At 36.7% G+C, this 144,179-nt stretch overlaps 2 protein-coding genes across 7 annotated transcripts; one reads left to right on the top strand and one right to left on the bottom strand.

Moving 5' to 3' along the window:
* Positions 1-23,363: 23,363 nt before the first annotated feature.
* On the bottom strand, positions 23,364-117,807 carry Satb1 (SATB homeobox 1). Of its 6 annotated transcripts, none has more exons than XM_047530632.1 (12): positions 117,251-117,807; positions 93,372-93,606; positions 89,509-89,685; positions 88,614-88,740; positions 87,751-87,874; positions 70,924-71,035; positions 68,124-68,578; positions 60,486-60,698; positions 52,503-52,658; positions 26,756-26,959; positions 26,075-26,170; positions 23,364-24,375 (listed from the first exon to the last, which is right to left on the bottom strand). In XM_047530632.1, exons 2-12 carry the CDS (start codon positions 93,580-93,582, stop codon positions 23,866-23,868), a joined length of 2,385 nt encoding a protein of 794 aa, XP_047386588.1. In that variant the 5' UTR covers positions 93,583-93,606; positions 117,251-117,807; the 3' UTR covers positions 23,364-23,865. The 6 variants fall into 6 exon arrangements, with proteins under 6 accessions (XP_047386588.1, XP_047386589.1, XP_047386587.1 ...); XM_047530633.1 differs by lacking the exon at positions 117,251-117,807 and adding an exon at positions 111,277-111,369; XM_047530631.1 differs by lacking the exon at positions 117,251-117,807 and adding an exon at positions 96,198-96,318.
* On the top strand, positions 117,257-141,784 carry LOC124968273 (serine/arginine repetitive matrix protein 3-like). The gene is made up of 4 exons (XM_047530543.1): positions 117,257-117,399; positions 117,446-118,071; positions 139,371-139,522; positions 141,128-141,784. The coding sequence occupies exons 1-4, from the start codon at positions 117,257-117,259 to the stop codon at positions 141,212-141,214; spliced, it is 1,008 nt and encodes a 335-aa protein (XP_047386499.1). The 3' UTR covers positions 141,215-141,784.
* Positions 141,785-144,179: the final 2,395 nt, after the last annotated feature.

The following is a 144,179-nucleotide window of genomic DNA, read 5'->3' as shown; positions in this document are numbered from 1 at the left end:
ATACTTGGGAATAAATCTCACAAAAGAGGTGAAACACCTCTACAATGAGAACTACAGAACACTAAAGAAAGAAATTAAAGAAAAACTTAGAAGATGGAAAGATCTCCCATGTTCTTGGATAGGAAGAATTCATATGGTCAAAATGGCCATACTACCAAAAGTGCTATACAGATTCAATGCAATTCCAATTAAAATCCCAATGATGTACCTTACAGAAATAGAGCAAGCAATTATGAAATTCATCTGGAAGAATAAGAAACCCAGAATAGCTAAAGCAATCCTTGGCAGAAAGAGTGAAGCAGGGGGTATCGCAATACCAGATCTTCAACTCTACTACAAAGCAATAGTAACAAAAACGGCATGGTATTGGTACCAAAATAGAAAGGTGGATCAATGGTACAGAATAGAGGACCCAGACACAAACCCAAATAAATACAATTTTCTCATACTAGACAAAGGGGCCAAAAATATGCAATGGAGAAAAGATAGCCTCTTCAACAAATGGTGCTGGGAGAATTGGAAATCCATATGCAACAGAATGAAACTAAACCCATATCTCTCACCATGCACGAAACTAAGCTCAAAATGGATTAAGGACCTCGGAATCAGACCAGAGACCTTGCATCTTATAGAAGAAAAAGTAGGTCCAGATCTTTAACATGTCGGCTTAGGACCAGACTTCCTCAACAGGACTACCATAGCACAAGAAATAAAAGCAAGAATCAATAACTGGGATAGATTCAAACTAAAAAGCTTTCTCTCAGCAAAGGAAACTATCAGCAATGCAAAGAAAGAGCCTACAGAGTGGGAGAAAATCTTTGCCAATCATACTTCAGATAGATCACTAATCTCCAGAATCTATAAAGAACTCAAAAAACTCTACACCAAGAATGCAAATAATCCAATCGACAAATGGGCTAAGGAAATGAATAGACACTTCACAGAAGAAGATCTACAAGCGATCAACAAACATATGGACAAATGTTCAACATCTCTAGTAATAAGAGAAATGCAAATCAAAACCACCCTAAGATTCCATCTCACCCCAATTAGAATGGCGATTATCAAGAACACAAGGAACAACAGGTGTTGGCGAGGATGTGGGGAAAAAGGTACACTCATACATTGCTGGTGGGGCTGCAAACTAGTGCAGCCACTCTGGAAAGCAGTGTGGAGACTCCTTAGAAAACTTGGAATGGAACCACCCTTTGACCCAGCTATCCCACTCCTCGGCCTATACCCAAAGGACTTAAAATCAGCATATTACAGAGATACAGCCACATCAATGTTCATAGCTGCTCAGTTCACAATAGCTAGATTGTGGAACCAACCTAGAATGTCCTTCAATTGATGAATGGATAAAGAAACTGTGGTATATATATACAATAGAATATTACTCAGCCATAAAGAATGATAAAATTATGGCATTTGCAGGCAAATGGATGAAATTGGAGAACATCATGCTAAGTGAGATAAGCCAATCTCAAAAAACCAAAGGATGAATGATATCGCTAATAAGTGGATGATGACACATAATGGGGGGTGGGAGGGGTTAGTGTTAGGGTCAGGGTTAGGGTTAGGGATGGGGGCAAGAATGGAGGAAGAAAGGACTGTATAGAGGGAAAAGAGGGGTGGGAGGGGTGGGAGGTAAGGGAAAAAATAACAGAATGAATCAAACAACATTAACCTATGTAAATTTATGATTACACAAATGGTATGCCTTTATGCCATGTACAAACAGAGAAACAACATGTATCCCATTTGTTTACAATAAAAAAAAATATTTAATAATATAAATTTCCTCTAAGCACTACTTTAGCTGAAGTGTATTTTAATTTTAAAATATATTCTGTAGTCCATTGAGATTTTTCTCATTTACCCATGGCTTATTTATCAGTTCTTTTAAAATTTTTGTTCAGAGATTTTCCTATTACCTTTCTGTTACTGGTTTTTAGTTTAATTCCATTATGTCCCAAGATATACTTGGCATAAGTTCCATTCTCTTAAATTTAGCCTTCCTTAACTTTTTTGACTTATAAACCTAATCAGTAATCTCTACTCCAGAGAAACAAGTGTTTTAAAGAAAGTTAACTTGTTTTGTATATTTATCTTCAATTCAAAAGGATGAAAGAGAAATCATAAATGTTGGAGGACTGTTGCTTGGGAACTCATGCAGATGACAAACTTGATATACGCCCTACTCATTTAGTTCACTTTTGCCCTCTTCACTTTAGATAGTAGAAAGAAGAATTTCATGGTTTAAGACAATAACCGGGAAATAGTCTCAGGAATGAAGTTTAGGGCAGGTGTCCTGAGGAGAGGGTTTTCCTCTGTATTTTGGAAGCATTTTCTCCATTACACACTCTACTCACAATTTTCTACCAGTTTTAAGATATATTGGTATGTTCTTCACACTTTCCCCAGGTCTGTGGAATTGAAGAGAATGAAAGATAGAATAATATGTGTGGGTGGGATGCTGATCTAGAAAGCAGTAAATTCTAGTTGGCTTTCTTTTATAAGGAAAAAAATATCTCCAATATGCCATATTTTCTCTTTCATTAGAATCTTGCTCAGGTATTGGGGCCTCCTCCAGATCTATAGTCCTTAAATTTCAGTAGGAATGAATCTCCTGGCGTTTTGTTGCTTTAAGAATCACCCAATCAATAAATGGGCTAAGGAGACACTTCACAGAGGAAGATTTACAAGCAATCAACAGATATATGGAAAAATGTTTAACATCTCTAGTAATAAGAGAAATGCAAATCAAAACTACCCTAAATTTCACCTCACCCCAATTAGAATGACTATTATCAAAAAGACAAGTAACAATAGGTGTTGGTGAGGACATGGGGAAAAGGGACACTGACACATTGCTGGTGGGGTTGCAAATTAGTGCAGCCACTCTGGAAAGCAGTATGGAGATTCCTCAGAAAACTTGGAATGGAACCACTATTTGACCCAGTTATCCCACTCCTTGGCCTATACCCAAAGGACTTAAAATCAGCATACTACAGAGATACAGCCACATCAATGTTCATTGCTGCTCAATTCACCATAGCCAGATTGTGGAACCAACCTAGATGCCCTTCAGTTGATGACTGGATAAAGAAACTGTGGCATATTTATACAATGGAATATTACTCCGCAATGAAAAATGATAAAATTATGGCATTTGAAGGTAAATGGATGAAGTTGGGGAATATCATGCTAAGTGAAATAAGCCAATCCCAAAAAACCAAAGGCCAAATGTTTTCCCTGAGAAGTGGATGATGATACATAATTTGGGGGGCAGATAAGGGAAAAATGGAGAAAGGATGGATTGTATAAAGGGAAATGAAGGGTGGGGAGGGGACAGGGGAAGGAAAGATAATGGAATGAGACAAACATCCTTACCCTGTGTACATGTATGATTACACAAATGGTGTGACTCTTCTTCGAGTACACCCAGAGAAATGAAAAGTTGTACCCCATTTGTGTACTATGGAACAAATAATAATAATAATAATAATAATAATAATAATAATAATAATCACCCTCAGAAGTTCAGGAATTTGTATTTCTAAAAAGCACCAAGGACACTGCTCTCTGGGTCACACTCTCTGTGTCAAAGGGTTATTAATGCTCCTAGGTAAGTGGTTACCTGGAATGTGTTCAGTTGACTTGTTCCACTCCAATCACATTTCTGGTATTGCCTGCTCTACTTGGCAACTCTTTGTCAGTAAAGTTATATTAAGGCCAACTACCATGATGATGAAGATCTAACAAATCCAGAGGCATCCTTCCCCCAAGGAGGAAGGTAGAAATCAATGGCTAAGTACCCCCAGACTTCCCTTTCCTGGAGGAGCATTCTGAGCCCCCACCTACATGGGATTCATTCATAGTTGCTCTCCCATGCAAAGAAAGAGAGCTTCCTTCTTCCCGAGTCCCTTCGGTCACCATTCATGGCTACCCCCATCAAAGACTTTGTCTTTAATTTCACTGATCATGCTTGTGTTTCTAATGCATTTTCTTTTGTTCTGATATTATTCAAAACAACATAGACTGACGCATTTCTTTTAATACGATTATCATATTGCCCGTGAGTTTTCTCCTGCAGTTCCCTTTTATTCAGCTCATAAGGTTTAGGTCCCCATTAGCAAGTCCTTATCACAGCAATGCTGCAGAAGCTTGGCTCCTCACCAAGACAGGGACTCAGTCACACTTGGTTCCTCACTGCTCCATGTTCATCTATTAGGGGGCTTCAGCTGAAGGCAAAAAGGTAGAAAGCGTCTTCTTGCCTCAAACCTGCTGATGTTCATGGGCCAAAATGAAATCACATAGTCATGCCCAAAATCAAGGACGGGAGAATGTATTTGGTCATGGAAAAGATGTAGATATAAATGGGAGTCAGGAATTGTGATCAATAACTCGACATACAATAAGGCCCTGACGAATGATCTTATTTAGTGGTTCTCCAAGTGTGACTTGAAAACCCTGTGGGGTTCCGCAAGACCTTTTCACAGGTCTGCAGAGACAAAGCTATGTTCACAGTAACAACAGGATGTGATGTCATGTATTTACTCTTATTCTCGTGTGAGTGTACAGTGTTGTTTTCCAGGTTACAAAATATATTCAACATAAAAGCAGATCAAATGCAGAATCAGATATACAAATACAGCTGTTTTCTGAGAAGGAGGGCATTAAAGATATTTGCAAAGTGTTAAAGAATACCACCATTCTTAGTAATTATTTTCAAATATACTGTGATTTCCATAAAATATGCCATTTATGTGAACTGGCAATGGTTTTATAATTGTTATTCTAAAAATGAATCTATAAATATTTTTATATAAATATTTTTTATATTTCTGAGTTTTTAAAAAATGTTTTATTTGTTCTTTTTAGTTATACATAACAGTAGAATGTATTTTGACACATCATATATACATGGAGTATAACTTTCCAGTTTTGTGGTTGTACATGATGTGGAGTTACACTGTTCATGTATTCACATATGAACATAAGAAAGTTATGTTGGATTCATTCTACTGTCTTTCCTATTCCTACCCCCTTACTTCCCTCAACTCTGCTCTGTCTAATCCGGTGAACCTCACCCACTCACCACCTATTATGTCAGCATCTGCATATAAGAGAGAACATTTGGCCTTTGATTTATTTCACTTAGCATGATAGTCTCCAGTTCTATCCATTTACTGGCAAATGCCATAATTTCATTCTTCTTTATGACTGGGTAATATTCCAAAGTGTATATATACCACATTTTCTTTATCCATTCATTTGTTGAAGGGTACCTAGGTTGGTTCTATAGCTTAGCGATTGTGACTTGAGCTACTATACACATTGATGTGAATGTGGCCATGTCACTATAGTATGCTGATTTGTCCTTTGTGTATATACGTAGGAATGGGATAACTGGGTCAAATGGTGGTTCCATTCCAAGTTTTCTGAGGAATCTCCATACTGCTTTCCAGAGTGGTTGCACCGATTTGCAGTCCCACTAGCAATATATGAATGTACCTTTTCCCCCACGTCCTCACCAACATTTATTGTTACTTGTATTCTTGATAATTCCCATTCTGACTGGAATGAAATGAAATCTCAGTGTAGTTTTAATTTTCGTTTCTCTAATTGATAGTGATGTTGAAAATTTTTTCATATATTTGTTGACCAATCATATTTCTTCTTCTGTGAAGTGTCTGTTTAGTTCCTTTGCCCATTTTTTGATTGGGTTATTTGTTTTTTGGGTGTTAAGTTTTTTTGAGATTTTATATAACCTTGAGATTAGTGCTGTATCTGAGGTGCAGGTGGCAAAGATTTTCTCCCATTCTGTAGGTTCTTTCTTCACATTTTTGATTGTTTCCTTTGCTGTGAAGAAGCTTTCTAGTTTGATGCCATCCACTTATTGATTCTTGATTTTATTTCTTGTACTTTAGGAGTCTTGTTGAGAGTTGAGTCTACTTCTTCTTCCAGTAGGTGCAAGGTCTCTGGTCTAATGCTTAGGTTCTTGATCCACTTTGAGTTGAGTTTTGTGGAGGGTGAGAGATAAGGGTCTAATTTTATTTTGTTACATATGGATTTCCCAGTTTTCCCACATCATTTGTTGAAGAGGCTATCTTTTCTCCAATGTATGTTTTTGGCACCTTTGTCTATTATGAGATAACTGTATTTACGTAGGTTTGTATCTGTATCTTCTATTCTGTACCATTGGTCTTTGTGTCTGTTTTGGTGCCAATACCATGCCATTTTTGTTACTAGAGCTCTGTAGAATAATTTAATGTCTGATATTGTGATGTTTCCTGCTTCACTTTTATTGGTGAGGATTGTTTTGGTTGTTCTGGGCTTCTTATTTTTCCAAATAAATTTCATGACTGCTTTTTCTATTTCTATGAAGAATGTCATTGGAATTACATTTAATCTGTATAGTGCTTTTAGTAGTATGGTCATTTTGACAATATTAATTCTGTCAATCCAAGAATGTGGGAAATCTTTTCATCTTCTAATGTCTTCAATTTCTTTCTTTAGAGTTCTGTGGTTTTCTATATAGAGGTCTTTCCCCTCTTGTTATGTAGATTCCCAAATATTTTATTTTATTTTTTTGAGGCTACTATGAATGGGATTGTTTTCCTAATTTCTCTTTCAGTTCATTCATCACTGATGTATAGGAATGCAATTGATTTATGGGTGATAATTTTATTGGTATTATCATTCATTGCCTGCATTTGCTCTCTTATCTCATCCTTTGCTTCACGAATCATCTTAATCATGTATAATCTAAAGTCCTTTTCTGACATTTCTTCTACCATACTGTCATTGGATTCTATTAATATAGAATCTAGATGTGTTTGGATCATTTTCTTCCCTTGTTTTTTCATGTTGTTCATGTATCTTCCCCTCTAGCAGTGCAGATCTGGGGTATTGCAGATTTCCCCCTATAGGCTTATAGTGGCCCTATAGGTTTCCAAAACCTTTTGTTTAAGGGGAGATCAATATTAGCAGTGCCCAATTCAGACACTATGCAATCCTAGACCAAATAGCCCCTATGAGGACAATAACAAAATTGTCATAATAAACAGAATTGAGTTCAAATATTATCTTTGGTAAAACAAACAGATTTGCAATAAGGTCTGCAGTTTCAAACAGAGGACAAAGAGGATGCAGAGGGATGTAGAATGTGACTGTTAATGGGATAAGAAAAGAATATACATAAGTTCTAGATAATAGAAAGGGTGGGAGTGTAATCAAAAGAAATTGGATGTTAGCATGCAAAAAAGGGAGAAAGAGACTCTGAGGGAACAGGTAAACAAAAGGAAAAGAGAGCAAGAAAAGTAAAGAAATAAAAACTTAAACTTTTTCAATAAGGAGAAAAAAAGAAAATCTACAGTATAACAGTCATATAGTAATGAAACCTCCCAGAGTTCAGTAGCCTGATGCAGGAGAGGTACCCGACAATGAGCTTCAAGCCTCCAGCAGGCGTCTCAGGATGGGATTTGCCCCACCTAAAGATCGGAGCTACGGCTTCCAGGATTATCCAAGATGGCCGCTCTGGCTTCGAAATGTGTTGGCAAATGGGGAGCTGCAGCTCAGGGTGTGGCCGTGGTCAGCAGGAGGTCCTGGAGGCGGGTGTGTTTGGTGTGGTTGTGGGATCCTGGAGGCCGGTTGCAATCAGTCGGTCTAGGGTCCCGGTGATAGGGCGCAGTCAGTTGGTCTGGGGGTCCTGGCGGCAGGAGCAGTCAGTCGATGTGAGGGCCCCAGAGACAGGGAGTGATCAGTCTGGAGATGGGGCTCAGTCAGTTCGGCCAGGGGTCCTTCGGGGCCTGGCTGTTGTCTCAAAATGGCAGCAGCCACGTGTAATCAAACCTGCAGGTACTGTCACAGTGAACTTCCAGGCAACAGCAGGCAGCTGGTGCTCCACTGGCGGTCAGCGATCAGTTTGCTGACTATTGTTGGACGATCGGGAGGTGAACCTCGTGTGTTGGGTGATGGATAGGTGTAAGGCAGGCGATGGACAGGCGAGAGGCAGGCAAATGGCGGATGATAGGCGCCTGACAGTGAGCAATCTGCACTCAAAAAAGGTGTCGATATACTGGCAGACTGCAGGTGATCAGAGCAGACAAATGGGGTAAACAGCAGGGGATCAATAAGCAGCAAAAACTGCCTTACCAAGAAACAGATATCCTCTACTTGAAACCGGAGTTATGGAGTGATAAGGAACGCAGCCTCCCTCTAGTCCACCATCTTGGATCTCCCCAGGGTGATAATTTTATATTCTGCTACTTTACTGAATTCATTTATGAATTCTAGAAGTTTTCTAGTGGAGTTTTTTTGGGTCTTCTAAATATAGAATCATGTCTTTTGCAAATAGGGATAGTTTGAGTTCTTCTTTTCCTATGCATGTTCCTTTAATTTTTTTTCTTCTAATTGCTCTGGCTAGAGTTTCCAGGACTATGTTGAATAGAAGTGGTGAAAGAGGGTATCCCTATCTTGTTCCAGTTTTTAAAGAGAATGTTTTCAATTTTTATCCATTTAGAATGATGTTGGCCTTGGATTTAGCATTATACTTCTTAGTTTTAATGTCATATATGATAAATATAACTAGATTTATTTATACAAGCTCTTCAGGGTCTTCAAGTACTTTTTTCTTTGTTTTTTATTGTGGCAAATAAAAAAGGTAATACAAAATCAGTCATCTTAAGCCTTTTCAAGTATACCACTTGGTAGCATAAATTCATATTGTGAAATAGAGTTCCAGAGCTTTTTCATCTTATAAAACTCCATACCCAAGAAACAACAAGTCCCTTTCCTATTTTTCCCTGAACCCTGGTGAACACCATTCTGCTTTTTCTTTCCATAATTAGACTATTTAGACACCTCATATAAGTAGAGTCACATAGAATTTGTCCTTTTGTGACTGGATTATTTCACTTAATATAATGTCCTCAAGGCTCATCCATGTTGTAATGTGATTGGATTTTCTTCCTTTTTATGCCTGAAAAATGTTCCAGTGTGTGTGTGTGTGTGTGTGTGTGTGTGTGTGTGTGCCACATTTAGTTTATCTATTCATCTGTCTATGGACTTGTAGGTTACTTCTGCCTTTTGGCTGTAGTGAACAATACTTCTATGAAATGGGTGTGCAATTAACACTTATAGACCCTGATTTCAGATTTTTTTGGATATATGCCCAGAAGTCACATAGTAGTTTTATTTTTAATTCAATAATTTGTTTTTAACTAAACTTTTATTATAATCATAGATTCACATACAGAAATAATATGAAGAGATCTATGTATTCTTTACCCGGGTCTCCCCAAGGTAAACATCAAGAAAACTTTATTACAATATCACAAGTAGGGCATTGACATCAATACAGTCAGGATACAGAATCACATGGTTCTCTTTATAACCAGACACACTTCCTTCTTAACCTCCATGTGAAGGTTCTCTTCTTTCTGTATTTCAAAATTGATGTGTCACTTCCTTCTGGGCCTGATGAGAAATTTGCTGATTTTCAAATTGGTTTTCCTCTCTATACCAAGTGTTGTTTCTGTCTTGCTGTTTTTCAGACAATTTCTTAGTCTATAGTTTTCAGAAGTTTGACTATCATCGGTCTTGATATGACTTTTGTTGTTTATCATGTTTGGGTTTTGCTGAGCTTACTGCATTTGTAGTTTTATGACTTTTGCTAAGTTTAAGAAGCTTTCAGCCATTATTTCTTCAAGTTCTTTTTGAACCTTGCCTTCTTTCTCCTCCTTCAAGGCCTCACATGACGGGAATGATTGATCTTTTGATGGAGTCTCAGATCTATGAACTTTGTTGGGCAGTGTTTTTTCTCTCTGTTGTTCAGATTCAGTAACTTATGTTGCTCTGTCTTTCTGTTGCTGACTTGTGTTTTCCTTCTGTCTCCATTAGCTTGCTGTAGAACCTATCCATTCCATTTTTTATTTCACGTTTTATACTTTCCAATTCTAAAATTTCCCTTTAGTTCTTGCTTATATCTTCTATTCCTTCAATGATGCTTTTAAATTTCTTCCAAATGTCTGTAATTGCTAGGCAAAGAATTTTTTGAGTGCTTTAAAATCTTTAAAGGCAGAGGGTGGGGACTGGAAATGTATCTCAGTATCTTGGGTTCAATTTTCAGAACTGAAAAAAAAAATTGGTGTATAATTCCAACATCTCTGTAATCTAATATTTGCATATATCCATTGTCTTTTTTTAGTACTTCATATACTTATTTTGCAAAGATGGTCTTTTAAAAAGTAACACCCATGAATTCTCTTCTCATATCAATATATTTTTTTCTAAAAGTGGATAAATATATCTTGTGCTTTTAAATTTCATTGCACAACATAGCAATCAGGGCAGTTCTGTTTAGTTTTAACCTATAAATTGTCCATTGCTTTTCATAGTCATGAAAAACTTGTAAACCTTATCTGCCAGAAACATGAATTCCAACATACTTGGACTTGAAATTATTTTAATAGAATTTAGGTTTTAAAGTAGTTTGGGGCTTACCATAAGATTGATGGAAGGTACCATGATTTCTATTTTATCTCTACCCTCCTTGTGACACATCCTCATTATCAATATCCTCTTCCAAAACAGTACATTTGTTATAACTGATGAACCTACACTGATACATCAATATCCCCCAAAGTCCATCATTCGCGTTAGAATTCATTCCGAGTGTTGTACATTTCATGGGTTCAGATTAATATACAATGATATGCATAGACCATTACGGCATTGTACAGAGTGGTTTTTACTCCCCTTAATCCTCTGTGTTCTATTGTTCTTTCTTCCTTGTCCCTCAATTCTTATTGATTTATTGTCTACATCCAGTTCGAAATTTTCCTGGGTTTTGGTATCATCCATTTTTTCTTTTGTAATTGAAACTGAAATAGTGTGGGTATTATATTATGAAATTCTGGATCTTACTTAAAACCATTATTTTAGCTAGCTGACTGCTTCTTCTCCTTCTCTCCTTTCCTTTTCCTCCTCCCCCTCTTCCTCCTTCCTCCTTCCTCCTTCCTCCTTCCTCCTTCCTCCTTCTCCTTCTCATTCTCATTCTTCATGCCACTCTGGCAAGGGAAATGGAGATGCCACCTGCGTAGTGCCAAGGCAGGGCAGGAGTGCCAGGTCCCCACTGGGACTTCTCCCTAGACAGCAGAAGGAGGAGTGCATCTTTCTTTGGTTCCTTTTAAATATACATGACGGTGTATTTTGACATATTATACAAACATGGAGTACAACTTATTCTCATTAGGATCCCAATCTTGTGGTTGTACATGATGTGGAGTTTCACTGGTGGTGTCGTCATATATGGACACAGGAAAGTTGTCTGATTCCTTCTACTGTCCGGAGAAGTACACTGTTACTACTCTACTGTGGCCTCCACTGATACTCTTGGGAAGGAGGAGGCCTTGTCACCACTGGGCAGTAATAAAAGACTGGACTGTCCACTAGGTCCTCATCAACTCCACCCCTGGGGATACTAAGGGAGCTTCTTGCAGCCTCCTGAAGGCAGAAATCTTAGTGTCCCTTTCTGCTTTCCTGGCCTGGAAGGGGGAGGGCTATGGTGTATCTGTAGTACTTGACTGGAATTAAATGGTTATTATCAGAGTTTTCTGTCTTTTCTTTTCCTCAGGGTAGAGAAGAGGTTTGGGGAGGCTTACTTTGCCTGCCTTCACTAGTATTTCTGGATTGCTGGCTCCTTAATTTCCAAGTCTGGGATAGATGTGTCAAAAAGGAAACCCAGGGAATTTAGAACTATGTTGTTCCTTGGTCCCGAGGCCCCTACTTGGTCTGCTTTCTTCTCCTCAACTTTCAGAGTCTTCAAGTATTGGTTTTATATATGATTTTGAAGGGTTTTATCATCCTTAGCAGGAGGAATGAAGAAAAGAGTGTCTATTCTATTTTCCCAAAAGTGAAAGTGTCAGTCATTTTTAAGAATATAAAGAAATCCTTAGGGTTTGAATTTCATAAGTACATAAAGCAAAAGATTTTTAGAAATTATCTTAATAGGTTTGCTTTGTATTCATTGAAACACAAAAAAATAGTATAAAATGAGTGCTCATCTCATAATTTATCACTCTTTTTACAAAATAGGTGTGTTACCATCCAAATTAAGAAGCCAAAAGTCTCAGAAGATGTTTCAGTCCTTTTGACTAGTCAGAATCAGCATTATAAAATTTCTCTTGCCTCCAACATCTTTTTAATTTTTCTCACCTCCATCTGGTCCAGTGGAAACAACTTTACATGGGCATCCTTGGACAGAGACAGCACGTGAGAACTCTTACTCTCACTTACCTGCAATGATGATTTCACACTAACACTGCCTGGCCCAGAGAAGGGAGAGTATAAATTTTGCCAGAGGAAGTACCTTCCAAATTCACTTTGTGGAAATTGCTGAGAGAAGTAGTTTTTCATACTCAGTTTAAAAAATCTAGTTACTGGTTCTATGTCGGACACGATGCTATGTATACCCAAGCTCTGGAATGATCGTCCAAAACGATGTTACAGTAAGGTCTATGGGTAGGATGGTAATGGTGGCAGTTTGTTGCTATTTTTGAGTAAAATGTTATACTTTCTTGTGTTTTCCTATTTTAAAATTTTTATTATTTTTATTAAGGGGCTATAGTGATATGTGTGTTTTTTTAGCAAATGAAAATTTGAAAAGAAATACATAAATAAAATTCAAATAAATATTGGGTACAATTCAGACAGAATTAGTCTCTGCAGCTGCTTTCCTTTCGACATGGGCAGCGTTGATCTCTGCAGGTTTCGTGAGCTGGACTTGGGAGAGATGAGGGGAGAGCCCTTCATTCCTCTTTGCTTCTCTAGGGGTCAGAAGAACATCTCTTCAGGACATGGCACCCAACCATTGGCGCTGCAGCAATAGCCTTTGTAAACAGTGGAGATCCTCTGTGCAGGAAGGAATCATTTAAATCCCCGCAGTCTTGGTATACTTCAATAGAATTCTCTCCAGACTGAATTATTTCCCAAAGGGCCATCAAGCCAAGTGCCAATTTAATCTCAAATCCTCAAAGGAAAAGCTTAGAGTTGTCAGTGGTACATCCTTCTCGGGTGGAAATAAGATAGCTCTAGCTATCTGCTGGGCCAGGAAGCATTGATTGCAGGAGAGAGCAAATGCTCTCACAGACTAATCAATCTCACAGAGCAGATGGATACAGCAATTAGTGCAAAAATAATTTTGCCAAGAATATTAACACTTCTAGAGTTTATCAAGAAGGGGTGAAGTTTCTGCTCAATAATTTTCTAAATTTATAGAATAGTTCCTGGTGAGCAACAGGGTTTAGGATCTCTGGTATTCTGCTCTTGTGGAGGCCAAGGTAGTAAGGAGGAATTAATGAAATAGGTCTTTATACACATCAAGTGAAGTACAGAACTATGAACAGAGGAGTTTTCTGGTTGATATGTACTCCAACTCTTCTAAAAAAAGTCCTGAAGTGATTATTTCCTTTTGATGCAAGTTATCCAGAATATTGCTTTAATTCTTCAACTTTGCAAACCTAGGCACAGTTCAATGGCCCAGAGCAGAGACTGACAAACATTTTTCTATAAAGAAAATAGAGTAATTTTCTCTTGGTGGACCACACAGTCCCTTTTACAATCACTTAACTTTTCTGTTGTAGCACAAAAGCAGAAAAGATGAAAATAAGAGGTACAACTGTATTCCAAAAAAACTTTATTTACAAAACAGGTGGCAGCACAGATTGGACCCATAGACCACAGTTTGCTGATAACTGATGTAGGACATAGGTATGATCATTCTGTCACCTCTAATATAATATATGGAAATACATTCTTCTTCCAAATTGAGGGCATTTCTTAGAAGCACCAGACTTATAAATAGATAATGTCTCTAACTCATTAAAAGAAGTTAGTTTGCAATGTGGTTTCTAATTTTTTTTCTTATACTATGGAAATATGCAGAAGGTAAGCTTCCCCTCTGAGAAATCTCACCAGCCAAAAGTTTTCCTATCTTATCCTTCATCCTTCTCTTCCTGTGATCCTTTCTTTCTCCTAGCTTTCTTCTCTTCTTCCTTTCATTTTATTCTTTTGTACAATCCTCTTCCTACTCCCCTTTCCACGTTTCAACTTTATTTTGGTCAGACCGGATTTTCATGGGCTCGTGTGACAAGCTAATCAGGAGCTAAGGGTCAAAGTTGTACTTCTAGTGGCAAAAAGAGTAGAGCAGAGAGTACCAAGGCAAAAGTTAGAGCTTCCTTAAGAGGCCATGGGGTTGTTGGAATTTTTATCCACTATGGCCAGTGACACAACCTCTCTGGGTCTCATTTTTATTATCAAGTGTATGGGATTAACGATCTATGTATCTTACACAGTTTTTACACAGACTAATTTGTATGGTAAAGGGCTTAGAATAGGGCCAGCACATAACTTCAGGAACAAAGCAAGGATTTCTGCTCTCGCAGTTTCTGTTCAACACTGTACTGGTTATTCCAGAAACTGAAGAGAAAGAATGAAAAATGTCATTTAGATTGGAAAGAAAAATTAAATCATGTTTATTTGTAAGATGATGTAATTATCTGTGTAGCAAGTCTGATGGAATATACAAAAAAAATCTAGTGAGTTTAGAGTAGCTGCAGGATAAAGCTACTATAGTGAAGAGAGGATAGTCTTGGAGGACAGGAAAAGAGTAACAAAACAAAACAGAGTCCAAAAGAGATACACAAGTATATAGTCAATTGATTTTAAATAAAGGTGCAAGAATGGTATTTTAAACAAAAGATCCTGGAACAATAAGAAATATGTATGCAAAGAAAGAGAAAAAATGAAGAAGAGATAGAGAGAGAATTGGATTCAAATCTTATTTCATACACAAAATTCAACCCCAAACAGATCATAGACCTAAATGTAAATCCTAAAACTAGAAAGTTTGTAAAAGAAGAGATAGGAGAAAATCTTTGTGACCTTGGATCAGGGAAATATTACTCACATAAAACATTCAAAACAAGGCTTTCAGCTGGGTGCAGTGCCATATGCCTGTGATCCCAATGTCCCTGGAGGTTGAGGCAGGAGGATCAGGAGATCAAAGCCAGACTCAGCAAAAGTGAGGCACTAAGCAACTCAGTGAGATCCTGTCTCTAAATAAAACACAAAAAAGGGCTGGGGATGTGGCTCGGTGGTTAAGTGCCCTGGAGTTCGATCCCTAGTCCAAAAAATAAAAAAAAAAAAAAAAAAGGAAAAAGAAAAAAGGAAAGAAAAACAAGGCTTTTAAAAGAAAAAAATCAATAAATTGGACATCACCAAAATAAAGAACATCCATTTTTCAAAGGACATTGTTAAATGAATGAAGATATAAAAACCATAACCAGACAGGAAATATTTCAAACAACATACCTAATCAAGAACTTGAAGCCATAATATGTAAAGGACTCTCCATACAAAATAATATGAAAATAAACAACACACTTTAAAAATGGGTAAAACAACAGACACTTCGCAAAACAACAAAAAAAGTATATATGTGGATAGCAAATTAACACATGAAAATATATTCAGTTAAAGAAATGTAAATCATAGCTGGCTAATCCCAGCAGCTGGGGAGAGTGAGGCAGGAGGATCCCAAGCTCAAAGGCAGTTTCAGCAACTTACTAAAGCCCTAAGTAACTCAGTGAGACCCTGTCTTAAAATAAAACATTAAAGGGTTGGGGACATGACTCAGTGGTTAAGCATCCTTGGGTTCAATCTCTGGTACCAAAAAGAAAGAAAGAGAGAAATGCAATTCATTAGGGAAATGCAAATTAAAATCAGAATGAGATGTCATATGCAGACTTAGAAGAATGTTTATAACTGAAAAGACCAACCATATAAAGTGTTGACAATGTGGAGCAAGAGGAACTGTCACACACTTCTGGTGGCAATGTAAAACCACTTTGGAAAACAGTTTGATGTCTTAAGGAGTTAAATATATACCTGTGATACGCACAGGTATTTAACTTGTAGGAATTTACCCAAGAGGCATAAAAGGTGGTGTCTATTGAAGGTTTGCATATAAATGTTCATAGCATTTTTATTTGTAACATCCCCAAATTAGAAACAACCCAAATATCCATCAGGCATGTAATGAATAAACAAAGTGCACTGTAGCCACAAAAGGAAATATTCCTCAACACTGAAGAGGAATGAACATGACTGAATATTATCCTAATTATGGTTGGGTGAAAAGAGTCAGGCAAACCAAATACATTCTGAACAACTATTCACTTACAATTCCAGAATATGCAGACCACTCTATAGGGATAGAAGGTAGATCAGTGACTTTACAGGGATGGTGATGGATGAGAATAAAAAGGGTGGGACTCATGGGGACAAAAGGGCACAAGGAAACTGTTGGGATGTTCCTTCTGTTCCTAGTTGCATGTTGGTGTAGGCACACAAACATGTCATGTCCATTTTTGACATATGTGTCAAAACTTATCAAATTGTACTCCTTGAATGGAGGCCATATATTGTATGTCAATTATACTTCAATAATTTTGGTAGTCCCCTCTACTCAGTTGCACAGGATCTCATGATATGCATTTCTATGTATCAAGCTTATCTTTCAAAAGCTTCTACCAAATTTTGCATTAATTTTGTTTTTTTATTTTTAATCTTGTTTCATTATATATGAAAGTCTTAGCAAATTGGTTTTGTAACAAGATGTCATCAGGACCTTGAGATGTGATATTTTAAAGACAATCGGAAGGCTCTTTGTATTTGTCCAAGCACTATTAAGAGGATTGTCCATGGAATTTGATTGTCTTTCCATACTGTATGCCCAAAATTTATGCTAAATTGTCTGAGCTCATCCATTCGTTCACCAAACATATTTCTGTGACAGGATTTGAGAAGTACAAGTACATGATAATTAATTTACTTGAACTTTAATGGTTGATTATATAGTTTAAGCAATACCTGGAAAACATTAGACACTAGGAAGTCCTAATGAATTTCAAAGCAGAATGTCATCTCTACAACATTATTTTCTTCTTAGAAACTGTTAGTCAGCTTTGTATTGTGGTGACCCAAATACCAGATAAGGACAATTTAAAGGAGGAAAAATTAATTTGTGCTTGAAGTTTCAGAGGTTTAATCCATGGTTGACCAACTCCATAGCTCTGGGCACGAGGTGAGGCAGAACATCATGGCAAAGGGCATGGAAGAAGAAAGCAACTCAGGACATGGCAACCAGGAAGCAGAGATAGAGCTCTGCTCACTAGGGACAAAATATAAACCCCAAAAGTACAACCCCAGTGACCTACTTCCTCCAGACACATCTTATTGGCCTACAATTACCTCCCAGCTAATCCTTATCAGTGGATTAATCTACTGATTAGGTTATACTTCTCATAATCTGATCATTTCACCTCTGAAAATGCTTGCATTGTCTCACACATGAACTTTTGGGGGACACCTCATATTTAAACCATAACAAAGTTAGTTGGAAAAAATCTTTTTTCAGAATCACCCTGACACATTCTGACATTTGAGTGGTTGTAAATGCCAAATGCCTCAGTCAACTTCAGTATATATAGCACAGAATTGTTAATTAAATTTAGTTCTTTATTTGAAAAATAAGTTTACTGGACTGTACCAATCGGAGTGTGAATTCATTTGGTGTAGTTTGAAATATAGGAACTCTAGTAAATTTTCTTCTAAAATATGTATATTTTTTGGTTGTGGATGAAACTTCATTTTTATTATTTCTTTATTTTTATGTGGTGCTGAGAACCAAACCCAGTGCCTCACACATGCTAGGTAAGTGCTCTACCACTGAGCCACAACCCCAATACTCTAGTAAATTTTTATTATGTTATTTCTGTTTCTTAAAGAACAAACCCCTGTTTAGAGACTTTTTTATCCCCTGGTAAAGACGATTTTGGTCCTTTTTAATTTTATCTTCTTGGGCATGTTGCAAATATTCTCCCTCCTGGTGCTTTTCAGGTCTATTGTAGTGGAGCCAATTTTTCACTTTCTTTGCTTCTCGTCTGTTTCTGTCTATTTATTTGTGTATAAGATGTCAAAGGAAAATGAAAAGTAACACCTCGAAATACCACCTTGAAAAAGAAAATGCCAACAAATTCTTTTCTGCACCTGAAGCTTTTAATTCTTTAATCCACCATGGAATGTTGCTTAATTACATATTTTATTATGCATAACTGAAAATTATGTACTTTAGTTTCAACAATGATATGAAAGCATGTATTGTTTATAAATAAAGAGAGGCTGGTTTGTCTCTTTTTTTTATGTTACAAATATTTGTGAAATTCTCACAGGTTCTTCTAAAACTTGGTTTTTTGAAAATTCTCAGAGTTCTAAGAAAAACTTCAAGTTTCATGTTTTCTCTAGAAATCAGAAAACTCATTGCTTTGCAGAAAATGAGATGATGTCATTATGTTGTTATGGGCTAATGCCATTGAACAGTTGGATGTGTTTGTACAAACTTCATCTAAATTTTAATAGGTTTTTCAAAGCATTTGTTAATAGGAAAGTGTTACTATTGTTGAACTGGGTAATGGATCCAAGGGAGTTGTTTATCTCTAGACATACTTTTCATATGTGTTTGAAATTTTCCATAATAAAGTCTGTTTTTAAGACATATTTGAAGTGTATAGTGCTCCTACCAGGACTGCAGAACTTTATGATGGTTATTTCATTATGAAATATCCATATGCTTAATTTCAATTACTTAGTGATCAACTTTCTCATATAAGCAAAACGCATGCTAATATTATATGTCCAGAATTTTTGGATTGTGATTACTTCTTTATACATTTGAGAAAGTCTTTGTTAAGGAGAAAACAGAGATAGAAATTTAAGATGGAAGACTTGGGTTTTGGACTAATATGGCCACTTGAGAGCTGAACAAATATATTAACCTATTTAAGTTTCCCTCCCCTTGTTTTTGAAGTGGGAATTTCAGTGATGTCTGCCTTAGGTACATCATAGTGGAATGGCGAGTTTTAAACAAGATATATTAGTGTCTTAGAAAAGGGAATATTCTACAAATGTCACTATTGTCATTTTAAACATTTGAGGGTCATGCTAGGGAAACGGCTTCAGAAGGTAGGACAACTTTTTTACTTGATCTTGCAAAACAAATACTTGGAAATTAAAATTGGACACAAAGGCGGAATAAGTGATACCTGTGCCCATATTAAAATGCTGTTCGACAGGTTTGTACTCTGGACAAAAACTCAATTGTATCACATTGCTACAGGCTCAATAAATTAAGAGACACACTGGAACTTTCTTCATCTAGCAGGTGCTACTGGTTCTTTTATGGGCAGATTATCAGGGCAGAATATGGGATGTTTCTTTTCTGGAAGGTGTAATGGCATGAATTAAAGACTCAGTCACTGATGAAAACTTCTTATTTGCATGTGTTTCTGATGCAACTAATGTTAAACATTTAACCTGTTGCAAAATATGTCATTTTAATATCTCTGCATGCGGTGACTTTGCAAGGTAGCAAATACACCACACTACTGCATTCCCTCATCAACCACCTCTTCAACCATCAACAGAGCAGGGCCCACGTCAAATGCTTTTTGATCACAGTAGGTATATTAACAGCTGAAAATCACTGATGGAGAAAGGTGACTTAATACACAACCTTAATTCAAGATGAGGAGCTGTAATTGATTTTGGTAGCATTCTTTAGATAAAATAAATTTGGAGATATATCCCACATAAGTAGGGTAATGTAAGAAAGGTTTAAAAATGTTACTCACCTTTTAAACATTAATTCCAAACTATTTTTATTTAATTAATTTAATTTAATTTATTTTATTGTTAAACAGATATCGTATTCTGGACATACACCTTCCACATTTCTTTAATAAGGGTACTTTATATTTTATCAAAAATGTATATAGTAATATATTGTAGTTCAGCTTTTGTCCAAAGACATGCAAGCATTTAGTATTTACATGAAAAAGATTGCTTCAGAAGAAACACTGAATCTATAAATTGCCCCCTTGAAATTTCAAAAATATTTATTTGTAAGGTGGACTATAGTATCAATATTTTCAATGATTAATATTTTTGGATTTCTGTTGGTTTCCACACTAACATGCAAATTTCTGACTTGCTTTAACACAATAGCCCTATGTCTATCAGCTATTATGGGGTATACACATTTTAATTGCTCCTTTTGAAAATATCACCAGGCAGTTCAGAATATCTCATTTATTGAAAATATTGTGACAATCAAGGACCTTAATATCAGCCAGACATTAACAATAGGGAATAGGGCAGAATTTAATAATGGAATGGATGGGATTCTCAGTTTTACTCAATCTTGAACCATTTAAATGCTTTCTATTCAAGCTATGTATTTTAGATAAGCACAATTAGATATAGATATCACTACAGGGGGAGGGAACCTCTTAAACTCAGAATTCCTTAGTACTAAATGCTAATCAATACACATTTTATACATAACATGTACAGACTTTGTTACCAAGTGCCACACAACTAGGGCACACATATTAGTTACCTTGGTTTTCAAAGGTTATGTGTCAACTCTGCATATTGCGTGGCAAGAAGATACTATCAACATTATTTTTTGCATAATGTGCAAGTATTATATGGCCACAGAGTGTAATACAAATTAGTGGCAAAGTGCTGAGTGAAGGAATCCATGACAGATTCAGATGCACAAGGTTGAATATTACCCGTAAACTACCTGACTCGGCTAAGGTCTTAAGAGCACAAAGCATTATGTCATGCCCAGCTTTTAAAAGTCTCTGAAATACTTGGACACAATGAAGCTTGTCAAAGGAATTTTACCATAGCCACAGGCAAGAGGAGGAGGACTGGTGTGGGCAATAAATGACCTTGGGGGATATGGATGATCCACCTAGATGATTCAAAATGTGCCGTCTTCCCTGAAAACAATTTTGCTTACTCCATCGTGGCCATCATTGTTTATTAACATGTGCTTTATACTAAATTAGAAAAACTGTGCTGATCTTAAAAAGTGAAAAGATCTCAGAATTTTGTTAGCAAAATTATGCTGATTTCCAACACATATTCATCATTTCATTGAAAACATGATTTCAGAAGAATTTAGGTTATTAGGAATGGAAAAATCTTATTTGCAACCCAATTCCCCCCCCATTACTAAATTTCTTATCTATTTAACACTTTAAGTGGGCTGGTTAATAAATGGTATCAATTCTCTTTGATGCTGATCTAGACTTTTCTCAAACTTGGGGAAAGGTGGAAGATAATTTTTCTTTAACTTAATTGCATTACTTTATATTTTATTTTGTTTTTTTAAATACATGAAATCTAGTTTCTATTTTCATTTGAATTCCTTTGGCTCAATCAATAACTTTTCTAAACTCTAGTGAAGGAGGAGGTTGTTTTCTTATTTAATAAAAAGAATCGGGAACTAGTTTGCCACAAATCAGTAGCCTTCAGATTAGCTCAGCTAAGCTTCAAAAAGTAAACAAAACCTTAAAGCTTTACTGGGAATTTTCAATGATCCCATTTTAGTTTCTAAAGTAAAAGAGCAGCCCAGTTGCCTACCAATGAACTCACTGGAGCCCGAGGAAATGGTAAGCAGAAAGAGAAAGGGCAATTGCACAACCAGGTCTTCAGGAGCCCAGATAACCCTAACATCTAGGGAACCTTAAGAAGAGGAAGCAAAAGATAAACACAAACGTACAAAGCAAAACCCAAAACCCTAAACACCAAAAACTGCAAGGTTAGCCTCAATTCTTTCTGTGGCCATTAACACACCTTATTTTATACTCTGGCTAAGTTCACTAAGGTTTTGTGTTGTAGGGATTTTGCAGATTGTGTTTAACTTCCAGGTGTGTTATTTTTATTTTCTTCACATAGTTCTTAAAGACATAGGCAGCCAAATGAGCTCAGAGTTACTTTCTCCACTTAGAACTTGTTAGAACAAAACAATGTTTACTAGGGGCTTTTACCATTTCCCCCCTCTACGTATTTTATGTTATTATTAATGCCCTTTAAAAACACTCAGTAGCTTAAGGAAAAGTGTTGCCATAATTGAAGGATTGTGAAATAAAAGCACATGAATCCATTTTAATCACATAACTGCTAGAGACTAGATTTATGTTTTTGTTGGAAAGTCTTCTGACTGTCCTATCTCTGTTTATTAAGCAAGATGTTAACCAAAACAGGTTATCATCTTCATTGTGAAATTTCATACTTATTTAAAAATGAGCATGCTGCTGGGTGTGGTGGCACGCACCTGTAATCCCTAGAGTTACTCAGAAGGCTGAGGCAGGAGGATGGCAAGTTCAAGGCCAGTCCCAGCAACTGAACAGAAACAGTGTCTCAAAATAGAAAATTATAAAAAGGGCTGGGGATATAACTCAGTGGTAAAGCACTCCTGGGTTCAATCCACGGTACCACAAAAAAAAAAAAAAAAGGAAGAAAAAAAAAAAAGAGTAAAGAATATGTTGATGTGATTTAAATTTACAGTGTTTCAAGTGACTTTTCAATTGTTCTTTTTAAACAGCAAAATATCAGGAAAGTACTGACATGCACATATGCACATAAGGGTGAGAGTCATCCTTTGATTCTTCCTTAAAGTTACTTCACATAAGCAGACAAACCCTACCATGTCATACCATACAAACAATTTTAATTGTGTAGTTACAGTCAATAACCACTCCTAATCAGAACATTTCTGCATAAAGAAAATTGTGATACACTTATAAAAACAGCCAGCTGTAACAAAATAGCTGGTGTTTTCATAGCCATAAACTCATAAAAAAGAAATACACCTTTATACAGAAATTTTATACAGATGTAGCTTTAAAATTGATTGTAAACCAAAGGAAGACACATTGCAAACATCAATTATTTTCACATTAATTGCATAATTTTCTAAGGTGATCTATTAGTTTTATTTACCTAAGCTTATTTGCATGATAGTAAAAATTGCATACAACAATAAGAGTGAAGCTTATAGTATGAATTGCTTGGATAACATAGAGCACTTTTTATAGGCAACTGTGTAAAGCACATTTTCTCTATTTAAAACTTTAAGACACTTTGTTTTACTGCCCATCAAAATACATTTATAAATAGAAAAGAATCAGTATGGTAACAAGAGAAGCAATATTACATTTAACGGAAACTTCCAAAAAATTAATTACAACATGACGCTGCAGGATCTACAAATAAATAATGAGGACTAAATTGTGTTTCACATTTTCTTTTCCTTTTTTTTTTTTAAATCATGTAACAATGAGAATGAAAAAAAAATTACAGTGAACTTTTATTTCCAAAATAAAAACAAATTTGAATTACGGCAGTGCCATATAATACAAGGCATTTGTTGGCATATGTCATCTTTAAACTGCATTCCACAGTCTATAGTTCTTTTGTAACATACAATAGAGTAACAAACTCTTTTTTTTTTTTTTTTTTTCTTTAAAATAAGGGGCGAGTTTCCAAAGATCAGTGTGGAGTGTTACAGAAATAATTAAAGGAAAGGAAATCATAATCACAGAAGTTATAATGCTTGTTTGAGGCTCCAGAATAATAATAATTTAAAAAAAATCTCTGGTATCATGCTTAGTGGGCACACACACTGGTGCAGCCCTTGAACACAAATTCTAATACCAAACAATCCTCGATGCTTCACCTGGGCTGCCAAGCAGTTTGTAAAACAGAGTAAAACGATTAGTGCAGTCTGTACTATCCTTTCCCAACTTTCCTGTTTGTGCAAGTTTCTGAAGATTCATTGGCCAAACCATGAACAACGAAGGTTTTCTGAGCAGATACAAGGTGGACTTTTCATGTTGTTAGTAAATACCAGTGGCACTGTTGAATGAAAATAATACTTTGATCTCAGTCTTTCAGATCAGCATTAATGTCTGTGTTTCCTTCCACTGACAGCTCTTCTTCTAGTTTCACCGAAAAAAGGGTGTTAGCATTTTTGTCTTGGACACTCTCTTCCAAATCCTTAAGCAACTCCTCTTCTTTGTATTCTGCCACATCCACCTCTAACCCGGAGTTGTCCTTCAGTTTGCCGTGGTGCTTGAGATAGTACCGCTGGTTCTGAAAGAACTTGATGATGGTGTACTTGGGAAGGTCAAGTTGGGCGGACAGAGTCTGGATGGCCTCTTCGTCTGGGTACAGGCCTACGTCTTGTATGAAACTCTGGAGGATTCCCAGGGCTTCCACTGAAATTTTGGTTCGTGGCCGGGTCTTCTGCCGGCTCTCCTCGTCGGACTCTGCTGGAGAGGCCACGGTGGGCTGGCGCGGGGGAAGCCGGGGCCCTGCCTGCGGCTGTGGCTGCGGCTGCGGGGGCGGCGGTGCCTGCGGCTGCGGCTGCTGCTGTTGCTGCTGCTGCTGCTGCTAAAAAGAAACAAGCGACAATCAGAGCTCCGCTTTCCCGACGTTCCGCACAAAGCCGTCTAGAATTAGAAAACACGTGCTTATGCATCCCGTATATAGCGTCTTTGATAGGGACAAAGATTCAGAGCAACGAGGCAGACCAGCCAAATGGCCTGCAGCATTTAGGGAGAAAAAAAAAAAAAAATCAAAATATCAACTGAAAAGGCAGGAATTTGTACAGCTTTCGAGGCTAATGTGTTCCCTTATCAGAGATCAGTGCAGGAGGAGAGAACTCAGCTGCTCTGAAAATATGAGCCATAAACTTCACCAGAAGGACACGCATCAGAGGCACGAAGACAGCAAAGCAAATTATGATGTAAATAATTAACAAAGATTTAAAGTGAAGATTGAGAAGCAAAGATTTCAAAGACATTTCAGAAAAGTGAGCTACAGAGCCACGGGGAAAGAAATTTGTGTTCTGTCCCCTTTCATCAGATGGCAGAGACAAGGAGCAAGAAAAGAAGGTAAGCGTCTGCTCTTATGCAGCACTCTCTTAGGAGTCCAGAGGATGTTCCAAGAGGCTCGGGTATGTGAATTTCCTATCAGACGGCTCGGATTTAAAACACAACAATTTCTTACCAAATTGCACTAGGCTGACACTGTAAATTTTTTTTCTTACCCCAAAATAATGGTTCAATCCGCTGTACCACGGCTAGCGAATTGTTTTGTCTACAGTAAACTCAGATGTGATTAGGATTTAAATTTAGTGTATACAGACACTTTTTCATAATTAGTATCTGTATATGTGCTGTAATTTCCATACACAATTATACATAACAAATGTGTGACACAGGAATCTAACTGTATACTGGAAATCCATAATTCTTAACAGCAGAGCAAATCAACCTGAGTAAGCAGCAAAATATTAGAACATTTGTACTGTGCCTAAGCATTTCCTTTCATCCCCCTAAAAAGCAATTTTATTAAAAACAATTTACATTTTCAAACAAGTATTCTTTATATTACTTAACATGTATCTTTCTCTTCTTTTTTTTTTGTGCTACAACAGTATGTTTTCCAGGCTTTCACAATTATTTTAGTGCTTAATATCCTAAGGGATTCTCCTATTCAATTTGTTTTATCTTTAATACACACTCAAGGATTTTTTTTTTCCTGGTAGATGGATAACACACTATCCATCTCTATGTATATGCATGCACATATATATATATATATATATACACACATACATACATATACATACACACACACACACACACACACACACAATTTCCCCCCACAGTAATATCAAGAAATGATGTGGGTGATTTAACAAAGATAGTAGAATTTTAGGGCTCTGGAAGGCAATGGCATTTTCCCTTAAAGGAGAAAACTAAAAATATCCCTTAGATTTAACAGAGATAGGTTATACAGTTCAAGTTCAATTAGAATACGCTTTCTAAGAGCCCCAATGAACTACCTGATCCCAGAACACTTCCATCTAAATTTCCTGGGGTGTTCCCTCAGCGGATGAATGGAGACAAGTCCCGTGACATGACAGACTAAGTAGAAGACTGAATCTGCTGCACAGTGGTCTCTGGCTACAGCCATGCTCAGTGTGTCCTGCAGGTCTGAAGATCCTGAGCAAAGGAGCAGGTCTCTGTGCCACCCCCTCTCTGTCTCCCTTCCTTGCTGGCATAGGTAACTTGTGCCCGCTCACCTGAGGAGCAGCACCGAGCCATGGTGCAGGGGTCGGCAGGCCTGGTAAGAAAACGCCTCTAGACTCTCCTTTCCCAAGGGTGGTGGGAGAGGGGCTCTAAAGGAAAGACAAACAGATATGACTCACCCCCAACCTGTACTCTGTGTGGGTGTGGGGAGACTGCTACAAGGTGAAGGAAGGGCCATGGAGTGAAAAGCAAGATTCCAATTAGATTTCCCTCCCCTCCTTGTTTTGGACAGAGTCCAAGGTATAAAACTGTGATTCTACAAACTTCCTCTACAGAATAAATGTAATTCCATTCCTCAGGGGCAATATGGCATTAATTAGGAAATAGGTGGTATTTTAAAACGATTTTTTAAAAAAACATACAAAAAATTTCTAAGTTCTCACACACAAACCCCAGAACTAACAAAGATACAGTTGCCAAACTGTAAAAAAGTGCAAAAAAGGGGTTCTTGCCACTCTGAGGGTGGGGAGATGAGGGAAAAGGAATATAACAAACATGTTGGGAAAAGTTGTTAATTTTCCTTTTATCCCCCTGAGCAAGATGGCAGTGTATTGTTATCTCTTGCTAAAAAGCCTATGTTTAGATTGGCGGGAAGAAGAGAGACACTAATTTCCCTGCTAAGTTTAAAGCTTTATTTACTTAGTGCTCTACTGAATTGGCCAAGGTAAACGGACCTGAATCTGTTCTGCTGGAACGTGGATGATGTGGGGCGGCCTGTCGCCATGGTGATGCACCGCATTGCTCTCCTGCTCGTAAATGGCATCGCGCTCTGGCTGAGGAAGACTGAGGAACCTTCGGATCATAGACAAGTTCTCCCACAGAGTCCTGTTTTCTGGAGAAGGATCTTCTTTCCAGCGTAAGAGCTCACACAACCATCCCTTAGAGACAAAGGAATGAGAGGTCAGTTCATGTTTATGGGGTGGCAGGGGCTGGCATTTTCTATCAGGAGCCAAAAAGGAAAGACCCTATATAGTAACTTTCTCAAATGCTCACAATACTCTAATCCACTTAAAAACATTTTTAACCTTTTAAGAGAGGATAGCTGTGGCTGTCAAGGAGGCAGGTTCTGTTTCTAATGAATGTTCAGATTTGCATCTTAAAAGAAAGACATTTTTCAGACTCCAAGGGCAAAAGAGCACTTATCACTGACTTTGCAATATGTGAAATAGGAGAAAAGCAAAAATAAGTGTGCTTCTATACTTGCTTAATCTTCTTGTCTGATGGGGGCCATCTGAAGACACTGAAGGTATTTAAAAAGGGGTAGAACAGATCCTAGAAATAAAAGGACTTCCTAAGCTTATACTTTTTAATTACAGGAAAAAAAAAACCATGTATATTTGTGTACGTGTATGTATGGCAGAGGAGAGACATGTGCAGCTGTGGGATCAAGAATAGTGTCCAGTTTAGGCATAATGATTAGAATGGGCATTAAAAGAATTCTCTAAGAAAAGAACTTTCCAAAAAGAGACCTCAGAGTCCTGTTTTCTGCCTGTGGCAGTGTGAACACATGATTTGCTCAGGCAAGAATTTTAAGAGACTTCCTGAGTTAAAAGAGAAGGAAATGTTCAATGAATGCTAAAATCTGAAGCTCTCTGGTGTGTTCTGAGGCCCTGGTTTTGATTCTAGGTTATCTATGAGGAATGGAATGGTCCAAGACAGTCACCATCTCACACATTCATCCTGGTTGCCAGGATGGACCCTAGCACTGGGGTAAGGAGCAATGGGGTGACCCACCCAGACTCCCACCTGCCAAGGTAGCCAGGCCTCAGCAGTTGGGCTCTCACCTAACAGCTCTCCGCTGAACTCTTCTCTGGAGAAATGTCCTGAAACCATCTCATCTGAAGATGCTTGGAAGATTGCTCCACCTCCCCACTGACCTTCTCACCAAGGAGTGGCCAGCGATTTACTAATCCAGTGGTGCAAAGTCTCAATCCTTATTTCAAGAGGACAACTTGCTCTGTGCTTCAACTTTTTCTCTGGAGACGGTCATCCCCATTCTTTTGCTCTATCCCCTATCATTCTAGGGCTGGACTTCACCTGGGGCCACACTCTTTCTTTCTTTCTCTTTCTCTCTCTCTCTCTTTCCTCCCCTTCCTTCCTTTCTTCCCTCCCTCTCCTCCCCTTCCTTCCTCCCCCCCCCCCCCACCCTTCCTTTCTTTTTTATTTCCCCCCATGCTGGGGGATGGAACCCAGGGCCTTGTGCATGCTAAGCAAGGGCTCTACCACTGAGCTACATCCTGAGCCCTAGGACCACATTCTTCCTGGACCTCTTCCTCTGCCCTATTTTCCCTCATTCCTTCCAGGTCCTCTTCAAACCACCAGCAGCAGATTCCTAATTCGGGCTCTGCTTTAAGGGAACCTGACTTAGGACAAAGGAATTTCTTGGAAATTTCAAGAAATTTAGTTGGATGGGAAGTCTTCTGATTGTGACATACAGTGAAAAGAAGCCAAAATGGCCTACTTGAGAGATTTTAAAAGAAAAAAATGGTGACAAATACCTCAGCTTCTCAAGGCTCACCTATACAGACCAGCCAAAAGGGATGGCCACAAACTCTGAGATATACTAAATTTTTTAAGAGTTTTGATTCTTTATTCAACAGTTCTTTTAACTAACAACATGGTGATGGCCATGCAACTGTGCACTTATTCAGTGCCACTGGACGCATAATTCAAGGTGAGGAGAGGAAGAAGCAAACTGAAAATTCACCTGAAAGAATGTCAGCTAAATAAAAAAATCTCTGTCATGACCTGATCGCTGAGCATATTTCTCTTCTAACTACAGCAACTCCGTGGCTATTCCCAGCATACTGTAAGATATTTCAGCTCTATTTGTGTGAATATAATATTAACTACAAAACTGTGTTTGTAGTATTTGTAGTATTCTCAAAATTTCTCGAATTTGTAGTATTAGAGAACCACCTGCATAGGCTACCCTGGAGATGTTTATTTAGCTTTTATGGGCAAATATTTGCTATCTGTATTAAAATGTGAAAATATCATATATTTTACTATATCTAAGCTGTTTTGTTACACTATACTTCTAAATCTTGTTGCTGTGTGGGTTTAGATATGTATCTTCCTGTGGGCTTGAATATTAACTATGGTTAAGATGACTTTGCTCTCTTCCTTTCTGTATCCTTCAGCTATCACCACTGATAGAAGAATCTCTATGCCTGAACACAAATTATTTGATTTTATTTACCTTTCAAGAGAAGTTAGAAGGTTCATCAAGAACAGAGCAGAAAAGATTTTTTTAACTTAGCTAGTATCCTGCTACTGCAATAAATGCTAAACATTGAGCTTCTACAATTTTTTTTTTTAGAAATAAATGCTTGTAACTAAAAATTGCTAAAAGTTAAATTAAGAACGATTCATGTAGGAAAAGCTTCTTGGAGAGAGCTGCAAAACTCCAATGATTTTTCACATCCTTTAGAAACTTTTTAAAGTAATGCAGAGATCAGTTAGCACTTGGATATATGTGAAAAAACATGTGGATCACAGATGTTCTTTGGAAAAGAAAATCATTAGTTCTTTTAAAATGGCTAATAATGATAGCTAATTCCTAAACAATCACACTCATGCTGGTTTAACAAATATTTCAGAAAAAGAGCCCTGACTCATTCAACAAATATTTTGCTTATATTGTCACTTCTGTGTCTCTACACTTACAAGACAGATCCTTATTTTTATTAATTGCCCATGACTAACATAACATTTCCAGTAGTTTGCTATTAACCTCTGCCCTTAAATAATACTTCTAATTCCTTATCTAAAAATAATTTGATGAATTATAAGCTGAAGCATGTCTCCGCTAGCCTTTCAAGAGACACGATGATTTTAAGAGACTGAAATCAGATGCTTATTAGAAAAATATTTAACGGTGCAGCTGGGAACTGTTAGTTCTACAAGGGTATTCCAAAAACAAAAGGGGAGGGGGTAACTTTTCCCAATGTGTGTATCTCTTAAGAAATAATGGAAAACAGACAATATGACACATTAGTTCTTTGTCAGTGTAGAAAGAAACTGATTCATTGCCACATTACAGGCAAAAATAAGGTTAATTTATTCTAAAATTTAAAAAAAAAAACAACCTTGAGATATTTTGACTACCTCAAATCTTATTGACTGTTATGCCATTAATGATGACAGCAGTTTGATCCGTGTTTTGCAAAAAATGACTGAAAAAGTCAAATGCTTTCTAATTCCCCAATACCTTTTCCTAGGTCAGAACATTTGCAATATTTGACAAATAATTCCACAAAGTATGATGCTGGTCTTTAAGTGATAACTGTATAGATATACTTGGTAGAAAAGAGATTAAGGAATGCAATGTGGTCCTTTGTTGCAAAATGTGAATACAATTACATTTTTAAGACTGGTCCCTGGGACTTGATGTCCTGTAAGACCATAGACAGGAGAAATGGTAACTACTATTCTCAAAATTAAATTAGATCACAACTGTCTGAACAGTAGAAAAAGACTGGGGCCTCCCAGCCTCAAAATAATGAGACCAATGAATCCATTCTAAGAAAACTAAAATGGCACAAGGAACAACCTAAACTTTAAATGTAGTAAATTTGCCAAGCAACATTACACTGCATATAAAGAGGGCAAAATATAAACAGTAGCCACATGTAAATAAATTAGTAAAACTTTCAGGATGTTACTACTTTTCAAACTGACAAAGTTTAATTTGACACCTTCTGTTCTAAACCCTTTGTTTCTATTCAAAATCACGCCTTGAGCTGTTGCTATCAATCACAGCGCTCCCCCTATTACTTAAAAAAACTGGCAGGACCCTGAATAAGCTGAAAATGCCATGCAGATGAATTCTGAGATAATATGTTCAAACCTGTTATATACAACACAAATCCTGTAAAGTTATGTATTGTAAACCTACATTTATTGAGAACTAAAAGTCTTAAATCCATCTGCCACAAAGGAAATACTGTTATGTACTTTATAGTAACCAAGAACCATCTGCAAATGTCTTTGCTACCGTAAGCAAGAAAACGGTGCAAAAGATGCTAAACCTAAGACTGAAATAAATAACATTCTTTTGACCGGTTTTGGTTAGGTTTCTATTAAAGAAATGTAAGAATGAGGAGGAAAACACACACACACACACACACACACACACACACACACACACACACACAACAAGGAAAAGAGAAAATACAGAATGCCTGCCAAACCAGTACTGCAAAAAAGCAAAACAAACTCAATGACAACACAATGGCAATTTATTATGGTCCATGAAACACATGACTGTATGCTCATTTTAAAGGAAAAATTAGCAGTTCTAAACTCAATATTCTAATGATGTGCTTTACTGACAGAATCTTGTTGTACCACATTTAAATAAAAATCCTGGCACCTTCATCTCTCAGCTGCTAATTTCCAACCAAGCTCAATCTCTGATTTCCACCCCACTCTTTTTTAAAACAGTTAATTCAAGTCAATTCGCTTCTAACATTTTAGTGGGTAAGGGGTGCCCGATGATTTTAATTGAGTTGGGAAAGCAACATCCTTTCATGAATGAATTTATTGTACCTATAAAGCCTCACACACAGAACCCTTACAGAGCCTGGTCTGTGACAAAGGTAAGAGTTCATAACACAACTAGTTTTCCAGAGGAAAACAGACTTTGGTATTCTCTGAGATAACAAACTCATTTAATACAATATACATATATTTATATATATCATCATTATGTACACATACATTCTAAAACTGAAAGCTAGAAAAAGCAAAAGAAAATGACAATTTTTGCTGCAACTAAGAAGGAAAAATACATTAAAAAAATAGAATGGTAATTTGAGCTCTAAAAAGCAAAACATTTTATAGTCTGCATTTATTCCCCCTCCCCCTCATCTTTTATGTGTTATTTGCAGGAGTATTTTGTTCCAATCTCTGGGGCATATAGTATACTAATATATGATATTAAAAGAAATCAACCTAAATAGGAAAGTTATTTGATACAAACATTTTTGTAGAAAGCATGAATTACATTTTTGCAAGTAGTAGGAACAAGGATTAAGTACATAATCCATTAAATAGTACCTCTAACAAAAAATTCAGCATTGTAGACTAAACTACACCAGGCATTTTGAATGAGTACATTTTCAACAACAACTAACTATAAAGCTAGCAATTTATCATTCAGCAAATAATTTTCTACTTCTAAAAGAATCTGTAAGTGTTACTTATGCTAATGAAGACAGTTTTTAATCTGCCCACAAACATGCTAATAGAGGGCAATTTTTTTTTTTTTTACTTACAAAGCTGCTGTCGGCATTCAAGGGTAATTTCATACCAGTGTTCTATAAGCCAGGGTGGGGGTAGGAATGGAGAGGGATATGGGTTCTAATTGTCAGAGCTACCGAATCCTTCACCTTGAGCATCTAGGTTTAATGATACCACAAAAGATGTACCAGGACTGGCGATGTTTTAAACCACCACTTAAAACACTGAAGAAGGGTTCCACTTTGACACCTTTTATGCTCTATATACATTGTCCTTCAATTGTAGTATTTAAACATATAATTGGGTGCGCTTAATGCAGAGACACCTAAGACCTAACGGAGGAACAAGTCTGATTCTAGGTGTGAGTCCTGAATGCTTCACACACCAACTTCCAATCTCTTCTCACAAACAAACCTAACACTTTGAACAGTGAGAAACAGAACAGCAGCAAAGCAATACTGAAAGCATTGTAAATTATTTACTAGGTTAAAAGGGTGAAATGATACTTTAAATACATCAAATTTCATCATCTAGGCCGTTTTTTGGTGGCAAAGTGGTATTGATCTTTCCAAATGCTTAAAATCAACTATTTTCCAGAAGGTCATTATTTGATTAAAGGCATTAAAGTTGAGGGCATCAAGCGATGCACTTTTTCTTCCTCCCCATTCAAATTATCATATAATTTAATAAAAATGATCCTATCATGTCCTGTAATAAAAATGCCTGTCTTAAGATATTGTTCTTTACCTAACATATTAACCTTTAAATGTTATGAAGTTCTTTAGGAGGAAAACCTTTGCTAAAGCAGATTATTCTATAACATAACGAGAGGCCCCCACCATTACATTAATAAAGATACATGTTCTCCTCCATGGAATTAGTAGGCGATGCATTCATCTTTCTTCCCAGTTTAATAACATCTACTTTGTGTAAAGCAAAGAGACTCTCAGGAGGCACTGGGAGTAACTTTTCCCGCTAAGTTAACATTGGTCTTATTCAAGAAAACATGGGAAATAAATTTGAACAGACGCACACAAGCAAATGCACTTTCTACTCTAAAAGTAGCACATTACAGTCTCTTTATTCAAAGATGCATTTAAAAAGAAATATAGTTCAAAATGCATGTGTGTGTATATATCCCCCAAAATATTTATTTTCAAAGGGTGGTTTCTGATACCTATATCTACTAAAAAGAAAAATAAAATGTAATAAAAAAATGTTTTAAATTATTTTAAACCATGAAGGTGTTTTTAAACTCATCTAGGTCCTCCCATTTATTCAAGGGACTCTTACCTTAGCCAAAAATCTATGGGCTTCTAATATTGGGGAAATAATAGGACACAAAATGACTACACAGAAATTTCTCACTTGAGTCAATTTTGCCACTTTGTCATTAAGAGGTTAAGCAACTCTAGCAGAGTTTCTGGAGGTTTATTATTAACATAAAAAAATGATGTTTATACAACTTGGGGAAAAGTGCCCATTAAAATTCAGTGGCTTTAGAAGGGATATTCAGAGTCCCCAGTAAATTATCTTTATTTTTCAATTTCACTTAAAACTCAATAAGATAAAAAAATGAAAATAGTTGGTTTTCTATGGTTTTTACGTATACCTCTTTTCTACCTGCTGTAAGCCACCAATTTCAAGGCAGTGGCGTTTGCGGGGTGGGGTTTGCTACAAATTGTTTTGCTCATAACAAGATTATCAAATGACAACCTGGCCAGGGGACATACAAATGGTTCTTACTTCAAAAGGTTCTTGGGCAAAGGAATCTCATATTTTAAAAGATATTTTTCAGGAGGGAAAATTTGAGAAGCGGGAGAAAAGGAATAAAGATAAAAGTATGAAATTCTAGACAATTTATTAAACTAGCTAGCAAGAAAATAAATCTCTTAATTTGACTGAAATAGGGAATTTCCAAAGAAGGTCTAACTTTTAAAATATTGGAAAATACTGATTTAAAAGTTTATTTTTTTACATATAGTCCAAACTTGTATTCAGGATAGGTTTCTCAAAGCTGAAACAAAATGAAAATATCTGGCTTATAAGTCTGATACTTGAATACAGACTCTAAAAAAGAATTTACCTGTTTCTTCCCTCAACCAAAGAAATATTATTAATGTTATATAAATTTCAGTGATATGCTCTGACTCCTAACATTTTAGACATTCTGTCTTCAAATCTTAAGTTTTCATTTCCTCCTCCATCTTCACAGATGGTATCATTTAAAAACAGAAAATACTTCCCAAGGTTCATGCTACAACATAGTCATTAATTTTAGTTTCTGCTTCTATCATTAAGAACTGTCCACTTCTTTCCACCCTGCCCACCACAGACTGGTCTAAACTGGGGCATCTCTTCCTTGAACAACCGTGTAGGTATTACTCTTTTTAACAACTTCCAGTGGAAAACTGCTTTGATTCTTGAGCAGAAAAGCATTTAAGTAATCATTCCCATTCCTCTCTTAACTTAGGGAGCGGGTAAGTACATCACTAGAGCTTTGATGAACAGGGAGCTAGTGCCATCAGAGAGTTGATGTGATTCCTCAAAAAGCAAACTCATCTCATGCTTCATTTAGTCCATGGAACTTCCTGATTGGTAAATATGCAAGTTTCATTAAGCTTTCTTGAATCCCTTTAACCATCTTTGAGATGTTGTTGGAGACTGGATCCCAGGAAGAAAAGCATTGTACTGGTCTTCTACTTTTAAAGTGCCTATAGTTATTCTACTGCTCAGTGTGACCTTCAGTGACTTCCCAACATAGGGAAAAAGCTCATTCCCCAGGGCTGCATTCAAGACTCCTCCCAATCATGCTCACATCCTAGTATGTTGGACTATTTATTAGTATTGTCCAACACTGCCCTGTTGGTTACTTACCTCATATGGTTTTCTCTAACGGGAAAGCTTCTAATTCTGGCTTTTGCCACCCAAATCTACTGCTCCTTCAAGTTATGCTCAAGCACCTTTGCATACCTATAAAGGTTTATATTGTAGTTTGTTCTTCTACTCCATGAACTTGAGCAAATTACCTTTCTGAGAATTTGTGGAGATGAATAAATAGTATTAATATCACAGAATAGTGTCTGGCAAAAATGAAATAAAATTTATTTTGCCCAATGCCTGGTCCCATGATAGTTATCCAAAGTTCTGATGAAAGGACTGAAAAGCACTTGCCTTAAATGGTTCACAGTCTATTTGGGAAGATCTGACATTTGAAACTCCTAGTCCCAAGCATATGCATATGTGTGATAAAAGGTCACTGATGGGCAGACCTCAAGCAATGGGATAGGGTAGTCAAGAAGCCTTTCTTGGATGAAGAGTGATACTGCTTGGCTCTGAAGAAGGGGCAATATTCAGAGAAGTCAGGTGAATGATAGAAAGAAACAAAAAGAGAGGAGGATGGATTAGCTAAGTGCTGGGCAAAATCAAACCAGATGCTTGTGAAGTGACTAGGCCTCCTTCTCTTTTGCTACAGTTAACTCCTTACCATAATTTCTTGAAGCTACAACTTAGTTACTATAACCTCTTGTCTTCTAGAGGCTGTCCTTCTAAAGTCTATTTAAGAAGCCTGGATTTTATTTTCAATGTCTACTCCACCACTTATTAGCCCCCTAACCCTGGGCAGGTTATTCAAATTCTCTAGACCTCTACTATCTCCTCTGTGAAATGGGGTCCCATTTTACCACCTAATTCACAGGGTAGTGAGAACTAAGTGTGATTGTCGATGGAAGGGGCCCGACAGTTGGTAACAGTTATGACGGATGTCAGCTATTATCGTTTTTATTATTGTTGTCATTATCACACTTGCTTCTTCCCAAAGGGATCTGAATATCTAAGAAGTTATTGAAGATAATTTAGTTGCCACATTCCAGTCTAAACCCAATATCTTCCTCCTAAACTAGGTAGTTTAACTCAGTTAATAACTTTGCTATCCACCTACTCACGTAGGCTGAAAATTTGTTATTTGAAGTATGAATTGGTATAATCTTTCTGAAGTGCAATGTGAAAAGGTAGAATGAAGATCATTTGTAAACAAATTTTTAATCCAATAATCCTGTTTTAGAGAGTTTACCCTAAGGAAACAGCAATGAAATATTTGTACAAATATTTAACTATAATGTTTACATCTGAATTAATCTGTGACATCAAAAACTGAATATAACCTAAATACGCCTGAATAGAGAATTCATGTAACTAAACAAATGTTAAGACATATATGAACACAAATATATAGCTATACATACATACATATATATATAAGTACATGTGTGATGGGTGTGCATATAAAAAGAATAAACCAGAATATTGCAAGCAGCTATCTATAGGTGATTAGAATTATGGAAAGGTTTATGGTCTTCCTTAGCTTATATTTTCTGATTTTTCTATAATGGCTATGTATTGTTTTTGCAATAAAAATATATAGCAAATGACTTTAATTAAAGATCTATTTTTTTGTCTGTTTCCTCCATAACCAATCATAATTTGCCATCAATTCTACTCCTTTGGAACATCTCTTGGATTTGTTCCTTTTCTTCCACTCCTACTGCCCTTTGAGTGGCAAACTCTTCCAAAGGACCTGGAAACATCTGGAGGCTCAAAATTCAATAGCAAATACAAAAATGTGGCAAAAGAGTCATTGCAGCAAAGTGAAGTGGCAGGAAACTGGAGGATAGGAAGAGATGTACACATGGCACAACTGGGGCCACTAAGCAAGTGGCCAAAAACTGTGCACACCTCTTTGATTCCTGGGGGCTCATACACGGTAGCAAAGCCCAACAGGGTAAATTCATGATGATGCTATATCAGTTTACTGATCTAAGGAGGCAGAGAAGCATCAATGAAACCTCTGTCAAAGGCAAATACATGTGATCCTTTTAAAAAGGAGTTTATCAGGCTGGGGTTGTAGTTTAGTGGTAGAGTGCTTGCCAAATAAAAAAAAAAGAAGAAGAAGCTTAAGACAGTGAACTTCGCTTTTCCCACAACCCTCAACTCAAATGAATAATGCTCTTATGAAGTAAATTTACCATGTTGCTTCCTACTGTCAGTATTACAAATTTACAGTATGTATTTTCCTATTCATAGTTATGATCATTTAAAAAATGTGGCAGAATATTTGTATATGCCATGTACAAAAAAAATACAAAAATAAGAACTCATAAAATGAATCAATTTTAGGAGATGATTTACCTTGATAGGGGAGTTTGTTTGCTTACAAAAATAATTTACTACTAGGTTGTTTTAAAACAAAAATTTCTGTACTGCATTTTAATTGATTTATATAAAACTTTTCAACACTGCAGATATCTTCTAAAATGAGCTATACTCCCCAAATATTATGCATATTTCGAGGCTGGGAATTAAAAATTTAAATCTTCCCTCTATGATGTTCTAGGAGAGATAACAAAGAATTTTTAAAACCAGGAGAAGGCAATCTGGGATTGTAAAAGTTATGGGAATCACATCCTGAGAGGAACAATCAAGCAGGGTCATTATGAGTTCCCAACTTGCTTATGATTCTACTGATAAAGTTAACGCCCATTTTTGTGGCCAAAACTCACATCATTTTATCCATTATGCAAACCTGCTAATAAAAAGTTGGCTTAATTTTAGAAAGTCAAATCTTGTGATTCACAAGTAGGCATTAAAAACAGAAAACATAAATATTTCTAGACGTATGATGTGAGCCCTGGTGATAATGGTGGGGTTATAATTTTTCCAATAAAAGGAGACAAGGGAAGCTGAGGTTGTGTACAGGCTGTCTCAGTTAGCTCTCAGTCGCTGATCTATTTCACATCTGGGAAGGCAAGCACAGACACCCCAGTGGGGAGAGGCAAGAGTGTTGCTGACTGACCCTACTCTGTCCAGAGTCCCCCCAGCTCCTCCTCCCACAGTTCCTTCTGGACTCCCTTACAAACATGCTTCCTCTTTAGGTAAAATATTGTAAGCACATGAAATATGCTTCCGAATTATTATATCCTTCCACAAATAATTACTGAGTGCCATCTATGTGCCAGCTATTATGCAGGCTAAGAGGAGATGTGGGGACAGATATAATGGAGACATTTCTGTCAACACTTTTTAACCAGTGAGGTAAGAACTATCTAAATTTCAGATTTAAATTGATATTAAAGGTGTAGTCCAACTGGCGAATAATTTCTAGTCTAGGGGTAAAGGCACTGTCTCACAAAGTCCAACACCACATGTGGGCATCTGAATGGTGTATGTCTGCTTTTGTTTTTAAATGTTACTGCAGTTAGGGTAACCCCTATGTGCTTTGAGTGAAGGGCACTTGAAAAGTAAGCACACCAAAAAAGCAATAAACTAATTATATATAAAAAATGTTCAAGAATTCCTCTGCTAATATGTTAAAAAAATTATTTTCCCTCTGCATAATTTATCCAATTGTTGATCTCAACTCTTTTGTGCCACAGACCTGTCTGCTTAGCAGTCTAGTGAAATTTATGGATGCCCAAAATAAAATCTGTAAGATTACAAAGAAAATTAATTATACTTAAATACAGAATTGGCTTATATATAACTTGGATAGCAAGGCTGGGGGTAGATTGGAATAAACCAATCTACTATAGTAATAGATGTACTTCTTTATCAACACACTAAATAACAAGATTGAGCAACAGATCTAATAACATTGTAATTTTTAGTGATGAGCCTAAATGATATTTCAAAATACTTGCAATAACCCAATGTGATATGAAAATATCTGTGACTTTTTTTTTTAATTGGTGACAAATCCATAGGCATTACTAATACTGATTGGTTGTTTATGGTAACAATTGAATAAAATGCCAACTTTCAATAAGACAATAAAGATACATTTATTTTTTTCAACCAAGTTCGTGGTCCCTTGGGGAAGTGAGACAAAGGTTAAAAACCTCTGAATGGGATGCCCCCTCATCCTTCTATCTATTTATCTATCCACCTATCTATCTGTCTACACATACACACATATACCTTTTTCCAGAACAGTTAATCAGGAGTGGAACAGTTACTAGACTATCCTAAGGTAGGTTTCCATATCATGTGTTTCAGGAGAAGTACCTTGCATATGTTGTAGGGCGGGGGATGATAAGAAGGTCCCTGTCCCTACTCAATCTCTGGGTCAATCAAAGTCATACAGAACTTTGATCTGATTTATATATTTCAGTTTTAGATGAGATTTCATTCATAAAACAATGATTCTATAGCTTAAAAGATGTTGATTGACAACTGGCTAGCATATATACACTATTTTGTTTTCCTAGTCCAATAGCAAACTCAGAATGAGTTTAAAACCCTTGAATACAGCATCAGCATTCTAAATTAAATTCTGAAGGTAAAAAAGATTAGCAAAGTATCCCTTGAGAATGTCCACTTGCCAGGAGAGGAAGACTAAGTTTTTACAAAGACGACATTAAGTTTTCCCAAGTGGGAAGGGATAAGGTAGCAGGATGGACACAGGATAGAGGCAGGGTAAGGAATGAAGATTGTGGCACAGGCACTTAGGGGTGAGGGAGGGGGGATGCAGCTGGGGACAATAGTAGCCACGCAAATGCTGGGAGCCAGGGGCTATCAAATACTGGTCCTTGCTCTGAAAGGACTCATTTCTCAAAGAGACAATGGCTATAAAATGTTTGCCTTTCAGAATGAAGGATAGGACAGAGGCAGCTAGTCAAATGCAGGATAAAAGGAGGAAAAGAAAGAGTGACTAGGGAAGATGGAAAGTGGAGATAGGTAGAGAATAACCGAGCACATAACCATCTCACGACTGCAAATCACAACCCAGAACAATGCTAAATTTAATTGGAAATATAAACAAAAACTTCTGTCTAGAAATTAGGCTTGATGGATAAGGCTTTAGTCCTTATGATTATCCAGGGTCCAAGTTATTTAGTCTCTTTAATCAAAATACTAAAAAAAACCATTACCCATTAGGCTATTACTTTTACCCCAATCTCCAAACATAGAAACAAAAATTAATTGCAAGTCAGGAAGAAAGAAGGCAATTTAGATAGTAACAGTTCAGCCTAGATGGAGTTGAATTTCCTAACAGCATTTGTTTGTTTGTAGATGTATATTTTATTTATAGCCTTCACATCCTTGACCTTAATGAATTTATTTTTTACCTAATCTGAATTTCATTTAAAGCATCAAATACATGAGTCGGCCAAAGTAGCACCTGTTGGTACCATGAGTAAAATGGGCTGAGGTTTAAAGGAAACGTTTGGTTATGGACATTTACCAACAGCTATTAAATGCTACAGGTACCAATTTATGAACTTGCAAATATGGGTTTCAAGACCTGCTTTATTTCAATGAGCTGTCCCTTCCTACTTCCCTTTCCTTTGTGTTTAACTCCCTACTTCCCTAACCTCTTCCAAACTTGTGATTTCTCATGGATCTAGACTGCCCTGTCTTTTCATCTTTCACATACTATACTATCCTTCCAAGAAAAACATCTATTAATAAAAACACACACACACACACACACAAAAAAAAAAAAAAACACCAAACCCAACAAAACAAGAAAGGAGCAGTAGTTGAGGTCAACCTTCAGGCAGTGGTTGAAAAACAAAACAAAACAAAAAAATGACTTATTTAAGGAGACTCTTTAGTGACTTTCAAATCAAACTATACTAGCAATCACCACCCAACATAAGTCCATTCCCCAACTAAATTCAGCTTGTCTCATGCTCTACACTGCCCTGACTCTGCTAATTCCCCGTTTGCTAACTATTCCAATCAACTAGGAACAAACCTCATATGAAGATCACATCAATCTTGAGCTCATCTCACACTCTGTAACGTGAAATCCACACTGAATTCCCAAAACCAATTCTGCTCACTGTGTGCCACCCATAAATAACCTTTCTTGTCTATAGACCCCAAAATAGCATGCCCTGCTCCCAAACTAAGCTTTACCATTTAATCCCTTACCTTCTCCGTGACTCACTCCCTGACTGAAACACCTGTTGGCAGTATTTTCAATCAAAATAGAATCTTCTTTCACACTTGTACACCTGTCTCAGTCACAAACTCACAGAACCTAGGACTGCATGGTGCATTAGACACCTTATAACCTGACCTATTTTACTTTCCTGCAGAGGAAGTTCAAAGTCTAGGAGGTTAAGCAACTTGCCTGAAACTATCCAGCATGTTGGCACAGGAATTGGGACCACTACTCTGCAAGTCTTGATGCTTTCCTCTAAAAGATGAGGTTCATGTACAAGTTGTTACATAAATCATCTGTGGGTTTGCAAATTAGCCACCATTACCCTATTTCTATCTCATGTAGATAATCAGGAACCAGGCCCTCTAATTCATTTCAGCTAAGAATACAGATGCTGTGAGCTACACTGTAAATGATATTAATGAGTTCAACAAAGATGATCAAAAATGAAGATAGTGGGTCCAAATGAAGACAGCAAAGAGTACTATATGAAGCCTGTTTTCTTTCCTGCACCTTTTCATGAGGGATGGAGAAGAATACCCACAGAATGGCTGAGGATGGTGGTCTGGCCAGGGCTAGACGTTTGTAAACTACATTTCAATGGAGTCTGCATCTGTAAGTTGTTAATGCACACACGGAAACCAGCCTCTTATTAGACAGGAATCTAGCAGTGTTCATAAAGAAAATTAAAACATTTTCTTTGAAAAGTGGAATTTTTGTAGTCTAAGAAAACTTAATGGAAAGATGTGCTCTTCCCTTGTACTCTGAATATCAAATACTGTCAAACTGCATACATATCATGGTGTCCCTAAATAGCAACTGCTTTGCTCTTTTTTCCTGTTGCTCTTTGTATTAACAGGTATGCTAGGCACAGAGAAATGCTAACACACAAAACCTAAAGTCGGCAAATATGAAAAACTAGGAAAACATTTTTCACATTGTAAGTGAAATTTTTCACTTGCAAAGAGTTCAAGGCTCCTTTTAATGGTGACCCCTACCTGTGATTATGAAATTCTATAAACTTGAACCCTGCCTTATCCCCCACATATCTTAAAAGTAGCTGTGCAATACCTTCAGGGTTATTAAGTAAGAGCATTAGTAATAAAGTCATAAGCTTATTTACTTCTACTTTTCTGACTTCTTAAACTCATCCCCATTCAACTATGTTATGTATATTGAACCCTTTTGGGGCATCTTAGAATGCAAGGGACTGTAGCAATGTGATCTTCACTATTAGCAATGAGTGCCCTTCACCTATGTGTAAAGAAGACTCTGAGGTAATTTATGTACTCAACAGGCAAATGCTGGGATAGATGAGTGAGGTGGGGATTTAATCAAATTTTCCACAATAATGACATCTTGTAAAATAAACACAAAGTAAGATTAAAACTGTCAGAATTAAAAAGAGAGAGAGAGAGAAAGGAAGGAAGGAAGGAAGGGCTAACTAAAGAGTTAACTATGTGAACTTAGCAGCTTAGATGGAAAAAAAGATTTTGAGTAAAAGGCAAATACTTTATTTTCCCTTTAAAGTGATATTCAGGCCAAAAGAAAGTATGACTGGGCAAATGTTAGATTTCAAAGTTGGAAGGTAACATGGAGCAAACAGAAAACACATGGAAAATAGCTAGGTTAAGAGGAAAGCAGGCTCCAGTGAAAAATTAGGATGCACAGATTAAAGGGAGAAAAAAAAAGGATTTGAGAAAATTCTGAAGGGGGGGTGGATTAAAAGTAAGAGAATAAAAGAAAAGATTCACTATTCCATGAGAAAACACATTCTTATCAGTCAGATAATAAGAACTATCGCAGACCTCTAGAAAGCTTCTAAGTTGAAGTAGTAAAACAAAAAGAAAAAGAAAAAGAGTGTATTTTATTTGGCATTAAAAGACATTTAACTAGGCTATATCTGTGTTTTAAATGTTCTCTAAAGTGGATTGTTGGGAACCTTCTCTAGAGGTACAATTCTAAATCACCACTGATCCTATTTCCCTCTCTCTGAGTTAGGTTTTCCAACAGCTTAGTTGCTTTCTTATGGCTCCAGCACTTTACATTCTTTTATGGCTGGATTCTCCTGAGACTGGTGCTAACTCTGTCCTCATATGGTTACCTACTGAGCCTACATCTTCTGTCTGGGATCCCCAGCATTCCACAGAACTCTACCTTTCAAAACAATTCTGCAAATCAACAAACATCTCTGTGAAATAAATGGGATCATTTTGTCTGTTACTTGACCATAAAGGCTAAAGTAACAACTTTTCACTAAAAACAAAACAAAATAAATAAATAAAAATTAAGAAAAACTACTCTTTAGAAACAAAAATTGCCCATTCTTAGAAATCCTTTCAGGATTTACATTTAAATAAAAGGTTTAACACACACACACACCAAAAGAAAAGAAAAAAAAAGAAAAAGAAAAAGGTATAGGGTAAAGAGATATTATGCTCCCTGCCAGAAGAAAAGTACAATGGAGAGTACATCTTTTTTCCTGTTTGAGTTTTGGTAAAAGTGTAAAAGTGAAATTTGATGGAACAAATTTTTCAAGGTTTTGATAAAACAACCTGGGAAAAAAGGTAGGCAACTACTCCATTTCTCTGGACACTTCTTTTGACTATATTTTATTTTTATTTAAGCACATCTTAAACACATACGAATACATACCCCAACCCTTAAAAAAAAAAAAAAAAGGGCATGAAATTTTAGTTACACCACATGTGGTTTTCATTTGTGAAAAATGAACAAGCTGTTTGTGGTTAAACTGTCTAATCGCCTGTTATCAATCTAGCGCTGCATTCGAGATTTACAGGATACATCAGCTTCTGAGCCACATTAGCTGTAAAGGGGGGGGGGGTGGGAGGAAAGAGGAGGAGGAGAGAGTTTATCCTGAGGAATAATATTTCCAATGCAGCCACACTCGCACTACATCTGGTTGTGCTGGTAGCGGCAGTTAAATTGAAATATTTCACAGCGTGTGTCAGAAACATGCAGAATGGTAATTATGACAGATCTGATTAAGCCGGAGTGCCACAAGCTCCCTGGCCAGCGCCGGTTGTGCAGGTGTGACCTTGTGCGTGCCTGCGTGTGTAAATAAAATTAATTACAAGCGAGAGGGTGAAGGCTTCAGTGACATCACAAAGCGGAGAAACTCCCAAGGGGGAGACCTAATGGAATATTTTCCCTCAGTCTAATAATACAGTTCATATTGACTTGAGGTAATTAGTGGGATCATTAAAGCAGTTTTCCCGGCGTATTTGGCTGCCTGATCAGATTAGTGAAAATGTTCTTCAGAACAAGCCCTGTGTGGTCTGCCAGAGAGGAGGAAATAAAAAGCAACAAAGCATATTTTGGAATGATAAGCAGCGCTGGACTTTTACTGTTGCAAAAAACCTCTACTTCTCTCTGGAGTCTACAGATCTAACTGGACTGTCCATTTTAATTCTTCTACTTGACTTGTGTATTCTTACACATATTCTGAACTATTTCTTCATTTCTCCTTTCCCTCTGTTAAATCAGACTGCTTTATCACTAGGAGCCATCCCCAACTCCCCAACAAATCTCTGCTAAACAAGGCAATTTTAAAATCGGGGAAAAGTATCTTAAATGACTGCTTTACTACTAACCAACAATATGGGACACTTGGGAGAGGCTAAAACCTAACCAAACCAAACAAACAAACTAAAAACGAGAAAAAACGCCACTTAAAATTCACGTGCAAAACAAAAGATTCCTCTTTTATGTAACACAACAGAGATTTAAATATTTATTCACACTTGGATCTTGAAACGGGTTTAGCATAGGACGAAGTTGGGTCATACATTCTTTCAGGTGAACAGAATATGGGGGCCCTTGTCAAGAAAAGGACCATTTGTTTAAAAATACTCTATTGAGCATGCTCTACCTTGCCACTGGAATATGCCAAGCACTGTCACAGATGGCAGGCTCTGACAGTTCCCATCCGTAGCGTCGATACTCGACAGTTCAGCACAAGATCAGTGACATTCTGTCTCATTAGAACCACGCTAATTATCACAGCTAGTTTCAGGGGAAACCATGTGTTGCAATGGTCAATTTGAAGGAGTCTGTGCATCAACAAACTGGTAATAAGGATCAGACACCTTATTATATGACAGCATGCTGCCTATGATCTGATTTACGGAATCAGAGGCACTGGGGCGGCCGAGGAGGCTGGCAGTTTATGAAACAGTGTGTTTAAACCCAATTCCTAAAGAATACTGGTTGAAAAGGGAATTATTTAAAAAGAATACACAAAGACAACTGGAATTGTGGAATCAAGAAATCAAAGGAGAATCGATTTTTTTTGTATTAACATATCGCAGAAGTAGATGAAGGTTTAGGGGAAAAAAAACTTAATCGATTTGACAACTGTATGTCAACAACATGAATGGTTTGGATCTTGGATTTTTTACAAGGTAATTTAATGATAAAGAGTGGTTATATTTCTACTAATCTCTAAAATATAGAGATCTGTTTTTAAATGGGTGGTCTATGATTTAGTTGTGTCATTTTGCCAAGTAAAAGAACTGCATATGTAAAAATATAACAAGAATACTTAGAAAAATGAGTCATCTTTGAGGTTACTTTTTAAGACACTGAAGGTACTCTTCATAGGGCAGAAAAAGAAATCTTCATTAGATTCATATTACCAACGTAAGTTCTTCCATGCCTCTCTTAGCACCTTTCACTGACGTGGAATTTTAACAGTACAGTCTCTTTCAGAGCTATTTTCCTATTGTCATTTTGCATAAATGCATTTTCATAGCTCATTCATTTCACAGGGTCTTTATTTTCATTTCTCACATGAGGAAAAAGGAAGATAAAGTTAAAATAAAACCCACCTTTATTATCAAAAATATAAAAGACAACGATTGAGACTTCTGAGAAAACACTTTGTCTCTTAATTTGGTGGTTTGTTAAAGGATTATATCATTGTTAACAATTGTGTGCTAAGTTTGATTGAATGACATCAAGTTTTAAGATTAACTCCATTAGGAGCTAAAAACCCAGCTGGTTTGCTGTATTCCCTGGGCACATTTTTGTGGATACCTGGTCCTGTCCTGAAGCACTACACTGCCAACATTGAATACAGAAGAACTTCCAAAAAGAGTATTCTTCATGGAATATTGTTAACATATACTTTTTAGCTTATGTTACTACTTTAGGACTAAGGGGGTCTGAGATTAAAGTGGCTTCTATAAGTACCAAATAAGTGACACACGTGAGCTTCAGAACGTACACGCAGAAGTACTGTAAAGTGGCCCCTCCTACAGTGACCTTCCTTGTCCTTCATCACACGATGATTCTCTTTAAAGAGTTGGCCCAATACTTACAAATGGAGTCTCTATAAATCTTGTCTAAAAATTTTCTTGTGACATTTTCTAAAAAAGGGAGAAACTGGGCTCAACGAGTTATGACTATATTTGTAACAGCTAAACTTATTAAATGAGTCAAAGAAGAAAATGTATTTATGGCTTTCAGCTAATCAATTTTAAGTTTAGAGGGAAAAAGTGAAAAATTTATTTGAAAGTAACGGCAAGACAGCCAAAAATCTTTTGTCCAACTTGTTAAATAAAGTAGGTAATACCAAGTATATGGGAGACAGAATACCCCTCCCTGTATATTGCTTTCTAGCCAAAAATATTATAGGCAATTAAGTTTTCTATTTAATAACTGTGACCTTGATCAAACCCTAGATTTACTAAAACCTATGCTTATTTTCGGAAGTCAAAAATCTGAAAAGGGCTCATATATCAGATCCATGAATTTAACCAGATCTTTAAAAATATGTAATATATAATCATGTACCTTCAGACTATCAGAGTATGTCACAAAAGCCATTAATTTCAGTGTTCCTGTTTGGCATTCAACTATAAATATAAAGGTAGGTCAACATTTTAGAAAACTGAAACCCATGTGGATTCCCACCACTTAGACGTGAGTCTCAGCAACACCTTAAATAGGAGACCCAGGAACTCCACCTTCTTCTCACTCAAGAATACAGAACCGAGTTTCCAAAAATGTACGTCAAACTTCATGTGGGCAGATGGCTGAGATGTGAGATTGCAGGGGCTTCACTCTGGGCTATCTTACTTTTTTCCTAATTCTCCGACAAATGCTCCCTTTGCCTCTTACTCCTCATGCAAACAGATCTAGGGGGATGTGAGCTGTACCTGCCCAGGGTCTCTTCTACTCAACTTTTTTTTTTTTTTTTTTTTTTTTTTTAAGGACTAGATGGAAAACATGTAAGGGTATCTCTTCAGACCCTGGTTGAAGAAAAACTTCCTGTGCCCAAGACAAGGGGCTCTGAGGACACAATGTAAACACCTTCTCACAGACAGCTACAGAAGGATGTGGCACCAGGAATAACAGAAACAGTGACTCCCAAGTCTGCAGGGCTGCCTGTGTGCCTTAAATAGAAGGCTACACAGGTGAGTTCTTGTTGCAGCAGAGTCTGTTGCTCGTACATTCCAAAAGAATGAATCAGCACACGGCTTCAGGCTGTGGCTTCCATGAAATGTAAGCTAATTCTAACAAATAAAAGATGTCTTTCCCATCTAACTTGCTGGAATACAGAATATAGTGTCACTGGAGATTTTACTCCTGATTCTGTCACTACAGATTCCAATTCCTGCTGTAAAAATGACATTATTTTTAGCCTTGCTCCTAGCCCCACTGGTTTGTGACAGGTATTGTACTTGTATTTAATTCATTCCATCATTTAAGAATTTCCAAGCCTAAAAGTGAGAATGATGCTTGCTTGCTTGCTTTTTTCTTTTAAGCCTATGAACCCGATGAGCACAGGTTTCCCTTCCTCCTGATCTCCCTCTCTTGCTTGTCCTAGAGGCCATGAACTATAATGAAAAATAAGTGTCTGAAAAGTAGATGGGAGAAAGAAGATTTTATATGATTTCGTCTCTTCTATCAGTTGTGCTATTTTTATAGAATCCAAAATCATCTTTTTTCTTTTCTCTGTGTGTGTGTGTGTGTGTGTGTGTGTGTTGAAAACCATACCTATGGATCTACTTGGAGTTGTAGTGGCCAGAGTCCTATAACTTGCAAAGATTGTAAAAGATTATACTGCAAGTATATTCAGTCAAATAAAATTTTCATCATCTAGTTCCTTTACCCAAAAGAAATATCCTGTTCAATGAAACACGAGAGAGGAGTCATTTTCTAAACACCAGTGGTGCTGCAAGGCTGCTCTGTGAAAGCCCTTTACCCCTTACCACACTACCACACTATCTGCAAACTGCACCTCGGCAAACATGAAAATCAATGTAACAATCCGAGGTACAAGGCAAGGCCTACGGCGCTGCTAATGTCCCCTTGCTGGACACACACCTTAAGTCTCAGAGCTCTCAAGGGGTTTGCTGTGGAATAAAATTAGATTCCAACATCTGCCACTATTAAGGAAAAAATTCCATTTCCATCTCCCATATGAAAACACTGTAACCAATGAACAGTAACTGAACCTTGATACCGTAATGGTTATTACCCAAATCAACTATTTTTTTTAAACAGTAAAATTAGCAAATTCTGCTCTCATAATTATTTGAATGTTATCAGACTAAATGTTTGATAAAATTCCAATATGATTCACTTGGAAAAATTGCTGCTTATTTGAATACCCAGAATATAAAGTGTATTCATTTGTAGCTATTCACATTATGTTTAAAGCATATCATCTTTTTAAAGTTTGCATTAGCCTGCTTTCCTAACCAAGCACAGAAAGTAGCCTACCTTCAGTTTTTCCTTGCATATTTTATTCAGACATTTCTATTAGAGTTAAAAACAATCTCATTTCTATTATTCATTGAAGAGAAGAGAGAATATAATACATGGGAAATGATGAAACCTACATGAGTTTCTTTTACTGAAAATACTCTGTGCATTAGTCACAGCAGAGCATGCCTTACCTTTTAAAATGGAAGGTATTTGAGATACATAAATACATGATAAATAAATCACTCTTATCCACGTAGAGTATAGAACCCCTTACTTAGCATATTATGAAATGTTATCCATTTGTGTATAGTGCTGTATAATTTAAGAGCTCCTCTGCATACATTGTAGCATGTGACCTCTTCCCATGTTAAAAGAAACTTGGGCTCAATAGAGTTAACTAATCTCCCAACATCATGGAGCCAGGGACACAACCTAGACATAGTCAGACTCCTGTGACTCTTACAGCAAATATACCCACCTCCATCAGGCATGAAAAAGCCTGGATTCTGAGAGTCCATGAATAAAGCAATGAAGAAAGGAAAGCCTACATAGCTTCTATTACTAATTAGTCCAGTGTCCCTAATTCTTCTTTTCCAGGAGAGCGTGGACTTCAGTACTGAGACTGCCTTGAACCCTCAGGACAACAGTAAGAAAGGTGCAATTTGGAGTTGGCTTTACCATTTATTAGCTCAGAGACCCTCATGTGGAAGCAGAGGAAAATAACAGCAGCTCACATGGTTACTAAATTAAATATGGACAATATGTAATACAGGATAGGGTCTAGCTCAAAAGAGGTGATGACTGTTAGGCCAACCCAGACAACCAGGGAGAGACACAGAAGCAGATGGAGGGAGTAGGGCTGAGATGATGTGCCCTGGTTCTTCTCGCTTCACACACTTGATCTTGCGGGAGCACTGCGTCACTTTGACAAGCCCTGGCACATACATCTGAGGTATGAACAAATATTTAAGTAGTAATGGAATTTGACCATGAAAAGGCTGGGTAAAATTCCAAGCAGGTGTTTTGTTTGTTTGTTTGGTTTGTTGGTTTTTGTTTCCTTCACATGACATCATGGCAGAAGAATAAAACCTAAGTAAATGATCACCTTTCGTTATTAATCAGATTTCCTGCCACTGATACTGTTTTTGGGCTGTCTTAATAATCATCAATGCTTATGCATATTTTCATAAAGAGGGTAGTGCTGATACCTAAACTAATTTAACCTAAACTGAGCAGCTAAGAGAAAATTCCTAAAATAGGAAGTTAGAATCCATTAGAAATTAGGAAAAACTACTGAAAGGAATGAAAGTTAGTAGTTTGCTTCCTTGTAAAGCCTACAATCTGAATTATTAGTCAACCAGAAGGAGGAAATCAGCTATGAGTTTGGGGCATCTTGGAAAATCTGCCACCATGGCAGATACTTAGAAGCTGCCCACCGACATTGCTGAAATAGGGATTTAGGAGGAACTCTAAGGACAGGAATAAAGAGCAAGGATGTTTAAAAATTCCCTAGTATTAGCCAACTGCCACTACCTTCTGAATTGTTCCAAAATCAGTAATTCAGTCCAGGAGCATCATTTAAAAGAAAGAATCAGGTCACGGGTAGCAAAGGGGTTGTTAACCACAGGGAGCTCTGCTACCGTCAGAAAGGACACAGGAAAGGGGCAGTAGTAGCTTGCGTTAAATGACAAATGACAGGGACTAACTAAATGACATGCATTGAAAAGCTTTAATATTAACTTTTGTTTGTTTTAAGGCTGACCTCAAAACATAATAATAACATAATAAATAATGCACCTGTATTATGATGCACATGTAGTTTCTCCAGTTTGGAGATTTGGGGAAAGTGTGTGGTCCTCGTAGGAATGAAGTATTATTCTTGGTAATGGGACAGGTCAGGGGAAGAAAAAGATGTAGACTCAGAAAGAAAGGCAAGATAATATATATTTAAATAAGAGATCCTCATCATAATTAGACTAAATAGTCAAAACAAGAATGTGCAGGGTGGGTGGGTGAGGTGAGAACAGGACACTTCTCCTTAATGCAGAGTCTTGGCATGTAAATGAAGACATCTGAAGAAGCACACAGGTTTGAAGCGGCTCTAACATTCTATCATAATTAGAAACATTTCAAGAGCCCTGTAATTTCCAATCAAAATTACAGTAATTTCCGATATACAAGCCATGATTCATGACAGAATTTTACATTCCATGAGAGATTACGGTGGCCTGATGTATGACACGCTGAGTACAGCACTAACATAAACAATTCAGTTTAATGTTTAAACAGCACTTGATGTTTAGAATCTCACAATAAAAGAAACATATTATTGTAGAAATTATCACTTTGACAGTGATTGAAGGGTAGGCAGGCATGTGGCCTATAAAGCTATAATTTTTACAGTCCACAGCTTGAGTTTAATCATTTTTATATAACATTTCCAAGATATCCCTTAAGTATTTCATCCAGCCTATAACTTAAACAAGAACAACGTTTTTCTAAACCAAAACTCCCACTAAGTACCACTAATAATGTCAACAGAGTAAAATTTTAGGAAAACTTAAAAAGACATCATCTTATAAATATGTCATGTGATAAATACTCCCAGAATTGTTATATTTTATATAACAAGCTGGGTGTTCTATAAAAGAGGGTTTGTTAGTGATAATAAAAACATGCTTATGTAAAATTTCAAGTCGTTCAAAATCTCACCTGGAGCCCTTGGTTGCCTCTAAATCTCACCTTGATGCTGTTATCAAATCCTTTGCAAAGGGAAAGAAAGTTTAGTATTCTTCTGGTCCTTTAAAAAGTATTCTTGACTTTGGAAAAGTGTTTACAGACAACTGTGAATTTGTTCTTCCAAATGAACAAAAATTATCAATATGTGACAGTATACTGACAAAAGGCAACATAGTCTTTTGTTTTAATCTTGTTTTTGTAGAGATTTGCAACTTCCAATTCAAATCGATGCAGTTGCAACTCATCAGAACTGGACGAATTTTCAAATTGCAACTCAATTTGTGTAAAGTGTATAAATCTACATAAAAACTAAGACCATTAATATGTAAAGGTGTGTGCAGTTTGTTTTAATAAGTGCGCCTAATAGTTGTAGACAAACTGTAACTTTTGCTCTACTATTGTAGAATAAAATATAAAGGTCATCTAAGTAACAATGAAACAGTCATTTAAGGGAACTGCGATGAACGGAACAAGAAACTTCCTATATATTATGATGTTCCCCTGAAAGCAACTATAAACTTATGCAGGGATTGACGGAGAAATCCTTATTCTAGGAGTGACTACTGGAGGAAACAAAGCCAAGCAAACATAAATGACATCTGAACACAGTTTCATCTCAGAGCTCTGTACATAATCTGAGAGATTGTGACCTCTCAGTGATGCAAATTCACATTGAAAATAGACACCTCTGTTATTGAAAATTCCACAGGCATCACAGACAAACATTCCCAACGCCTAATAGAGGCTCTTACCTGGCTTTTGGTTGCGGCAACCTTTGCAAACAGTGCTTGGGACACTTTAGCGCGCTTCATTTCCTGCTGAATCTCATCATAAATGGAAGCATTAATGTTCATGGTATTGTTCTCTGGTTTCCCATTCCTCTCAGTGGCAATAGTAGCTGTTTTCACCTACAAAACATTTTGAACATGGCTGTCATTTTTCATTGGCCAAATTGTTTTGAAGCATCACAGGCTCAGCATCCAAACTGGACACTGTTGCTCCTTTTATGATCAAGGTGATCAACAGTGCAGTCATTCAACATTAGTTATTGCCTTGAGATCAGATTGCTTAAGTTAAGGAAGTCACATTGTCACAGGTGATTGCATCTGTAATGTGACAGCAACTGCCAGCTGACAACCAGGAATTATAATGCCATAAAGTAAGTTTGCTGGAAAACAGAATAGTTTCAAAGACTTGAAAACCCTAAACTAATTGTCTCCCAATTACCTTCCATTGCAATCTAACAAAGGGAACTCACAATTAAAATCATAATGCACAGTGCTGCATCTTCACTGGGTACCTGGTGCCTAATAGACAACTGCATCACTAATAGCTATTATATACTATGGCCTTTTTAATTTTAGACTCTTCTTTATGCCTTTTCCTCTTATGTTTCATTTTAAAAATCTTCCATAACAAAGCCATTTGCAGAACTGCATATTTAAATCTTCTATCCATCCATGAAACAGGTAGAGTGCCTTGCTTAATTATCATAAAGGCTGGTTGCATTTCACACGTGCATGTCCAAGCTGTTCTGTGTAATTATTTCATCTTTTCCTGGCACCCTTGTATATAACTATTTCCTTTTGACTTGTGGAACTAGACAATAAGAAAATGTTTCACAACATTTCACAGAACATTATTGTAAGTTACACAAAATATGTAATCAGTGACTTTACAAATACATTAGTACCAGCGAAAAAATTTGTACCAATGCTATAGATAATAATGATAAACAGATAACAGCAGGAAAAATGGCACATAATTTTAGGAAGAAAATCAAATCTCAACCTCAAAATTTACTGACAGGACTGTTTTCCTAACTTCAAATTTTTCCTTATGTGGTTATATGAACCAGCCTTGAAAATTTACATATGAACTACAAAGCTGAATTTTCACAAAAAAAATGAAAACACGAAGTAAAAAATATTTAAGGACCTCACTTCTCAGGGTCCTTTACAGATCCCAGGTTTCTGTCCACTAGATCCTTGCTATCTTGCACAAATTCTCATATAAACTATGGAAAATAGAAAATGAAGTACATTTTAGGATAAATGAAGGATTTTTTTTTTTTTTTTTTGGCTTTGAATGACACACATCTCTATCAATCTGTAAGACTTCCAAGTTTATTTTACCTGATCCCCAAAATATTTGGCATGAAAATAGAAATAGAGATCATCCCTAGAGATTTACTTCTCAAGAATAAATATAAGTCCCCTCTGAAATGTACTTTTTTTCACTTTTTTTTTTAATTGGTATGATATGTACTTTCTGAATCCTTCTAGCTTCTAGCCTGTTCACAAAATAATTCACCTATGACTTTTCTTGAGGAGGCTGCAGATTCTTCCACCATGACATTGCTCCTCTATGTGCACAAAGAATAACAGTGTGGAACAGCTGGACAACAGGCCTGAAGAGGACACAGCAAGTGAGGCAGGACAGGTGACCCACTGCTTGGGCCTCACTGCCTCCTTTCAACTATTACCTGGAGACAGAACGGCAAGAGTCCAGGCTGGGTTTCCAGAGTCTCCTTTCCAATTCTGGGACTTACAGTAAGCAAGGGCCCTCACAGAGGTCCATTAACAACTGGAGGCCTCCAAGAAAGCACACAGGGCTTTGAAGCAATAATCTGCTAAACACCACTTTAGGAGCCAGAAGAGTTAACGCATTACCATAAATTGCCTACAAAGTTGCTTTGGTGAGATTCGAAACTTTGCTCTGGGGTGGTCTTGCTTTGAGGCAGAGGGATAAGATTTAGGCACCCCACAGGGTCCCTTTTTTTCTCACTGCTTAAATGAAAGAGGAAAGAAAAGCCATTTCAATTGCTTTGAAAATTGAATGTTATAGAAGTGGGGGCACAAAGTCCAGTGCCTAGGAAGAAGCAGTTTCCTAGGAGCAATCTGGTTAGCAATAGTTAGAAGAGCAGGCTTTGGAAACTTGGTGTTTTTGTCTGTTTTTGAAATAATTCTCATTCTTTTGTAAAAATTACACTTGAGAATTTATCTTTGAGGTGGGCTATAATCATTTGTTTTGACCCCACAATTTTGTTTCTAAAAATTTCTTAGGCTAATACACATTTTATAAAGGGGTTACAACTTGCACTAAAAATTAAGATTTAGAAATTACAATTGCAAGATTTCTAAATCATAGAAAAAAATCAAAGAATCATTTCCTAATAGCCAACACAATCGAAAAGTAGAAAACAAGCATACATGAGACATTTTCTAGAAAAAGAATGTGAGGATAAAACTTAATAAAACTATAAAGTAGAAAGTATCTTTCCGTATTATTTATTTAAAAAAATATTTAGAAGAGTTGTGTACCATCTTGTTGGCCCAGATATGCATCTTATCATAGATAAGCTATTAGAATTCTGGAATCACAATTTTTTTCCCCCCAAACACAAGCTATTGCTTAAGGGGAACTGAGTTGGACAGCTTTTCAAAATATGAAAGCTGAATTTTTCCCCAGGTAAAAATGGAAACAAAAATCTTTTATACCTCACTCTACTAAGTACTATTTTAGCTCAGTACAAAAAAAAATCTTCTTTAATCCTGGTTTAGCTTTTAATATTATATCACACATTAAAATTCATAAAGTAGTTCATTCCAGGCAAAACAAACTACTCTTCAGCTCTTCTCCGCAAATAGCACAGGAGGTGAAATAAATGCAGTTGCCTTCTGAATAGCTTTTATCAAGGTAGTGTGTACTACTCCATTATTACAGCGGCGCCAGGGAAGTAGTTAGGAATGGGAGCTTCTGCTATTTACTCTCCCATGTGGGGACAGGGTACAGTACTAGGGTCTGCTTTATATTGCACTAAAATTGTGTAGAACACAAATTTTCCCTGCAAATTCTACTGTGCTTCTTTATGTATTCCTTAAACCCACAAATCATACTTCTGGACTGCACAAAATGAACTCTACTTTTGTCCTGACCAGTGAATCTGCTACTGCTCTTTAATGCATGACGAACTGCCTGCAAGCACTTAGCTCTACATATACAAAATTAAAGTTTTATGTACTTTTAATAATTACGATAATAAAGGTTGACATTTATTAGTTAGTTATTATGTGCTGGGCATTCTGTTAATGCATATTAACTGCTTAACCTACATAACAGACCAGAGTAGGTATTATGATCACCCCATTTTAAAATTGAAAAACTTCTGTTTTAACGGAGGTTAAGTGATTTGTTCACAGCTTAAGGCTGAAATCTTACGTTTGTCTGGTGTGAGTGCTTATGTTAGAGACTATAGAACTATAGAGAGTTTGTGCTGTTCTTGGCCTTTACTTAGAAAAATTCTTATTTATTAAAAGATGCTGGGCCTGCTTTTTGATGGGTATTTGCTAAATCTAGCTCATTAGCATCTGAGTTTCAGAAGCTAATGGCTTTAAAAGTAATGGTCAAAATCCAACCTGAATTTATTTTCTAAGGTATTCAAACTACAAATGTTTTCTTAGTAATACTGTGTCAGAAATGTGTTATCCCGTGTCATGCTTATTAGCGCTGAAAAATAATACCCACACTCACATTTTTGTATATTAATACTGCCTTTGGTATCATGTTTTGATCTTTTTAGAAACTTTTTCTTTTGTAAGAACAATTCTAATTACTTTCCAAACAGACTTTAGAAGTCTTACAGCTTTTTAAAAGAGGACTATTGATGAGAAGCATTTTATAAGCACCTAAGTAGGATCTTAATGTTTTCAAGGGATCCATAACAAATAAAACTTTTATCAAGTGTTAAGTTCATACCTATAACTGAACCTGAAATCGAGATGAACATATGTTTCATTATATTTTAGAGGAATTTGTTGTAAAGAGATGCAATGGTGTAGCTACCAGGTTAATTATATATTCTTTATATGAACTTTGATCATTTTCTAAAGCATTGTTATGAAATATCACATCTTACTTGAGAAGAAGCTAAAGAATTACATGAGATGCTAAGAAGAAGGAAAAAAGAATTATATAACTCATATGAGTTATAACTTGATAATTATATGCTTTCAAATAGTCCTTATGGAAACTGAAATTGCAAAATTAATTTAACTCCAAAACTCACATGTATAAAATTACACAAATAAAACCAGAATAATCATACCTAAGGTAGAAATCATCAACTTAAAACTAATCTGTTCTGTAGAACAAATCATTCTGAGAAAATAATCATTAATTATTATTAAAAAACTTCCTCTAATAAACATATTAGGAAAATCTGCAGCATAAAAAAATAAACCTTTAGGACCAGGAAACTTTGAGGGAACTGGGTTCTCCCAGGTATTTTCTTAGGACCATAGTTTGAAAGGGATATCTTCTCTATAATCCCAGAAATGCCATTGTTCAAAGTTTTCCCATGTGGATCATTTGTCAAATATCTCATTTATTTCATCAGAACAATGTTCACATGTGTTCCTCTTCCTAATCTAACAAAACACCTTCTCATCCCCTACGACAAACAGAAAGAGTCCTCAAGTTCCATTTTCCTCTTTCTAAAATAAGTTTGTATTTTGAGGTGGTGGCTTGTAGCCGAGGAAAGAATGAGATTTCATGGGGCATTTGAAAACTTTGATTGAAAGTATACACTTGGGTTTCTCATTTTTCTCCCAGCAAAAGGCTGGTTTGAGAATTTCATGAATTAATGTACATGAAGGTGCTTAGAAAACTGTGAACCATTATCAAGTGCAGGGTATTCTTACTCCTTGAATTAAGTCATGGAAATTGTGAAAATATACTTTCATCAAACATGTCTGATCCAGAGCTTACTGCCAGAGGAGCAAAACCTATGGTAAGGCTGCTGCCATTGAAGGGCAAGGGACAGGTCTGCAGAGGAGGCCCTGAACCTGGGCGGGGCCAGCCAAGAGCTCTGTTGTTTCCAGAATCTGGTCTAAGTTTTCCCAGGTAGGTACTCCTAGGAGCTGTATAGGATTGCCTCTAGTCAGAGCAATCCCTCCTTGAAGATAACTTAGAATTCAAGTGTCCCAAGTGTTCCCTTGTTTGATCTGGTCTGCCCTAGGGGCATTCCAAAGTCATATGTGACCCCCACCTTATAAAGAGCTGAAGAGAATCAGTCTGTCAAGCCTTTCGGCAGCCTGGGCCTTCCCTGAGTCACTAAGGGCCTCTCTCCCTTTAACTCAAAGTTCTTGATAGAAAGAAATCAGAGTTCAGGTCCAACTCAAGTCCAATGTTGGTTTCAAATCTCTTCATTTTGGGGGAAATGAAATATATGGTGATTTCACACAGACTCTTCTCCAGCAAAATACATAATAAGATAAAATCTTGCAATTTGTTTGTGTACCTGTGGTTTCCTCCATTTTATTCTTTCCATTTTAGTCACTTGTAATTAGCATATTATTAAAACCCCTTTCATTTGTGTGGTGCATTGTTTCCAGTTTCAGCATTCGATTTCAACTCTGCCATGAAACAGTACTAATGCAATGCTTGATAGCATGTTTTCCCAAATCCAAAGTACTCATTTTGCAGTAATAAATCCTTTAATAGGTCAAGAATATCTTAAAATGTAATTCACCAAATCACTGTTAAAGAGTAAAATGTGAACAAATTGGTAGTGAGTGTGATTGCAATAACATTAAGTAATGTCAAAGGATTCTTCCTAAGGAAAACAACATACCTTAAAGATTTATGTTATAGCTATAAAATGGGATATATGTATATGTACCAGATAATCATTTCGGAATTTGGTTAGATTGCCAGTAATACTGCATTGATAGACACATTTTCTTTGAAAGAATTCCACTAAGAATATACAGTAGTATCTACGTACTTTAGTTTAATCTCCACCCTTCTTGAGAACAAACAAATACCGCTAAGGGTAGCTCAACTAAGTAATCAGTAATTCAGGCCAAAAGAAATTATATATATATTTTCTATCTCAACTTAACACAGCAAATAATGTCTTTATACATACAGATGGGAAAACTACCCCACAGAATCTTAAATATATATGAAAAGAAATATCACTTAATAAAAATAGTGTAATTTTGGCTAAAGAGAACGTTGGTTAGTGAATACTGATAACATAATCAAGTTTGGAAAGTAATGGAAACCCTCAAAATCCTAGAAAAATTACAAGGCAAAAGAATATTTTGAATTTGAATATTAAGGAATCATTGAGTCAGATATTTGGGCCGACTTTTAAAAATGATGCTCAGTGTTCAAATGCACATTGGTCTTTAGTAAGTCATCCTTTCATTAGCACTGCCAAATGAGTGATAAGCAAAGTAACTTTCCACCCAGAGGCTGGCCAGTGATAAATACAGGAACAAAACTAGTAAAAGTGTATTAATTCTAAATAGTGCATACACACACACAAAAGTGTTAAACCACGTCCCAGGTAAAACACTTTTTTGCTTAATCACTACTATAAAAGTAATTTATAAAGAATTCCTCATTCGTTATTTTAGGAACTATTTTTATAGGACTTACAGATCAAACTCCATTACTGTGTGCATGTAGGCAGGTATATATGTATGTAGCTACCATTCTTCTCTTCCAGAGAAACTTGACATTTTTATTCACAAATACAGCAATGACTTCCTTAGTTTGTTCACACAGACATCAATACTATTTTCATTAAATAAAATGGAGAAAATGGATTTTGGGGACACTTCTAAAAAGTCATTATTTCAGAACATCATGATATATACTTTCAGACCCTCAACAGTGGCTGAATATTATGCCTATTCCTCATTTATGAAGTTTCTGTAGCAGTTCATTCTTTACTGCTGAATAGGCTTTCTCTAGATTTCTATACTTGAACATATATAATTTTCTTTTTACTATTGATGAAAAAAGTTAACTTCATATAATTTCACTATGACATTTTGTTATGTGAATACTTTGAATCTGTTCTACATCCAATGTTTATCCATTGAAGCTAACCTTATTTAAACATGTTAAACATGTTTAATTTACTTTAAACGATGTAAGACAATACATTTGCTTGTGGATTTTGAGTCTAAGCCACTATCAAACTTTTACTTAATGGTTTGAACTGAAAATGAATTTCTTTAATTCTCAGAATAATTATGAGGCTACTTTTAAAACCTGATTTCAAAACTTGTAATACACATGTACACACACAAGTTACCTGAAAGGTAACTTTCTTCCTTCCCCGCCAAAAAGTGGAGAAATTTGGAAAAACTGAAAATGTGCCCATTTCTGGGAATATAGATGGAATTCCTTATCAGCCCCATTTAAAGCTGCCTTCAAGGACGGTATTAAACTTAATTATGAAAGATTACAAATGAGATGATGTGTAATTGGTACCAGCTGCAGTTCGTATTGGAAAGCATAAATACAAATGGAATTACTTATTTATTTTTATTTATTTACTATTCAAATGGCAGTTCTAAAACTGGTAGGGATAAAACCGACTTTATCCTTTTTTTTTTTTTCTATTGAGTTTAAAATACTTCTTCACTTAATAATAGTAGTAGAGGCAGATATTCCACTTAAAGTCTCCTTTCACCCTGAAAGCACCCAAAGAATGGAGCAACACAAAGCAATTTTCTTTCCTCTATCTAATTAGTAGCTTATTGTTTTTATATCAGAATTAGTAATTTGGGACTAAATTCTCCTCAAGAAACTCTATGACATTAAAAAAAAAAACTGTATCTATCTAGTTATCTGATTTCTGGTTAAGATTCTTCCTTAAATATTAAAAAGAAGGAAAGGAAGAAAAAAGAATGGCAAAGAAGAGGACACTGCACCTGGGGAGGGCGGCTGGGCGGTGTGCTTATCAGGGGCGCAGGACCCATGGCCGACGCAGCATTCAAGCTTCTTTCCCTTTCATCCTGGTATATTCGGTCCCTTTCTGCTTCTGGTAACTGCAAGAAATTCTGCATAGCCCGAAGGTTTACCAGCAAAGACTGGGATGCAGTCTTGGGGTCCTCTTCCTTCCGGAGGATTTCTGAAAGCAAGCCCTGTAGGGAAGGAAAGGCAGAGGGTGAGCCTGCTCCCGTGCTCTGTCCAGCCAGAGGTGATCCTCCCCCTTGCCTTCTCCCCTTGGTTTGGAAAGTGTACCGTCAGAGGCATGGATTCTACATAGGAATACATTAGTTACAAGTGAAGTGGTGGAGAAGAGAGTCTCAATTGTATTCTTAATTTTATTAAGCATCTGCTTTACATATAACATAAACTGAAACTGCCTAATTGGTCTCCTTCCTTTGAGTAGCTTAACTTGCCATGAAATCTTTCACAGAGAGACAATGGAAGGAAGTGAAGAATAAATGAAATCCTCATAATACAATAGCACTGAACTGTATAGTTCTCAAGCTCCCTAGACAAAGGCAGTGGAATGCCAACAAGCTCAATATGTAAAGATACAAAGCCATTTCGAGGGCAGTAAGTAGACCTTTCAAAGAAAATTAATTGCAACGTATCAGAAAAAACGAATATTACCAAAGCATGTCTTAAGGTTTATATTTTCACAAGCAATATTTTAACACTCTCCTTAATCTTCAAATCATCAAAGTAAATGACACAAGGTGGCCTTTTCAATTTGCCATTTAAAGGGAACCACAAACTATCCCAAATCATTGTAGGTACCATCTTGCTATGCTAATCTACATTTTGACCTGGGTAATAGGTCAAAATTCTCAACTTCAGAAACCACCGGTAAAATCTGCAACATATAACCACTTTTTCATATTGCAAAAATCCATCATAGCATACCCCCAGGAAAAGAATATTACCAAATCCTGTAATTATCAAGACTTCTTAATCAAAATAATTACTAGTAAACAAAGAAATTTATAAACCAGAAAACTCCACTAAGGTGTCTTTCTTTCCCAAATAATACAGCATTATTTTTCAACTAATTTTTTTAACTTTTAAAAGGACTTTAAAAAAAATGTGGTGGCTTTTTTCAATATGTTTAAGGGCTAATATAAAACAAAAGTATTGGAAATGTTTTTCTGGTCATTCGTAAGAGCCGAGCAGTCCCTGTCTCTTCAATCTTGTACATAGAGTAGTACTTGAAATAGCATGTTTTCTTCACTTAGCCAGAATCTCAGTTTCTCACAATATTTATCAGAACAAAATTTCACCAAGATTTCTATATACTTTGCAAATCCACTCTACAATAATCTTGTAAAAATGGTGAAAGTGTCTTATCAAAATGATGGAGCCCAAGGCTATAACATTTTAGGGTGTTTTCTCCCATATTTTCCTAGAAATACAAACCTAGTTTTATTTGCAATTCCTCAAGATAATGTACCATCCTGCCTAAATATAACAATTGGGTGTAGATAGTATAAAAAGCACTGTCCACTTTTAAAATGATTTATAAGCTGGTAATTAAAAATAACCTTCAACAGATTCTGGGGGGCTGAAGAGTTAATTTTAAAGAAAGCTCACTTGGTCTACTGCAACCAAAGCCTAGAAACTGGACCTGAACTTTCAGTTTCACCATTAAGAAATGTGACTGAGGACACATCCTTGGGTTCATGATACAGGGGTCATGTCACAACTCCACATAAGAGCAAAACTTTCAACCAATTTAACTAAAATTCAAATAGGCAGTTAGTTATTCAGCAGCCATTTAATTTGCACAAGGCTAACTAATTAGATTGACTGTGTTTTTGATATGTCATACTGAAGTCAAAACACAGGTCAAAAGAAAAAAAAAAACAAAAACCTGGTCTGAAATAAGTATAATAAAATAGCCCTTGCTTAATAACCCTCCACACCAAATGTTATGTATTTAAAAATGTACTTGGCAAATCAATAAATATCAATGGCAGAAACAAGAGAGAGAGATGCAAACATTCAGTGACATAAATTTCATAAATTCCTGGAGTATAATATTCCCCTTTGTCATTCCAACACAATACACCTACCACATGCAGGTTTGATATTTAACCTAATAATTATGTTTATAGAGATCACTAAAGGAAAAAAGACTGCAAATATAATAGAAATGTGAAAAAGATAAGCCACCTGGGGGTAAATTCTAATAGTAATTATTAGCACTCAGGGTGTGCCTCCATTGAAAATTTATGTGGCACTTTGTGAGATGTTTATTTATACTAATTGTTCAGTAATTTAAAAAAAGTAGATTAGGGCAAAAGTTATCCTATAAATATTTAGGATTCTTTCTATTTGGAAAACTTGAAATTAGACATTTTAAAATCTTAAAGAACAAAGTAATAGCTCACATATTTCTTCTACTGCCAGTGTTTCCTGAAGAAGCAGAAAACTATAGTGAGAAAATCAAACAAATGAAAAAAATAAAAGATAATATTCTCTCAAGTCTTGTTAATGTAAGACAAAGTCATGCTGGTATGACTTAGAGTAGGAAATAGTGTGTCACTGGAAAATTTAGAAAGTTTTCTACTTATTGTCCATATTTTGATACTGGCATGCCTTCCCATTTAAGTATGAAAGTATTGCAGGAGCAAGACATTTTATTTCCAATTAAATTAATTGTCCTACTGGAACGAGTGCAGTTTTTCTGCCTGAAATTTGCTGATGATCTGAAGCAATGTTTCAAACCCTGGAACACTCCAAGAGCTCTAAAGTGGTCAGTGTGGACAATCTCCTGTTTTAGAAATTTTTTTTTTTTTTTTTTTTGGCCCAGAGCTTTCAATGAGGGGAGTGCCCCCTGGTGGAAATGCTTGAAAATATTGTGAGAAAACATTTGATTAGTGTTAATTAAAAAAAAGGAAAAAGTCACTTTAGAATATTTCTCGATGCAAAATGACTACTATCAGAACCCAGATAAGAGAATGTACATTTTGATCCTGTTTAGGTCATGGTTATTTAATAGCTGTATTTATGGATTCAAGGTGTATGTGGCATCCACTTCCCATTTTCTATAGTTGAAAATACAGCACAGACTTGCCAAGCTAGGTCAGGCAATTTGTAGTAATTCCTCATGGTTGATAAGAGGAATCTTACCAAAAAATCCTTCTTTATGCTTAAAAAAAGAGTAAAGGCCATCATGTACCTTAGTAGTTGTATCACAGAATATGCTGAGCCATCAGGATTAAAACATATCATCATTACTGCGCACGATAGATGCTCAATAAATCTGTCGAACTAAACAAAAAGATTAACCCTATTTCTGATTCTCGAAAGAACTAGAGGACTTGTATCATACATAGGAAGTTACCAGCACCTCATGAATATTAATTTTATTGGAATGAGAAGCTGCCTTTCATTGGGACTTCACATCTTACAAATAATTAGACGTGTGCTATATATATGAAAACATAAAATTACTCTGCATTATTGTCATATAGTGGTTAAGTGAGAATCCCATTTTTTTTCAATTAAAGAATGAATTTAATGATGAATTCCTAAACCTTTGTTTTTTTAACATCCCAACAAGAGTTTACAAGTTGTTACAAGTAAAATTCATTAGTAATTGTAAGAGAAAGGAAAAAAAAAAAACTTCAATAAATATTATCAGTACTTCCAAAAGCTAATTATGAATTCTTTAAAACAGTAGATAAGCAAAAGAGACTGCCAATCTGAACAAAAAGCCTGTCTGGCCTCCCGTTTGTCTCCTCTTTGAACATAATCACTGATTCAAATAGATTTTATCAGCTTCATGGAACTTCAAAGCCCTCAGAAAGAAAATATGATTTGATGAAACCTCCCTCCTAAAAAGAAAATACATAGAATATTTTTCAAGGCTACCTACCTCTGTCCCTTGGTGAATTTTTAATCACATGTCCAGGTGAAAGAGTTATTTTCAAACTCCACCCACTCCTTGGACTCAGGCCAAGTAAGTTATAAGTAGACACATTTATCTCTGTCCTTAGGTAGGCTAATTGAGAGCTGTCACATTGGGGTAATAGCACCTTTTTACCTTTTATCCAATAGTGACATGGATAGTGGACTTTTCTTAAATTACACTGTGAAGAATTATAGGAACACAGCAATTTCTGTTATACTTAAGCAGGGAAATTTCTCTCCACCACATAATTTACAGAACTCAAATTCAATAAAACATTACATGATGGTCCATTACTGTTATCAGTTTTGAATAATCCATCTTCATTCTTCATTTTACTGGAAAATAAAGTGTGCCAAGGACCAGAGAAGGGAGGAGAAAAGAGGGGGGGAAAAGCCAGAGTGGGATCAGAGTTAAACTCAGTTTTATTTTTTCTAAAAAGAGGGGTATTAAAGAATATATTTTCTTGTATCACAACATTTAAATAGCAATATTACAGAGAGGTGAATTGAAAAGTATCAATCCAGAAGCTGTGGCAATGACTTTTAGCTATAGGTTTCCATTAAAAAGACATCAGGTAGGCATAACTGAATGAATGACATGTTAAAAGCTGGTATCTTCAATAGCAATTAAAGAACATATGCCCATCTATTCAGAAGAAAGGAAATTCCTTAAAACAAGTAATTTTATAAATTTCATCATAAATTTTCAGAAAAGATAGACTTAAAAAAATTAGTCACATAGGAAAGTCTTAGGAGAAGATGATGTTTTAATTTAGGAAACCCTATTAAGATGATAGAAAAAAAATTCTCAATTAAGAGTTGAAACATGAAATCAAAGATTTTAAAGTTATTCAGAGCTGTCAATGACTAAAATAATTCTCAATTCATAACCATGCTATTATATTAATGTCTTAACAGACTGTTTATAGAGTACAATGTCTTTATCCAACTACATAACTTTACATTTCATGTACATATTTTTACATTTTTTTGAACTTGGAGTTGGAATTGCACATTGTAATCAGTGCACACCAGTGTGTGATGTGTGATTTAACTCTGCAGAGCTCCTCTTCTATACATATGCATTAGCATGTATATTTTCGTACTCCACACTCACACCATACTCTCACTCTGCACCTGCTTTTATTGAAATGCATACACTTTGAAATAAACACACTACATGCATTCATATGAATGCATAATCATTAAAATAAATGCAGCTGTGTGTATGTATGCGCGTGTGATTCTTAAGTATGACTGCTGAAAATACATACATGCTTGTGTGTGCAAAAGCTAGCCCTCTGCCAGTGAACACTTAAATATACATATCAAATCACTGCTATTTAAACCAAACAGCTTCCAATATGGCCCAACATCTACTTCTACTGAGGAGGACCAACTGCCAAGTTTAAAAATCCAACCCTTTTATAATCCAGATTCCAAATAATTTTTTGGTAATGATTTTGTTCTAAATTGGCTATTCAAACACAGGAATCTATATGACGTTATACCAGATTTTCTTTCTCTTTTAACCCTCGGAAAAAAATGAAATCACTGTTTTTGAATATTAACTACAGAGATAACTATCTTTTCAAAGAGATTAATTTGGCCTAACAGGAGAAAATTCTACCTTTCTTCTGATAATAAATCCTGTAGATATCTGTGAAAATTTTCAGTGTAAGAACCAAAAGCAGGAAAAATGTTCAACTTTTTACAATAAGAGCGGTAACATCACAACCCAGAAGAAAAACCTCAGTGATGGATGGAGACTCTCCTCTTGTCCCGACTCTCCTGGCATTCCTCACCATATTAAATGTTCTTTCCTTCATGCTTTAAGATACAACTATTTGCTCAATTTTTTAAACTTATCAGTAAATCTAAGTCTATAATTTGTGTCCATGTCAATGTTATCTTTGTCTGTGGGTTTTTAATTGAATCCAACAAGCATTACTGGACTTTTATGTAAAGTCCTTTCTTTTCTTTTTTTGGCTCAGTACTGAGAATTATTAGTAGTTATTATACTTGCAAAAATAAATAAATACCTAGAGGGTTAACTTTTGATTAATTCATTCATTTTAATTAATAATCACCCCCCCCAACACACACACACTGAATTTAGGAGTCATATGAAAAGTACAAGCTAATACTCAATGGTTTTTAAGCTGTAAAATATGGACCTAGGTAAAAATCATACATTTTTGACCTGAAACATAACTGTGCGTAACTGCCCTTTTAAAAACCCAACTGATGATGTACAGAAAAACAGATGAAGAAACTGAAAACAAACGCCGAATTAAAGGCTTTGTCAGGTCTCCTAACGCCCAATTGAGTTAAGGCAAGCCAAAAATAAGTCACAGCTGGGACTCTCCTAGGTATGGAAACTCTGCCAACAAGGAATTAATACTAGATTATTTTTGTACCAGAATTTTATTCTTATAATCATACAATAAGCAAAATAACTTAAATATGAAAGTATGAGTCAGGCCAAAAAAAACAAAAACAGACTGACAAAAAGAACCAGTGGCAAAACAAGTTGAAAAGATCTTATGCCCTCAGTCTAATCAAAGTTACATGCTCTTCTGGTTTTGTAGTGTGCCTTGGCCAAAAATAAACACTATACACATCATACTAGTTCCCAAAGAAAGAGTTCTCTCATTCACTGTTTAATAAAATCAATTCATTTAGGGATTCTCAAATATTTTTCTTATGACTTCTCATACCCTGTATCGCCTTTCCTCCATGTCCCTCTAAATACTATCCACGCTAACAGCTCCATAGGAATTCTCCCAGGAGGATACATGTATAAACCCCGGGGGTATACACAGATCAAACGGGAAGTCTAAAAATGGGTCTGCAAACTAAGACCATCCCTACCTCACTGCCTGTTCTGTGGATAGTCTGAAACCACCACCATACCCCCACCCATTCACTCATAATCTACCACTGCCTGTCACTACAACATAGGAGAGATTTCATGGCCTTCAAATCCTAAAATATTTACTATCTGGCCTCTCAAAGACAGAAGTGTGCTCATCTCTAGTCTAAAGGATGAGGTTTGGAAGGACGTTGATAATAACCTGGGGGAGAACAAAGCTAAGAAATATTTTATATTAATAAGTCTTATTTTCTTTCAAAATAGATGCTTAGAAATCCAAGCCAGAAATTGCTATTGAGTTCCAGAGTGTCAAAAGAAAAAACTGTATAAGAAATTTCAGTAAAACACATTTATATACTGCAGTTTGATATGAGTGGAAACACAGAAAAGACACTATGCTAGAAGCCTGGAATCTTACCCGTGGCCTCAACCAAGTCATGAAACTTTCCTTAATCTTCTATAACTAACAGTTTATGATTCTGTTATATAAGATCATGCCTAATGCTACCTTGGAATATCTCTGGTATTTAATTTATTCTTTCAAGGTCTCTGACTTGAGATCAATCTGCTCATAGCTTTCCCTTGATAGAGGAGCTCTACCATAGGGAAAGGAGTGATAAAAATTTAGGTACCACCAGGAACAAGCAATATGATCACATCTTGAAGAGAAAGATAAAATGTTAAGTTAGTGCAGCGTAAAAGAAAAAACATTAGCATAGACAGCATTAACGAAAGAAGAAAGGGGAAAGGGAAAGACAGTAGAACCATGTACAGACAGAATGGAACTGACCTGAGTTCTGTTAAAAGCCACACGTGCAAACACTGCCTGGGAGATTCCTGCTCGTTTCAGTTCATCACGTACCCACTGGTAGATTTCGGAAGACACCTCTGTGTTGGTTGAAACCTGTTGCTCCAAAGGCTTATTCATAGATCTACTGACAGGGGGAGGGTGGTTCAAGTACTGTTGGTTTAAGGACTGCTGGGCTAAGAGTCTGTTCACTGCATACTGCTGGTTCAGCAACTGGGCCATGACCAGTTGCTGGTTGACCAGCTGAGGACTGATAGGCGTTGATACCAGCCCAGGGTGCAGGTTTGGAAGAGGGGTCCGAACAGAGGGCTGGCTGCCATGGGAGAGCTGCGCGGGGGACGGAGGCTGCTCGGCTGTGTTCCCTGGGACCGGCTGCTGGCCAAAATTGACATGGTTGGCACCTTGCTGGGATAGCTCGGAAAGACTATCCATTTCAACTAAAGTGGACAAAAAGTAAAAATCATGTTCAGTCAACAATGATGGGTAACTGATAGGAATTGCTACATTCAGTTTTATAAATCTGAAAAACAAAGACACTAGGCACAAGGCACACTGAAGAGTCAATGAAACCAAGACAATTTCAAGACAGGACTCACCAGGCTGCACCTTGGTTTTCCTCTTCTGAGCAACCCCACAGACTGAAAGTGGGACAACACTTCTGGTCTCACTTAAATGTGGTTTATATTTAAGGCATAAAATCTACTATATCCAAATTCTTTGTAACTAGTTTTAGGGTCAAACTGTTTCTCATTCTCACTTATGACTCCAAGAAGGTTTATAAGTAATGATGTTTATATTAAAATGATTTCTAGAAGAATATCATTTGCTTGATAGCAAACTAGAAACAGTGAGCCAAGCTAAGAAAATAAACTTACGGTAACAAGCAACTAGTGAAAGAAATTTACAAGTATTTTCTCATGTTATATTTTAACTTTAGTAATCTAGACAAAAGGTATGAAAGAAAAAAAAGATAACAAAACATTTCCTACATTCAATTTTTATATAGCAGTGAATATAAAGAAGTGGCTGATATAAAAAAGAAATAATAAAAATGGACATAACAACAATAATAACTGAGCACTGTTCTGAGTATCTTCTGTGGCTTGTTTCAGTGAATTCTAACCAACACGGACAGGTGGTATATCTGCAAATACTTCTTGGAACGAGGCAAGTGATGCACTCTATAGCATCTCCAGTGTTGCTATGACCCAAATGTTTTTTTCAGGAAGCTATGGCTATCACCAGAGGCTAAAGACAATCCTATAAGGAAGGGCAGGGAGTCATTCTGGGACAACAGTGATGTTGCCATAATTCTGCAATTTATTTCCACCTGCCCAGGTTTTGCTTCTCCCTTAGCTGGATCCTGTATGTGGACTGGCTGAGTATCAGCTCTAAGTGCATCAAATTCTTTGCTGCTACAGGGAGGAGACTGGTTTGATGCTCTTGTCTGGAAAGGTTGAGCATGGAGCTCTACGTAAATAGGTAAGTCTTTCTAAATTTACGGACACACATTTCCCTTTTCATACTCTATTTTGAGTTTAATCATCATTTCTCTTTTCATTAAATATGTAGGTTTTGTATTCAGTTGAATTTATCATATAACTATAGTCACTGATATATGTAAAATATAACTAAGAATTGGGGAAGAAACCTTCAATTTCTATCAGTGATACCAGCCCAAGTGGGTCATTCACAGAGAATAGTAATTCAAGCAATTATTCCAAAAATGATGCATTGTCTTCATTACAGCCCTAAGCTATAAAAGGCAAAGAATCTGTTTTGGTAGATGGATGGCTTTTCTTCAAATATTAAAAGCTAAAACATGCTCAAAATTCGGGTTCTCTTGTCTCTTAAAATCTTTAGGAAAAGTTATTATTGTTGCTATTATTAAATGAATGTAATGGAGATAAACAGAAATAGATTTAAAACAGGGCATAATGCTATGCATATTAAACATCCTGATTCCTATATTATTTTAAAATACAAATTATTTGGAAGGTATGAGTATGTGAAAGAAAACACTAATAGAAAATTTAAAAATTACCCTTAATCACAGTGTTTGCATTTGCGAACACAACAAACTTGATCTGGAGAAAATGCCACAATCTAAATGTTAAGCTACAGGACACAACCTTTACCTGTCATTTTACACTGCAGGTAAATTTCCTGCATAACAGACACGGAACTAGAGTTACATGTGAGGATAAAATGCTATACTGGAATTTTAGTTTGGAAATGATGCAATGGTTGTTCTGGTATAAATGATGAAGCAGGATGCCCATCAAAATGACTGCCAGGTGGGGCTGGGGGGGGCAAGCTGTAAAAGTGACTTGATCTTAATTGTGGAAACTATAGCTATTTAATGAGTCTGACGCAGTTTAGTTTCCTTAAAATGTGGGTACAGAAATAGACCCTTTCTCTCAAATAAAAACAAAAAGCCTAAAAGCACGACTTTCTTCTGAGAGAAATCACAGCTAATATTAGTTATTCAAGGCCTGGTTAGGTCTTCACTGAGATGTTAAAAAATGACAGCTCCCCTCCTCACGCCTCGATTTCCTGCATGTCTGACAACCAAGTCAGTTTGGCTGATTTAAACACAAACATTTATTGAATTTAATTATCTCATTATACTCATACCCACTCCCCACCCCCCAAAGAAACATTCTAAATTGATCTCTAATTGGGCAATCAAAAGACCTGGCTTTAGATGTGACTTTGATAAACCCCCAAATGACACATAATGGTATGTAGCCACCGCTGCAACCAGTTTTTTTTTGCTTACCCATCATATCTTTTGTCTTCTTGAAATGTTTGTACCACCTTCCAAATTCTTGACATTTTGCTGCTGAGACATTTGCATAGTAAGTGCTGTTCACAATGGAAGAAATCATACTCTGCATGAAGAGGGGGGGAGAACATTTGTAATACATAGCAGCACAAGATGCAACACCGCATTGTGGAAACTGTATTTTTTTTTTTTTAATCAACTGAGTACCAATACATTTTTGTTTTACACTTTAGCCTAAAGCTTCAACTTCTTAAAATTCATTAACTAGACCATCAAATGCTTATTTAAGTAGCAAGCAACAGCCCACTGAGACCAGTATAAAGCTATCAAACCCACAGACTCTGCTCTAGGATTATTTATCCAACCTCTATCAATATCATCTATTCCTAGCCTGACAAATGTTCATTGATTCCAATAAATTCAAATACATGAAGACAACATTATGCTTGCAATTCATAAATATATGATACTTTGAGATGTAATGACTAGACTCTATACCCTTGCTACTCAAAGTATGGTCCAGGGACCAGCAACACAGGCAATCACCTAGATACTTGCTAGAAATGTTGAATTTTGTGTCCTACCCCAGATTGAGGCAATCAGTACTTGCAATTTACCAAGATCCATAAGGGATTTGCAAGCACATTAAAACCTGAGAAACACTGCTTGCACTTTCACTTCTATTATTTGTAGTTCAATTGCAGGTGCACTAATACTGTTCAAAGGTTAACTGATCACATTCAAGAAAAACAAACTATTCAAAGAGATCCTCTATCAGAAGAAAGAAAGAAAAAATCCTGAGATTTTTATGGCTGGCTTTATCTATAGTAAAGCTTGAGTTCTGAATTTCAACTGATGGTAAAAATTTTAAATATATACATCTCATGTTTATTAAATTTCTCAAGGCTACCAGGAAAATGAAAATACACATATTTTGTCATTTTTTATACTACTTTAACAAAAGCCCTAGAAACAGAGTTAACCATTTAACTTGTAAAAATGAAGACAATAATTTTAATGTATTATGGTGAGGTATTTTTTTTAACTCATTTGCAACAAATTTTCTTCCCAGAAAATTTTGGTAATGGTAATTTTAGCGACTTAATTCCATGTTCTTTTAAGCTGGAATATCCATATTCTTTAGTAGCATCTAAATTAATTTTCTATTAAGGCTTAAGAATAAGGCTTTGCAGCACCAATCCATCTCTCACCCCAATGAGTAGAAACATGAGAATGTACATTTCAGATTGCAGTTGGTCTACAGGGAAATAGTTTACAGAAGGCAGCATTGTTCAGTAGAGAGTGAACAACCAGAAAAGCCAGTTTGGGGACAAAAGTATTTTTATATCATTATCGTCTTTAAGCTACTTCTAATGTAAAGCTCTTTGGGTTATTATTAATTCTCCTGACATCCATTATCAGTGTTAATTTTGTAGCATGCACACATTTCCGTAATGTGTAAATCTGGGGGAATCTCTAAAGGACTTGGATTGATGGATAAGCTAGAGTTGCATTATTTATGTAAAAAAACGGCTATCTCTCCTAAGAGGCACTGTGATATTTTTTTTTGACACTTTCTACTTTATAGTCATTTTCACATTTTATTTCTCTAAGAAGACATTCTTAATGTGCTCATGATGCTCTGCCATTAATCCAATAGCTTGCAATTTCACTAAGAGCCTCCCAAAGTCCACAGTGCAAAAAGACACTTAGCAAGGTTGCCAAAACCAGAGCCAGAAGATTACCTGATCCAGTTAACAATCAGTCAGTTTCAATCTCACTTACTCTATGGTAATAATGGATCAATAAAGCCAAGACACTAATAAAACTACTGAGATCACTGATGGATTACAGTGATTCTGCAAATGGATGACAGTTGATGTTCTTCCACTTTGGTCTAATTTTTAAAAAATTATTAACTCTTTATCTAGACACTCTGACAGATGCTTATATGTTAATACAAGTTTTAGACATAGTTCATATCTTCATTTTTAGAAGTGTATGGATTATGTAAGTTTTGCTAAGGTTTTTGACAAGTATCAAATCTACTTTAACTTCCCAATAGTTTGATTTGTGAAATCTGCTCTTTGATGCACACTTACTATGTGCCTGACTGGTTCAAAGATGGATAAAATACAGTCTCTGCATACAAGAATTTTATCATTATTAGGAAGACAGATAATGTAAGCTAGTCACTTCAATTCAATATGATTCAGTGCACTGACAGTTGAAAATATATGGGGTGGGGGAGGAAGGAATCCGTAATATCTTTAAAAATCCGAAAAATTTTATAAAGTTAGATCCTATATGTAATAACATGTCATTCATTATTATCTACCTTGGGAAAATAACATCCATATATGTGCATCATTGGTCAAGTCCTCATTCAATCCTAAGTTGGCAGACTATGTCCTTGGGTGATTTTTCTGAATGCTTGTACTCTGTCAAGTGATATGTGCTTAGGAAACTCTGATTAATACAAATATTACCCTAAGTTTGGCTTAAATCGACAGGCTAATCCACAGGTTATAACTCACACCAAAGCAACTTTTGGAATTTCTTTCTGTGCTTTTGCAGTGCTAGGAAATATTCCATAATTCAGATAAATTGGGGTCACCTCTCTTTTCACTGGAACAACATGCAGCAATCTGTATGACTAAACTGCTCGGAGAACCACTTTATGAAGCTCTCCTTCCTGGTGGCAAAATCCCTACTGCAGGCTTAGGTAAGGCATCTGAGTTCACTGGTGCCTTTCAGCAGCATGGAAGAGAGACTGCAGAACCTTGTAGTGCACACACACGGCATTTAAAGTATCATATCCAATACTGCCACGTTAAATCTGGGAAAGCAGGAACATCAATTGTTTTGGAGATACAAACTACAAAGTGAAGACTGGTAATATTTTTTAGGTGAAGGATTCACACAGGTAGACCAAGTTCTGTGTTTTATATGAGAAAGCCTTGGGACTCTTAAGCCAATCCAAAGGCAACACTGGTTTAAAAAGACTGCACTAGCAGGGCTGGGGTTCCATATTATTTTCCAGCCCAATGCCTGGCATATATTAAATATACATTGGATGTTCATCTGATGAAACGGAATAGAAATAAATCTGCACTCAAGTGCAAGATGTGTCACACACTGGAAGTGTGACCTACTGTCAATTAATTGACACTTCCATCACAATTCTCCATATTAAATGAAAATAATAGTAGCATTTATTTCATGGGGTTGTTTTGAAAATCCATTCCATTTGGGCATTTTCCCCCATTCATTTGGCATGTGTTTACTGAACTCCTACTATGTGTCAAGCATGGAGCACTAGGAAAGTAATAGATTGAAGAGCCATACTAGCTACACTCGGACAGACAATAAATAAAATAATGGAAGTGATGCAATTAGCACAGAGCCTGGAACATATCAAGCATGAACTTACGAGATGTTAATTACTATGACAACGCTCTGCTTCCTCCTCCTTATTGGGCTTTTATTATATGATCACAGAGATCAGTCAACTATGCTTTAAATAACAGAAGAGTATCAGATAAAATTTTTGAGATGATATATTTTAAGTCAAATACATTTTCTTAGGAAGACTGAAGAATGCACTAATTAAACTATTAACAAGTCCAACCAATGGGTAACAAGGGAAAACACCAAGGGAAAAAGCATTTCTATTTGTTTCAATATTCCCATCTGGTAATGTTTTCTGAAGCTGGCCTGAAACTGGTAGCTGACATCAGGAAAACACGGACCACTCCTCTGACTCCTGTAGACAGGTGTTCTCTCCCATCTCTGCCTAGCAGTGGCTCATCCTCCAGCATACATTGGGAGTATCTCTGTTCCTGAGAAGGCCTCCTAACACAGAACTCGTCATGCTATTTATTAAGAGCCTTAGGTCTTATCTCAACACAGCCTGGTCTCATCATGGGGTTGGGCACAATTAGGTGATAATTAAAGAGTCATTAAAATAAGTCATTCCTGAAGGTCTCCAGGACATCCTCTCTCTTTTTTTTCTTTCCTATATGTCAAAGGTAATGTTAGCTTGTCACATGAACCTTTAGAATCCATCACTTATAGCTGTCACAAAAGAAATCACAATTTCAAGAATCATTATTCATTAATTTGCAAGAGATCCCTTCCCAGGTTTTTCAAAATACATCCACACAGATGTCTCGGAAGTTGCAGTGCTCAGTGGTTATGTTATTCCAGTTCTCTCTCCGTGTCTATTTATATGAGCTCTCCAAAGCACTTTGAAAAAGACACAACTTGTATGGCAAATTTCCTTTTCAGTGGCCAGTATGTATAAAAAAAAAAAATCAATGTTCCAGGCAAAAAATAATCCAACTGGCAAAACTCGGGCGGTAGAAATCCCAAGTTCAAATGCTACACAGTACACCAACCAATAAATAGGCCACAGCTTCCAGGGTTGGGAAATACAATTTGGAAGTCGGCAGAAATTGGCTATGGGTCTCATAACCCCAGTGTGACACAATATTCTCATCCTAGGAGCCAAGTTGTAAGCTTTTCTAAGATCCATAAAGCACATGTCTACTCCCTATGAGGAGCTTCGGTTCTTTCTGCGAGTCTGCTGAAGTTCCGATCTGAAAGAATGCCATCTTCACAGAAACCCCAGTCCTCTAGAATGATACCATCTGCCGCAGGCTGAGCTTCCTTTTCAGCCAAATACATTATTTATAACCTTTCTAATTGTGAAAAGGTAAGGGTGGAATTCTTCTAAAGCCTGACTTTCATATAGTTAGAACATTCTGAATCTTTAAAATCTGCAGGCCTCTCAATTTGAAAAACAAAAAAACATGAGGAATTGGTTGAGGTTACATAATTCTTCCAAATGTTATATTCTTTCAAACCCCTGCTAGAATATCATACACACTGTCGGTATATAAGTACAATATACTTAGAAAACAAAGCAAGATAGTTTCATTTTTTTATGTGGTCATCTTAGTAGCCAATGGATAGGTTTTGGCGAGGTAAGGCCTTCTCAAAAAAATGATTCATCAACTAGAGAAAGGCAGTGATCTGATCACCCTTAAAATTGCTTTGTTGTGCCTTTAACAACAACCAAAAAAACCCACCCCAAAACAATGCTAATCAGGTTATTCAATCATTTAAACCAAAACTGTTCATGCTTTTCTGCCAAATCAACCAACCACAGCAAAATCTGTTATCTCTGATTGCTCAGCTTCCAGTCAAAAAACAGTTAACCCCCACTATACCAAAAGTTTTCTGAAATACCCTCAGAGCCCCACATGCTCATAGAGAATAAAGAGAAAGCCAAGCCATCCTTAAAGGGTAACAGGAGTGCTATACCGTATTTGCATATTACAATATACTCTTAATAAACTAAACAGTCTGTACCGGAAGCCAGCAGCTCCCTGGCATTTCATGTGATCTCCATACAGGCTTTTTGTGTACTTTTTTTTTTTTTTTTAAACAGGACTGTGATATCAGGATCAAAACTTACCTAGGACTTGCAGATGGGTTTACTGAGTTGGGAGGAGGTGGAAACAGCAACCTACAAGATGGTGGTTCACCCATGTTTAAAGCTTTCGGCTCCCTCAGCAGAGAGGGCAAGGGCTACAACATCTTATTTACACAATTATCTAAATACGATTAAACAGCTGATGGACAAATATTAAACTGGAAAATGTATAGTCATTTCAGCTTAATGTAATCCTCTTTCTGTAAACACCCAAGATGATTTTTTTCAACCAGAACAGTCCTGACATCTCATAAGCCTAAGGGTGAATAGCAAGAGATTGTTTTTGATAGTTATAAATATTCAAAAGACATGCAGACCATCTGCTTTCATAATACAGGTAAAGCAAGACTGAAATGGTGACTGCTGTATAAAAATGATTCTTTTAACAAAGTCTTCCTCTCCTCGAAAACTATAAAGACAGATGTCAAAAACTGTTTACACAGAGCAATCAGGAGCGTGCAAAATGTAATATTCCTTTTACACACAGTGCTTGCTAAAGAGATTTTTTTTTCTTTTTCTTCCCATCTGTGTGTTGCAACACATTTCTACAAGTTAAAAACATTTTTTTCAAACAGAGATCTCATGAATACCCAAAAACATGCTATCTGGTTTCTGAATGCTAATTAATTTCAACTAAGGAATCTGAATATCTTTTTCTGTAGGAAGGAATGTATGTTTTGAATTGGAATACTCTGGAGAGACAGCAAGGGGAATAATCTTGCACAGGTTTAATTCTATAAGGCAAATTTCACGGTTCTACCTTGTCTATAATATGTATCTGTTATGCCTGTGTTTTAGATGAAAGCACATCATTGCTAATGTCTTTGGCATAAAGTCTAAAATAATTGTTTTCTGAAATAAAGGCCCACACATGCAAAATGTATACTTTAAAAAAAAGAAAAAAAAAAAACCTTTAACTTCTCAGTCTATGCAGAGTGATGTATAAAGCCCCAGAGTTAATTTTCAGGGCTGGAACACTAATCTTGACAGTAACCTTTTATGTATTATATTAATGATACAGAGGCATTAAGCACCTTTTTATAATTTTCAATAAAATGAGCATTTACTGAACAATCTGTCAAACTACTGGCTTTTCATTATTTTATATTCTCATTGTATCAGAGTTTCAACTTCATATAGTCCAATCACCCTCCCTTCTGTGTATATCCTGTTTACCTATGGTCTGAATTTCCATAGCTGTTTTTTTACATGCCTGTGGAAAACTGAGAAGTCAAACATTAACTTCAACCCCACATTCAAACAGATTGAATCAACTCCACATTCAAACACAATTTTAATAGAGAATCCCTGTAAATAAGGTTTTCTTTCAATCCCAAGGGATATCAAATACCACAAAGAAGTCCTAAAGAAGGCCTAATATGCGACTGACATGGAATGAATTTGTTGAAAATTAACAGGTAGTCCCCATCTGGTATTTGGGGTGGGGGAGAACAGGAAATGGCTCCAATTTATGAAAGCAGGATTTCTAAGTGTAAAATTCTGTTTGCGCTTTTTAGCTTATGTTCCCCAAATCTCTCCCTCTGGATCCTCTATTGCTTTTTAAGCAATTCTCTTGGGACTTAACAACTGGAATAGATTCGGAATCTCAATTTATTGAAAAGAGACTAATCACTTCTGAATTTTACTTAAACTCCAGTTGTTGTAGTTATGGTTCTTGCCATTTTGATCAATCCCAGTGCCTGAAAACAGCATTTTCACTTAAAGTAACTCTAACAGACTGTTAAAAATGGAAACTCAAGTACAAAGCTCCAAAGGAATACAAAAAGAGAGCATACCCAATTCTTTTTTAATTTTCCTAATATATTTCCTAAAGGTGAAAATGTGATCATTTCAAAGCATGTAAAATTTATTTAGTTATTTAAACACCAAATTCATATTTTTTAAAGAAAATGGTGTGCAGTTCATATGGTTCTTCCATATAAATTTATATAATGCCTAGATGACATTTTTGACTATATTCCCTATTCTGTCCTTCTATATTAAGTACCTATCTAAATCTTTCTTACCACACTGAAACCTTCTTACTCAAGCCAATTAAATGTTAATCAAGAGTTCAAATTATTAAATATTTGTTAAAAGGTATGTTATTACTAAGGGCATGTTTTCAAGTAAACTACACACAGGGGTTTTAATATAAAGGGAGTTGAACTAGATGATCTCCAATGTCTACTAGATAAATATATATCAATGTCATCTCTGGATTAGGACATAAAAAAAAATCACATTAATCTGGTTTCATCTCTATCAATATTATGGAAATCCTTCACAGTCTAGGAAAATGCCATCCTTTGGTAATCATCTCTTCAAGAGTTACAACAAAATGGTAAAAACGTGTCGGGATGAGCTGCTTATCATGAAATAAAGAGCCCTGTCCATCGCTGGACAGGCTGGTGCTTATGCAGATGGGTGGACACCCCAAGTCCCTAAGGCCCCATTTGGAATGGCTGAACAGTTATCTACAGCTGCAGTTCTCTCTAAATTCAGGTGATTCTGGACCTTTATACTACTGATTTTTAAAACACTATATGTTTATAGCCCTAAATGGAATCTCCAATGCCAAACGTGGACTTTAGAACATTAAAACTGAGAAATGGACATTGAAGGTAAACATGGGTGAACCTGTTAACATTTCCATGTTGGCAGCTTAGTCTATAAATCATTTGGGTCTGTTATTGAAATTTTTCCTCTTTGTTTTTCACTTAAATATGAGGAAAAAATGCACAAATGGGAGTGACAATAAAAAAAAGTGGGGGTCTCAAAAGTAACAGAACTGAGGTAAAATGAAAATTATCAGTCAAGCTGAAATACATGTTCAATTGTGAATGAAGTTTTTAAACTGTGTGCAGAAATGCTAGAATGTCACAGCTTGTGCTTAACTATGATGTATAACTGTCCTTAGCATTTTTTTCAGATCTCAGGGTGCCTTGTATGTCTCTAAGACAACTGTTCTGCTTTTAAACATAAGTTTTGCGCATGGATTCAAGAACAGTAGAAAATACAAGATATGGAATATCAGTAGGCTTTCTAAAAGAAAAATTCAGAAGTTATTTGCTATCCGTAATTAAGTATAATAGGAAAACAATTTGTAGGATTGGACATTCTAGATAAGAGCATCCAGGAAATACTACTAATAAAACTACTGGCATCATGTATTGGTTCATGAAATAAACATGATGCAAGTCTACAAGGTTGTTTAAGTTCAACAAATATTCCTGAGTTCCTACAACGTATCAGGATCTAGGGCTGCTATGTATGATGAATAAAACTTTGCCCCTTTGGTTCAGTCAATTACAATGAATATAGGCAGCCTAAATATCACACAGATCATTTCAGGGCAACTTGGAAAGTGAGGGTGATAAAAGGACAGAGCCTTGGGTGCTAGGGAATGGGGGCGAAGGTAGTTAAAGCCATAGGCTCACATCCTGGTGGACAGTCTCGGAAGACATCTTTATCCCTGTTGACATTGTCTAGTCTAAGGTATCCCATTAGCTTAACTTGCAAATGGACTTATTTAAAACACAAGATTTGAGTCTCCCCTCACTTCCATTTAAAAATACATTATAATTTATTATGATTTTAAGGGTGATGCTTTAACAGGATCCATTAAAAGTGAGAATGAATTATAATAGAGTATTTTGATTTTTTCCACAAGTGAAAAGTTTTTGGTTGTTCCCACTACAAAAAACTTGATCCAAATCTATGTAGCAACAAAGTTTCTTAAACCATGTGAGCCAAACAAGTGTGATTTCAAACTCTCCAGGCCCACATTTTATAAAAACTGAAGTTGTTATACACTTTAGAACTGAAAACTATTCTAAATGTTTATCCGTATTAATTTATGTAATTTTCATAGCAATACTAAGAAATTGGTACTATTCTCTTCCTCCTTTACAGATGAGGAAACTGAGGCATGGAGAATCAGTTTACCCAGCCTCATACAGAGGGTCATGGCAGAGTTCACATTCCTGACTGCTATGATGTTATGAGTTCAGTAACTACAGAGATGGTAAAGAGCAATTATACAAAAAGACATAAAAAAATGACAGAATGAAGTCATTAAAGAAATGCATTACTCCAAGAAATAGCCCTATTAAAAAGTAAAAAGAAAATGAAATCAAGTTCTCATATGTTAACATAGCCCAGGAGTTTCAATACAAGGGAAATGCCCAGTGTGACATTTCATAAAGTTAATACTTGTTTCAATTTAGCTATATACTTTTCGATGGCCTTGGGAAAACACTGGATTGAGAGCAAAATGGATATGCCTCTGACAGTCAGTGGTACCCACTAATAAAGGACTCTGTCTTGATATCCACATAAGAAAGCGATCTCAAATAGTAATCACAATTAAAGTTTAATCTTTTCTTAACTTCCAACTTCCAAGGTATCATCTGGTTTGCATCTTTAACCCTGTGAGTAAAGTAAATTAGATTAGCATTTCTACAGGAAAATATTGCAATACAAAATAAATGGTATTTTCTAAAGAATATGATTAAGGAGAATCAAGTTTAATAATAAATAAATTAATTAAAAAAAAAACTTTTAAAGGAAGTCAGCCACCTTTCTACAATGAGAAATCCTGCAACCTTATGAATTGTCCATGATGAAACGCCAGCACCCTGTAATAATAGTGCATATTAGCACACAATACAATCTTATATTTCTGTAGCGCCCTTCATGCAAGCATCCCAGGGTGCTTTACAATCATTATGAGTTAAAATTAAAACTGAAGCACATACAATTCCTAATAGAATCATTTTAAAAATGCTAAACAGAACAAATAACTTTTAAGTCTAGATTTAAAAGTCCCAACAGCCAGAGCGTTCCTTGCTTCAATTGGCAATGAGCTGCAGAACCAGGGCTGTGGCGCTCTCCTGTTACGTTAAAGGCTCTCTTATGTTTTTTATCCTCAGAGCACGTTATAATCAAGCAGTTTCCAATGAAAGAGGAAAAAATTGGGTGTGTGTGTATATCTGTTTGTTTTGAGTATTCTTAACTTAGGGTGTTTTTTTTTTTTTGGTCTGTTTATGAGTTTGTTTGGGGCCCAAATCTGACATGAAATAAAGCAGATTTTTAAAGGAAATTCAGATAGAATCCAGCTTGAATTTCAGTTGTGAGCGAAAAAGCTCAAAAAAAGCACTAGAAAACTAGTTTCATTTAACAAGAAAATTAGTTTGAGCACAATTTGCTTAAGTTTTTTTTTTTTTTTTAAATAAATTAGAAAATAGCATTTTCTCACAAATCATGTATCTCTCCATCAAATCATGTCTACTCCTAAGCCTGGGGAATATTTATTATTCTATGCATCAGGGAAGAAAAGATGGGCAATGCTCTCATGATATGGTAATTTTCCCTGCGTTAGTGATTCTGAGGTCAAAGGAAACATGTTCCGATCTAAAACAAGGCATAGGCAAAAATCTATTAAGTGAAAATGAAGTACTTACACACTGTTAAGCACTCTCTAAATTGGCATGGCTTAAACTCTTTTATGTTTCACTATTGTGAAAAGATAGTGGCTATAAAATATTTGAGATCAATCCCTTTTAAGTTAGAGGTTTTATTAAGTTTGGCTTTTTTGATTAATATACATGAAAGGTGATAGGAGACTGACATCAAGCAACTGTGGAATCCTTACGAATCTTACTCAGCTAAAAGGAGCCTGAGATAGTAGATTCAAAATGGAAAACCTGCAATTTGGAGGACACTTTTTTTCTTTTAGGTAGATTAGATCTATCATTATATCAACCCAGAGCAGACATCTCACTATGTTGAAAGAGGAACTAGAAAGATATGACTGGAAAAAAGAAAGAAAGAAAGAAAAATTATCTGGAATAAGTTTTTCAATTCACACAACTATTCATGTAAAACTAGCTTACCATTTACTTTATTTATCCCTGAACTAATATAACTGTTAAAAGTGGTAATAATATCCTATTAGTTATAAAATATCTGACAAAGCAAATATCCATAATCTCAGATTTCACCTGGCCAGTAGGCTAAGGATCCTAAAAAGGCAAGAAGATTGTCGATCAACTTTTTCCTCAAGATAACAGAAAGCTTAACCACAGGAGTTATAATATTATGTTGGAAAGGGGCAAGTAAAAGATCTTCTAAGCACGTTTCAAATAAAAAGTTTCTCATTTTAAATGGAGCTGCCAGTTACATCCTTTGCCCATCAGATCAAGCCAGTCTGATGACAAAGGTCTGTACTTTCAAACAGACCAGAGAAATCTAACTGCCTACTACTTCCAATAAAAATGCTTAACATTACTTCAGATTAAAGAAAAAAAAAAAAAAAAAAAAAAAAGGGACTATTAGTTCTGTTGTACCTCCTGATCTTGAGGACTGAGAGGATAGGGAAGAGAAGTGCCGGCACAGACTACACACATTCAAATCTTCTGGCTCTCCCTGAAGCTAGATCATCCAGCAGTCTGTGCCCATGGTCTAAATCACTCCCTCAGGTCCTAAATGAGGGGTGTAAAATGATGGTACTCTCAAAACAAGTCGATATACTAACAAGAAAACCAAAGACACAAAACGAAAAACACATATGTCAAAGAAAATCTTCCATGGTAAGGACAAATACAATAGGAAAACTAACAAGTAGTTATCAATACTCCAGAGAAATCAAAGTACATTATGAAACATAGCAAGTTAATCTGAAAAGTCCTCTTTTTTTTTCTTCTTTAATTTCCTTTGTGACTAAGGACACTTGGTTAAGCTCCCAGGCTCTGTGTGTGACATCTTTCCCTATTCCCTTGCCAGCCACGGAGTCATGGTATTCGACTTAGCGTCCTGGGTCCCAGCATCCTTCTTTGAAGGTTTTATCTACTACATAGGGTGATAAAAGCACTATGTACATCAAAAGCACTAATTGGAAGTTAATCATGTATTATTATCCAACTATTAAGATGTGTTATCCTCATTATGACATCGGAAGTTGGATGCCTGGCACAGCAGACTGTCAATACTCTTTAAAGATTATTTTTCAATACATATTTCTGAGTGAATAAATGTATGAATATGTGAATAAATTTCAAAGGTTAGTCATGCATGTGAAATACAATATATTCATAAAGATGCTGGATATTCTCTTGAAAGAATGTGATTATTTAAAACTTGAAGAAACTTTTTTTCATAATTTTAGAGCTGAAACAACAGTGAATTTTTTTTTTTTTTGGAAAAACATCTCCATAACAATAAAATGTTGTACCAGCATTATTTATAATAAAGACTGAAAAACTGACTGAACACTTAGTTTATATATAAATCTATGCCTATGGAAATGACTGTCAGGTTTCAGAAAATCAGTCTTATGCTAAGCTTCAGGAGGGCAGGCAGTTTCCTTTATTATCTGTTTTCCTAGTTCTAATAAAAAATCCAACCTGCATTAGATTCTCAGAAGCTGGCAGAGAAAGGAAAATTGAAAAATTACCTTTCCCAATATTACTTCTAAAAGGAATGTTTGGATTTAAAATTATTTTACATATATTTTACTAATTGAAAATAAAAGTGACAAGTCTCACTCACTTGAGGACTTGGCTTGGAAATCTCTTTTCCCCAGGTGAGACATAAAATAGAAAATGATCCAATACCTTAAAAAATGTGAAAGTCATGGTGTGTGTGTGTGTGTGTGTGTGTGTGTGTTCTGAAGGAGCAGAGGAAAGAATGAAGACTGCAAATTAAAGTCTCTCTGGAATATTGGACTTGAATATTTTTTAGTAAGAAAACATTAGGCTGGTAGAAGTAATAGCTGACCTTTTACTCATAGTACTTGCAAGAAAATGATCTATCCCTGTATCAGAATGTATATATTTATCCAATGTTTAAATTCAGTGTCTAAAACGCCAGGGAAAATTAACATCAAAATATAATGTTTCACTGAAAATCAAAGTGTTGTCCTTTTAACTGCTAATTTACCTCCCAAATCCATACCCTCAAAGTTTCAAACTACAGGCTTTCTTGTCCCCAAATAAGACTTTGTTTTCTCCTACTCAGCTGCAGTTTAGAATACAACATCAAACTTATCTAACCACATCCACTGAAAAAAGCTAAAGCAACAACAAAACACCCAACCTCAGATCTATAATGAACTAAGCAGTTTTTTTTTTTTACGTCTTAGAACATTTTATAAAAATAAACAAACACATGATACACAGAACTTAAACACATGTCAATCTATTTGGGCAGATTTATGATAGGAAAGTAATAACACAAATAAAGGTATGGGTTTTAAATCATACCACATACCCACTTATGGAATTTCTGCAGCTGTAAGAAACCTTGCAAATATTAGCAAAGAAAACATAAGTACTGCACCAAAACATAAGTATTCATTGTAAAATCAACAACACTTTAAAATTTACCATTGGGCAAGGACATAGACTTTGCAAATCAGGACTTTGGGGTCAGTCATTAACCAGCACCTTTACTTTAATCTCTAGGGACACTAACTCCTTTGATTGTCAAAGGAGGAGCCTAGGAAGGATAATCCCTTCTAATTCTAAGAATCCAAGTCCAACTGGACACTTGCTTAGCAAGTGTCAGACAATCCTCCTAGAGTGTTGTAGGCAGGGGGTGTCAGACACCCAGGCAAATTCCTGGCAATTTCCCATTCCTATTACCTCCCAGCCTTGCCCTATGGAGGGTCTCCACCTGCCCTCCGAGTAGACTTTCTACTGAATGTAACATTCAGGCAACCTGCAGACTTTCTTGCTCCTAGAGTATTTTATCACATTAAACAAAACAAAACCCTTAACATCCAGTAAAATGTGTATACTGAAATATATGCTGAAAGTTCTCACATGAATGAATCACAAAACTCCATGGGAGAAGTAAAGCCGTCATCTTGTGGCATTTCTTGGTATTGGGTTCCATTTTGCACAAGAGTGAGGCAATATTTATTTTGATAGGCACTTTTCATCAATATATCTACATTATCATCAAATCTCAAAGAGGAGGAAGAGTGGTTTCATCAAAGTCACTATATATTTTGGGTTTAGGCCTTGGGGAGCCTGTATCTCTCATCTTAATAATCATCTCTCAGTATTAAAAATGTAATGGAGAAGTAAATGGAAAATAATCTGTAATGGAAACACTCTTAGATTCATGGATTCATTCTAGAAAAGAAACAGAAGATGATGCGGCAAAACACAAATATAAATATATAAAAATATCCCCTCATTTAGAAAAGCTGATTTTTTCAAAATATTAAATGCAAAATTAATTTCAATATTTAATGCCATTGCTAAAATTTGATGTTTTTCAAAGTTTTTTTTTCTTTTCAAGGAAGAAAAACTGTAATAACAGCTCACACTGAAACTGTAGACTACTTCCATCACTTAATTATTAGGGTGGGGTCTCCAGCTATACAAGGTTCTGTGTTCCTCCCAACGTCTCTTGAAAGAAATTCACCAACATATGACTTCAAAACCAAGTCCTGAATTTCATTTTGCCATTCTGTTTAAAACTGTCTGCATTCAATTCATTTTCCATGATAACATCAAGTAAATTCACAATTCTATTTATAAGCAACAGTGAGGTGAAGTTTACGGCCTGAATGTTGATGTCATTTAACAAGTAGTTCTCCCTGACACTACCAATAAATATTAGTATTAGCATCTTCCTCTCCAGTTAAGAGTAAATGCCTTAAGTCTTTAAATTTACTTCTAAAATCAATTGGACATTTAGTAACATGAAGATACATGACATTCCTATAGTGGATGCCTACATTATGTTTTAACTCTGAGGTAAAATAACAACAACAACAAAGTTTAGTTCTACATCATTTCAAACTTCCATATGCTAATAATCAAGTGACTTGTTATCTGGAATTGTCTGTAAAACATCAATTTCCAGAAGTAAAAGTCGCCCTATTTCAGTATATCAAACTTTTGATTTAACTGTATTTAATTAATTTAAATTACTCTTATTTGATGGTTATAGATTCATGTGCTCTCTATTCCAAGGGTCAGAGAGGCAAGATAAAAAGAGATTAGCTGAAGGCGTAACTGAATTGACAAAAAGTTTGCTCTAAATTGTAAGAAATGGATACTTAACATACACAGAAAATATTTAATCTGTGCTACAGCTTAATTTAGAATTTGCTACATTTCTAAAATTGTTAACAAACATCAAAACAAAGTTGTAGGACCATGTTGCACATGTGAAATGTATGAAGTCTCTATGAAACAGCAGCACAAAAGCCCACAAGCTTCCTTAAAAAGGTGCCCAGTAATCTTCATGAACTTCACAATAAATACACATTTAGTACTGAGGTTATAGTAGAAATACACTTTGAGTCTCTCTCAGCTGCAGAAATGTTGACAGCAGAGTCATACAATTCAAATCAAATGACAGACTAATATTCAGAATTCCCTTTTAAACTTGAACTAAAAGAAAACTTAAAAATCTAGTTAGACCAGCACTATTATACCATATCACGGAATGACCTTAAAATGGGTTTGGGCACTGAGGGACAGAATTGTAACACATGACATAGTGACCATGTAAGAAGACTATTAAGAACAGACCCTCAGCATTCTTTTTTTTTTTTTCTTATCTGAAATCAGGAGAGCATTATAAAAATGATGTTTTGTTTTAAATTTGGAAATAAGGATAGTCACTACCTAGAGTTTTAGTTACCTTCCACCAAAATCCATTCCAAAAAATAGGAGTATAATAGTAATAAATCAGTCTCATCTCAAAAATCACAAATGGTATAACAGGCATCTCTGAAGGAAAAATATAAGATTCTGCTTTACAAAAAAGAAAAAAAGATATAAAACTGGCTATAAAATCCCAAGGAGCAATAACTATTTGACCTTCTGATTAAGAGATTTCTGTCTTTATTTTGATAATTAATTTTACTAAACACTTCCTTTTCCCTTTCTGTGCAATGAACCAAGATACCAATAACTGTAACTATTTAACTCAGACAGCATGGTGAAGTTCTGCATGTTAACACTGACAGGCATTCCCATGCAGCTTGAGAAAGTCTGACCACCTTGACTCTTCCAGAGAAAGGGCACTCTGGAGAATATAGCTACCATGCTCAAAGCACTCAGAAGATGAATTTATAAACTAGCCAGCAGAGTCTTGAGCTCAACTGTTTTTCCTGAAAAGGATCTGTTCAGAATGAATGGGGCATATTTTAAAAGGTCACCCATGGTCAAGTCACTTGGCATTTTTAGCACATTCCTGCTTCAGATACCAGATGCTTGAAACTGTGGAACCCCAGCACACCTCCAGTCCAGGTTGCCCATGACGCCTTATTATTCATCACATGCTATGCTAAGTACCTGTGAAAGGGGGCACTCCTTGGCCAACGAACTCTGATTCATATCTTTCAGTAAGTCCTTCAGAGCATTCCTTACTGTGGTGTGCGACCATTGTTCAGGAGGCAAGTCTTCTAGTTTGGGGCAACTATTCGAGACATAGATTAGAAAGGGGATTATTACAAGATTGCATCCCGCTGCAGAACATTCCTTTAAGACAGACAGATTTCATTTTGCGCATCAAACAGATGCATCTGGAGATTGCTCTCGGTCTCCTGATTGTTCCGATTAGTTAATTACTTTATACAACACATCTGCTGTATCGATGCATGAATTATACATCAGCTGCCTGTGGTGGCTATTTTTTCATGTTACTTCTACCTTCCTGCTCTGATGCGCTTGGGAAGACAATTTAAGGTGTACTGCTTTCTCACGAGCCATCGTGAAAAGCATTAACGTATTAACTGATTTCCTTTCATTACTCTGTTCATACGAACTAAAATGGTAAAAAATATATAAATAAATAAGATCGCGGCAATAGTGAATAAGGCATTCTTTCACAAAATGTACACAGATGGCACTGTTCATGATATGCAAAAATATTTTTTTCTTAAGTAAACTTTATGTAAAATGCCTTCTTGTAATGCATCATTTAATTGACTAAATATAAAAAAGTCCTGTCTTTTGATAATCTGCAAAAACCTACAAATCTGGGGAGGACTGTCTTTATACACTGAAGTTAAGGAAAAAAGCAGAAGGAGTTAAGGTAACAAAATCACCTTTCTGAAACTTAGGTTAAATAAAAACAGAAGACTGCCCAGAAATGCTTTATTTCAAAAGACCAGGTAAACAGAATGTTTCGCCCTGGAATCGCTGCCTTGACTCACCTGTGTAACTGAATTTTCAATGTGACCACATGATACACATCTTGAAGCATATCTGCTACCGTAGCATCAGGGGCATCTGTCACATAAGACAGTGGAACTGGATTCCACTTTCCAACCTGGATTAGCCCTATTCCAGATAAAGAGAATATGTCACTCAATATTTTACTCTCAGATAATATATCTAGTTGAAGGTTTTTTTTTTTTTTTCCATTGCCCCCACTACAAGCAATATTGTTATTTCTGTTTGAATGATTCCCTTTCCTCTAAAAGGCAGGTCAATGAAAATATTCACAGCTTAGCTCTCCAAATTGTGAAATTATGTAAATGACTATAGGGTTGTTTATTATTTTGGAAATAAAACCCCATCAATAAAACCTATGCATAAGGCCACATTTTCCTAACTTAAAGGAAGTTCTAATAAGACATAGCCGAACCAGTTCTAAATGGCTTTACGATTTAGATAAGATTCTCTATTGCAGTGGGAATCAGCATTGAAAAATACTTTACAGCCCATAAAACCATCAGAAACAGAATAAAAGAAACAGAACTAGATATTCAGTCATAAATGCAAATTGACTCTCAACAGTCCATCTGCTCAAATACGCTCCTCACTTCCTTGTGGGTCCTCAGTGGAGCAGATTATTAAGGTCAATAAGCATACTAATGATTCAGCTGAAGTAATTTAAAAAAAAAATCTACCTCGACATTCCACATGAGCAAAATGTGTGTTAACTAAACCAAACTGAATTAAGCCAATTTTTTAAAGTCACAGTCTATAAGGAAGCAATGTAAAACCCGGGCTACAGTTATCTGAATAAAAATATTCACTGCTTTCTTTTCGAGGTAAACAAAGGATGCCAAGCAATTTTTCCAACCCCACATATGCATTATTTACCTTTGGCCTGGGCAGCAGAGCTATGTGAATAACCTAGAGATAGCAATGCCATTTCTATCAGCTGGTTGAAAAGCATATCCTTTCTCACCAACACAAATTCCGCATGCTCCTCCTTGCAATCATATTCAATGGCGTTTTCATAATGTTCTACCACGCAGAAAACTGGTAGCATGGTTCCTATCAAAAAAACAGAGAAAAAGAGAGAGAAAACCAACAATCTTCAGAAATACAGTCTGGGGGGGGAAGAAAAACTAAGCTATGAAAATAAATCTTCACAACAGTGAGAGAAGAGACTGTGCTTCCAAGCCAGATTGGGTAGAAAAATGCAGGCACACACACATAAATATATACAATCTTTTCTTAAGTTGCAGGAGAAATATTTAAATAGAATGTGAACTTGGGTCCTAAGATAACTTGGTCTCTGCTCTAATTTTAACAGTGCATTTTCCAAAAGCAATGAATGTAGAATTACCTTTTTGATCAAATAATAATGCTTACGAGAGAGAAATAAGTGTGTCTTATCTGATTTGCTGAGTAGTTTACAGTATGCAAACAACTCACTGCAGTTGTCTGAACCCACCTTCTTGTTGCCTACATGCTTTTGTTAATAATAAACTTTTCCTATTTGTGTCCAAACAAATTATCTTTGACTATAAGATGATAATTTTCTTTCTTTTTGAGATATTTTCTCCAACTGGTTCCATAAAAGAAACACAAAACTTAACCAAACTGATGCTTATAACATGCAATTTCAATATGTGCACCACGCAGATAAATAACATTTACTTTTTGGACTACTCATTTCATCTACCTGACTAAAAAGATACCATGCTGGCCATAGGTCTTTAAAATTAACTGTCTCCATGATAAAATGAGAAAGAGAAAAGGAAACTGGCCTCATCAGGATATATTAGGATCAAGGAATCTGCATGGATTTGATGTGCTCTCTCCTGGTTTATTTTAATCCAGTGTAATAACTCAGTAGCCAGATGATTAATAAGCACAGACCATACCACTGTTAGAAAAGAGCCTTGTGTTCTAGAAACTGAAATCATCAACTGCTGTCGTTCTCAAGGTGTTTACACAGCGCACTGTCAGACCTCCAATGATAACAGAAAAGGGTTAAAAACAGATGCATCTGAACTGTACTGTGGCAAACTGCCAGGAGGGTATCATCTTTAGCATAAATGATGACACGGGTTACTTTAACAGGGCACCCAGGATCCCCAATTAGTCCTACAACATCCATGCCTGTATAACATCTCTGTCCTCTGGACTCGCAAAATCCTACCAACTTCTGAAGATACCTAGTGCATACCAACCATTGCTGAAAATCAGGATTTCCTACTGACACCAGAGAGGCCCTTTACAAATTCTCTATTTGCTTGTTTCTGATGAACAAAAGCCGGCAATAAAACAGCTACATTTTTCCACATGTGTGTCTTCACCAAAGCTTTAGTGAACTGTTCACAAGAGATTCTAGCCCTGACAAATAAACCCCTTTAGGTTTACTTAGAAAAGCTCACAAACTCATTCGGAAGTACCAACAGGCTAGGCATGAAAAACAAGCCGCAGAGCTTGCCAATATTCTTGTCATTCATTCAGCTGTTTTATACCAGAGAGAGTACCCGTCAGGGATCAGAAGACGGCTTGGGGAGACCACAGCAAAAATAGCAATATGCAAACTGGTGATTTCTTCCTTGGCTTGAAGGTATTTTGGCAAAATCTCCTAAACAAATGAAAACATTCAACCCCTTTTTCTTAGTAGTGCTTTCTCATCTCAGCCACAATTTTTATCTAGCACCTGTCAAACAGAAACCATGCACATGAAAAAATAAGATGAGGGAAAAAAAAAAAAAAAAACCATCAAAAGGCTTTAGTAATTTTGTTATTTGGATTTAGCACAGACCTTTCTACAATTAAAATGCATTTTAAAATAAGTCATTATGAATACATTTTTCAAAAAGCACTTGAGCAGGAAGTGAAATTACTATACTGTGGTTCCTTCTCCCACTGTGATGTCTTCAAAGAGTTGGTTTAGTATGACAAAAACATATACATTGATTTTTCCTCTTATGGAATGAAACAGATGTGTTCTACTACATGCTGCTTCTCAGACTTATGAAAAAACTCCGCAGACCCATGACATAACTGTAGGCTTTTCAAACTATTAAAATATACTGGATATACTTTGTATTTTATTGATCACATTCAGAGGTACCTTTATAGATAATAAAGGTGGCCACAGATAAAGTAACAATAGTATCATCTAATTACAAATCTAGCTGCTAAATCTTCTAGCAAACTGTCACGGTTACCCTCCTGTTACTGGGAGTAACGCTAAACAGGAGCCTTCTCTGAACTGATTATTCGGGCTAGTGTTTGGCAAGACTTCCAACTACAGCAACTTCATAACCTTCCAGCATTAAAAGGGGAGAGCACTGGTCACTGCTGAATGCTAAAAATACCACATGATTTAAACCTGAAGGCAGTCTTAGAAGCTTTTGCTGAAGGTTTATGAGCCTGTGTAAACAGCACGTCTGCCATAAGGAGCAGTGAAGTCTGTAGAATCCTTGTCTAAAACTGTCCTGGCATTAAAGTTTGCTGTGCAAATATCACATAATACCAGAGACAGCTGAAATCTCCTATTTAGGAATTTATGGAACTTATATGTTTGCAGGCGTCAGAAAGTCTTTTTTATAGAGCCCCAGTGCTTCACAGTACAATATTAATGCACTCTGTTTGAAAAGCTGTAATAAATTATATTTTTAATGCTCTTACCCTGGCTTTCTTAAGATGCATACATTCTTGGCAAACAATCAATAAATAGGGTAATCATGAGTAGAGGCCAAAGAATTTGCTGAAGTGCTGTTTTTCCATTTTTAATAGATAAAGATCTAACAATACGGACTGCTGTGTCTGTTCATTTCAGGATCAATATATTCTTTGTTTTCGCCAAACCAAGAAAAAATAAATGATTGTATGATAAATGTTATGCATCAAACACAATGAAATTCCTCTGCCTTCTAACTTTATCTACTTAATATTCTTGGTTGCTAAAAGATGGCATTTTTATCCTTTGCTTAGCAGATGTAAGGAAAATCTAATTCCTATACATGTAATTCATAGACAAAAATAAAGACCCTTATGAGACACATACATAATACCACTATAGGCACTGCTTTACTAGAACAACAATGTCAAACACAAAGTTGTTAAACTTCATCAATTTAATATTGGCAGACAAAGAGTCATGCAGACTTGCACATCTTCTCTTTATAAACTTGCCTAAATCTGCCCTTCCCTTACCAAAATACCCAAATATAGCAAAAATTTTAAAACTAGAATCATCAGGTTTTTTACTGCTAAATAATGAGTTTTCTCTTCAGAAAATAAACCACAGAAAATGACATCACCAAACTTTTATACCATCTTATGTAAGATTTCCATGATCTGTGAAATTGCCTTACAACTAGCGATCATATGAAAAGCTAGGGCGATTCTCAAAAAACCTAAGTGTCCTACTCTTACTCAGGGTTAGTTTAAGTAACAGCCACCTACATATCCTTTCTTACATCAAAACCTTATGACTGGACCCTTGCATTAACTAAGACCACTATATTTAATTCCTTAAGTCCTTATCATCCAAAAAAGTCCAATGATTCCAATCTATAGGATAGTCAGAGGCTCCACCCAAGAACAGAGCATACACTTTCAACACATGATTGACAATACAACCCAGAATGTAACTATTTTCAGATCAGAAAGAATCCAGGAAAAGAATATACAAGCACCCCCACACAGTGACCTTGGGTAGGCACCAGAGCTTGCAGCTTTCTAGGATTTGGTTCCAGAGTATTTACCTTTCCTAAGGTTGGTTTTCATCAGATGGCCCGAGTGTTTTAAAGGCACTCCCTGCATTTTTGCACCTGTACTCCCAAGTCTTCCTCTTCCTAGTGGGCTCCCGTTCTGTTCCAGGCGGGCAATCTTGGCTGGTGGACCCTTCGGATCGCTTACATTGTTAGACATTTCTGAATGTTCTTTCCCCTGAGTTGCCTCGTTCAAATGATCCATACTCAGTCACTGTCTAAAGATCACCTGCCAGAATTTAAAAAGAAGACATGTTATAATTGGTTGGGGGGTCTGTATCTATATATGTGTCCCATATAGATGATGTACCTCTAAACATTTCTCTCCACATATATATTCATAAAATTGCTTACCTATATAAAATACAGATGTTACTATATTTTTAGATGACAGCACTACATTTCTCTTCAAATTAATAGAACAATTTGTGGAAACTGTACCAACACATATGAATAAAAAGATGATGTGTCATCCATAAACACAACTAAGTGTAAGAAAAATGGGCTTACTTTTAAGACAAGAAAAAACACATGCTAAAAAGAAAATAACAAGTTGTATTTATGGTCCGAATTTTTAAAAATGATGAACTTATTACAGCAACATTATCACAGGCAAGATTATCACAGTCTAAAATATTAAATTTAATGCATGTTTCTATTTTTACATATTTTTTTAATTTTATGAAAAAAAATATCATCTCAAAAGAAGGTAGAAAACATCTAAGTGCTTTTTAAACTCCCCATTGGCTTCACAAGTTCATACTGAGAAAAGTTTTCTGCTATCAAAGTTTCAAGAGTTACCGTAACCTATTAAAGATCTAGTGGAGGTTCGGGTCAAACATGTGACTACATCATTTCACCCCTAAGCAAACAGGAAGAAGTAGAGGGTTTCCTCAAATATTGTGGGTATAGGAGCATTACAACTTATCTTTCAGAGTTAATATTTAGGTGTCCATTACTAATAGAATAATGCTAACAATTTAAAAAACAAAACAAAAACTTGAAAGTACTTTGATACAAACAAGTTGAAGAGCCACGCTCACTTTCAAAAAAATCTTAATGATATTGGTAAAAACAAAATCTCCAGTATCCACAAATAATCAGCATGCAATGACGTTAACATTGTAATTTTTAATATAAACCAGATATTATCTTTAGGCATCAATTTTCATAGAATTTATAATGCAGTAATTAGTACAATATCAAAGTCACTTCTAACAGAGTGTTAACTAGAATTGATAAAAAAAAAGGTGAGAAGAAATATTTCATGAACTTTTATCAGACATGAAGTAGTGGACTTATCAATACTAAAGAGAACATACTAAGGAAAACCAGGGAGAATATAATTACCATTTTCTTCTAGCTATCTGATAATCTTATATAGCTTGTGCTTTTTAAAAAATTTTTATACCAAACCTATTTAGATCCAGATTTCTTTAAAGCCAGTCTGTGTTAGCATGGCTTTTCTATAAACATTTCCCCCCTCTGTTTAACTACTGACTACTTTGTCCCATATAATCAAGAAAAGTGGGGGAGCAATGTTAATCTAGAGGTTTAAAAGCAACCTTAAGAATGCCAACTGAAGAACTATAAAGTTTGAGAAATAATAATGGCTATTTATCTTTGACTCCGGGGTGGCACGCTGAGAACTAAAGGTTTACCGTTGATCGAGGTCCCATCTGTTTTTGGTTATGAGGTTCATTAACAATAAATGTGCCTTTTTTAACCACTTTTTATCAAGATTACTCTTTTCCATTATGTTAAACTGCAGTCTAAAGCCAAAATTAGAGAGTGATGATTATTAACTTATTCAAAACACTCTTTATAATGTTTCATGTGGATTATAATGCAGAGCTGCTTTTTCTAAAATTGGTTGCCTTACCCTAGAGCAGAAGACAAATTTTAAAACATCATTTGAAAAGAAAATCTTTAACCCTTGGGGCAACCCAAGAGGAAAAAAAAAATATGGTGGTGGCAGGGAATAGACAGCAGCATCAAAGTTAATGCTACAACATATTAAGTAATCATGAGGCTTAACAGCACTATAAGCTGTAGAGCAAATGAAAGTGATAGATTATAATTTAGTTAATGTATTGACAATCAAAATACCATATAGGTCATGCAAAATTGTCCTCTGAATATCCACCTATAAGCATCTATTAAACACTAAGTCATCCTGTAAAAAGCTTTACATTATAAAGCAAAATTACATGCACATAAAACACCCAATTTACTCCTTTAAACTCTATGCCCAGGGCTAAAGTTCACCAAACCTCAGTTTGGAATTGAAAAGAGCAACCTCCAACAGGCCTGCCTGGACTGACAGCAGCAGGAACTAACCATGGTCTCAACAGATGCCAGGCTGAAGAGTTTCTTTTGAGTTACACATTTAAAAACCCATATTAGTATAAGGTCTGGCTGGCACACAGAAAGCAGGCTACTTTCTCAAAATCCCATTTCCCTGCCCATAAACTAAGACCATATATAATAATTACTGAATGAAACAGTAAACTCAGTCTCAGCGATTATTTCCCTGAAAAAGAAAGAAATAAAAGCACGAAATTTCGGCTTCAAGAACCTATATTTTGCATTGTGGGTTCCTTTTCAGTGAGTTCCTTGCTGGATCGCCTCTCTTGCCCCCACAGAACCCCATAATCACATTTTAAGAGATTGTGCCCTTATCCATTCCATATGGCCGGCACGATCCAGGCCAAGCTTTCACTGTGACCTTTTAAAGAGACAAAGAAGCAAAGTACTATCTAGAAACAGAAACACTGCAGTTTTACTGAGTGAAATTAGCAAAACCGACCTGAAACTCACCACTTCAAAACTTGACAGCATATAAATAACAAAAACAAAGGAGATTTCCTTTGCAGCCCGGGTTCTTGAAGTGAAGTTCAAGACTGATGTTTTCTATGTCCTTTTTTTTTTTTTTTAATTAAAAAAAAAAAAAAAAAAAAAAAAAGGCAGCAGACCTGAAGGCGACTTCCCCTGAAATTGTATTATTTTCTCTTCCCCTACCCCCGCCCCCCGTAAGCGGGGGAAGGGCAGAAACAAACGTTTACAAGAGTAGCCATGGGAGAGGGGGTTTAAAAAAAAAAAAAAAATCACAATTCGAAAATCAACGTATATGATTTGTAAAATGTCTAACCTCAGAGAACGGGGTTTTCGGTGGGGAGGAGGGGAGAGTGGGAAGTAGGGAGGAGGGAGAAGATAAAATTGATCTGACAAGTGATTCGTTGGGGGGGAAATCGTAAAAACAAAGCAAAACCCGTTATGAGCTGTACACTATGGTGGTGGTGGGGAGGCGAGGTGGTGACTGAGGAATCTCTTAAAAAGAAAAAGAAAAAAAAAAAAATCACTGCGGACAAGATCTCCAAAAAGGAAGGGGGAGAAAAAAAAAAAAGGTCCCCTCTTCTCTCTTCCCTCCCTCCCTCCCGCTCGCTCGGGTTCTTCGGTGTGAGGACAGAAAGTCTACTTCTGGCTGTCACTTGCAATATTATTCTCCAATAACCCCGGAGAACGCGGAGAGGGGAAGGCCACCTCGCCTCCCTGCCAATCGCCCCCACCCCCTCCCCAACGATTGCGACTAATATTAACAAACCTTAAACTTTTTCCCTACAGCCTCGCACCCCCAACGAGGGCATCTACCAGGGGACAGCGAGGGTGAGGGGCAGAGGGTCTCGAGAAAAGCCCCGGAAAGGCACTAAAATGCCACTTTTGATTCCGCCCTCGCTGACAACAGCCCCGAGGACCCTCTCTCTGCCCATTGACGCGGGGCTGGGAGCGTCTGGGGAGCCCAGTGAGTGAGGGGAAGAGAGAGGATCGGGGGGGAGGGGGGAGGAGGAGGAGGAGGAAGATCAGAAGGCACCCCAGCCACCTCTACCGCCTCGGCAGTGACGAACTCCCCGCCCCCTCCCCCCAAAAAGTCGCCAAGCTCTCACTCAGCCAGAGTCCGAGGTAAACAACGAGCACCACAATGGCACTAGGACTTGGGGGGTAAAAAAAAAAAAAGAAGCCCAGAACCCAACAAAACTGATCAGGAGTTTCCCGAAATGCGAGAGGGGGGTGGGAAGCGTCCTCTGGAGTCGCCCTGGCTTTACGCACGGCCCCCGGGCAGGCTAGAGGGCGGCTGTTGCTGTTGTTGTTGTGACGAGGCCGGTTGTTGCTGGGTGGCACAGGGAGAGGTGTGTGTGTGTGTTTGTGTGTGCGTGCGTGTGAGCGCGAGTCCCCGGACGGGGCTGTTTCTCTCTCTCTCTCCCTCGGTCGCTCTCCCCCTCGCTGCCGTCTCTGCCCCCATTAAATTATTAGTTGACTCATCCCGGCCGCTGTCGCCGCCGCCGCCGTGCCCAGCTCGGCTCCGCGCGTCCGCCCGGGCTGCAGCCCTCTACGCCGCTGCTCCTGCTGCTGCTGCTGCTGCTGCTGCCGCCGCCGCCGCCGCTGTGGCTGCCTCTTCTTCCTCCTCCTCATTTTAATACAAAATCACCCCGCTCGCAGCCCCAGCCCCGAGCACGCAGCCTCCTCCCGGCCGCCCGCCGCCGCCCGGAGCCTTCCCCAGCGGGGCCGGCTCATCCGCCGCGTCCGGGGAGCGGGAGCGAGCGAGAAAGTGGCGGCGGCGGCCGCGGCGGCGGCGGCGGGGGGAGGGAGAGGAGGAGGAAGGGGGTGCGCAGCGGAGGAGGAAGGCGGCGGGGGGGCAGGGTGCACGGAGAAGGCGGAAAAGGGATGGGGATTAAAACCCGGGCTGGAGGGCCGGGATTGGGGGAGGGGGTGGGGGCGGCGAGTTAAAAAGCCTAAAGACAAGTAACTAGTGAATGAGTGCGGGCGCTGGGGGTGGGGGGAGCGCACGATTTCCGGCCCCGGGCGCGCAAGAATTTGTAATGAGCTTGATTAGAGTGAGGCGGCCCGACATTTATTACACACAATACCCAGAATAACAGGGCGCTGCGCGAGGGTTAGCGCTGGCCGCCGCCAGGCGCGCCAGGGAGAGCGCGGAGGGGAGGAGGAGAGGGGGCTTCCCTGGCAGCGGCCGCCGGAGCGGGGAGGGGAGCGCGCGGCGCGCGGGCGACGAGGGCAGGTGTGCGAGTGGGAGCGGGGCGGGAGGAGGGGCAGAACGGGCTCGGGGGCGGGAGGAATGAAAGTGACGGGGAGGAGGGGGCGAGGGCCGGGGGGAAAACTAACCACCCACTCACACGCCACAAAAACCACAAAAAGGAATACGCCGGGGGCGTCGCAGGCGGGCACCCGAGGGACAGGCGGGCGCCGGGGGGCGGGGGCGCGGAGGACGCACTGGCCCCGCGGGAAAGGGACGGAGTCTTGCAGGTGACAGGCGCTTGAGGACTGAGGTGGGGAGACTTCAGGAAGTGGCCGCAGGGGACAGTTGGGAGGTGGATCTCTCTGGAGAAGCGCAGAGGGTGCAGAAACATTTTGCAGAGCAATAAAGGTCAGGAGCCTTGAAACGCTCTCCCAAGTATTTATTCTCAAAGGATGGTGGTTCCTAAACTATTAAGAGTCAACATTTAAAAGCAGCCGAGTAAGAGCTTTCTGTACAAGTCAGAGTCATAGAACACTTTGGAGGAAGAAATATGCGGCCCATAATGGTGGAATTAAAATTTGGGTCACTTGAAAGAGACCTGACTTGTTATTACAAAGGAAAAGATGTCATCATTCTTAAAATAATTTACATCGGGCGAGAGACAGGAAAGTTGGGGTTGGTAAATACATCTGTTGTAGCAATAAATATACTTTTGCTGTAATCTACGGTAAAGTCCTCAGATCAATGATCATTATCACTTAAGTATTATCTTTAGATAATCTATTAAATATAGCTCATATAAAAATGAAGAACATTACAATCTCACCCAAAATAGAAATGCGTCATTTGGCCTTTAGGTTTTAGTACCACCATTTTAGCACCCTGAAGGTACTAAACATAAGATTTAATGCCTTTAATCACTAAACAAGAACAAAAAGTTATAAGAATTATTTTGTAGAAAACACTGGTAGGGAAAAGACAAAAATCAGTCAGATAAACATTTTGGTACACATAAAAAAAGCAACAAGTTAGCACAAGTACTGAGATAAGAGGGAAATATGCAAATTAGGCTCTTTAAAGCTACCAATACACTCTTAGACACACTGTTTACACTAGAAATCTAAGAAAAGCAGAAGGTAAAGTAGAAGATAAAGTATAGGAAATTATGGCCTCCTGGGGGAGGACAACTTTAGGAGAAACACAATGAAAATATATCACTCTAATAACATCCAAGTTTCACCCACAAACCGGAAAGGTTAGTCAAAATCGAGGAAGGCAACCTGAATCTTGGCACACATAAACAGAAGCCTTGAGTAAAAGAACATGTGCTAATCAAACAAGACAGAGCACCCAAAACAAGGGGGAAAAATGTAAGGCAATTTTTACTAAAAGCTACATTTTTTTAAATGTGGGGAAATATGGAGGAGGCTATTTTAGCTTAAGAATTAAGAAATATAATTGATAAGGAAATACACAAAAAGGGCAAAATGTAGTACCTTTGTGGGGATGTCTATTCTGGGTAGATGAACTTAAAATTATATTTTAAGAAGACATTTAAAAGAAAAAGCAGAATATTATGATGATAATGATTTTTTTCTCAACATGACAGGTTAAATTTGTAATTTCCAATATGGGTATTCTAATAGTTACTCCAAATTAATAATGCCTGACATATTTCCCTGAAACCTGACTTGTTCTCAGTAGGGACAGTGCATTCTAGTATCATGTTGAACAAATTTAAAAATAATAGCAAAATTTTTAAAATAAAGAAAAATTATGCCAGACTACAGAAGAATATGCCATTTACTCATGCAACTTCACCTCAAGTTGAATGACTAGAAAAGAAAGAAAAGAAGACTGTAGGGCAAAACAAAATTTGATCTAAAACATAAGAAAACTTAAGGTTACTGAAAATATCGATATTAAGACACATCAGAATAAAATATTATAAATGTTTATCCCATCATTTTACACAAATAAATAAGACAAAATGCTTCCTAATGACCTGATCAATGCTAATGTAATACAGGGATTAAAATAATAGTCTTTAAATCTGAATAGCACTTTTATCCAGGAATCACAAACCTATTCATAAACACAAATCATTAAAGTATGTAATAGGGGCTGACATGACCTTGGGAAATGATAAACAGAATAAGCAACATAAGATATCTAATAATGACTTTATTATAAAGAGTAACAATATATTACATTCATGGACCTATTAATCACATAGATAAAATAATTTTCTCCGGAGCATATTCTTTATTCCAGAACTGTATGATTATAAGAAAGGACAGAAGTAAAATGGCACACAGAACTTTATACCATAGTGGTATACTACATTGATGAACTGAATTACTACACACTATCTACTCCTTTAGAATATTCATTGTAGCCACTGAGTTAACAGTCAGGGTAAACTCAGATTAAAATAAAGAAGAAAAAAGAAAGATAATTAGGAAAATATCACCTGCCTAGGCATATGTAAGCGAAAGTTCTTTTTCATGGCAGGGAGAAAAATCATCAACTGATTCTACATAGGTATATATTTAGTCATAAAGATGCAAACATTTTAAAAAGTCAAATTTTATAAATACTGCTATCAAAAACTTCACGAACATGAAATATTGCAACTCAAATACATGAACTATTTAACATGTGGACATACAGTTAAAACAGAGTACATCAATTTTCTCTCACATGAGAAGGCATTCATACTGGAAGGCATTCCTACACAAAGGAAGCAAAGATAAAATATTGTAACTGATATACAAGATTTTTAAAAACTTAATGAAAGGACTACTGCATGTTTCAGATGGCAACGTATTAAGATAAATATGCAGGCAGATATCTGAAAGCATTAAAACACATTCAGAGTTCTGAATAGCACATACATTTGTAATAAACAGAGAAAGCATTTAGAATTCGAATGCTTTTAAGATATAGCAACTTCGCCAGTGACTGTGTTAGTAAAGCAATGCTCACCACCATAACACTTTCTAAGGACATGTTTTTTTTTTTTCATCTTTTTAAATTCAAATACAGTTGGCTATCTCTCTACACTCTTAAAGTATCACAATTTATGTAGCATATTGCTCTTTTTGTCATATCAACTCTTTGTTTTTTGGCTTTAGCTGCAGGTGGTGTTTTCCATATATGAATTTCTGGGAATATGGTCTGTGTTGGCCATATAAGGATGTCTATTCAAGCCATATGTTTTGCTGTCATGTGTCTCATTTTGTCTGTCTGGGATGTCAGTACTGATTTCCACATCGTTTCTTGAATGGACCAAATTCCAATTTGTAAGAGCAGGGAGGAAACGCTGGGGCTGCAGCCCAAACAACTTTGTCAAAACATATATTGGAGAGGAAATGCAATATCCTGTAAACATTTGCACCTTCTTATCACGTATTATCTATAACTGACATTATCACAACTGCAAACAGTTTTAGAAAGAATTCACTTGCTCGAGTTCAGATGTTTGCAGTATGTGTGTGCATGTAGCTTCATCATACAGATCCCACATCTTTGGAGGTCATGGCATGGCTCTCAACTGTGAGTCCTGCAGCTAACTGACCCAGCACTGAACTTGGGGAAGGGACTGCTTTTCTCTGACTCAACTCTCTGACTAATCCTACAAAAAGGTCTGGCCTCCATTATATATTTTCACAATACTTTGTATTTCTCCCTTGTAACAGTCATCATAATCTTAATCAATTAATAAACCTGCTAATTACTGGTTTAATAAATAGCTCCGTTATTAGACTGGAAGCCCTGTGGTAGAAGTCTGTGCTCACTGCCATACTACCAGAAATGTTATGCAGTATCCTCATAATATTTACATTATGAATGAATATACAGGAGCAAAACGCTCACAGTGTCACTTGAAACCAATTTCCACTATTATACTACATTGACAATACTTTTCAGAGATTGCAGAAGTGAAGAGAAAGGAATAGTGGAGAAGGTGGTTATACCATTTAAATTTGAATTAAAATGAAATAAAATTACAAGTTAGTTCCTCCACCCTATTTCAAGTGCCCAATAGCCCCCATGGGACTGTTGTTGCTATCATAATGCACAGTATAGCTACAGAACACTTCTCCATTGCAGAAAGTTCCACTGGATAGAGTTTACCTAAAGAATTCCTGTAAAAGACAACTAAGTGAATCCACGACCTGGTCAGGAGGAATCTTAGTGGTACTGAATGGCTATCAGACTTTCTAATAATGTCTGAATCAAGACCATTTTTCTATTTTAGAATTAGCCCATAGATCTGTAAAGCTGCATGAAATTATACTTGTGTACTGCTGGACACAAATTTAAGACAACTTTTTAAACATGTCTGTACAGGAAAGGGTCCTGTAATACAGTCGGACTAATATGCATTTACTCCAAATGCTCCTTTCCATGAGCATTTTAAATATCTCATAGGTGAAGTTAAAAACCACAGAGTCATTCCCACCCTTACCTCGGCCCCCACATTAAGTAAGCATAGCTGCCCTTGGAAATGGCTCTTTTGGAAGCTTTAATTGTAGATACTTACTCAAACTGGGAGGGTATCCAGATACCAAACAAATAATGGTACACTGCAGAAAATAATGGCAAAAGGCTTGAAAATGTTGCAGGAGAGATAAAAGAGTAATGATAATGAACTTTAAATATAGGGCTTAATGTTTTTGTTTTTAATCTTTTTCCCCAAATAAGTTGAGTTTCAGTTAGATTGATGGTGATCAAAAGTTGTTTCCTAATTACTTTGGGGTAGATATAAATACCTACTGGTAATTTATGATATGGTTTTAATAGACAAAGGTCATGATTATAGCAGAGAAAAAAAAAATAGACCAATGTTTTTGCTAGTTTGGGGAGATCTGGACAAGAGCAACTGTTGCAGTTGGCTTCTAGAAACCAACAAGATATTTGAGCCTTTCACCCAGAAATACTGCTGTTGAAAATTACTTTTATATTAGCAAAAATGTATTGAACAAATACTTTGAAAAGCTACCTTTTGTTCCATAGATGTTAGTAGGAATCATATCTCTGACCAGCCACAATGGTAATAATTTCATCAAAACTGGTACTATATGGACCTAGATCCAAAATTGAACAGGGAGCAGAAAAGATTCCTGCATATACCATTGCATCTACCAGTGCAGAGATCTTCACCAGAGTACTCAAGAGTTTAGGATGTTTCATTTTGTCCCCCTGGTTCCAGTAGTGCTGTTCCAGGTCCTTCTCACTTGGGAATTTCCCTTCTGCTATCTCCTTTAATACGCAGCTGGATTTCACCTCTTTGTCCAAAGCCTGCTCCAGCTGTTGGTTATTTCCTATGCTCCATTACTCTACATATCCTGCTTGCAATGTGACATTCCATATTTTGTATGCCTACATCACCAAACTGCAAGGCTGTAAGCATCTCAAGGTTTGTTATGTATATATTCCTGGAGTCTCTCACTGTGCCTGCCATCACAGGGAAGAAATTCAAAAGCTGTTTTTATGAGCCAGTGCTTCTTAGAATGCTGCTTAAAAATTTTAGGAAGTAAAGCCAGGTGCCAGGATCACACTCAGGATGTTCAGGCTGCACCTCTCTGCAATTAAATCAGAATGGCTGAGGGTGGGAGCTGGTCATTCAATTTCTTAAAATTCCCATGGTGATTCTGAGGTACAGGCAGGTTTGGCATCCACTGGGTTAAGTAATGTTTTGAATACAGGGAATCAAATATGCTGACTAGGACACCTGTGAGGTCAAGTTTTTATCCCAATCCTGGCATCACTTGGAAATGTTAACTCTCTTCTATGAGTCAGCAGTGGCCCAAAATTTAAGAAAGGTATAGTGGTGCACACCTGTAATTCCAGTTACTCCAGGAGAGGGTAGGGGATGAGACTGAGGCAGGATCACAAGTTCAAGGGCAGCATTGGTAACTTAGTGAGACCCTGTCTCCAAATAAAAATAAAAAGGTCTTGTGGTAGCTCAGTGGTAGAGTACCCTTGGGTTCAAGCTTCATTACCACAGAAAAGAAAACAGAGAAAGAAAGAGAGAAAAAAAGGAAAGAGGTATGTATGTATGTATGTATGTATGTATGTATGTATGTATAAGCAAGCCACTCGTTTCAAACAAACCAAAAAGAGTAAGGGGGAGAAGCCATTAGATCACTGATTTGGCGAATAAAGGTATGCTATTTGAGGAACCATGATAAATTAGCATTTGGGCACTTGCTCGAGATTTACTGGGGTGCCAGAAATCCTGTGCAGGTATGTGATTTATCATCACAGACATAAGCAACTAACCACAAAATTACACATGGAAGTACAGTTCTAAAACCAGTCTATTATTTACTGGAGCCAGAACCATCTGAGTTTCCTCTAATTCTTTTTCAACATAGTTGGGCATGCTCCCCTCCCCACCCCCCCCCCCAAAAATTCAACCTTGAGTGAGCTTCTCAATTTATTTCCAGACTGAATCACTGCACTTGAGCAGAACCAAAGTGCTCATACTGTCTATGCCCTGGGGCCAATTGCAGGGCATCCCAGCCCTACCTGCTGTGCCTTTAATACTCACAGGAAGCTCAAGGGATTTTGATTCCTCTCAAGTCAAAAGGCACCCTTCCCATTCAACCTTTAGCTAAGACATAATCAAAATTTACTTAGTGATATGAATATTATTGGTAATTTTTCCTGGCTTCATTGTAGGGAGAAAGAGTTTGAGGTTACAATGGGCCTTGAATCCTAGTCAAGGTCATTTTTGTGGGAACATCATCCAAAGGCAATATCTGATATTGTACTTCCATGCCCAACACCACATGATGCTAGACCATGAATTGTCCACTGGAAAGGAAAGTCACCACCAGAAACAAATGCTTAACAACTGGATAACGATTAAATATGACTATAAAGTTTGAGATTTGCTAAAGCAAAACAAAGTTCAATGCAAAACTAAAGCACATTCTACTCAGGCTAATAGAAAGGAGTCAGAAGCAGATTGTGATAGTTACACAATGCTGTGAATGTAATTAATGTCGCTGAACTGCATATTTAAAAATCATAAAAATGGCATATTTTATGTTACATATATTATCACATTTAAAAAAAAAAAAGCAAAACATTCTTTCATTTAGACCTAAGACTGGCAGAAGTATCGTGAAAATATCATGTCAACCTTCAGGGAAATAATGTGTTACAACGCATTTCCTCTGCTTTGTCCTTCCCTGCTGACTGCCACAGTCCAGTCTACCCTGGATAACTATCCATATGATGAATACCCAACCCAAGGATAATCAACAGGATGGTTAATTCTGGATCAAGGTCTCACCCACTTTGCGGGTTCTCCAATGCAAGAAGATGGTTCCCTTTTAAGGTTTTATGCGATACAAAATATTAGAAAATGAAGATAAGGAAACATAGACAAAACTCAAACAAACAAGAGTATATTAAATCCAAAAGTTCTTTTTGGATGTTTTTCCAAAGAGTAAAAATCATTCGTGAAATAGCACACATTCCCATTAAACAGTTTTTAGAATGTCACACACTGATGTGCAGCACTGTAAAAGTGTGATCTATATAATAATTCATAAATTGTCCACCTATAAAGACTTTAGTTTCCATTTTTTAAAACAAAAGAAAATGATTTTTTAAAAGAAAGTCTTTTGAATTTGATTTGTCAATTATTATTTTTGTGATAGTAATAAGGATTAAAGTATTTATTTCTTATACAATTAGAAACATCTTTTCCTCTAATACATTATCCTATAGTCTACTTTAAATCAACCTATTCCTATCAGTATATTTTATATTAGGATATAATTTAATATTACTGAGAGAATTTAATGAATTAGAAATTCATTTACAAATTATATTTTATTGAAGTTTATATCTATATGTATATGTATCTGGGATATGCATGACTAAGGAATATTAATATATAGTGAAGCTGAATTTAAAAGATATCATGTATAAAAGCATTAAATAAAATACTAAAAAACAGCTTCACAGTATAGCTAAGGCATACCTAGTTAACTATCCTGAAGGTGCCTTTCTTTATTAGTGTGTTTATTGTGAAATTTAATTCATTAGATAACTGACAAGGAATATAAATATGCATGCAAATTTCTAGTTGATATGAAGAAAAAAGTTTATAAATAATCCTACATTATAGCTTAAAAAAAAGAAATAGCCTTGAGGCTATTTTTTAATCAAGTATTTTTATTTATTTTGTAAAGACTTTTCATTTGTATTTTATACACACACACACACACACACACACACACACACAAGGGAGAGAAACAAACAGCATATTTATGAAAAATTTTGATGGGGACCAGCTTGTAACTGTTTTGAGAATGCATTGTTTTAAAGATGGTCAATATCCACTGTTTTTCTATTATGTCTACAATTGAGTAAACACTACATATTTATTTAATAATGAAAACTGAACTTATCTCTCATTAGAGGCAACAAGGCCCTCAAAAATAACTTTTTAGTTCACTTTGCACATAGGGAATTTGTCACTAAAAATTTACAACCCTGCAACCAAGACTGGCACATACTACAATTTAGGATATATAAAACCAAATCTTATGGCATTCTTAGTAAAATTAAGAAATCCAATTGTATGTCCAACATTCAAGTATGAATAAATGTGTATATCTACAATATACATATATAGCAAAACATTTCTATACATAGATAATACTTACATGTCATGCAAGAGTGTATTACACTATTAAAACTAGTCTACCACTGTTTGCATCAGAAATCCTTTATACCCACAGTTAATGTAACACCCCTCTTATTAAACAACTCAGGTGAAAGATAGGGGGTAAATAACATAGGAGGGAAAGTAGTGGAGTAAAGATTTGGTTATTGCTTCTTACTCCACTAGCTATCTAAAGGGGATCCTTCATTAGCTAAGCAGGATCAGATTCCATATCTATAAAATGATGAAACAGAATCTGATAATCTTTAAGACCAGTTAAAAAATTATCTACCTTTACATTTAATTTAAAAAATTAAGTTCACTTTGAAGACAAAACAAAGATGTGAGGAAATTTCTCACATGCTATGCTAGATGTTTATCTATATGTAAGAGACAGGTGTCAAACAAACAAATAAAAAAAAAACACTAAGGCAAAGAGAAACTTTAACTCACCAGATTCCATCTGTTACATTTGAATTCATGCATAATTGATTATCCATGACTGGTAAGTTCTTTTCTCACTAGCCGACCACAGTTTTCTAAACATTATGTATTAAATCACTACTGAAGTAGACTGCATTTCAGAAACAGCAAGGCAGAATAAGAATATTTTAAATGAAAAATTACATGCCGGTTAATAATAATACAGCTGACCTATGTTTAAGGGAGAGAAATTTTAATCATGTGCATATTAAATATTAATAACCTATTCTGTTATTGTTATAATAAGGTTAAGTAGGCTTCTCCATGCTTAAGGAAAGAGAGAGAAGGAGGAATGCATAATGGTGCAAAAAGACACAGAGACAAGAGACAGACATAAGGAAAATGTGTCAACAATAAACAAGAGGAAATGAGAAAGAAGGAAAAGATGAAGGTGGAAACTAATCTCTATGTGTCATTATGACTGCCAGAGTACTGGCAAAGAAGCAGCATCCTTTTATTTCAATTTTAATCATTTCTGAATTTTAATACCCGGCTCCTTTTGTAATTCTCCTGGCATTCCCCATATGCCTCCATCCCAGCCAAAACACCAGTGTAAATTAAATGGCAGGCAACCACACCACTGATGTAGTCTCCCCAAAGAACCTACCAGGTGACCAAAAGCAAAAGAGGTATGTCTACCTTATGTCCCTGAGGACCTCCAGCCAATTAACTGGCTGAACATTTTTTACTTTCTTTAATTTTGAAAAGAAGGACAGGAGTTAGGTAAGCCACAGATAGAGAATCATTAAAAAAAATAAAGCAAGCCAGTAGTAATACAATAATCAGTGACCATCAGGGCCTGGAAAAATGAGTTTGCTCTCACTGGCACTAAGGAGCATCACATGATTATTTAATTACAGCTCTAATTTTTGTCTCGTGGATGGCAACATATCAACAATTAATAGGGCAAATAGAGGAGACTGTGTTTTTAAAGAGACAGAATATGCATGATAATGTAATAGGTCACACAGCAGTGCACCACTTAAAGAATTCTTTCTTTTGTGTAACTAAATAGAAATGCCTGCAAATAGCCCCACACATTTTAAAATGAGAATACATTTTAAAAGGAAGTGTCTTTTTTTTTTTTTTTTAAGATAACTTTCATAGGATGCCTGAACTTTTCAGGATGTTTTAGATGCAGCTAACAACCCTACTGAAACTCTAGTATTAGTTTTAAGGAATGGAATGAAATCTTTGTTAATATAAGCACCCTGAATCTTAGAAAAGTTTAAAAACAATGTATACAGCTACAGTAAATAAAAATGTATTTATGCAATAATCATAGCTAATATTTATTCAATGGCATCCTGAAAAAAAAGAATGTTATGGTAAGAAAGAACAGGTAGAGGTCAATTAGCCTTGGGCCACTAGTCCGTGGTACTTTGAGCTCTGGAATATCAGAAAGGCCACCACATGGTGTCCTAACTGTAAGGAACTCAGGAGAGTTGACTCTGGTACATTTATTACAACAATCATACACCAAAGGACCATGAACCTGAACAGAGATACTTAACCTAATCCTGAAGGTCAGACAATGAGGATAAAACAGAAACCCTGGTGCTTCTGTCAAAAAAATGACAGCACACATAGTTAAAGAAGAAAAGCAGCCAATTATCCAGAAAACTGGGGCATGTGTAGATTAAGAGCTCAGATAACCCCCATGAAAACAGAATGTGAGGAAGAAAAGTCTCTTTTCCCAATAAATCTTTATCGGCATGATCTATTTTCAATATTTATTGTTATTATTTTAGCACTTCTTTCATGAATGCTTACTGTGTACAAGCCACAGACAGCTAACTCTTTTCCCTATTTTATGTAGAATAGTCATGTACCTTAAACTTAATTCCTTTTTGGCAGTTTAATAATTTACAGAAATAAATAATAGTAGCACCTATGAACTTGATAAAGCGGGAATCCTAGAGCATTTTTGAATGCCACATTATAAGGTACAAATTCTGATTTATCAAGAAAATTCAAAGAATTAAAAAATATGATAGACCGTCTAAAGGTAAATCCAGCTTTAAACCCCTGTAGTTTCATTTATCTGTTGTTTTGCCATGCTCCAAACCACAGCTAAAACCCAGGTTTGAGATTTGAACAATGAAATAATTTTAGAAATGCCATTCTGATCAGCTGCTCAAATGTATTTGAAATATTAGGTTATACAGAATTGTAAGGAAAGAGTTTGACTCAAGAAACAGTAACTAAAATGATTCACAAAAAGAAGTATTAAGAGGTGCTAAATCAACTCAATAAGCTTTCAAGGGATCAAAGTCATCAAAAAAACAAGAAAATGTGGGCATTTCCAAATACAATATGGGAAAGCTAAAACTGCTGAGGGGCAATAATTTCTAATGCCACTAGCAAAAATCATCAAGCCAATACTAATTACAAAAAAAGGAAAACAAGAAGAAAATGTTATAATCCAACAAAAAGTTTTAAAATTAAGAAATCTTAGTAGAAAAATGTTTTGATGATGCTGGACCAAAAATCTGACTCCATACATTCTAAAAGAAATTTTTTAGAGTTTAGCAAGCAGCAGCTTGTATGCAAGGAGTATACATCATTCTTTTTTAACATGATTGTTAATATACAGTTAACATGTCTCAGAAAAGGCTGTAATTAACTGTCTACTGCTCTAATAACACTAATAAGCGCACAGTATTATTAAAATACAATGACTCCATACAAACTAAGGCTGTCATTTTTAAACTTTTAAGATAATGTTCTAAATTGTTTTTTAGTCCTCTTAAACCACCCAAAAAGGAGCCCACCTCTAAGAGTATTTTTAAGCACAGTTATTAAAATATTGTCCTTTCCTCTCAGTCTTCAGAATCTGTCTACCATTAAACAGAATGTGTAAGTATCATTTCAATTGGTGAAAATACAAGGGAGACATTTAACATTATTTTACCAATTCAAAAATTCTTCTAAAATTTAGAACTGTAAACATTTTGATTTAGTACTTTATTCACTGATAAAATACTTTCTGGGGGAAATAAGAACTTGCTATATATCAAGAATCACATAGCTCTGCTGATAATCCCCAATGATTTCCATTGTGTGGTTCACTGAAACAGGAAAACTCAGTTGCATTCAACATCAAACAGTTAATTATGGATATGCTATATTCAAGACTACCTTCATATCAAAAAGTATCTGCAATCTCAGGTTCTATTTTATTCATAGTAATTATTACAATAAAACATTTATAACATAAAACTTTTTTAAATCCTCAATATTAAAAACATTAAAAGGCCAAATTATCATTTACACACTCTTGACAGCATATCAGAAACCACTGAGTAAAACTAAAGAGGGATCTCCAGCAATAAACTCTCCTACATGCTTGGTTTCCAGGAAAATTGCATCTGAAGAATTCTCCATCACACAGAGTACTGAATACCTTTTCCTCAAATACCTCAAGGAAAGAAGGGCTGATAATTTCCCCTGGGAAATTGCTACCATATCTCACCACACACACACACACACACACACACACACACACACACACACAAATGATCACTGAAGAATTGTTCTTGGTATCTAGTCCCAAATCATCTATAACTGAGAAAAAGCAACATCCCCAACATAGAGACCTCCCCCGGACACTAAATGCCTGCCTCTCTGTGTCTTGTAGCTCTGATTCTCCATATGGAACTGACCGTAGGAACTTTTCTGGCACTTACCCTCCAAATTTCAGAGGCTGTTCTCCAAAACTAGCCCTAAAGGAAAGGTCTGAAAAAGTAGTCTTTGATGAGGTGACAATGATGAAGTTCTCTCTGGCACTGCTAGCAAGGCAGAAGCATCCCCAAATGAGGAGGTTACCAGTTGCCTGTGAAGCAGCTGGACCATTACTGCAGTTCTGAGGGTGCGTCACAAATCAGGTCATAGCTCTGGGTAGAGTCCACCCACTTCACCGGGTACACCGCCCTCTACTTCCTGCACACCTGGGGGGAAGGGGAAAGAGCAGGGGGGCCAGCTCGGGTCCACAGACATTCTAGTAAAGGCACAACCAGGTGCAGCTAGACATCTGCCTCTTCTGCAAGCATTTCAGCCTCATCTGGGGGACCTGCACCCCTAGGTACTCAAAAATGCATGCAACACTAAGCGGGCTCTAAAATGAGTGATGAGCATAATAAAATATTTGCACAGTTAAATGTTTTATCTAGCAAGATCTTTCCTCCACTGGAAACTGAACCAACTCTTAATTTTTGATTATAAGACACTTCTCTACTAAATGTCAAATAACTGGACTGAATAAATTCCAGCAGAAACTAGGGACATAAATCCTGGGGAACCTGCTAACTAATTTTCACCTCTTATAACTAAACTGAATTACATCCTTGAAAGTCCATTGAAAGAGGTGATTACAATTTCTATTACGAATCTCAGACAGCAACAACTGTGGAATGATACAGAATAACTTGAAAGAATAAAAATAGGCCAATATGCTGGAGAAATGCTACACTACTAAATCTCACCCTGAATATATATACACACAATCTGTATCTATTTACTCTGAAATGAAATATCTGATCTTAAAAAAGACTTTTAAAAAAATAAACAGCAAAAGGTACCGTTGGCATAAGTTCAAAAGTACAAAATAATGTGTGTTAATGTGTTGATCACACTCTATGAAGACATCAAGTTTAAATAGACTTACCATTGAGAATCGCAGTTAGGAATGATATATAAATCACCAGAGTAGACACTTTTTTCTTTGGTATAGTGAAGGAAAAGAAACTCGTGTAGCAGATTTGATTTATATGCTGTATTAAGGCCATATTCTGCTCTAATGTCAGTGGAATATGTGATTAGAGATTGACAACTGTGAATAGACAATGAGTATAAGAGGTTCTTAGATAATTTAAGTGAGAATAAGCATTTTCTCAAAAGTCAGTCATGAGTTTGGGAATTCAACTTGAACAGGATTTTGATGTTTCAAAGAAGTTTTGAAAGAGAAGGGACCTTTACTTTAAAAGAAAACAACAAATACACTTAATATTCTAAGAAAGTAGAAATCTACCTTGTTTTAAGTATAGCAGATTAACAACACAAATGAAGGACACAAGAGTATTTCCAGGGGAAAGCTAAGAGAATCAATCAATCAACCAATGAGTCCCACTTAACTTCCTTAAAAACTGAAGCCTTCCATCTAAGATTTGGAAGGGAAGACACTTTATCATAGTCATTATCTAAGGAATCAAATAGTTTAACCTATTTGGAACTTTGTAGAAAGTTAATTCAGCAAACACACTCTTGAATGTGTTTGAACATATTTGTCCTGAGGTTGCTTTAAGATGACTATTTTAAGTGGCATGCAGATTCTTTGGGGGTTTTGATGTTATAGTTGAGGTATGCAAAGTAAAAGTGCATAACATTTCTTTCAACTGGTTCTCACACGACAGAAATGAGAAGATGAAATTACTCTTCTTTAAAGTTTTGCCACTGGGAAATGATAAGAAAAACTCCTCTCGACCCCTACTCCCAACCAGGAAGAGTCTGAAGCCCTGGATTATAGCACAGGTAGATATTAAAATGGAGACAGAGCCGTTATTTAGTGGTGACAGGAATATAAATACGTGCACTAACCTATAAACTGGTATTTACTTCAGGAAGGTAAGTAATATTTTTCCTCTGATTGCTGAGCTGTCAGTTTAATGCAGCGTAAATAAACAGTAGGTGCCTGCTAGCTCGAAGTAGGAAGTGTTCATTCCACACGAGGAACAGATTACTGAAGCCTGATGCTCATCATGCTGAAACATAACTTTCATTTTACCAGAAAATATACCCTACCGTGGATGATTTTTCGTGCCTGATCTATTAATTAACTTAACTCTGTTCTGTCAAAATGTAAACCAATTTGTAAAAATCATCACAGAGTTTTGGAGTTTGAAAACCCAATCAATTTGAAAAGCAAGAGTAATGACTGTTTCATAATCTGATCACAAATGCTAAAAATGAATACTTAATATAATAAGCATAAACTATGTAAAACCAAAAAAAGACAAAAACATTTAAATAACAGAATAATCTGACTTATCTAATTTATTCCAAATCCTTCTCCTTTGCTCATTAAAAGCAACTGGCACCTTTAATATTTCGTAACCTTGTTGTCGTTTGATCTTTTCCATATGCATGCTTACTTTGCTCTCTGCAATATCTAAAGATGAACCATTCATAAAATTAATCCACACTCCCTAGTCCCAATAGAAGAATTCTGAACACTCCTGAGAGAAGTGGCAAGTTTGAAGATCAAATGATGACACCCTCCCTAACAGCATTCATGAAAAACCTGATTTTCTTCCCATTTTATGTATGCTAGAAAGCTATGACAAGATATAGCAGCTACTTTCCCCCTTATATGTGAATACTGAGCAAAGTGTTTTGTGGTAGCATTTAAAATGAGAACTCATCTAAAAAGTATAAGAGGCAATTTGGGGAAGTTTCTATTTAAAAAATGAACAAAATTCTGATAACTGATCAATAGACTGTAAAGGAGAAAGAGGGATTTTAAAAAAGTATTTTTTTACATTCAACTATATGTCTAGACATCATCTAAAAATTGATTTAGTCACATGCATTTATGTACTTTATATTAATTGCAGTCATCCAAGACAACATGTATGGAAGAAATGATGTATCTGTGTAAAGGACATATCTATGTATGGCTCTTCTGGAAATTTACAGAGCAGATGAAAAACCACTAGAGTGCTTTATAGAGTCCCTGCTGTATATCCATGTTGTGTTTAGCTTAATAGTGTTTGTAACCAAAAGATTTTTACAATAATGAGGAACAGGTGCCTGTCACCTGACCTTTTAGGCCTAATTTACAATCCACAACCTGTCACACAAAAAAATAATTGAAATTCTACTCTAGAAATTTCAGTCCTTGCTAATGTAACGTAGTGTTTCTTAACCATCACTCAGCACATCAAATCTTATTCAATCACAGGCTCGTATAGCTGGCAACAGACTTCTTGGCAGAAATAAACCAATACTCATTTTGTTGTTGTTCTTGATTAAGATGCTGGTAGACAAAAGAACTACTTTTGTAGGTTATCAAAGAATATATTAATTTATTACAACTGAACAAAAGACATTCCTCTTGAATACTTTTACATACAAAGAACTATTATTTATTACATATTTCAGCTTGTGGGAAAGTGAGGAATGCATTGATTCTGGAAATAACTATTCAGACTTTTGGAAGTTCTTTAGGTCTTCTTTATCTGCCCTCCACCACCACATTTTAAGGAGCTAGTTCTTCAGGAGGGAAATCCCTGTTCTTTTTCATCTATCATTTGTATTCATTATTCAGAAAGGAATATAAAATTGAGCAGTGATTTTATTTCTCTTGCATAATCTTGTTACATGTAGCCATACCCCAATTTAACAATGCTTTGGATTTTGTAGGTACTATTTACATTTTATGTATAACATGTGACTGAACAACTCTACATTTTATTTTCATTAGAAAAGAATATAAAGTAGCAGGTGTCAAATGTGATGAAGAATAAACATATTTGATATATTTATAAAATGTATAGTCATTTAAGATGTGCACAATTAGGATACATCTTTGGCTACTGTTACATGTTACACTGTATGCATATTGTTGAAAGTGTATTTAATAATGTGCTTAACCAAGTTAATTAAAGTATTTATGACTGGTGATTGTGTTAAACACTTGGAGAGGTAGTGAAAGATACAGTCAGTTACTTCTGCTAACTAAAGTTGAAATTATGCACTTATTATAACCTTTTCTAACAATGTGAGAAAAACAGAGTAAATATATTAAATTTGTTTCACAACAGATGCTTAGGTTGTTAATATTTAAGATGCCTATTCATGCTATTCCTGTCTGCACATTTGTCAAAAATGTAAGCTTGAATGCTAATGTTTGCCAGCAGACTGGAGCAGCCAGTATATGAATGTACTACTGTTCTACTAAAATAATATGCAATAGAAATAAAGGACTGCTGCTAAATCATAGCACTAGTACCACACAAGAGATTAATAAAGGTTTTTAAAGGAAACACCTCAACCTTGGTTTTCTTCAGACTTAAAGCAGAGGGTTATTATTTATTTATTTATTTATTTATTTATTGCAGCAACATTCGACTATAGTATAAATCTCACATTCTCAGAAAATCCACTTTAGATAGGGTGTAAATTTCAATAAAGTTTGGACGGGGGTGTTACTCTGAGAGCTGCAACAAACACTGTAAATTTGAGGGACTGCTTAGGACAAACATGACACAGAACAGAGGCGTTTTACTCATCTTGCTCCCCTCCTCAATCCTCTTGGAAAAGTCAGGTCCTCTGGCCTCCAAGGATACAAACATGGAACCTCACATTCGGGGCAGAAAGAAGGTCTCCAGGGAATCGGCCTTCTTTCTGTTTTCCCACTAGCTTTTACAACCATGTGGAGTCTTAAACCATTTGCCTAGAAATTCGGACTGCCGCTGAGAAAAGTTCTCGGAGGAAGGGCGCAAAGGTCAAAGTTGCCAATCAGGGCACTTTGAGAGATGACCCTGTGGTTGACACTCGTAAGTGAAATTTGGCCCTAGTGGAGGCCAGAGCCAAAACCTCCACCCACAGCTTTACACCGCTCATCTCTCTTGGTATTTTGGGTCATCCTAAGAGTGTCCTGCTCAGTGCTTTCCCAGGTATGCACGTGTTACTTATTCCCTGGACCTGCCACCTGCCTGCTTCAACCCTTCTCTTTGTGATTTCCCAAAACCTGGTTCTGCCGCCCGGGGAACTTCGGCAGTGGAGAAGCATTCGGAGAAGGCCGCTGCGCTCGGGTCAGAACAGTAGGAAGGGAGAACTGCCTGCAGACCCCGAGGCTGCACCTGTGATGTCCCGGCCCCGGCAGGAGGCACTTCCTCCTGCCTCCAACCCAACTCCAAACCCGCATTCACGCTAACAGCCCTTCCAGGGCCCACTTCCCTATAGTCGGCGAGGGCTCTAAACACAAAGTGCTTTGGCTTGCAAACTCCGAGCTCCAACTTGAGCGCCCCGGTGCCCGAGTAGCTCCCGGGACGAAGAAGTTGCCACAAACTTCCCGGGTCCCTCTCCGCTGCCGCTTAAAACCAGTCGCGCTGGCCCGGAGCGGAGGAAGGTGGAGATGGGCTGGGAAAGGATGCTGAGCCGACTCGCGATCTGGCGGGGGAATGTTTCCATCCCCCAGCTCAACCCACCGGGCACCTTACAGCCTGACCAGCTCTGGGGCGCACAGAGAGGTTCCCCGTTTTCCCGTTTGCTTCCTTCAGTCCTTTTCGCTCCCCCTTTCTCTTCTAAAAGGGACCATAGCGGTGACCTGGATGAGTTTATTCAGCCAAGATCTGTCGGGCAGGTGTGTTAGGATGTCCACACCCTGAGAGAGAACGAATGACATCTTCAAGTCCCTATCCCAACCGCTCTTCTCACTCTACCGGCCCACACCTCGGGATCCGTCAGAGCGCGGGAGAAGGGGTTTGGAAGACCCCTTACTACCAGGCGCCCAGGAGAGGTGAAAAAAGCCGCCCCAACAAGGGGCGCCCTGGGTGGGTGATACAGAGAAGTTTGGATCGATTCCGGAAAAAGCGAGACACAGACATAGATAAAAGAGCATAAGCAGCATGGGGAAAAGGGAGGCAAAAGAGCAGAACTCACTCAGGCATGAGCGCTGGGGGCAGCGGTGGCTGTCGAGTGCGGGCCCGAGACCAGGAACAGCTCCCCGGGCGGGCGCGCCGGCGTCGGACTTCCGAGGCGGCGGCTACTGCCTCGTCTGCCGCCGCCGCCGAGCTGCGGCTGCCGCGGAAGTTAATTGCAACTTGACTTCAAGTTGTCTTCTTTCCCCATCCGAAGTGGGCGTTTAAAGGGGAGAGCGAGGCGAGGAGCGAGCGAGCGAGCGCGCGGGGCCGAGGGAAGGAAGAGGAGAGGGGAGGGAGGAGATGTTAACGGGGGGAGGGGGAGGGGGCGGTGGCGGGGGCGGGAGGGGGAAGGGGCCGGCGGGAGCAGCTCTCGGCTCGGCGGTCGCGGCGCCCGCAGTCTGGAGGCGCACCGGAGCGTCCGGGGCGCCCCCCGCGGGAGCCCGCGGCTACCCGGGGCGCGCATCCAGCCGCGGCGCCTCGGGCCGGGCACGTTGCGCCCCGGGGATCTGCGGACCTCGCGCCACCGCCGCCGCCGCCGCCGCCGCTGCTTCGGAGCTTGTGAGGCGCGGGCTGGCCGGCGGAGCGGCCAGGGCCCGGCCCGCCTCCCAGTGCCCGCCGCGGCTTCTCCCCCTGGCGGTAGGAGCCTCGGCGGCCGCCGGCTACACCGAGCGCACTGGAGCCCGAGCCGAGCCGAGCCCGAGTCGCACCGCCACCGCTGCCACCGCCGCTCCCGGGCGCCCTCCCAGCGCAGCCTGCCGGGATGTGGGGGACGGCGGGCCGGAGCAGCGAGGGGGCGCGCACTGGGGTTGATGCTGAAGACCGGACCCTCAGCCGCGAGGGGTAAGTGTGGGCGCTTGGGAGTGCGCTTGGGGGTGCGCGGCACGGTTCTCGACGCCCGCCAACCCTGCCCCCTCACCTCTCATGGGCCCCCACCACGGCACCCCTCCTCTTGCCGCCTGCGGCTTCCTCTTGTTCGTTGTTTGGCTTGGCTTTTGGGGGGGCAAAGAAGGGGAGGGTGCAGTGTGTGTGCCAGCGGAGTAGGAAGTCAGGTGAGAGGCTTCGAAGCACCCCCAACCTAACCTGCGTGGGGTGTATTGCTCCCCACTAGGGACATGTGGGCCAATTTTTTTTACTTGTCAATATTCGGTTGAGATAATCTGTACTAGAGGGCCTCCTTCCCTTCAGCCTTCTTCGTGGCATTCTCTCCCACTCACACCCCCCCCCCATCCAGGAGCCCTGCACCCCAACTGAGGAACACGTGGCAGAAGGAAGACGAGGGGGTCCTCTTTTGCAGACCCCCACGCTGTACCTCAGCGCATTTGTTTCAGTATTTATCCTCATGGTAGCAGCTGTACTTTTCAGCCCACTGAAAGGAGATGCCTAAGCTGATGTACCGTTTCCTCCAAGAAGCTGGGGGCAAAGAATGGGAGGAATGCGGATTTCATTAACTAGGGACTCGGGAGAGACAGGCTAGGGGAACCTTCTCAAATGGGAAAACTCCAAAGACCTCAAAGACCAGGAAAACTGGAGGCTAAGAACCCCAGGTTAAGAAACTGGATCAGCCTTAACCCTCTCCCCCTGCCACCCCTGTCCCCTAACTCTAAGGAAGCTAACAGGTCTTTTGTATTGTGTCGCCTTTGGAGAATTTGCATAGAGTATGACAACAGCAAATTACTACTGTTTACTCAAAGTTAAGGCTATTGCAGGAAGAGAAAACAGTTTTTACTTTTTCTCTTTGTATGTGTGTGTTTAGCAAGGAGTGGAGTTGTTAGGTTCATGGCATGAACTGCAGAACGTCAGTTTGTAACAATAAGGACTGTAAAGCTGCCTAGGTGTATTTTTAGAAGCTGTACTTTCTTGAGTTCCTTTCACACAAGGCTTGCTCTCTCATTAAGTCCCCATAAATAATTGTATTTAGAAGGAAACTATAGAAGCAGGAGAGAGATTGCTAAGATTTCCATCCTGCCAGTAGTGCAGAGCACTGTTTGCAGGGAAGTTCCTGGAAAGTGACTGTGGGCTGAGAATTCAGTTTTTCCTAAAAGCTCTGTTAGGTCCTCTTCTGTCAGATGCCTATGAATAAAACACGCTGGGAAAATCCTGATATCCGTGCAGTCTTATTTTATCTTTTATACGGTGGTTGATTTGTGTTTCAAGCTCTTGGTAACAAACACATCAACTGTGCTGTATTTTTGTGTGGTTTTTCTAAATAAAGGAAAATAGCGTGTGTATTCATGCTGCTTTCTGATATGCACCCCCACCTTCTACCCAGAGATATTGAACTTCCTGGAATTTATCCATCTTTTTCTATTGATCATCATTTTCTGCAGAGACAATTCCAAAGACACAATATAAAAAAATTATGTATCTTTTAGGGAATTAGTCCCCCTCCCTTTTTAAGACACAAGTGCCCACCTTGAGTCCTAGTTTTATAAAGCAAAGCATAAAGATATGAATGACTGCAATAAGCAAAACAAAGTAAAACACAAGTTTTCTTTCCTGGATCGTTTTTCTGCCCCACAGGTTCAAGTGATGTCAAATTCTCCTGCCTTAATTTACCAAAATGCAGAATTGCCTAACCAATAGCTCCATCTGAGAAAGACATCAGGTTTGGAATAATAAAATATATATTCTCTGTCTTTAATTACTGCTTATTAGTAATGTCTTTTAACAGGCAGCTGATTCTCTAATTCTGAAAGCCTAAAATGAAGCTTAACAGAAATTTGAAATTCAAAAATAGAATTGCTGTTTTCTCACTTACATACTTAATCTACATTCCCAAATTATCAGCTAAGCCCCCATAATTTAAGGTGTGATATACTCCCTGGAGTTAAACCAAGAGAACATTTTCCTCCTGACCTTTTAAATTTGCTTTTCCCTCCCAAAATAGTCTTAATCAGAGGGCTCATAGGCTCTATTACAATACAGAAGTAGGTAATTCTGGGTGTAGTTCACTAAATAGCATAGTTTGATGAACTCTTGGGCAAGCTTTATCCCTTGGCACACAGTAGGGATTCATTAAATACTTAACTGAACTAAGATGTTAGTGAAATATTGTAGTTGGTGATAAATTTAATACCACAATACTAAAACCTTTTTTGGAAGAAAATAGGGTCTAGCCTGAAAGTTCTAAAATTAATTGCTATGGTCTTCATGTTGGTATCCCTCTAAGATTCATATGTTGGAACCTAACATTCAGTATGATAATATTGGGGGAGGGCATTTGGGTGGAGTTTTCATGAGTGAAACTAATGCCCATATAAAAAAGACTCAGACTAGCACCTATGCTCCTTCTACTTGATGAGGACACAGCAACCACGTGTCATCTATGAAGTAGAGAACAAATCTTCCATCAGACACTGAATCTGTTTGTGCCTTGAGCTTGGACTTCCCAGCCTCTAGAATTCTGAGCAGTAAATTTCTGATGTTTATAAATTACCCAGTTTAAGGTATTTTGTTCTAGGAATCAGAATGGACTAAGACAACAGTATGCTTGTGCTACTGAATTTTTTTTAAGAAGTCCGAATGCAACTTAAATGGTTGAAAGACAAATCTGAAACACATAAACTGTTCAATAATGGTAGCTAGTATCAAAGATTGTACTGATTATATTCCTAGAAGAATAGACAGTAAAATATTGCCTACTAAATAATATGAGAAAGATGCAAGGGGAGAGATAAAACAGTATTGGCCTTCAGGGAACTTATTTGCTGGGAAAATGACATTAAAATGTGCAAACACAACTCAATGGATCAGTGAAGGACTTGAGTGAAGAAAAAAATTGTTTTTATTTTAGATTCTTATTTTTCTTTTTAAAGCAGAAAAAGTAGAGATCCTAAAGCTCTGGGTTGAAAGGCTTTTTTTTTTTTTTTTAAGTTAATTTGTCATTTCAAAGCTTTTGGCATCATTCAGCATAGACATCTTGGGTGAAGAGAAACTCACCACCTACCCCCCCAGTATTGACAGGGATTTTATCAACATAGTGCTTACTATAGGGGTGAGCTCAATATCTATTGTATGAATAAATGAATAACTTCCATAATAGTTCATTCCATATCTGTACAAGTTATTACATTTTTTCTTATATTGCATAGAATTGATCTTCCTGAAATTTCCAGTCATTAGTGTTAGTTCTGACATTTGCAGCAAAGAGCAAATCTGTTGTATCAGGATAGGCTGTGTTACACTGGAGTAACAATTCCAATTTTTAGTAACCTATTAGCAGCAAAAATTGCCTTCTTATTTATGCTGTGTATCTACTGTAGGTCAGCCAGTCAGTTCCATGTCTTCTTACTGTAGGTCCCAAGCTACTGGAACAGTTACCATCTTGGATGTTTTATGTTGCTATGGCAAAAACAAAGCTCACTCTGGAGGGTTTCACACTTGCATTTAAGTTCTATGGCCAAGAAATGATACACGTTGTTTGGGCTCACTACTGATCAATCAAGACTAATTGCATGGCTTCATGGAATTAACACGTCATCACAAAGCACAGCAGCATAGCTTGTGCCCAAGAGTAGGGAGCAATGGTACCCAGCTCTAAGAACTACCATACTAGCAGTAACCCTTGTCCTATCACAGCCTGCTAGCTAAACTAACCCAACCCATCAGTCTGTGGCTCAAGTCTTCCTTTCTCCAGGGTAAACATTGCCAGACAAGTCTCCAGGTTATAGGGAGACAGTTGTGACTTCTTTTACCTTCTATTATCTCTTTGAATGAAGTACTAAACTCCCACCCCTTACCTAAGTGTGGTACCATATCAATGTGAAGTCACTCTTACATTTACTAATATTACAAACATTTTATTTTTTTGAGACTTGTTTTCCTGTCAAGGGTACAACGAACAGGAACTTTTATTTAACAACTTTTATCTGAAAATGTCACGATCATTATCAAAATTTACAAGTTGATCTTGAGTAGTTACTTCCTTATTGTAAACGTTAAATCCTTTATAACATCTTGTAACACAAAAAAATTCTGATGGAAGTATTTGTTTGTTCATTTAGACTGCTTTTTGTTCATTCAGTAACTATTCAGTACATACCTAGTAGATGCCAGGCACTCTATTAAGGACGGAGATACAGAGATAATTAAATGTTCTCCTCTTCAACGAACACATTTTCTGATTGGGCAGACAAACATAAAAAGTTATTACAATGTTAGTAGAGGCACCAAGTGTTACTTAGGAAGAAGCAGATCACAAACTTGCAGGATTTAGGAAAGTTCCATGGAGGAACTGACATTTGAACTAAGTATTCAGGATAAGTGAGATTCCTCTAGGCAGAAAGGAAAATTGAAGGGAGGATATTCCAAACAGACCCATCTAGACAAAGTTTGTTGTTTAGGAAAGTCCTTAAAAATTCAGTGAGGCTGGAACATGGGGTCTCTGTAAATGCTGAAATCAAACAGCTCCAAATTATGAAGGACCTTGAAAGCACTCTCCGGAGTTGGGACATTACTCCATACATCAGGGATTGCAAACTTTTACACCCACCATGAGCCAAACATGGATATAAGTGACCATTAGAACAAGTTAAGACCATAAGCAGTGGTGGGGACTGCTATAATCCCAAGAATATATTCTGTGTCTAAACCAGAAAGTAAATGCCAATGATGCCAAATATCCGATTTCCCAATTTGTAAAGAAATGCTGAAAACTTGGATTTATATGAACATTTCTAAACATTAAATATTGACAACTTATCCACATGTTAAAGTATACTGGAAGGCCTTAAGCTGATTTTGACCTGCAGACATGTTTTAGATAGCTTATGTATACGTGTGTGTTTCAAGTGAAAGCTGAACTCTTTGTTAAAACAATCAGAGTGTATTTTAACTCTGTCTATTCAGTAGCAATGTGGCTTAGACTGTCTTGAGGAAATTTAATTTTAATTTTATTTTTTAATCTTAAATTTAATTTTTGCTACTTTTTAAATTTAGTCCACTAATTCTTATTCTTGTTAGCTCCTCTCCTGCTTTGAAGCTGTTTGCCTACCACTTGACAATTAGAAATGTGCAACAATACCTCACATTTTCCTATAAACTTTAAAATATTAGAAACACTAGGTGTTCTTTCATAATGCATGCTGAATAGTTTCTCATAGGTTTTGTTCCTGTGGACATTCCAATATTATCCATTTATCCATATATTATTCATATTTATACTGGGGATTGTCCTGGGGTGCTCAACCACTGAGCTACATCCCCACACCTTTTCGTTACTCTAATACAGAGTCTCACTAAGTTGCTGAGACTGGCTTTGAACTTGTGCTCCTCCTGTCTCAGCCTCCTGAGTCTCTGGGATCATAGGGGTACACCACCACACATCCTGCCAGGTCTTTAGATTCTTAACATCTCGGTACACATCAACAATTTTTATTCAACTTTTTTGACTTTTATTGTATAATTTATGAACCATAAAACCACCCATTTTATGTGTTCTAAGAGTTTTGAATAGAAAGGGGCAGTATGAGAAAATTAGGTTTCAAGTGGACTTGGGAGTAAATGAATATATGTGGACAGAACAGCCTCAGGTGTTCAAGTTCCTGGATTCTAATCCCACTTCAACTGGTTACTACCTACATGACCTTGAGCAGGTCTTCTTATTTCCTTCTGCCTCAATTTCCTCTTCAATATGGTGGAAAATAGCAGTGCCCTTCTCCAGGAGTTAGTACATACAGAATGCTTCAACATAGAGTTAGTACTCAATAAAGATCAGCACTTGTTATTTTTGTTATTAATGTCATGTATAGAAAAAAACCCTAGATATGAATAAGAATAGAAAAGTGAATGAACTTTTACAAGTGGGGTAGAGGTATGTACTTCACGGATGAGTTGATGGTGTGGTAGGGATATACAAGTCAAATAATAATTATGGCCTCTATTTCTGGACTAGTTTTCACTTAAAGATTTTAGAAGAAAAAAAAATTTTTTCTATTAAGACAATTACACATATAACGAAATTGAATGCAGCATTTTATATGATTTTCTTAAAACACAAGAGTCTTTAAAGACCTCTTGGCTGCTGGAGACTTTGGGGGTAAAGGTGGGCTGGGTAGTGCCTGTTTCCTTCTGCTGTCTTCTCTGTCACTTTGGTGGAAATGTTTGCAAGTACCAGACCACAGACACTAGAAACATTTACCTTCAAGTCTTGAAAGTACCTCCTATTTTTTACGTGCTGTGAAATCCTGCCCAAATGTAGAATCTTTGCCATTACTAATTGCTAACATTTTAAACAAAAAGCAAAACAAAACATATTGGAGTAAGGAAGCCTAGTATTAGAGCATGACCTGAAGGACATCAGGTTACCCAGAAGAAAAGAGTTGATCCAATTTCTGGTTCTTATTCTGCTACTGAGCCTCTGGCTTGTTGATGTCCGTGAAGGTAGAGACCATCGTTCTATTTCACTGATAATTCTCACATGCATAGAATACATAGGTGGTGGGGAGTGATCTAGAGAAAGACACTTAGTCTTCAGAGTTCTTTTTGCTCACCCGTACTGTGAAGAGAGTGGATAATTTGATATCAAACTTTAGTGGTATAGAATTAAAATGGGTATATTTGTTGAAAATTCAGATTCCTTGCTTTATGCCCAGAAATTCAGATTTGATAGAACCAGGTGGAATCCAGAAATCCAAATGGATTTGGAAGATAAATCCAACTTGGAAAAAAGTTTTATTTTTGGTGTTATTTTCCTTTTTTTTTTTTTTTTTTTTTTTTTTTTTTTTTTTTTTTAATGTCCCTCCTCTACTCCCCTCTCCCCATGTAAGTTGAAAAAAACTTTGTAAATAGTACTTCAGGCAAAATTTGGTCTTGGTGCTCAAACAGTGTTACCAATCATACCTTGGTTTTGTTTTCTTTTGTGCTAACTTCTGTTTTAACTCATTCTTAGACCTGCTTTTCTCCTAGCTTCCATTCTTCTGGCATAGAAACTCCAGCACAAAGAATATTCCTTTTTCACTTTATGGCTAAAGAACTCTACCTGATTGTCACTGCATTGAATTGTGTAATGTACACATTCCTGTACTCACCACCAGGGTCAGCAGCTGTGATTCCCTGTCTCAGTGCCCTTGGGTCAAATGTCCACCTTCGAATTTGGTTGTATAGCCTCCTTACTAAGATCATGTAGGCTAGGGGTGAGGGAGGGATGGTTTTCTGGGATAATTAGGGGTAAATTTTTTAGAGAAATAGTATAATGACTGCTTTTTAGTTCAAGCTATAGATCTCCATCCACCTACAATATAGTTTTGAGACAAGCTTAGTTGATAATGGCCCAAAATACTGTTATAAAATTATAACCCGTATATCAAGATTTTGAGGCCTTCAGCAATCAGAGACCAGGCCAGACCTGGAAAGTACCTTCAATGGGCACAGACCCTGAACCAGTTAATTTATGTTTCTCCTAGTGTTTGGGGGCAAATATTAAGCATTTTCTGTTTTGCCCTGAAGGTGATTTATATGCAGACAATGGATTGTAAGAATCATCCTCACTTTGAGGTCATCTCAAACATGACATGATATTATTGCTCTGGGATCTTCATGAGAAAAACTTGAAGTCCATTGATGCACTTGGAAAGACAATAAAAGTTCTCATTATGATACAAAGTAAGACGAAGAAATAAAGCAGATGAATACCATTTTGACTTGATCATCAGTTTGTTATTTTGTGATCATGAGCGAATATAGCCTATTCCATGAAATGGGTATAGCTTCAGCTTGCCTGGCTCCTTTTAGTGTTTGGAGCATAAGTGAATACACGTTATGCAAACAATGGAAGGGGTAAGCAGACAATAAAAAACAAAAAACTTGATTGACTCTTAGTTATCAGATGTGTCTTAGATATATTTTATGTGAGCTTAAGGAAAAAGTGAACTTTGATGAATGTGTTATTGACCCACTTTCTTGTTGTTAAATAAAGTTACTATCATTTTAGTAAACACATTATTAAAACTGATAAAATAAAACAAGTCTCCCCTCCGTTAATCTGTCATAAATTTAGATTCAAATGACTTCTCCACACCTCCCTTCTCACCTCATATTCACCTTCTCCAGAACAATCCAATGTGCAAAAGGAAGTGTCTTCAAAAAATGATGCTGAACAGCTCCATATTCATGTTGGGGATAAAAGGGACCTGGATCCCTACCTCATACCATAGACAAAATTCATTTGCAATGGGTTATAGAATTAAATGTAGACTAAAACCATAAAACTTTCAGCGGAAAATATAATGTAACTTGGAAATATATAAAGATTTTTAGCTAAGTCCTAGAAAACAGTAACCACAAAATAAAAAATACAAGTTAAAATTAAACACATAGCCTTATCTGAAGGAAATAGAGGTGAGGAGTGAAACTTGGAAATCACTGATTAAACAGTCATTATCACTAGGAAGATTTCCTCTGTTTTGCGTTTAGTTCAAGCTTTTTTGACTTGTGAATGTCAGAAACTGACTCAGCTTAAGCAAAAGGGGAAGAACACATTGAGGCTTTTAATGTAATCCAAGGTCAGGATACAACAGAGCCTCAGGAATAGAGTATTGAATTACTATAGGGAACTCAGTTAATCCTTTCTCTGCATGTCTCATCCTTGTCTTTCTTCCTTATGATAGAGCAGCTAGCAGCTCCTTCCTCTTCTCAGTTCACGTAGTGAATCATTGTTGCCAGTTGTTCCTGAACCACAGATGTTCCAGATTACTCCATCTCAGGATGCCTTGACTATATTTCACAATTCTCAGGAAATAATCAGACTGATGGATTAGGTTCAGTGTCCACCCTTAGTCCAATAAACTGTGACCATAGGCAAGACAATATTTAAGGAAACATAGTAGCTCCTCTAATCCATTGGGTGCGGGGTGAAAAGAAATTGCATTCCAGTATGTCCACTCTACATTTCCTCTTTATTAGATCTGAGATAGGGTTGATGAAAATTTTGTACTTGGTCAGTTTTTAATGGCTACTATTTTTGGTGTGTTGATACACTACCTCCTTAATGATCTAATATCAGCATCTCTTTCTGCATATTCACATATTGACTGATACATATTAAGAGCCATAAACATAAGTGGTTCATTTTACAAATGGGCACATTTATTTGTAAATTATTAGCCAAGATCTATCCAAATGCAGACATGCTTTATTTTAGTCTGGATATACAATAAAATTAATTTAAATAACTTTAATCAACTTCAAAAACAGCAAATTCCAAGACAATTAGGTTAACTTTAAGAACTCATATTTATTGAGTTAACAGATGGTGAATTAAAAAACAATGAAGCTAATTTTTAAAATCATTCATTGAATTTAAAAAAAACAGACTTGTTTGACAAAACTGATTTTAAGCTGGTTTTTCATCCCAATAAGCATATTTTAAGATTTCAATTTGGGGGACTTCTGGAAAGACACCAAATGAGTTGCAGAATATGAACACTCTTCCACCAAATTACTTTTTAAAAAGCTTTAGGACCATCTGAAAAATAATTTTATGATCAACAATAAAAACATAAAAAATAAGCATATATCAGTTATTGGAAAGAACGGGGGATCTGCTTCTTCAATTCCAGTTTGCTCTCTAACGTGCTTCAGTGTTCATCTATGGTGCTGACCCTGACATACCTTAGGAATTTTCTATGTTAGCAGAGTGAAAGTTACTGCTGGCCCCAACTGCATCTCTATAGTTTAATGGTGAAACATAAAAAAGCTTTCATCTGATGCCTTCTTGAGCCTTGTACACCAAGAGCTTAAAATATGTTAGCACCATAACAATCTTCTCCTTTGGTCTTTTTTTTGTTTTCTCCTTTATTCTCTACTTATGAGTTGCTAGAAGCTGACTGTGAGCTTACAGAAGGGAAATTTTGTGAAAGCACACTGAAGGCATGGGGAAGTTTTCCTCCTAGACTCCCTGTGGTTTGAATCTCCAGGCAGTTTTTTGGACTTGGAGCAGTTAACATCCCAATACATGAAGGGTAGCAGAAACTGCTTCTTAATCGTTCAATCACATCTACTTCCTGAGGTCTTATAGATGAAAGTGGAGATATCATTGGTACATAAAGATAAATTATTTAATTGTATTGGCTAACATTAGTTTAATATGATGGCATATTTAGAACTAGAACTATTCACATCGAAATGAAGTTGTTTCATAAAAAAATTTGAAATGGCTTTGTTTGAAAGGCTGATTGCTCAATTAGTGTTGAAGTCTTTCTTTTACCATGGACATTTGGAAACTATGATATAATTTATTTTATGGTCCTAGAAACTCCTTGTCTAAGATTTGCCCTTGTTTTACTTTGTAAGTATTATCTTACTCGATAAGTAATGTTTAAGACTGTAAATTACTGGTTTTGATCAACCAATGTATCAGTTGTAATTTCAGTTAAAACCATATAGAAATATGCAAACATTTATAACTGAGACTACTATTGTAAAAAAAAAAATTGTGTATCTGCAACTCCTTTATCCCCTAAACCCTTTACCCCCTGAAATTATTGTTTTTATGATAACCTTTTGATAACATGAACCTTCTTTGAAATGCAATTGTAATAAAATAGAGGAGATAGTATTGTTTATAATTAAACAAGAACAGGTAAAAGTAAGAATAGGTTATGACTGCCTGGGGCCGTGGTGCACGCCTATAATCCCAGCTGCTGAGGCTGAGGCAGGAGGATTGCGGAGTTCAAAGCCAGCCTCAGCCAAAGTGAGGCACTAAGCCACTCTATGAGACTCTATCTCTAAATAAAATACAAAATAGGACTAGGGATATGGCTCAGTGGCCAAGTGCCCCTTAGTTCAATCCCCAGTAAACCCCTCCGCCCCCCCAAAAAAAGACTAGATCATGACTGAACTAAAAAATGCATTAGGGTAAATTTCTGTTTTGCAGAAATAGAAATCAGGGATGCAGAGGGAAAACTTCCTAAGTATCTGTATGAATGAATAGAGAATTAAAGGGAAGAAGGGAAACTGGTGTACAAATTATGGGTGTTCTAACTTAGAATGTAAGCTCTTTAACAACAATAAATATCATGTTATAATCTTACTCCTAACAGAGGACTTAACACATAGCATGTACTATTAGTATTAAATAAATATGTCCTGAATTTATTAGCAAAATAATCATTGTTCTCCTAAAAATAAAGCAGGATGAATTGGAAGAAAAATTAGTTATAACAGAAGAAAACCATCCACATATAAAAACTGCACTAACATTAAAGGCTTCTTCAGAGTAAAATTAAGAAATAAAGAAAAATAAATGCCTGGCATAAGCTAGCACATTTTTAAATTTCTAGGACAAGAAAATTCCTGCAAGCATATCCAAAGAAAAAACATATACCTTCACATTTCTTATAAGGAAGAAGAACTTTTTAAAACCTCAGGTAAATTTCCACACAAATATTAAGGGAAACTAGTTTGGTTCTCCATGTGTTAGAGTGTAATTCTTGGTTTACTTGTACAAGCTATAGAATAAAATTAAAAAATTCACCAGGTATCAAAAAAAGAACAATAAACAAGAGTATTCTGCAAAAATTATAGGGAGATATTTTCCTGGTCAATGAGGGGTGAGAGTGAAAAAATTCAAAAATGGGAAAATATTAATGCTAATCATTGAGTTTACCCTGAGACAAAATAACAAATGAATAACATGTGGCGAAGTCAAAGTGAATACAGAATTGATGCTGGTAGCTAGATAGTTTTTACTGAGGGAGCAGTGTTTTCAATATAATTCTGAAGAGGAGGCTTTTCAATTTTTAGCAGAATCTGTAACTAATAATCACAGTGTAGAAAGGGGAGATGAAAGAAACAAAAGCATTATGAGTTGTTTTATTTTTCAGTCATTAGATAAGAATACATTTTAGGATAGTGAAGGACAATTTAATGTAGCTTCTGTTGAACTAGAACTACAATATCTATTTTTTAAATTATTGTAGAAGATAAAAAGTAAATAAAACGTAGTCCAGGCCAAAGAAAAAATGGAAAGGAAATAACAAGGAACTATGAAAAGAAAAAAAAAAGTATAAAATAAGTCCAGTCAAATTAAAAATTATGACAAATATAAATGGCTTAAATTTTCTTATCAAATGGGCGGATCCTTAGATTAAATTGAAATACAGGTCTAATGATGTGATGTTTTCCAAGAATAATACTTAGAGAAAGATGACAATTTTTTTAATAGCAAAGACTTTTCTGAAGCATAAAATGTTCATATCCAAATCAGATACAGCAATCTGAATTCAAATGAAGCAGAATTTTTGTCAAATAAGAAAAAGGGAACTATTTTATAATCACTAATAGTGTAACACCAATGAAGAAATAATGACACTAAAAGATTGTACAGCAAATAACTAAACAATAATGATTTATACATTCTATTTTTTAATTATAATAGAACTCACCACAGCAAAATAATGTGTATCCAAACTATTATAAAAGTTTGTGAAATTAGAAACTATGAAATATTTAATAATAATAGGATAAAATAAAATGAAGTAAATTATTAATTTAATAGATTGTTTTAAAAGCATTAGATAAAATCTAATACCTATTCCTGATAAAATGGTAAAAAAGAAAAAGTAAAATATTTTTTCAACTTGATAATGGTACTGAGTATTTTATGCTAGTTAGATAATGAATATTTTATACTAGTTATCAACATTAAAATTACTATAAAAATTTAGAAATATATGTATTTGAAATGGGTAGGGTGAAGTTACTATAAGGGATTTGCCTTAATAATATTACTTACTAGTATTTTAAAAGCCCTAATCAATGTAATAAAACAGACTAAAGAAAGAAGAGCTATAATAAGTGAAAAAAAAAAAACCTATCATTATGTACTGGAAATATATTTTTAGTTTGAAAACGTAAAGGAATCAATGAAAACATGAATAAATGTAATTAATTAGTAAAATATTAGAATAAAAACTCTATCGTAAAGCAACAGTATTTGTAAATAACAGCAATCATTATCTGAAACATGAAATTTTAAGAGATTCATTTTATAAGAACAATGAAATATATAAAGCTCTATGACCGATTTTTAACCAGAAATATGTGATCTATCTAAGCAAAACTTTGAAAACTATAAAAATCTTAATCAAAAGATGGGCTTCAGGTTTAGAGGATAACATTTTTATATAGTTAATCCTTTAAAGTACAGATTTAATGAAAATCCAATAAGAATCTCTCTTTTGTTTTTGTTCACTTTGAGGAAGTGGTGAGGGAAAATTTATTTAAGCATGAATCTGAAAGAGAAAATATTCAAGAATGGCAAAACTCAATTCTGAGAAAGAAAAGTAATGAGAAACTATTCTTAACAAATATTAAAATTTATTATAAAGTTATAGTTATTTAAACCATGTGATACTGTCATTAAAATAAATGATACAAAATATATGGCCAAAAAATTTTATATAAGAATAAAATATTTGATAAAGAGAGGACATAAATCAATGAAGAAAGAAAACATTTTTCAATATATGGACTGTTTAATTTGCAAAAATATCAACTTTTACACTTACAATATACATATAATAAAAACTCAAACCATAGGAAGTATAAAGGAACTTTATAGGCTGAAAAATGTAACCAGTTACAAAGTGAACAGTAAAATACATTTCATTATATTAGGAAAAATGAACAATAAACAATGTAGGAGCAACTATTCAAACATAATAAACAAAAGGGTTAATGATTATTACACAGGAGTTCCTACAAACTCATAATACCCAACCAATGTATGAGATAAGAAAAGAATTGCATCTAACCAATATGTGACATAAGGATACAATCAAATTTCACAAAAGATGAAATATATTTGCAAATATAGGAAAATATCAGCCTTAATAATAAATGAATATGCACTAAAACAAAAAAGTAAGTTATATTTAGATTTAATCAACTATTTTAAACTCCCAGCTATTACATTTAAATATCACCCTCCTAAAACAAGTAGAAAAGTTGGGTGAAATTTAGCAAACATGGTTTAAAGACACTGGAGAACCTTACGTTGGAGAGAACTCTAGAGGCCAAGAAACCAGAGAGCAAGGAATCCAAGAGAGATCTTACTTACCTCACCTACCATCAGGAACTAAACTAAAACATCACTTGATGAAGATGTGATCTTCTAGAGACTCAAATTATCTTATGATTTTTCCATCCAGTGTCTGGTATTTAGCAAAATTACCAGGCATATCTGAATGTAGGATCAAGTAATGAAAAACAAACAGAGTAAGTTCAGATATAAGAATAACAGACTTGGAAATATCTGTGATTAGTTAAGTTAAGGATATTGGATAAGAAGATTAAAATTTCAACAAATTAGTGGTAACTATAATAAAGAAACAAATGGAAATTCCAGAAATAAATTGGAAATATAAGACATTAAAAAATCAATAGATGGATAGAAGAGAAGATTAGAAACAGTTGAAGAACATATCAATGAACTGGAAGACAAAGCAATAGAAAATCGAGTGCATTGAAAATGGTTTCGTATGTACCTGGTAATATATAAATCTGTATAATACTTTTTGGAAATAATTTAGTGACATGAATCAATTATTTGAACAGAAGAGGTTTATATCTTTTGACCCAGCAATTGTTTATTTTTTATTTTTAGTTGTAGATGGACACAATACCTTTATTTTGTTTATTTAGTTTTTTTATGTGGTGCTGGGAATCAAACCAGTGCCTCATGTACGCTAGGCAAGTGCTCTACCACTGAGCCACAACCCCGGCCCAGCAGTTGTTTTTGGTGGGACAGACATTCTTTCTCTGAGCTATATCCCTAGCCCTGTTTTTTATTTTTTATTTTGAGACAGGATCTCATTAAATTGCTGAGACTGGTCTCAAACTTGCCAACTTCCCCAGTCACTAGGATTATAGGCAAGTGACATCATACCCAACTGACCCATTCATTTTATCTCTCAGAATTATCATAAGGAAGTGATTTTTATAAAATGTGTATTGTGTCTTGCTATCTCTAAACACTTTAAGTGCTTTATTTTAAGTTAATTTTAAGTTACCTTATAGTAACTCCAGTTGGTAGTTACTATCCCCATTTTACAGATGAGGAAACTAAAACATTGAGAGGTCAAGTAAGTTACTCAAGATTATATAACTTGTGAGTAAAGGAGAAAGAATTTGAAGTAAGCTGTCTTCCTCCATATGTATTTCATGCTCTAGGCTTTTGGAAACAACTTAAATAGCTAAGAACTGCATACTTACTAAACAAATACATTATACCCAGCCTATGTAATGTTTTGCAAGTATTAATGAACATTCTAACCACTTTTAGCAGTATGGGAATGACTTGTGATATAATGTAAAGAGGGAAAAACCCTAAAAGCACAGAACAAAATCAAATTTAAAAATACACATAAAAATATGATAGCAAATACCTCAGAGGCTAACACAACTACATGATCTTAGAAGCACAATAGTTTTCTTTTCTCATTTTTTCAAAATGTTTAATAATCTGTGTTTCTTATGTTGTGAAAGTATATCACCCATCTACATACAAAAGATCAGTAGAGATAATTGGACTATAATTTGTGCTCATTAGCCAGACTGCCTGGGTTACCATTTACTAGGTGTGTGATCTTGGACAAGTTATGGGTCTTCTTTTCTAAGTTTCTAACTTAAGCCTGTAAAATGAGGATTATTATAGTAACTACCTCATAAGGTGATTGTAAGGAGTAAATCTACTTTAAAATGTTTAGAACAGTGTTCTAGAACTTAGAATATATGCAAGCATAAGTTATTTTGTTGTTATTGTTGGTTTACAAGAATACTTATTGTTTTAGAGCCTCTTGCTAACCAGGCAAAGTTGACAATTCCCCACAGCTGGTCTTCAGGTAGACATACCCATTAGCAGTAAATTTTGTTTCTGTCCTGGATCTGACTGTGAATTCCCCAATACAGAGGTTTCTAGGAGCTAACCTGTTGCTGGTTGAGGGGTCACTTCTGACTTTTTCTAAGAAACAGTGACAGAGATCAAATATCTGATGAGTCTTTTTTTTTTTTTTTTTTTTTTCCCAAAAATTCCAGCCAGGTATGATGTCACACCCTTGTAATCCTAGCAACTCAGAGACTTAGGCAGGAGGACTGCAAATTCAAAGCCAGCCTCATCCACTTAGCAAGGCCCTAAGCAACTTAGCAAAACATTGTCTCAAAATAAAACATTTTTTTAAAAAAAATGAAAAGAAAAAGATCTGGGGATGTGGCTCAGTGGTTAAGGACCCCTGGGTTCAATCCCTGGGACCAAAAAAAAAAAAAAAAGTAGCAGCCCAGGGGCTCCCTGATTTTGATTTTTATCTTGTCTCAGCACACACACACGAGTGATTGAAAGTGCCCATTGAAGCCAATAAGCATTAACATCATCAGGACTGAATTAGAAAAAATATCTACTTCACCAATTTCTACCTGTCTATAGATGCACAACTTTTTTCCAGCTCTCTGAACTGACAAGCAGAATAATAATAGAAAGCTGTTTAAGAAGGAGGACATTTGCTATGAATTGATTTTTGTGTATGAATCAAACACTCCAGGGAGCCCGAAAAATGTGCTTTAAAACTTTTTTTTTTTTCCTACCTGGTAGATCCAAAAAGTTTGGAAGCTTTTGGAATTTCCTTCCTTCTTGATATAGTTTCATTAAATTATTAAAATTATATATATTTTAAATTCATTAAGCTGCCAAGACTTATGGTTAGCTGTCTTAACAACGAATGAAATACTAAGACCTTTTAAGAACCCCTGCCAATTAAACTAACAAGTGCTAAACAGATAGGACAGCAATACCTTTAAGAAGAAGGAATGTGCACTGTTATTTCACATATTGATGAGAACAGGCACCTTTGATGTATCTGTTTCGTTTTCAGGATGTTGCACATCTCTGTTCTTTTAAGAGCCTAGCTGCACAACTCGTGTGTGAATCTCTTAGGGTGACTTTATCTTATCACAATGCTGTCAGTTAACTGCCTCTATTGAGTTTATATGACATTCATTGGCACAGTCTTGGTTAAACCCTCTAATAATTCTCAGTTCTATAATAGGGTAAATGTTACAACATACTGTTTTATTGTCTGTGTATTCCATTTTTCCTAAAGTTTTTATTCCTTTATCCACACCCCTCTGCCCTTTTCCAAAACTTTCTCCAAACCTTTTGTACTCTTTTTTTTCTAACAGGCATGTTCTGTTGTAGCACAGTTCCATTGTTTAGACAGATTTCCTGTTTAAATCTCAGACCAGCATTTCACAACTGGTGATAACTGGTCACATGAAGACCTGGAAAGGAACATGGTAATAGTGAAATCCTTTCCCTTCTTGAAAGAATGGATTCAAGGGTTCAATCAACCATGGTGAGTTAATGACAATCACTTACTAGGTGGTAAATAATGTTACCAAATGGAGATCTCAAGGTTAGTATTACATATGAATTTGTTTCTTGTGATGTTGGGTACTGGACACTTTCTTACTGTTGTAATATAATTAGGTGTGATCTCATGTGTTCATTTTGTCATTTGGGGTTTATTGGAACTGGGGTTGCTCCCCTCTCTAACATGTTTTCAGTGTCTGAACTGAACTAGGATGCGTATCTAATAATTCTGGACTTCAGTACTTCCATTTGAAAATGGGAACAGAGGCATTTATCTATTTGGTCTACTAGGTGATAAAAGCAAAATGTCATGGCAGCCAACAAGCACTTAATCAATGCTAGCCACCTCTATTTATGGAGCTAGAAAGAAGAGAGATAACACAGACTCCATTTTAATATTCAAATATATCCTTCACTGATGACTTTATAAATAAAACCATTGATTCAGAAAATAGGTGAATTTCCCATCCTTCATCTTTCAATCCTTCTTTCATTTCTTAGAACTTTGAGTTTCTACTATAAACTAAGAACTGGGTACTGTGGAGACAAAAAGGAGAGATGGGTGTTAATCCTATTCTCAAGGAGACTGGAGTCTAGAAAGGGAGGTTATCTTTAAAAAAATAAAATCAGTAGAGAGACAAAATACTGTCTTAGTTTATGAGCAGACAGTTTTATTTTAACCAGGGTTACCAGGGAATGTTTCATGAAAGAGGCAGTGTTTTGGCTTTAAAGAAAGGGTATATTTTGTATAGCAAAGAGGGAGGGGATCCAATGAGCCAGGACTGAAGTAGGTGGTTGAGTGGAAAGACTCTGGCCTGGGACTAAAAGATGAGTTGGCGTTGATCTGGATGAACCACTTTTCCTCTTTACCTTGTCTCTTCATCTGTGAGAGATGTAAAATAATCCCTGCCCTGTCAGTCTTTCAGATTCTGGAGAGGATCAAATGGGAACTTGCAAGTGGCAGCTCTTCAGAAACCATGAAGCCCTCGGAAACATCACTATAACCCAGGAACTTGTTAGAAATGCCAAACCCCTCTCCACCCCACCCCACCCAGATCTACTGAATCTGAGTCCTAGGGTGGGGCCCAGCAATCTGTTTTTAACAATCTCTCTGGATCTTTCTGATACATAGTAAAGTTTGAGAACCATGACTCTGTACTAAAATGAGGAGTTTGGAATTTAATCTGAGTTAATTCCATGCCAATGAAGGTTTTCAACCGTGGACAGATATAGAGACATATATAGAGATATATATTTCTAGGATGTAGAGGCAGGAGGTTGTATCTAAAAGACTTTATAATTTCAGTGTGGATAAGACAATTGGAAATATTAGGTAAAAAAAAAAAAACAAAAAAAAAAACCCTGTATTGTCAAGCCCCAGAGTTGAAGTTTTTTTTTTTTTTTTTTTTTCTAATTCCAGATAATACCTACCTAATCACTTATAATTGCAAAGCAGGGTAAGCATTGCTGCCCAGCACTTGTGAAACCCACTTGTTCTGCAAGATGATGTAGAATGAGAGTGTCTTTGTGGAAATATTAGGACAAGCTGTCAAATATGGCCCTAATCTTTCTGCAGAGAGGAGCAAGTATGTCTCTTAGTTTTGATCAACTGTGGGGAAACATTGAATAGAACCTTCCAAACCAATATGAGTGGGCAGCTCTTCCTAATGCTGGCCAGCAGTATTGGCTGCAAAACTATGTCTTGAGGTCGTGTGGATTCATGTATGCTGAATGGGAGCATATTACCTGTAGGAGAAGTGAAGAGCCTCAAAGGAAACACTTATTCTAAAGGGAAAAGAATCAAGAAGCAAAGGCAGTATGTGAGCTGGGGAGGAGGTGGGCAAGAGGTCAGGGGGAAACAGAGGAGCTGTTCAGGTTATTAGGATGACCAGTACAGACAGGTTGAATGCCATATCCTGGTTTGCCCGAAACTGGGGATTCTCTTGTGACATGGGTTTTGCAGGGCAATCCTTGTCAAACCAGTACAGTTGTTCTCCCTAAGATTATCCACCACTCTCTGCCACCTGTGTTGCAGGCCTGAGGAGAAAGCATGGTAAAAGTAAGAAAATCACTGCTCTCCACTTTGATTCTGAACATATAGTCCACAAACTCTCAGCCTAGGCTTCACCTAGGACCTGTTAGAAAGGCAGATCCTTAGCCCACTCCAGACCTGCGGAATCAGAAGATTCACTGGAGTCTGAGAATGACTGCCTTAGAATGTCATATCAGCCCTGGTGGCATCCCCCATTATGATAATGTAGCACAGGGGGAGAGCAGAGAAAATTTCTTCCTGGCTAATATATAATATGGCTAATATCCATGGTTGACCAGACTGTAATCTAGAACTAGATCAGTCTTACCTTGGAAACAGCAGATGCATCAGAAATATTATGTATTAGGAGTACCAGGGATGGAGAACAGCCCAGAGAGAGAGAGAGAGAGAGAAGGATGGATTATACAAATTAACCCAGGGAGGTCTCCTAAACATTGGCTGTGAGTGTGTGTGTGTGTGTGTGTGCGCGTGCGTGTGCACGAACTCACTTTACCACTGAACCATATCCTCAGTCCTTTTTAAAAATTTTATTTTCATGTAGGGTCTCATTAGTTGCCCAGGTTGGCCTTGAAATTGCAATCCTCCTGATCCTCTTGTTTCAGTCTGGAGTCACAGGGATTGCAGGTGTGTGCCACCACACCCAGCTCCTGAACTATTAATAGGAATAGTTGTAAGAAACGTAAGGAAAGCCAGAAACTCAACAATTGTTGGGTGAGAATAAAACTAGAGAACTACTCCTCTGTTGCTACTTGCTATTACCATGACCCTATTTTTGATACTTGTAAATTGATGTGGGCTCAGAGAATGGGTTATGCTTGGCTATGTGGAGATACAGCAGTATGGATAAACTTGTAGAGAAAAATTAAAAGTGATTACCCATTAAAAGGGTTCAACTTTACCATCTTGGCCTCATTTACTTGCATGTCATTTAAATGTGCAAAGAAACTTTGATTTTCTTTCTTCTACCTGGTCTGGTCCTCTTCATGGACCCCAGTTCTTCAGTCTAGCAAGGATAAGTCACACTTTATTGTGTTTCATTCTCCTCCAGCTTGAACATTTTTCTTTCACTTTAAGCATTTGAATTACTATTTCTTAAATTCGAACATGCTTTTGGAGTCACTTGGAGAGCTTGTTAAAACACAGATTGCTGAGTGTACCCCCAGGGTTTCTGATTCAGTGCATCTGGGGTGGAGCCCTAAAATTTACATTTCTAATAAGTTCCCAGGTAATGCTGATATTGTTAGTCCATAGATATTGTTAGTTTGAGAATTTCTGATTCAAACCATTCAGAGTTTAATTCCCATCCACAGGTGTTGGTTTAAAACATCTTTTAAATTAATGGTTCTCAAACTGATTCATCTTTCCAGTGGATTGTGGACCAAATACTTAGTCCCGTTTCCCATGACCTGTATTCAGCTTATGCCACAAGCAACTAACCATGTCAGTTCAATGTACCTGAACCAGTGTACATCCTCTTCCAAAGAAATGAGTTCACTGATCGAATTCTAGGATCACATAGAAATGTCAATTTAAGATACAGGTGTCTAAACATGAATTCCCACCTGTATTTATCTCCCCTCAGACCAGTAACAGTTTGGTCCAACAGTTTGGACTGACACTGACCATTGGACCACACTTTGAGTATCATTGTTGTAAATGACCAAGGAATACATGTTTTCTTTTTCAAGCTCTCTACCTCTCTTTTGCTTCTCATTCCCATTATAGCATCTGGGCTTGTGATGGGGGTCTTGTATCCCTGTGGCATCGTTGGATCATGCAGTGTCCTCTGGATGATTGACAATTTCTCCTGTAGACAGGCTGGATTAATTTTCTCCCTGGAATTGGGACCACTGAATGTGACTGAGTCCCACCTCATGGTATGCACTGGCTCTTATCATTACTGTCATAATGCTTGTCATTTCCCCTGGTATCAAAGCATTCCCATGATATTTTTTCCCCTAAACTCTGCAGGTTCACCAGGACTCTCAATGGGAAAGTCAGAAACCCCTAGAGCCCTTGCTTCTCACACAAAGACCAGGATGAGCCAGGAATGCTCTTTAAGTCCTATATGCCACCTCTGTGACTTTGCTTCTGAGTCACATAGAATATGATACTGAGCCAAAGGAGCAGAGTCTCTTCTGGAAACAGTGAAGTGCTGGATGTAGCTTATACCTCAGCTGATTATTAAATTTCCAGGAGTTTTGCCAGCCAGTTGATAAACACAGCCATTATTAACAAATCATAGAAACTTACATTCAAATAAGTTACATTTTAAACAAGGTAATACTAACAAAGTCATTACTTCCTATTTATTGTTCTACATTTTACAGCTGTGTCTGGTAAAAATACTGTGTAGTGGCACACGACCCTACAGCTCCTCCCAGCTCTGTTCAGTGACATCACTTTACTAGCTTGACATCAGCCAGGGTCAGAGTGTTTACATCATGGACATTGGCAAACATTACAAATCAGGGTTCCACCCTCTCTCACCTCCACCACCATCCCTGGAACCAGTTGTTAAACATTTACCAGCACACCATTGCCTAGGGGCCTACATCTGGGAAAGAGAGCTACTAACCCAGTGGCCCCTGATCACCCACCCTATCTATACCTATCAAGATGTTACCAAGCTGCCCTTCCCTTAAGGATTGGCTCCAGGAATGTGTGTGTGGGTAAGAGTGATAACCCAAACCCTAATATCATCTTATCTATTTGCCCTATTTCTCTTATCCATATCATCCCAAGGGAACAGAAGGAGCAAATTTCTGGCTTTCTGTTTTGTCCACAGCTTATCCTTATATGTTAAGAATGAGCATCCATGGCCTAACATCACCTCTGTAGTTTCCTCCCCTAAGTCTATGAGCACAGTCAAATCAATGAGAAAACATTAAACAAACTCAAGTTAAGGGGCATTCTACGAAATAACCAATTCTTTTCACAACTATGGAGGTCATGAAAGACAACAAAAGAGCAAGAAATGATCACCACTGGGAGGAGATTAATGTACTAAATTCAATAAGGCATTACGAATGGGACCAAAAGGAAAGGACATTTGTAGAAAACCTGAAGAAGTCAGCAGAAAGTCTAATATTACACTAGGCTTAATTTCTTAGTTGTGATCATTAGATCACGGTTTTATAAGATTAGACATCAGGCAAAGCAGGGTGCAGGGTATAAAGGAGCTCTCTGTACTATCTTTGTAACTTTTCTGCAAATATAAAATTATTTTAAGATAAAACTAATGAGGGAAAAACTTCATGCACTGGGGAATAAGTAAAGAGGTTATCGTCTTGATTCTTTGGGGCGAACTTCTGGTCTGCATCTACCTGCTTCATGATGTGATGAGAAGGGGAAGACAGGCATGGCAGTAACTTTTTTTTTTTTTCTCCTAATAAATGTTGGCTTTCAAGTCTTTTTTGCAGAATAAAACATTCTATGTAGAATATTGGCTGAACTTTAACTCTTTCTCTTTTTCTTTACAGTCTTACTGTAACCATTCTAATCCCCCACATCCTGAGGGTAGATGTCTCCAGACATCGAAGGTGGCCACATACACAGAGTGTGGATGAATGTCAAGTCATGTCTTTCCAAAAACGGGCCAGTGTTCAAAGAGCTACGTCTCTTTCTATGCGAGAGAATGGCCAGGGAGAAAATGCCTCACCATGGAAGAGTGAAGGTGCTCCAGAACAGGGCTTCTTAGACTCTGATTTGCATTTTCATCCCTGTGGTTATTTAGAGGCTGACACAGATTCAGTAGGCTTTGGGTGGGGCCCGATAGTCTGCTTTTCTAACAAGTTCACAGATGATGCCAGGCTGTGATCTCTGAACGGCAAGAGCTTAGGCCCTTTAAGAGGCATCTCCTCTCCCCTCTGTACAGTCAACAAAAGGAAAGCACTTACCACTCAGAGACTTAAAAAACAGGAAACACAGTATGTACTTCTGTAAGACCAGAAACAAAATGAACTAAACAGAGAAGACACATCAATCAAAGCACGACTTTATTATCCACACTGAGATGGAATGGAGTAAAAGACAGACCCCAGACATTCAGTGGATACAAGTGAATCTGCTTTTTTTTTTTTTTTTTAACTGGGGATTGAACCCAGGGCTCTTAACCAGTGAGGGACATCCCCAGCACCACCCCCACCTTTTTTTTTTTTTTTTTTTTGAGACAGGGTCTCACTAAGTTGCTGAGGCTGGCCTGGAACTTACCATCCTCCTATCTCAGCCTCCCAAACTGCTGGGATTACAGGCATGTGCCACTGTGCCCAGTGTGAATCTGCTTTTGAAGGTTTAATTTTAACTCTAGGCAGTTCACTGTATCCAGTCATATCCTCTCCCAGAGAGGAAAAATTCACCAATTTCTATTAATGAGGATCTACAGTTCTCAAATACTGAGTTGCAGAGTTCATCTACTTGTATCTGTTCCCTCCTTCAAAAGTTTCTAATGATTATGGTTTTTGGAAAATGATAAGTCACTTCTTCAAGGTACATTCTTCATCTACAGAACAACAAAAAAAACGTATTCTAAAAATTTAAACTAGAAAAATAATGTTCTTGTATCAAAAAGACAACTCATTTCAATTAAAAAAATACATACATTTTAGAGTTGGAACATTGCAATGAGAGAATAAAGAATTATTGTGTATGTGTGTTTTTGCTCCACATTATTAGACGCTTCCAAGGTAAAACTACGCATTTACAGTCGCTGTCAGCATCTCAACTGTGAGACATTTTTCCAGCAGCCCGAGTCTTGCTCAGTGGTCCTGTAGGCACTCTGGCAGTCATATGTGATTCATTAATATTGTGATGGACTGGACCAGAGCAGCCCTGACTTTGCTAATCTCTTATCAGTTCTTTTACCGACTATTTCTTTGTTTAAGAGAACATTGCTTGTCTTACCAAATACTTATTGTCCAATTTGCAGAAAACAAAAATAATATTGCAAATAACAAAATGAGATTATGTGTGCAGATCCCTGCATCCTGGTGGGCACTGCCGTGTTTAGTAATAGCTTTTCCTTACGCTATTGCTGCTGCCAAACAGACTGCTTATGTGATCTTTGGCTTTCTTAAAGTCTCTTTGGGGATCAATAAAGTGTTTCTTTTTTCTTAGATGCCAACTTCATCTCCCTTTAAGAATACAATATTAGTTTAAAGGACTGTTCAATTTAAAGCAAACTTGTGGAAATTCAGTCACCCATGATTGATGCTAGGCAAGTAGGGGGAAAAAAAAAGTGGACTGATTTTAACTTCCACCTTTACAGGCCTGATGGGGAAAGTGGGCTACATTTTTTTTTCTAAGTATCTTTTAGATGTTAAGAGACATTTATTTTGTTCACTTATTTATATGTGTTGCTGAGGATTGAACCCAGTGCCTCACACATGCTAGGCAAGTGCTCTACCACTGTGCCACAACCCCAGCCCAGTGGGCTACATTTTTAAACTGCAGACTGATCAGTTGTTTGAAAAGTTGTTTGAAAGTAGTCTTAACCTACATTATTATTCTGATTTTATCTATAGAAAGGTTAAAGTATAGACACTACTAATTGTTTCTTTTCAGTACTTGTGTTCATTGTTCTCTTGAAGTAAATATTAATAATTGTGAATTATTAAATTGTGATTTTCATGTTTTATATGAAATCATCTGATATGTGTGTTAGTGATGAAGACTTACATCTCAAGTAGAAGCCAGTGATTGATGAAACCAAGTTCAAAATTCAAGCACTGCTCATATATTGACGTGTTTGTATTTCTCCTTTTCTAGAACTTTTTGGTTTGTTTGAAATAATAGGCTTGACCTCTTATTCTATTTGTTGTTCTTATTTAAAATGGAAATATGATGTCTCAAATTCTTTGTGTAAAGCTGAGTGTGTAGATAAATACAAATACCAATAAATAACTAATGATCATACTTCTGTTGGGAAACATCATTATTTCTTACTTAACGTGTAACAGTTCTCGATCATGAGTTTGTACACATACAAGTGTTAACTGATCCTGATTCTTCTTATAAGAAAAATTGGCAAATCTCAAAAAAAGTCCTAGATATTATATTTCATGCAAATACACTACTAATACCAAAGAAGGCAGGAAAACTTACTTAAAAATAATTATTTTGGCAAGAAATTTATAAGTAGAGGTCTGATTAATACATTGTGTTTTTGTTCTTAGTTGCATCCATGTTCCCTTGGACTGCATGCCTTCAGATGACCTTGTGCTTTCTTTGCAACTCACACTAAGTAATGCGTGTTGTTTTGCATTTTTTATATCAGGAAGCAAAATACTGAAAAATTAATAAAAGTTGTAGGGGAAAAGGGCATCCCATAATAGAAAAAAGAAAATGTAACTTTATTTTATCATCTTTTCAGAGACTCTAGAGGGATGTATGGTTCCTTTGAAAATATAAAATGATACATTGTTTGAAAATTATTCTAACTGCCAGTGGTTGGGGTGGTAGATTGGCACACCTTTTGGTGGCAGGTGGACACTGGTCATTAAAAAAACAAAACAAAACAAAAATCTTAAGCTGTAT

The sequence above is a fragment of the Sciurus carolinensis genome, chromosome 17, assembly GCF_902686445.1.
Source record: "Sciurus carolinensis chromosome 17, mSciCar1.2, whole genome shotgun sequence".
NCBI classification, from domain to species: Eukaryota; Metazoa; Chordata; class Mammalia; order Rodentia; family Sciuridae; genus Sciurus; species Sciurus carolinensis.
The sequence above is the reverse complement of the archived record's forward strand: the minus strand, read 5'-3'. Positions and strand labels throughout refer to the sequence as shown.

What these genes read in the sequence shown, in the direction of transcription:
- LOC124968273 (XM_047530543.1), top strand. Translation starts at nt 117,257, where the DNA reads ATGAGCGCTGGGGGCAGCGGTGGCTGTCGAGTGCGGGCCCGAGACCAG. An exon ending in GAGCTGCGGCTGCCGCGGAA is followed by an intron (nt 117,400 to 117,445) that starts GTTAATTGCAAC and finishes CCCCATCCGAAG; the next exon opens with TGGGCGTTTAAAGGGGAGAG. An exon ending in TGACTGAGTCCCACCTCATG is followed by an intron (nt 139,523 to 141,127) that starts GTATGCACTGGC and finishes TTTTCTTTACAG; the next exon opens with TCTTACTGTAACCATTCTAA.
- Satb1 (XM_047530632.1), bottom strand. Translation starts at nt 93,582, where the DNA reads ATGGATCATTTGAACGAGGCAACTCAGGGGAAAGAACATTCAGAAATG. An exon ending in CTCTGCTGCCCAGGCCAAAG is followed by an intron (nt 88,741 to 89,508) that starts GTAAATAATGCA and finishes TATCTGGAATAG; the next exon opens with GGCTAATCCAGGTTGGAAAG. An exon ending in TTGCCGCAACCAAAAGCCAG is followed by an intron (nt 26,960 to 52,502) that starts GTAAGAGCCTCT and finishes TTTGTCTCTAAG; the next exon opens with GGATGGTTGTGTGAGCTCTT.